At 43.1% G+C, this 144,179-nt stretch overlaps 2 protein-coding genes and 1 pseudogene across 2 annotated transcripts; all 3 read left to right on the top strand.

Annotated features, from left to right (window-relative positions):
* Positions 1-43,792: 43,792 nt before the first annotated feature.
* On the top strand, positions 43,793-54,586 carry LOC141107817 (3-galactosyl-N-acetylglucosaminide 4-alpha-L-fucosyltransferase FUT3-like). The gene is made up of 2 exons (XM_073598816.1): positions 43,793-43,925; positions 53,412-54,586. The coding sequence occupies exon 2, from the start codon at positions 53,431-53,433 to the stop codon at positions 54,478-54,480; it is 1,050 nt and encodes a 349-aa protein (XP_073454917.1). The 5' UTR covers positions 43,793-43,925; positions 53,412-53,430; the 3' UTR covers positions 54,481-54,586.
* On the top strand, positions 43,798-126,733 carry LOC141107816 (4-galactosyl-N-acetylglucosaminide 3-alpha-L-fucosyltransferase FUT5-like). Its single transcript, XM_073598815.1, has 2 exons — positions 43,798-43,925; positions 123,888-126,733. Exon 2 carries the CDS (start codon positions 123,892-123,894, stop codon positions 124,951-124,953), a length of 1,062 nt encoding a protein of 353 aa, XP_073454916.1. The 5' UTR covers positions 43,798-43,925; positions 123,888-123,891; the 3' UTR covers positions 124,954-126,733.
* On the top strand, positions 56,151-57,405 carry LOC141108921 (4-galactosyl-N-acetylglucosaminide 3-alpha-L-fucosyltransferase FUT5-like; annotated as a pseudogene).
* Positions 126,734-144,179: the final 17,446 nt, after the last annotated feature.

The raw sequence follows: 144,179 nt of genomic DNA, 5'->3' as shown, positions 1-144,179 counted from the left end.
CAGCCTGAACTGTCTGCCTATAAAGGTTGCCTATTATGGGGCATCAGAGTGGTAATTCCAAAGGCAGGACAAGCTCACGTACTGCATGCTATCCATGAAGGACATCCTGGAATAGTCCGTATGAAAGCATTAGCCAAAAGTTATGTTTGGTGGCCCAAAATAGATGAAGTTATTGAGAAGGTACAGAACTGTGTACCATGTCAATCCACCCGTCATGCTCCACCTAAAGCCTCAGTACATCCTTGGGAAGTGACTAGATCACCTTGGTCATATAGATTTTGTGGGGCCTTTTCAAGGACAGATTTCTTTTTAGTTGTCGATTCCTTCTCAAAATGGCTGAAAGTTGTATCAGTTACACCCTCCACCTCAGCCACTGTCATAAGTGTTTTAAGGAGGCTGTTTGCTACACATGGGTTGCCAGATACAATCGTGTCAGATAATGGAATGCAATTTACCTCCTCAGAATTCAAAACCTTTATGGCAAGCAATCTTTTTCAACATGTTACGATTGCACCATTCCACCCATCATCAAATGGTCAAGCTGAACATATGGTTCAGACCACCAAAGACTCATTGAAGAGAATTGTTCAAGGAGATTGGAATCAGAGACTTGCAAATTTCCTTCTGCGACAACATGTGACACCATGCTCAAGCACTGGTTGTAGCCCAGCAGAGCTCCCAATGACCCACCTTCTAAAAACATGTTTGAATCATTTACACCCTGATCTGACATCGGAGTTACAAGAAAAGCAAGAACTGCATTTTAAAAAGGATGCTAATGTTTCTGTGAGAGGGTTTGAGCCTGACAGTGCTGTCTATGTCAGAAACTATGCTGCTGGGCCTCTTTGGACACCGGCAAAGGTGCTTGTGGCTACTGGACCTTTGTCATACAAATTACTGATGGCAGAATATTACAAAGGCACTTTGATCAGATCTGAGAAAGAAGTGGTGAAATTGTACCTGCTCCTGGTTCTAGTAGTACTGGGATTCCAGTGATGCCAGATCATGGTGAACGATTGGTTGATACAGGTGCTATTCCTCTACAAAATGTTGTTGCAGAGCCAGTTTCTCTCAGTTCCTCTGACACAGCACAAGAAGAAGAATTGCACCCAACTGAGGGTCCCAGGAAACTGTTTCAAACAGTGCTCCTTAGGAGTTCAAGGAGAAATATTCACCCTCCCAGTTATCTCAAGGACTTTGAGGTCTAGGGGGAAGGAGTGTTATGTATTAGTGTGTTATACTGTTCTCCATCCAGTAGGGGGGAAGCATTGTAAATATGTTCACTTGTGTATATTTTTGGTAGGGCTATGTATTTCTTTAGAATCTATGGTTCCTGTATTCCTGTGTGTGATTAAGTAAAGAAATCCTGTGAATGCCTGTCCATGTCTATGCTTCAAATTAATTTTAAATACACAAAATTTGTGAAATGAGACTTTGAGTTGTAATGTTTATTAGCGTGAGCTTGTAATAGCTGAGCTAAATATGCTGTTGGATACATTTAAAGATCAGTACAACATTTTATGCTGTTAATAAAATTTTAATACCTATAATAAAGGGCCGCGGCCAATTGAATCCACAATAAAAAAACAGTCCAGTGTTATATCTTTCATATAAGTTAAAATGATATATATGTTCTGCCTACTGCCCCATTTTCCAGTTAAAGCCAGTCTGGGAGCCATTCACGATTTAGATTAAGGAGGAGTATACACCATAGGCAGCTGCACTTATCACTATAAGTGAAGGTTCTTTAGGATCCTTATGCAGCTCCTGAGAGTTGGGAGCTGATTGAGCTGTATGCTATACAACAACAGCTAGGAGGTTTTTCCTTCCCTTCCTCTCTCTATCTTTTTGTTTTTTCCTTCTCTGCCCAGACTATTTACACTAATCACTGCCAGTACTACCAGCCAACCAATAAAAAAAACCCTAATACCGCGAACACACGGGCGGACTTTTCGACCCGACTGGTCCGACGGACTTTCCAACGGACTTTCTAACGAACAGACTTTTCCACACACAATCACACCAAAGTCCAACAGATTCGTACGTGATGACGTACGACCGGACTAAAATAAGGAAGTTGATAGCCAGTAACCAATAGCTGCCCTAGCGTGGGTTTTAGTCCGTCGGACTAGCATACAGACGAGCGGATTTTTCAACCGGACTCGAGTCCGTCGGAAAGATTTGAAACATGTTTTATCCCTAGGTCCTGGAGCCCACACACGATTGAATTGTCTGACGGCGTCCGGTCCACCGGAAAGTCCGCTCGTGTGTACATGGCATTAGTTCTTATATATATATATATCTATATATATATAGATATATATATAGATATATCTCTATATATATATATCTATATATATATAGATATATATATATATAGAGATATATCTATATATATATATCTATATATAGAGAGAGAGAGAGAGAGAGAGAGAGAACTATCCCCGAAGGAGCTGCTGATAAATGTTCAATTCCACACCCTGCCTCTCACCCCCAAGAACAGTCTTGACCCCTTTGGCACACCTGCATGGTAATATGAGTGTGGGACCCAGCAGTAAAGAGAAACACAGTAACGATACACTATATAGTATATTTATCGTAACCTTGGAACCCATCACTTCACCATCTGTGATAGTAGATAGAGACTCACACAGGATATCAATTAACCATTTAGAAAGTTTACTGAAATGAAAATTAAACACAAGGAACGCTGTGATAACTTGAATGTAATAAATGACAACAGATGCCAGTCAATGTATATGTGAAAACATAGATTCAATGATCACCATAGAGAGTATATGCAGACAGGTGCACAGTGAGACAAGTGCTCAATATCCTCCAAAACTTATATTAAACATATGTAAAAAAACCCAAAAAGGGTTAACGCTGCGCTAGAAGCCCAATAATTGATTGGTAACTATAAGGGATTAACCTTTACCAACTAAAAACACATTTAATAAAAAACAAGGTTTTACCCAAATTACCAAAGCAGCCAGCATAAAAAAGTCAGATACATACTCCAGATATTAGTAATATTATTATGCAGCGCTAAGGGCAGCCAATAAATGAACATAACAAAATTATTAAAAATTATTAAACCATAATATCATAGTCAATAACATAAAAGAATACCATAATAATTCAAAACCACTGTAGAATATGTGTATATTGAAATATTAAAAATTAATGGTGTCAAATAAATTAAAGAAAGCACATAAAAAGTCCCATCACAAAGAGTGCGATTGAAGCATTCATATATAAAGTTCATAAATATAAAAAGAAGAAGAAAAAATCCGAAATCCGTGATAAAAAATCCAATCTCCCAAAGAGTGAATACACCCAAGTGGATATGAGGCTCCTTACCGACTCAAAAGACCAACAGAGGTCTATCCAAGCATATGGGAGATTACAGGTTTCCCAATAACCTATACCAGCATCTGGATCTGTGGCTGAGGCTGTATTGGGGCCTGTTGAAGAACGATAGGGTACTTGGCCCTAGTTTACCGGACCATCCAGTAGTTATTTTTAGAGGAGCACCTACTTTACGGCATATGATTGCTCCCAATATTGTAGATCCTCCTAAGCCTATCTCTTTTTTTCCATCTCTTAATGGTTTTCATCCCTGCAGAAAATGTGAAATTTGCCAGCTTAATGCTTTCAGAGGCCGCAGATGTGAGAGTTTCCAATCAACTCAAACTAATCAAATATATAGGATCGAGTCATTCATTACATGCACTACTGAATATGTAGTGTACATGATACAGTGCCCCTGTTCAAAGCAATATATTGGGCGCACAAAGCGGGCTCTTCACGTGAGGTTATCTGAACATGTGGGCAACATTAGGCGTGGATTTACTAAACATAACCTGTCTAGGCATTATGCCAAATACCACGATAAGAAAATTAAGGGGACCCTCTTTGTGGCAATAGCTAAACTTCAATGTCACTGGAGGGGTAGTAATAAAATTAGAGCCATTTCCAGGCTAGAAACGAGATGGATATTTGACATGATGAGTTATGTGCCCTTTGGGCTTAATGTGGATTGGGACATTAATTCTTTTATTAATAATTCCTAATCAGTTCAGAGATTTTTTCTATATATGTCTGTATTTTTATTTTATTTTTTATTTTTATTTTTATCAATCTAATTTTTCATTTTATTTATCAATTATGGATTTCTTATGTGGGGTTAACTACTCAGATGCACACATTTTTTTGTTTATTCTGTAGAGGTTTTTAAATAATTTATTTAATTATGATGTGGCGTCCTTTCTGAAATTCCTGGCTGTTGCATTCACTTTTCATCACGTTGGTATGTTTTTTGGCCACTAGGTGGTGGTAATTGCATAATATTATACTCTATGGCTTCTTTTTCTTAAATGTATCTCCTTTTTTTGGATGGTGTGTCGTTAGTTCGGCACCATTTTTACATTTCCCATCTTATCCCTATAGCGGCCAGTACTTAAGATGGCGCCGCGGGTTTATTCCTATAGCGGCCAGCACTTAAGATGGCGCCGCAGGTCTATTTATACCCATAGTGTAGTGACGGGCGGTACTTGGCCCAACCCCCAGACGACGTCCTATCGTGACGAAACGCGTAGGGTGTGGCCTATGACGCTGACGTCACTACGCTGTTCCTCTTTGCTGAACTGGATGGGAAGTGTATGCACAGCGGGAAGCCTGCGGAGATGCTGTATCATTAAGATTTATCTGACACTCGTTTATTGGAACTATTTGTAAGTGCATCTTTTTACTTATTAAACATTACTGATTGGAACGATTACACTATGGGAGCCTTTCTTGCTTTTATCTCCGGAGCCATACAGCCTCAGCCACAGATCCAGATGCTGGTATAGGTTATTGGGAAACCTGTAATCTCCCATATGCTTGGATAGACCTCTGTTGGTCTTTTGAGTCGGTAAGGAGCCTCATATCCACTTGGGTGTATTCACTCTTTGGGAGATTGGATTTTTTATCACGGATTTCGGATTTTTTCTTCTTCTTTTTATATTTATGAACTTTATATATGAATGCTTCAATCGCACTCTTTGTGATGGGACTTTTTATGTGCTTTCTTTAATTTATTTGACACCATTAATTTTTAATATTTCAATATACACATATTCTACAGTGGTTTTGAATTATTATGGTATTCTTTTATGTTATTGACTATGATATTATGGTTTAATAATTTTTAATAATTTTGTTATATTAAACACCTTCCCACTGAAACCTCAAAGCACACACACCAGATCTGCAGTATAATGTCATGAACGTGCAACAGAACAATGCAATGCATATATCCTGTACTCAAGAGCTCCCCCTAGGTTGTAATGCAATATTCCAAATGCAAAGTAAACTGCGATGCTTTGTAGAAGATTAATAAAGTTCCTTGTCTTCAGAATATTCAGCTAGCTTATGTATTAGACTGCAGTATTTGTAAATGCAAACAGGGAAACAAGTAGAAAGCAAACTGTAGGATAAGTGATGCGCTGGTAACTGTGTACTTGCAAATATAAGGCACTTATAATACTTCCTCCTTAGCAGTGGGTATAGTTCAGTAATGACTTTATAGCGCAGAGAAACAAGTCCTAAAGTTCCACTAAGACTATGGGAGGAACAGGGGTCAAGTAACGGTCAGTCAGGTCAGTGGTGGGGGCACAAAGTCATCTCTTACCTGATTGGAGGTAGAAATCAGATGGGGCAGGGTCCAGAGGCTTGGGGTCCGGTGTAGGGGGTGGATTCTTCATCACTCAGAGAAGTTGGAGAGGAGACATCTTCTAGGGACATCCTTGCGTATCACCTGCAGGTAGAGAATTAGGGAGATGAGTGATCTTGAAGCCTTGCTGGCTCAGGTCAGGGCTGCAGCGGTCGAGCGGGGCCCTCAGTGGATAAAACAACAGCTATCTGATGTGCTTGGGGGGTCGGGAGCTTCCCCCTCACCTGCCCCTTCTCCCCCAGGGCGAAAAACGAGCCAGGAAAGTGCGCTCTCCGGAGCGCCTGAGCCCCTCTCCTGTCCCACGGGCTCAACAGGCCAGAAGGAGCCCCTGTCCCAGGGACCCTCCAGGGCTTGCTGCCGGGCTGCACACTATCAGTTCTGGTGGGGGCCCTGGGAGGAATGCTACCCCCGGCACTCTCCTGTAGCTCGCAACACAAAGTCTTGGTAGACGAAACGCGTCGGGAGGACTCCACTGCCGCCTTCTTTTTTTACACAAGCACTTTTTATAAAACTTCTTAAATGTAAGTGCATTTCCTTTAATAAATTTACTTGTTGTTTATGGAATTACACTATGTGGCCCCTTTTTTATTCTATATGGGCCGTATTCTGGGATATGTGACCAACCATATGGAGAGGATACTTCTATGAAAACAGTTGGGACTCCCATCTCCCCAGGTTGCCAAGATCCCTCCTATTGCCGGTGGGCAATACAAGCCGGTTTGACCCTTACAGTATACGCTGTCTTGGGTTCAAACCCTCCGGTAAGCCTCCTAAACTATTGGTTATGGGAACTTCACACGTTTTCATAGAGGACACTGAGGTGGATTCTGCTTATTACCGATAGGAACCCCAAGGACTTCTGTCCCCAATAGATTGATGAACAATCACCACCATACCACTTTCATTTGTGTTATTTTGGAACACAGGACAATTCACAATCTTTTCACTTATTATAGTGACGGCACTTTTCACCTCATGGTTTAAGACCATTATGGTCTTATTCATTTAGAGACTATAACTAAGGACTTTTTTTTGTTAACATAGACACGTTAAGATTAATGTTTTTTAACTCATCTAATTCATTTCATATTCTTCAGTACTCACTTCACAGCGCTACACTTTGTTTCACTGGTTTACTTAACAAACATTCTTTTTGTTGTGTTAGCTGCTCACTCAGAGTAAGCGCAAAATATTTTATTGCTTTTTCCCAGGAACAGTGTAAGGCTTCAGGCTGGGGGACACGCCCCCTTAAAGAGACAACGCGTCCCTGCTGCAGCTGGGGGTACTACAGTGCCCAGCAGCTCTTCGGCGATGAGAAATGTGCCTGGGGCAGAAGAGGAGGCTACCGGGAGCCCAGGTGAAGAGTCGTCGGTGCGAAGGAGGCAGGGGACGTCGCCGCGGCAAGATTCTTCGGCTGAGTCCGGCGAGATTACCAGCGCAGATGATGAGGATGATCGGTCGGTCGGGAGGCGTCCTGCCTTACGGAGTCAGCTGGGATCCGGACAGACGGCTAGTCGTGTGGCGGTGCGGCTGCAGCCTGGTAAGTCGCCAATTTTACCTATACTTAGTAGTCAGGTGGGGGGGTGAAGTGGGGGTTTCTGCGGGGGCTAGTACAGCTGGATCAGGAGTTGTGGGGGGAGATGCGGGTGCCACGCCGGTTTTGTCCGCATTTTTTGCAGGTTTTCGGGATTTGTTGGCCCGTTTTGACCCGGCGGGAACTCCTAACACATCGCAAGGGCCTGTTGGGGCTTGGGCTCCAGCAGCATTGGGCGGGATATCGAGTTTTCCGACCACGGTCCCCTCAACGGGGCCGGTGGTGGTCTCGGGGGCGGGGGCGTCCTCCGGTGATAGCGTGACGGCAGCGTCGCAGACAAAAGTGACTGGGGCGGACGCGAGTAAGGGGAAGGAGTCTGCGGAGGATAAGGTGCGGTTGGCGGATGCGGCGAAGTGCAAAATTTACGTGTGCTTCGAGGGCCCACTGGGGGTTCATTTGAAGCAAGACGTACGGGAAAAAATTTGGAAAGGGGAATATGTTGAAATATTCTCTCTTTTGCCACTGGAAAAATTTAATATTGACAAAGGGAAAGCAGACGAAAGCAAGAAGGAGGAGGAAGAGAAGCGTCGCTGGAGGCTTATTCCTCGCACTTTTGTGAATTGGCTCCAGGCGTTTGCCATCTTGGCTAGCGTGATTGGCGAAAAAGCACCGGAGAATTGTTCTCCACTTTTTTGTTATCTGGATGCCATTGGGGAGGCTTATCGGGTTTATGGGGGTATTGCTTGGTTGCGTTATGACGAGCAATTCCGACAGCGCAAGGCTTTGCGTCCGGGCCTGCATTGGGATCACAAGGACATTGGGCTTTGGATGAAGCTTATGTCCCAGGCACGGGTTTCGGGACAGCCCTTTCTTGGGGGGGCCGGCAGTTCAGGTACCGCTGGACAGTCGGCCTCACACGAAAAGGAATTTGTTGGCAGTATAACGAGGGGTCGTGCCGTTTTGGCACGAACTGTCGTTTCCGGCACGAGTGCTCTGGTTGCGGGGGCTCCCACAGTTATGCCAAGTGTTTTAAGAAAGGAAAGTCCCAACCCGCCGAGTCGACTTCAAAAAGGGAAGACGCCGGTAAACCTCCCCGCGATGGTGCCGTATCTAGATAGGTATCCGCGGAGGGAGGCGGCACGTTTTTTAGCTGACGGTTTTGCCCATGGTTTTCGGATCCCGTGTTCGGGGCCAGTGACCCCGTCGCCTCGGCACCAAAACTTAAAATCAACCCACCAATTTCCCCAGGTTGTTTCTGACAAGTTGGCGAAGGAGGTGGAACTCGGGAGAATGGCTGGACCATTTGATCACCCCCCTGTGTCGCCTTTACACGTGTCCCCCTTGGGGGTTGTCCCCAAAAAGGAACCCAACAAATTCCGGTTAATTCATCATTTGTCGTATCCAAAAGGGACGTCGGTGAATGATGCGATTTCTCCGGATTTGGCTGCAGTGTCGTACACCTCTTTTGATGCCGCAATTCGTTGCGTTCAGAAGTTGGGCCAGGGTTCATTGATGGCAAAGACGGATATTGAATCCGCTTTTCGCTTGCTACCAGTGCACCCGGACAGTCAGCATTTGCTGGGTTGTCGTTGGGAGGGGCAGTTTTATCTTGACCGGTGTCTTCCGATGGGCTGTTCCATTTCTTGCGCATATTTTGAGGTCTTCAGCACCTTCGTGGAATGGGTGGTTCGAGAAGAGACTCGGTTGAGGTCGGTGCTGCATCTCGATGATTTCCTCTGCATTGGTCCCCCGGATTCTTCAGTCTGCTCAGTGATGTTGCACACTTTGGAATCTATTGCTACCCGTTTTGGGATTCCCTTGGCGCTGGGTAAAACGGAAGGTCCTTCCACGGTCATACAATTTTTGGGCATTATCATTGACACGCGTCTAATGAAATGTCGGCTCCCGAGCGACAAACTGGAAGACTTGCGTCGGGGGGTGGCGGAGACTCTGGCGGCAAAGAAGGTGAGGCTTAGGCAGTTGCAGTCGTTATTGGGTAAGCTTAATTTCGCTTGCCGCATCATGCCTATGGGATGCATCTTTAGTCATCGTCTCTGTGCGGCTACCGCGGGGGTTCTGATGCCGCATCACTTCATCAGGCTTTCGAGGGAGCTGAAGGCCGACCTGCATGTTTGGGGTGAGTTTTTGGTCACATATAATGGCAGGTCATTATGGATGGCCCCTGTTGTGGCAGCCTCCGACATTGACATGTTCACGGATGCGGCGGGTAGTTCGGGCTTTGGAGCTTTTTGCCAAGGGGCTTGGTGCACGGCGGCGTGGCCTGAGGAGTGGAGTGTGGCGTTTTGGTGTTGCTGGAACTATTTCCGATTGTGGTGGCGGTTGAGATTTGGGGCTACAAATTTTGGGACCGGCGGGTTTGTTTTCACTGCGACAACTTGGGGGTGGTGGAGGTAATATCGAGCTTGTCAGCTTCTTCGCCACCAGTTGTGCGATTGCTGCGTCACTTGGTTTTACGATGTTTAAGTTTGAATTGTCTTGTACAAGCTGTTCATGTCCCGGGTGTTTTGAATTCCATTGCCGATTCTTTGTCTCGTTTTCAGTGGACAAGGTTTCAAAGATTGGCGCCGGAGTCGGAGCAACTGGGGGTGCCTTGTCCAGACAGGCTGTGGAGACTGGCATTAGAGTAACGGAGGAGCTGTTACGTCGATCGGTGACCGGGGGTATATGGGCAGTGCAAATGTCTGGGGAGTGTGTTCAGATTTATATTCGTAAGTCTAAAACGGATCAGTTGGGAAAAGGAGTTTCTGTGTCATTGTTTAGGGTGCTGCCGGCGTCTGTTTGTCCGGTTTCTTCGGTGCAACGGTATCTTGAAGTGAGGGGGTTGGGGTCGGGGACCTTTTTATTGCACGAAGATGGTTCGTCCCTGTCGCGTTTTCAATTTTTGTCCGTTTTTCGCCGTTGTTTAAAGCAGGCGGGTAGGGAGGTTTCACAGTTTAATACTCACTCCTTTCGCATGGGGGCAGCCACAGAAGCGGCCAGGTGGGGTTTGGATTCCCAGGTAGTGAGACGGATAGGGAGGTGGGAGTCAGATCGTTTTAAGATTTATGTCCGCCCTCACCTGCTTTGAAGTGTCATTGAGTATTGTGCATGGTTCTATGTTCCTTTTTGTTTCCTTTCAGGTCTTCCTCCTGGTCTGGTGTGGATCCTGGGGGATTCATATGTTTTCTGGGGGGCTGTTTGGGCTGATGTCCGACCGGATGGGAGACAACTGGACATTTCACGGAGTGAGGCTGTCCTAAAATGGTTAGGGATTCGTGGAATGATGTGGGGCCAGGTTCTCCCGGAATTTCATTATTTTTCAAGAGTTGACAGGCCACCAAATGTGGTAGTTCTCCAGGCAGGGGGCAATGATTTAGGGGTACGTGCAGCCAGGGATTTGGCGAGGGATATAAAGTTTGATGTTTTGCGCCTGTTGCGTGATTTCCCTGGCTGCATCATAGTATGGTCGGATATTGTGGCGAGAAAGAGGTGGCGTTTCGCCCGCTCCGTAGCCCGTGTGAACAAAGCTAGAACCAAGTTGAACAGGGAGATTGGGAGGTTTGTGGCCAGGCTGGGAGGGATAGTGATCCGACACGGAGTTGGAGGATCAGTCTGTTCGATATTGGAGAGATGACGGTGTTCATTTGAATGCTGTGGCTATAGACATCTCGTCCCTTGGCCTTCAGGAAGGGGTGGTTTGGGCTTTGCAGGTGTGGAGGGATTCGCTTGAATGAGGTTTTTCAATCAAGCTCATGTGGCGGTTCAAGGGGTCTTTGGGGGGTCAGTGAAAATTTTGCATGGTCACAGGATTAGTGGGGCCCATCTAAGGATGGCGCTTTCCTTTGGTTAGCGGTGGTTCTCCCAGGAGATAAGTCCCCTGGGGGAAGGGAATATGGAAGTTGGTGTGATGTCCGAGCGTCCTCGAGCCAGTTGGGGTTCAGCTGAGGATATAGACCATTAAGGTCATAAAGTGTGTCTTTTTTAATACACCCAAAGACCTCTTGCTGTTGGATATTATTTTTGTTCTTACGGGTATGTGTTACGTGTTTTTCACGTTATGTTATTTATTATTTGGTTAATAAATGGGGCTGCTGTGGCCTTTTAAAACCCATGTCACGCGGTCTGTGTCTTTAATTTAATGGTAAGGACCCAAGGTTGACGAATCCTTTAGTCATGTACTCTACTGAAATAGGCATGTGCCCTTCTCACCAAGTAGACCCAGAGTCTGTGAGGCTCTGTCCAGACTCTTCTGGTGTCTCAGTCTGATGAAAGATGGCTCCGCCATGCTGTATCGCTCCTCCGGATAGCTGAGGTGCAGATGGCTTCAATTGCTCTGAAGCGCAGACCGATCCTGCTGCTCAATCAGCAGGGCTGTTCACAAGGATCCCTCTGGGGCGGGCGATCCGCTCTCCACTGTAGGCCACAGGCTCTTCCAGCCCTAGGCACACACACACAGACCTCCTGCTGTGTGTTGAATGGCGTCCGGAGAGGCCGAAAGCATGCCACGTCTGTCCTTTTATCTGCTTACCCAGCAGGGTGTTCTGTGACTTGGCATTCTGGGTAGGTGAACTGGGCATTGTGGGTCAGTAGTTCCCAGATTGATTTTAGCACAAAAGTCACTTCTTCATTAAACTACATCTCCCACAATGCTTTGTAATGCTGCTTCGCAGAAACTGTTCACAGAAACTAAATAAAAGTCTTAATAGCATTAAAAGGACACTAGAGGGAGCCAAACTCTTACTTAAAGAACATCACATTATTCAGCATGATAACTTGGTCACAACCCTGGCGCTATCTATCTATCTATATATATATCTATATATATATGTATATATATATATAGATATATATATATATAGATATATATATATATATAGATATATATATATATATATATATCTATATATATATATATATATCTATATATATATATACATATATTTATATTTATATACATACATACATATTCCAGAGATGTTTAATATAATTATAAATTATATTTGATTGACCGCTCCATGTTTTTGATCATGTTTTGATCACTTGCCTTTGGTGCGCAGGGTTACGCACCCTTCATTTAGTGAGCAATTGGCTGCTATAGCTGCCAGCAGTGATCACTATTCTGATGGCTGGGAAACTTCCCATTGGAAGAATATAATAGCGCTGTGGGAGGGATTCCCCATCAACACTTAAGCCTAGTACACAGGCCAAATGTTGGGCATCATCGGCCAGTTCAATAAAAACGTCCGACGTGTGGCCCGTGTGTAAGGCAGCCGGTCTGACAGAAGTTGGCTGTTTGGGAAACCAGCAGCTGACCATCTCACGATCAGCACTCTCAGCACTCTCAGCCAGATCACTGACCGAAGTGTCCTGGTGGGGGGGGGCAGTCCCCCTGTCAGAACACAAAAGAACAGCAGGGGAGATCGCTGTACTAACATTGGATCATTAGTACAGCGGCTCCCACCGGAGGTGAAAGGTTTTTTCGTTCAACTCGCTGGGTTGAATGAAAAAAAAAAAACTAGTGGCGTGTACCAGGCTTTACTAGGTTGATGCAGGAATAGAGCAATTTTCTTGAGGAGTGGTCTCTCTGTGTGGACAATTTGGAGCGGTCTCTCCCTGCGGGCAATGTGGAGCGGTCTCTCTGCAGGCAATGTGGAGCAGTCTCTCTCTGTGTGGACAATGTGGAGCGGTCGCTTTCTCTCTGTGCTGGCAATTTTGAGCGGTCTCTCTCTGCAGGCAATGTGGATCAGTCTCTCCCACCAGGCAATGTGGAGCGGTCTCTACCTGCAGGCAATGTGGAGCGGTCTCTCTCTGCGGACAATGTGGAGTGGTCTCTCTGTATGGGCAAAGTGGAGCAGTCTCTCTTTGTTTCTCTGTGTGGGCAATGCGGAGCGGTCTCTCTCTCTTTCTCTGTGCGGGAAATGTGAAGCGGTCTCTCGCTTTCTTTGAGCAGACGATGTGGAGCATTCTCTGTATGAGCAATGTGGAGTGATCTCTCTCTCTCTGTGCGGGCAATGTGGAGCGGTCTCTCTGTCTCTGTGCAACAATCTGGAGCAGTCTCTCTCACTCTCTAAGTAATGTGGAATGGTCTCTCTCTGTGTGGGCAATGTGGAGCAGTCTCTCTCTGTCTCTGTGGCAATGTAGAGTGGTCTCTCTCTCTGTGCAGGCATTGTGGAGTGGTCTCTCTCTCTCTGTGCAGGCAATGTTGAGCGGTCTGTCTCTCTCTGTGCAGGCAATAAGGAACGGTCTCTCTCTTTGCAGGCAACGTGGAGCGGTGCCTCTCTTTGAGTAGGCAATATGGAGCAGTGCCTCTCTCTGTGCAGGCAATGTGGAGCAGCTTCTCTCTGTCTCTGTGGGCAATGTAGAGTGATCTCTCTCTCTCTATGTGCAGGCATTGTGGAGTGGTCTCTCTCTGTGTGCAGGCATTGTGGAGTGGTCTCTCTCTCTGTGCAGGTAATGTGGAGTGGTCTATCTCTCTCTCTCTCTCTGTGTGCAGGCAATGTGGAGTGCTGTGTCTCTCTCTCTCTCTCTCTCTCTCTCTCTCTCTGTGTAGGCAATGTGGAGTGGTCTCTCTCTCTGTGTAGGCAATGTGGAGTGGTCTCTCTCTCTGTGCAGGCAATGTGGAGTGGTCTCTCTCTCTGTGCAGGCAATGTGGAGTGGTCTCTCTCTCTCTTTGTGCAGGGAATGTGGAGTGGTGCCCCTTCTTTGAGCAGGCAATGTGGAGCAGTCTCTCTCTCTCTCTCTGTGCAGGCAATGTGGAGTGGTCTCTCTCTCTCTCTGTGCAGGCAATGTGGAGCGGTCTCTCTCTCTCTGTGCAGGCAATGTGGAGCGGTCTCTCTCTCTCTGTGCAGGCAATGTGGAGTGGTCTCTCTCTCTGTGTAGGCAATGTGGAGTGGTCTCTCTCTTTGTGCAGGGAATGTGGAGCGGTGCCCTTTCTTTGAGCAGGCAATGTGGAGCAGTCTCTCTCTCTCTCTCTCTCTCTCTCTCTCTCTGCATAAAATGTGGAGTGGTCTCTCTCTCTGTGCAGGCAATGTGGAGTGGTCTCTCTCTTTGTGCAGGGAATGTGGAGCGGTGCCCTTTCTTTGAGCAGGCAATGTGGAGCAGTCTCTCTCTCTCTCTCTGCATGAAATGTGGAGTGGTCTCTCTCTGTGTGCAGGCATTGTGGAGTGGTCTCTCTCTCTGTGCAGGCAATGTGGAGTGGTCTCTCTCTCTCTGTGTAGGCAATGTGGAGTGGTCTCTCTCTTTGTGCAGGGAATGTGGAGCGGTGCCCTTTCTTTGAGCAGGCAATGTGGAGCAGTCTCTCTCTCTCTCTCTCTCTCTCTCTCTGCATGAAATGTGGAGTGGTCTCTCTCTGTGTGCAGGCATTGTGGAGCGGTCTCTCTCTCTGTGCAGGCAATGTGGCGTGGTCTCTCTCTCTCTCTGTACAGGCAATGTGGAGTGGTGTCTCTCTCTCTCTCTCTCTCTGTGTAGGCAATGTGGAGTGGTCTCTCTCTCTGTGTAGGTAATGTGGAGTGGTCTTTCTCTCTGTGCAGGCAATGTGGAGTGGTCTCTCTCTCTGTGCAGGCAATGTGGAGTGGTCTCTCTCTCTGTGTAGGCAATGTGGAGTGGTCTCTCTCTCTGTGTAGGCAATGTGGAGTGGTCTCTCTCTCTGTGCAGGCAATGTGGAGTCGTCTCTCTCTCTCTTTGTGCAGGGAATGTGGAGCAGTGCCCCTTCTTTGAGCAGGCAATGTGGAGCAGTCTCTCTCTCTCTCTCTGTGCAGGCAATGTGCAGTGGTCTCTCTCTCTCTCTGTGCAGGCAATGTGGAGCGGTCTCTCTCTCTCTGTGCAGGCAATGTGGAGCGGTGCCCTTTCTTTGAGCAGGCAATGTGGAGCAGTCTCTCTCTCTGCATGAAATGTGGAGTGGTCTCTCTCTCTGTGCAGGCAATGTGGAGCGCTCTCTCTCTCTCTCTCTCTCTCTCTCTCTCTCTCTGTGAAGGCACTGTGGAGCATTCTCTCTCTTTGCAGGCAATGTGGAGCAGCCTCTCTCTGTCTCTGTGGGCAATCTAGAGCGATCTCTCTCTCTCTGTGCAGGCAATGTGGAGCGGTCTCTCTCTCTCTCTCTGTGAAGGCACTGTGGAGAGTTCTCTCTCTTTGCAGGCAATGTGGAGCAGCCTCTCTCTGTCTCTGTGGGCAATCTAGAGCGATCTCTCTCTCTCTTTGCAGGCATTGTGGAGTGGTCTCTCTCAGTCTCTCTCTGTGCAGGCAATGTGGAGTGGTCTCTCTCTCTCTCCCCCTGTACAGGCAATGTGGAGTGGTCTCTCTCTCTCTGTGCAGGCAATGTGGAGCGGTGCCTCTCTCTGAGCATGCAATGTGCACAGCTTAGACTATAGATACCCTGTGCTGTTATCTTCAATCAGTCCCAGTGCTGTCTGACCAGGAACTATGATATTGTGTATTAGGACCTGGATGTAACAAATACCAATAGGCTTGCTTGCCCTTAACACTTTTACCACCTCTACCGGGGGATTTACACACACTTCCAGCGACTGCAGTTACCATGTGTAAATCCTAAAAGTCAACTGTCAGCTATCAGATGGAAGTGATCCGGTGGCTGTGCAGCCACCCATTGACTTCCACACAGTGGCGTATCTAGGGTATGGCAGATATGGCAAGTGCCATGGGCGCCACCTTAAGGGGGCGCTGGTGAGTGGCTGGGCAGCAAGGCACTTTCCAGGGCATGCCTGCCAACAGTCAAGAATTTGCTAGGACATTCCTGGGCTGTGGCCGTCCCGGGTAGTTTACCTAAAAATAGTTTTTTTTCCCAGGCAAGGATGGACTGGGCCGAGTTGTCTGATTCCTCCCCCCCTAAAAAAGATGAACCGCTCCGGCTCGTCATCACCCGGCGCCGCCCACACAGTATGCTAACAGCCAGCTACTAGCTAAAAAGATAGCAGGGGCTGCACAGTGTCCTATACAATCAGTGCCCCGTATACAGAAGACTCCGCCCTCACGGGTGTCAGCTGACTGTCATCACATGACAGGAAAGATGGCCGCCACCTGCTGCATGCTGCTGGTTCCCTCAGCCCTGATGTGTCTATCATCCAGGAATACGCTCTCCAGGAGCCTCAGCACCGTGCCCGGGGGGAGGGGGGATGCTGTAGCCTGGGCTGCACTGAAGGACACCATCATGCAGAAGAAAGGTTGAGCAATACAGGCTGACTGGAGGAGGGAGGAAGATCATAGAGGTGAGGACAGGGATGGAGCTCTGCTAGATAACGTATTAGCAGAAAGTGGGAGCTCATTATAGAGCTGATACCAGGAGGGGCTCCCATTGTTTATGTGACACCTGTCATATACACATAATGCCAGCTGCAGATGTCTAAGCAGTAGCTCGCCTGTCCTATATGCAGATCAGCCAGTGCTCACACTGGTTAGGAAATGATTCCCCTTGCTCTTCTCTTTATTTACACTGCACACAGGACGGGTGAGCACGCTGATAATGATTAGACTTCTGGAAGACCCAAGAGTGTGACAGTGTTTATCATGATTTGCAGCTGTTTTTAAAGAGCTCTTGGTGCCAAAGTCCAGTGTGCTCTGCATGATTTGTTTGTTTTTATATGGCCTTTCAGAATTTAGGCTGGTCAGGCTTGGATCTTCACAGACTTATTAACCATTTATGGTCTTACTAACTGTGCTTGGCAAATGGACTGTTAGTAAGACAGAAACTGCAGTCTCTGATCTCTTGTATCGTGTCTGCAGTCTCTGACTGTCTCCTGCACCATGTCTGCACATTCTCTAACCATCTCTTGTATCTGTTTGATGGGATCCGCCTAGGGGGATGGTGTTTGGAGTATCTTTATCTGCTGATTATTAAACTTTCTGGAATAAAACATACTGTGTTGCTATTGTGGTCTAGGATCTAGGCCTGCTGTCCTTCCATCCTTCTTTCTTTCACTTTTCCTTCTTTCATCTCAGACTCTAACGACACCCCCTTTAAGTAATCTGAAAGATGGGTTTCAAATATTTTGACAGGGGCGCAGTTTCAGTGCTTGCCATAGGTGCCATTTTCACTAGATACGCCTCTGCTTCCACACACCCCTGTAACTAGCAGTCCCCTCACGTGCATGCCCCTGCTTTGTTTTCCAGGCTCCCCGCACTCATCAGAGGACCTTTGACCAGCATGGCACATGCCACCAGGTAGAGGAGAGGGAGATCAGCATACATCCATATGCTGATCTCACCCTCCAACTAAGGACCCTGAAGCAGCTTGTAATCTGGAATTTCCGAGTCCTGTTGTCACTTTCCCCAGCCAGTATGGAAGACACTAGCAATGTGCAATTTGTTTTGTCTCAAATTCATTTTTCGTCAAAATTCGGCATATTCGTTAATTCTGAAAAACCCAAATTAACAAAAGACAAATTTTTTCAAAAACGAAAATTAGAAAGAGCGAAAATCCGATAATAAGAAAGAAAATCCGAAAATTCAAAAGAACGAAAATCTGAAAGAACAAAAAATTTTTGGATAATTTCTATAATAATTAAAACATTAAGTTTATTAACCATTATAGTTTATTATTATTATTTATTAATAATAAATAATAATAAAAACTATAATTGGAATTTACTTTCAAATTTGGCTGTTAGTGAACCTAACGAATATGAATTTATCCATAGTTACGAATTATCCGGCATTCATTATTTTGGATAATTTGTAACTTCAGATTAATTCATATTTGTTATGTTCTCTAAGAGCCAAATTTGAAAGGAAATTCAATACCTATAATTTAATAGTTTATACCTTTATTATAGTTTTTATTATTATTAATACTATTATTAATAAATAATAATAATAATAATAATAAAAAGCTATAATAATGGTTAATAATTTAAATATAATAGAAAATATCCAAATGTTTTTGTTATTTCTGATTTTTGAATTTTTGGATTTCCGTTCTTATTTTTGGATTTTCGTTCTTTCCGATTTTCGGATTTTCTCATTTTTAGATTTTCGTTCTTTACGATTTTCGAATTTTGGATTTTCATTCTTTCGAATTATTATGAATTATTATGAATTACCGAAATAACGAATACCGCATCTAAACAAACGGAATGTAATGAATTCAAATTTATCTGAAGTTAGGAATTTATTCAAAATAACGAATGTCAATCATAACGAAAATGAAAAAAAAAAAATTTCAACAGTGCACATGTCTAGAAGACACTAACGGAGTGCAATCTATTTCATTTTTTAGGGTGTCTGCTTTCAGAAAATATATGTTTGGGGGTTTTAACTAATCTTTAGGCCTAAAATAATTTTTAAATGTGTGTGTAAAAATAGCTCTGGCAGCAAAAGGGTTATGAGAAAAAGGGCTGCTAAAGACAAAAGAAATACTCTCCAGCTATAGTTCCTGACCTAGGCATCAGACTGAATGTCACAAATTACACTTTAGGCTGGGTTCACACTATCTTCCCATGCGGCTCACAGCAGGGGTCCGATGTGGCTGAATTCAGACTAAATTTGGACCAATAATTTGCACCAGAGCCACAACGAAGATATGTGAACCGGCTCCATAGAGAGCCGATCAAAATCTCCTGCTATTACTAATTGGATGTGGGAAAACCCACATCCAAGTCACAATAGTGCGAACCCAGCCTTAAAGTGTATGTAAAGGGAAGTGTTAGACCCCTTATCAAGTTTTTAATGCTTTCCCTGTCCTTGACAAAAAGATTCAATTGTCCTGTTAGGCTGGGTTCACACTGGAACGACAAACGCTCCGACATTGGGAGCACATGTAGCACGACATGTATAAATCAATGGTTGCCATTCTTAACTGGTCCGACACAAGTTGGTCCGACTTTGAAAAATGTTCCTGCACTACTTTGGTCAGACTTTGATCCGACTTCAGCCCATTGAATATTATTGAAGTCGGATCAAAGTCGGATCATCGTCTTAACTGATCCAACTTTGGCATGCAACTTGTGCTCTAAGGATCTTGAAGGGGAACCCCACGCCAAATTTAACAAAGAAAAACACATAGGGTTCCCCCTCCAAGACCATACCAGACCGAAGTACCAGAACCTTTGGTCTGGTATGGATTTTAAGGGGAACCCCCACGACAAGTCACCTAATGTTCTCTCAACGCTCTCTCCTGCTGTAATGCTGGGTGGGCTGTGTGTCATTACTTATTTAGGCGTGGAGTGTGACCACCCAGTGAAACCATCCGGAGGCCCCTCACCCTCATGATGTCACCGCCCCATCACGCCCGGGGTGGGGACATCACAAGGGGCGGGGCCTCTGGATTACATCACTGGGTGGCCACGCCCCATGCCTATATAAGTAATGGCACACGGTGGGCCCAGCATTACAGCGGGAGAGAGCATCGAGAGAACATCCGAGGAAGAACAGAGGGAGAAGACAGCAGAGAGAGGAGACCCGACAGAGAGAAAAGACAGCAGAGAGAGGAGAACCGGCAGAGGGAGAAGACAGAAGAGAGAGGAGAACAGGCAGCAGAAGAAAACATCAGCAGAGGGAGAAGAACCGGAGGAAGATGTCATCAGCGGAGGGAGAAGAACCGGAGGATGAAGACATTGCTGAAGGGAGAAGAAATCAGAAGAAGAGGAGACACTGGAGCTGTTTTAATAAATTACTTTGTCAAAAACCTGTGTGCTGTTTTTATTTTTGACACTTTTTTTAAGTGAATGGGTACCCGTTCACATAGGTTGGGGGGGCCGGGATCTGGGGGCACCCTTGTTATAGGGGGCTTCCAGATTCTGATCAGACCTCCCGACAACCACCGAACAGGATTGTCAGGAAGAGGCCCTTGTCTCCTTCAACATGGGGACAAGGTGCTTTGGAGTGGGGGGGTGCAGGGTCCCCCCTACCCCAAAGCACCCTCCACCCATGTTGAGGGCATGTGGCTTGGTATGCTTCGGGGGGGCATTTTTTTGGTGTGGGGGTTCCCCTTAAAACCATATCAGATCGAAGGGTCTGGTATGGTCTTGAAGGGGGGACTGCTGTTTTTTCTTTAATTTCAGTGTGGAGTTTCCCCTCAAGATGTATACCAGACTCAAAGTGCCTGGTATTGTTGGGATTAAAGTCAGATCCCGTTCATTGAAGTCGGATGGAAGTTGGACTTCAAGTCGCAGGTCAAAGTCGGATCCACAGTCGTATGACTATCGTGTCATACCAGTCATTATCCCTGAGTCAGATGGTGAGGGGAAAACCAAACATTTTGAGTTATCTCCAAAACAAGAAGTGAGAAACATAAAAACTCCAAAGGGGACATCTGTTCCTATAACAGCTCTAATAATAGGAGTTCCATGCACTTTGGAGAGATTTTCTTTTAGTTCTTCAGGACAGGCAGTAAAGGAAAATCTCCCAATTGGGAAACACATGTAGCAAAAAATAACCTGATAGTGATTTTAACCCTTCTATACCCTATCCAAAGTTAAAAAACAAAGTGTAACTTTATTTACAATTTAAGAAAGGGACACTACTACTTTAAGAGGTGGAGGTAGGGGCAATGGCACACATAAAAATGAATTTAAGATGGCATTATAACCTTCTTGTTAACTTTAGACGATAAATACACAGGATGGTACTGTGGGTGTATACTAAAGGTAATTTTAGTGCCACGTCCTAATTTATGGAACAATATATATAGAGAAAGGAAACATGGACTTTGTAGGCACCATTGATAAAAAAATTATTTTATTGTAACATTTTCACATAAGGATTATAAAAAAGATCATATAAAAAAAAATTGTATCTTGAATGCTGAATTCTTTTTAAATATACTTCTCATTTTTTGTTTATACCATCCATAGATGTTCAGCTATACCTATGGTCCCAACGATTGCTCATACACAGGCCTGTTCCCTTTTCAATCACATCCAGTCTACTAGATTGCTATTTTTATATTCATTCACTGTATTTGCCAGAGGTAGGTATGCTTTTTGGTAGCCACGTGGTAAATATAGTGGTGGTGTTACTTCCCCCTGATTTCTCTCTGCAGTTTTGGCGACCCAACACATTCACTGAGTTGAATTTATGGCTTTTTTAAATGTTTTCTGTTACTCGGTATGTCCTCACATGTATTGCAGATATAGCTTTGTTATCTTGTTCTTAATATATTGCTGATATATCATAACTAATATATATTGTATATTTACTTGGTGTCTCTTTATTCTACCTAGAAAAATGTACTTTAAGCTCCTGAAGACGCGATCCCGCAAAACATGTATAGCTTTCTGTGATATATATTAATATTCATTTGCTGCATTGAGTGTTATCACAGTTCTATGGCCCTGTACCTTCAACACAAGCGGCTTTCATTGGAGATGTGAAGTGTGCAACTGTAGGCTACTACCGTGATGTTTTTATATGATCTTTTTTATAATCTTAATGTGAAAATGTTACAATAAAATTTGTTTTTTTATCAGTGGTGCCTACAAAGTCCATGTTTCCTTTCTCTATATATATTCTTATTGTTAACTTGATGGATGAAACGGATAAAAACCAAAAACAGTACAGTAAAAGTAAATCATTTACAGGGAACCGTTTTATTTTGGCATTTTATTGAGCTCTTAGACCAAGCTTGTTCTTCCAGGTTTTTTACTAATAACCTTGGTTAGACATCTAACACTGCGTGACAATCTTGAAGGGAGGAGACTGGAACAGGTTATGCATCATGTGAGACATAAAGCATACCAACTCCATCATTTGGTCTGATGGCTCACATTACAGTGTTGATTCTTTACACAGCTAAGAAAAATAAAGCGGGCAATGAACGACTTCTCCTTCTCGGGTAAGTAACCACTGACCGTGTCTGGGGTTTTTTTTCTTGCCTATTGTCATAATTATTAATTTATTCTCATTATTATTACTGAAAATCATTTCTTCATATAAAGCAGCCCTGAGTGTCATAAACACAAATAATTATTATTTCATTTATTCCTATGTCTAGAACTTACTGTTCACACTAATATACCATGAAATGTAGACATTATATTTATTAACAGGGGTCCCCTGAGACCTTAAAGTTATTTTAATGGTTCCCTCTTCATGAAAAACATTGAGACTGCTCTGGAAGGTGGAAATAGGGCAATTAATATCACCTAATGGTATCCAAAATGCCCATTACATGTGGTGCAAAACTAGTCACTTGTGAAGCCAAATAAAAGCATAGTTTTATACTATACAGAAAATGAATGTTTCTCAAAAGGCAAAACTATCACTTTTCAGAAATGTCCCTGTATGTGCTGAATTTTCTGGTTCCTGAAATGCTCCAACAGCCGGAGAACTTTTGGCAACTGTAAACTAATAAACAATGAATATATATATATATATATATATATAACAAATGTTGAGGGTGAAGTGTACTCGATCCGACATTGCAGTGTTAAGCAAACCCACAGGCCATATATAGACAAACGAACAAGTGAGATTGCTGAACTTAAAAGATTTATTGTAGATAAAGCATCAATTCATCAATTCATGTTCTATTCAATGTCAAATACATGACAGTTTTGAGCTACATAGATAACACCCTTCTTCGGAGCAAGACATAGGTAACACTTTACCGGTATATATATATATATATATATATATATATATATACACATACACACTGTTCTTAAACATATGGGATCAATTAATTAATCATTCAATACCAATGAGGCCAATTAGCAGATAAGTAAATGCATGTAGACATATGTAAAATCATGGCTCATCAGGTGTTATACAGGTGTTTTACAAGCCTAAACAGAAAAAAAAGGAAGAAAAAAGGAGAAAAAAAATTCAAAGAAATAATTATAAATCAAAATCTGAGTTCAATGCATTGGGCAATAATGTATTCAAATGATGAATCCACGGAACCTCCCGTTTTTTAAGGGTTAATTCCAGTGGCGGCCCGGGTGCCCCCCCCAGGCAGTCACAAAAAAAAGAAAAATAAAGTCCTTAAGTGCACTGTGCTCGGGCACCGGACACAGTGCACTATGGGAAGCGCCACGTCAATGCAATCACGAGATTGCAGACGCGACGCTTCATTGGCTTGGTTTGGAGCTGCATTGCGGCGCAATCCATTGCGCAGAGCAGCATCCGCCCAGCGCCCGGACGGGTTCTTTCTTCTCAGTGTGAGAACAAAGTCACTTCCGGGCGCCGGGCGGATGCTGCTCGGCGCAATGGATTGCGCCGCAAAGCAGCTCCAAACCATGCCAATGAAGCGCCCCTCTCCACTGAACACATGGAGAAAGCCAGGAACTAGCTGGGTAGAGTCACAGACGTGGCTTGAAGGAGGGCTGTGCTGCCGGGGACACAGATGTGAAGAGGACCGTGCTGCTCTGCTGGGGACACAGATGTAAGGAGGGGCTCCGCTGGGGACACAGATGTGAGGAGGACCCTGCTGCTCTGCTGGGTACACAGATGTAAGGAGGGGCTCAGCTGGGGACACAGATGTAAGGAGGGGCTCTGCTGGGGACACAAATGTAAGGAGGGGCTCCGCTGGGGACACAGATGTAAGGAGGGGCTCCGCTGGGGACACAGATGTAAGGAGGGGCTCCGCTGGGGACACAGATGTAAGGAGGGGCTCCACTGGGGACAAAGACATGAGGAGGACCCTGCTGCTCTGCTGGGGACACAGATGTAAGGAGGGGCTCCGCTGGGCACACAGATGTAAGGAGGGGCTCTGCTGGGGACACAGATGTATGGAGGGGCTCCGCTGGGGACACAGATGTAAGGAGGAACTCCGCTGGGGACACAGATCTAAGGAGGGGCTCCACTGGGGACACAGATGTAAAGAGGGACTCCACTGACGGGGACACAGATGTAAGGAGGGACTCGGCTGATGGCACCCGATGTAACAAATGACTCTGCTGGTTGCACCTGACATAAGGAGGGACTATGCTGGGGGCACCTGATGTAAGGAGGGACTCCGCTGGGGGCACCTGATGTGAGGAGGACCCTGCTGCTCTGCTGGGTACACAGATGTAAGGAGGGGCTCAGCTGGGGACACAGATGTAAGGAGGGGCTCCGCTGGGGACACAAATGTAAGGAGGGGCTCCGCTGGGGACACAGATGTAAGAAGGGGCTCCGCTGGGGACACAGATGTAAGGAGGGGCTCTGCTGGGGACACAAATGTAAGGAGGGGCTCCGCTGGGGACACAGATGTAAGGAGGGGCTCCACTGGGGACAAAGACATGAGGAGGACCCTGCTGCTCTGCTGGGGACACAGATGTAAGGAGGGACTCCGCTGACGGCACCCGATGTAACAAAGGACTCTGCTAGTTGCACCTGACATAAGGAGGGACTACGCTGGGGGCACCTGATGTAAGGAGGGACTCCGCTGGGGGCACCTGATGTAAGGAGGGACTCCGCTGGGGGCACCTGATGTTAGGAGGGACTCTGCTAGGGGCACCTGATGTAAGGAGGGACTCTGCTGGGGGCACCTGATGTAAGGAGGGACTCCGCTGGGGGCTCCTGATGCAAGGAGCGACTCTGCTGGGGGCACCTGGTGTAAGGAGGGACTCTGCTGGGGCACCTGATGTAAGGAGAGTCTCTGCTGGGGGCACCTGATGTAAGGACGGACTCCGCTGGGGGCATCTGATGTAAGGACAGACTCCGCTGGGGACACATAATGGCATCTGGTGGCAGGCGACATGGCAAGTGACACGCTCAGGGCTTCCACTGATTCTGCATTATGGTGAGTTGAATGATTTCATTTTATGTTACAATGTAATAATAGAAATATTGCACTTCAATCATCCTGACAGCATAACAACCATTGTGCCGGGATGATCAGGTGTTTGGAGTATCTTTATCTGCTGATTGTTAAACTTTCTAGAATACACATATTTCTAATGTTGTGTAGGCCTGCTGTCCCTCACTCCCTCTCTCCCTCCATTCCTCGTTCATCTCAGACGCTAACCACACCACCTTAGAGCCACGACCAATATTTTGCTGAAACCACACCCATTTTCACCAAGTGGGAGGGGTCAAAAAGGAAGGGCGGGTTCCGGCACCCCCCATCCTAAAACTTCACCAGCCTCCACTGGTTGATTCTCTATTCTCTAGTACTTCAGTATCTCACAAAAGTGAGTACACCCCTCACATTTTTGTAAATATTTTATTATATCTTTTCATGTGACAACATTGAACAAATGACACTTTGCTACAATGTAAAGTAGTGAGTGTGCAGCTAACAGTATAACAGTGTAACTTTGCTGTCCCCTCAAAATAACTCAACACACAGCCATTAATGTCTAAACCGCTGGCAACAAAAGTGAGTACACCCCTAAGTGAAAATATCCAAATTGGGCCCAAAGTGTCAATATTTTGTGTGGCCACCATTATTTTCCAGCACTGCCTTAACTTTCTTGGGCATGGAGTACACCAGAGCTTCACAGGTTGCCACTGGAGTCCTCTTCCACTCCTCCATGATGATATCACAGAGCTGGTGGATGTTAGAGACCTTGCGCTCTTCCACTTTCCATTTGAGGATGCCTCACAGATGCTTCATTAGGTTTAGGTCTGGAGACATGCTTGGCCAGTCCATCACCTTTGATAAAAAGGTCATTGATAAGTGTACTTATCAATTTTTTACTATGTTTACTCTGTTTGGTTTTTAAGTGTTACGAGTTCTCATTATACATTTTTTGATCTTTACTTAGTAAGTCTTTCTGATGCTCCTGAGGAAGCGCTAACAAGTGCAACATGTAGGTCCCAAGACGGTGCCATTATCTTGACTATATACATAGCCACTATCCGGAACTCAACAAACTTATTATGGAACAAGTGGTATTCCTTTCTCAAACCATACTTGTGATTTCCTAGGCTATGTACTGGATAAACGATTAAGATACTGACTTACTTGTTTGATGAGATAACTGTTTTTTATGTATTTTATATATGTAATAAATTTATAACTTTTTAATGTACACCTTGTGTAGTCGTGCCTATAAAGTCCAAGCCCTCCAATACATTCTTTCAGTCCATCACCTTTACCCTCAGCTTCTTTAGCAAGGCAGTGGTTGTCTTGGAGGTGTGTTTGGGGTCGTTATTACGTTGCAATACTGCCCTGTGGCCCAGTCTCCAAAGGGATGTTTGTTTCAGTCTGTCACAGTACATGTTGGCATTCATGGTTCCCTCAATGAACTGTAACTCCCCAGTGCCGGCAGCACTCATGCAGCCCCAGACCATGACACTCCCACCACCATGCTTGACTGTAGGCAAGACACACTTGTCTTTGTACTCCACACCTGGTTGCTGCCACACACGTATGACACCATCTGAACCAAATAAGTTTATATTGGCCTCATCAGACCACAGTACATGATTCCAGTAAACCATGTCTTTAGTCTGCTTGTCTTCAGCAAACTGTTTTCGGGCTTTCTTGTGCATAATCTTTAGAAGAGGCTACCTTCCGGGACGACAGCCATACAGACCAATTTGATGCAGTGTGCGGTGTATGGTCCAAGCACTGACAGGCTGAGCCCCCACCCCTTCAACCTCTGCAGCAATGCTACCAGCATCATTCCTCTATTTTTCAAAGACAAACTCTGGATATGATGCTGAGCACGTGCACTCAACTTCTTTGGTCAACCATGGTGAGGCCTGTTCTGAGCTGAACCTGTCTGGGTAAACCGCTGTATGGTCTTGGCCACCATGCTGCAGCTCAGTTTCAGGGTCCTGGCAATCTTCTTATAGCCTAGGCCATCTTTATGTAGAGCAACAATATTTTTTTTCAGATCCTCAGAGAGTTCTTTGCCACGAGGTACCATGTTGAACTTCCAGTGACCAGTATGAGAGAGTGAGAGCGATAACACCAAATTTAACACACCTGCCCCCCATTAACACCTGAGACCTTGTAACACTAACGAGTCACATGACACTGGGGAGGGAAAATTACTACTTGTGCCCAATTTGGACATTTTCACTTAGGGGTGTACTCACTTTTGTTGCCAGTGGTTTAGACATTAATGGCTGTGTGTTGAGTTATATTGAGGGGGCAGCAAATTTACACTGTTATACAAGCTGTACACTCACTACTTTACATTGTAGCAAAGTGTCATTTCTTCAGTGTTGTCACATGAAAAGATATAATAAAATATTTTCAAAAAATGTGAGGAGGGGTACTCACTTTTGTGAGATACTGTATGCCTGGCAATCCTATCTTTACATTTTTGAATGGTTTCTCCCACATATAATAACCTTCAAGGGCATTTTATTAAGTATGTTACATAAGAGGATTGGCAGGGGTAATTATTTTTAATATCAATGTTGTAACCTTTATGTGGATGGGAAAAAAGTTTCCCTTTTATCATACTGTTACACTGATTACAACAGACAGGGAAAAGAGCCAAAATTGTGTGGTCCCAGAAAGGTGGTGGAAGGTAAAGGGGGACGATATTGATCAGATTTGACCAATCTGTCATATATGGTCCAACCAACCCCGGCGATAAAAAAGCAAAGGGGGAGACTAGAATTCCTGTACCAACGGATAACGGCCATACAAGATAGACCAGTGCTTTTTGATAATATTATAGACCCTAGTGGAGTAAGGATGAAATTTCAAGATGGATGGGAGACGTCGGGTATTGGCATGTTTTAATCTATGACAGAACAAATCATATAGTTCTTTCTTAACGATTTTCCTTGGATAACCCCGTTGTAGCAGTCTCCCCCCCATCTCGTTCAATCTAACATCCAATACATTAGGGTCATTTTTTTTCTGCTCCTAGAAGCTAAATAGTGTTATCCTATGTGTCAATGCACACTACATTAGGCTATTAACATTTTGTGAGCTTCAGCATCTAGGAGCAGAAAAAAAAGAGTTTTTTGGAAAGTTTTTCCAGCAGAAAAAAATGTTCCTAACAGCTTTTTATTACCTTTTTTTTTCTCATATACTGTAAAAACGTTAATAAAATGCTAATGCTTCTAAATACTCCAAAAATTATAATAAATACTTCTAAAAGCTACTAAAATACTACTACAAGCTGGCACAAAAATGCTATTATCAGCATTTTTCATCCAGCGTTTTATTTCTAGCAATTTTTTGCTCATAAAAATGCTAGTAGGCTTGGAGCCTGAAACTGTTTTTAGTCTGGGTTCACACTTAATTTCAGATTCAGCTCAAAGCAGCGGTCCGGTGTGTTCCTGTTCTCCATTTCAGGGACAAATTAGGCCCCAATTTTTGCCTGAATTTGCACCTCAAACTGAGTCAAAGACACAATTGTGAAACCAGCCTTACATTTGTTACTTTAGATAGTTCTTAGTAGGAGGTGTCATAGCTGACTGCAAGTTTTTTTTTTTTTTTAAGAATGTTAGAGTGAGCCCCCCACCCCCCCACACACACACACGTATGGCCTCATACAATGCTAAAGGCCCAGCCACAGACAGTGTTCAAATCTAATTACAATTGATAATGAAGATCTGCTTGCACATTACAGACAGGGTTAATTGTGGCAAGCACAACTGCCCAGCCCCCTCATAAACAAAAAGAACTACCTAGGAATTTTCCTTGCACAAGGGTCCAGAATAGAGCATCCAAGAAAGGAAAGTTGCAATTTTTATATCTTTTTTTTAAAGTATGCTATGTGAATGGGGACACGTAATATAAAGCAGATGTTCTCCCAATTTGGCTGCAAAAGTAGAAATAATATTTAAGTTAAAATTGCTATTTGTGTCCCTGCTGGGGGACACAGACAGCAAAAACAACCGACAGGAGTTTTAGGACTTCCCTACTCTATCTAAAAAATAAAAATAAAATTTGGTTATACATAATGCGCAACATGTGCTTCTTTGAGGAACGTCAAAGGCTTTACTGAGATTTTTGCAGTGGAATACTGTTGGTTAAAAAGCTCCATGGTTCTCAAAGTGCAGTTATGATGCGGGGGTACAACTGTTTATAAGATACCTATAACTGGGCTGTATGCAAAGCTCACAAACTTTTTTTGGGGAGTGCAATACCAAACACACTTTAGAATCAAATATTTAAGGAGAACTAAAGGTCCAGAAAGAGGATCAGTCAATTATAAACAGCTTTATTAAAGTATATTTAATAAAAATAGAACAAGAAAAATTGCAAAAACCTCTGACATAACAAAAAGTTAAAATGACAATGTTATCAATACCAGACAAGAAAGAAGCTGCAAACACCCACACAAATCACACATCCACCACACACTCATCTAATCCGATGGTTGAATCAAAGAGGCACTAGTGCAAGTGACTGCAGATAGAGTTTTATGTGGTTTTCCCACAGTTAGCCAGTCTATGACTTCAATGGTAGTACGGGGCCCAGACGTGATATGGAGTATATGAGTGATGGATGGCTGAGCCTGCTGAAACAGAGTCAATCAGCGGTGCATTTGCATAGTGCAGCCATAGGTACAGGTGAAGGCTGAATGGTAGCCAAACAGCTAACCTGGCTGGGTAAAGCTGGACTGTAAGCGGGTGGACAGGTGCAGATAGGAGTGGTGCGTGTGCGCTCTCATCACTCCCCAGCCATGCTGAAGGCACCTAATGCCTCATGGACAGAGTCCACATGGAGGTAGTCCACCAGAGCACTCTTCATTTGTGCCGCTCTGTATTTGCAGTGTCGGTCCAAAGGTAGATTACGTGGGTGTGGGAGTCTGCAGGGTCTATTCTAGGAATGGACGTCACAGGAGTAAGGACGCCGTGCTGACACGTTACACTCGTGAACACGAGCTTCTTCTAGGATCAAAACATGTTCTCATCTAGCAACATGGGTAGGAATATTAAAGTGTATGTAATGCCAAAAAAAAATTTTTTTGGATAGAGTAGAAAAAGGGCTAAAAGCATAGTTGGCTTATTTTTTGCTTTGGACCCCACTGGAGAAATTTCCTTCACTTTCTGTCTTAAAGACACAGCAGGAAGTGTGAGGAAATCTGTTCTGTCCCTATAGGTATTTTTTCTGTTTTGTATTAAACTGCATCAAGTTACTTTTCTTTTGATGTATGCTGACATCTAGTAATGGTATTTGGTGATTGGGTAATTTTTACAACCTGTTTGCGTTATGATTTGGATTATTCCTCTGTCCCTCCTCCTGTCTTGTGTTAGTTCAGTCCTAGCTAGATCCTCTGTGTTTCCTCCATGTTCCATCAGTTAGCATTAGTTTTTTGCAGAGACAGGGCAAGTCTTGAGGTTGCTTTACTAAAGGCAAATATACAATGCACTACAAGTGCACTTGAAAGCTGCTTCTGAAATGAGGGGAAGCTCTTCTGATTTCTATCATCCAATCATGTGCAAGCAAAAATGCGTTTTTTTTTTTAATTTTCCTTGCATGTTCCCCTCAGATCTAGAGCAACTGCACATGTGTTGCTGCAACTGCACATGCCTTAGGCGTTTGGAAAAAGGAAATTCTCCTTCCTGAAGTCTTCTGGGACACCAGAAGACTTTGGGACCAGTCACAGAGCGCAGAACCACGTGCGCATGCACAGTGGGTACCCGGCTGTGAAGCCGCAAGCTGTTAAAGTCAGGTGCCCATAGTGAAGATGCCAGCACCACCGAGGGAGGAAACAGGGTGAAAACGGCTGGGGTGAGTGCACCGCTGGATCGTGGGACAGGTGAGTGACTGCAGGTCCTAAACTAGGGGGGGTGGAGGGGGAAGCTACCCCGGGTGCCACATTGAGAGCGGCGCCACTGCCAACAGGAAAAGTGACAATGATATCGCCACTCCTGTCAGCCCAGCGATGGGAGCAAGCAGGAGAGAGTCAGGAGGCAATGCGGCTGTGTTCTCTCTCCCTCTTCTCCTTCCTGCTAGTGCAGCACTACTGCTGCCTGTACTGTTTTGATTGTCATTGATTGTCAGTCCAGAATTTCATCTCCCAGGCACCCCTGGGATCCACACTTCTTGCAGCTGTGAGGGAGCTGCTGAAAGGGTATAGTGTGAGTGGCAAGGGATGCTACCTTGGTGTGCCCTGTGCAGCCCTCCTGCAAAAGTTTGTGCAAGTATGAGGTAGGAGTGAGCTAGGTAAGCCCTTCCCCGGGCAGACACAGCTCGTTTTCTTCTAGGACCAGCAGGAATAGAGCGGAGCCTGACTGATTCTTCTTCCTCCACATCAACCAACTTGTCACTGATTGTAGGGCACTGTGTGTGTGTGGGCTGAATGTAGGACAGTCCCAGCAATCACTGAGCTCTCACTACACTGCACTGCCTAAGAGAGAGCTCTATAACTCTGCACATCTCCCCAAACTCTCCACACCTCCCCAAACATCACTTGCTTGCTCCAGCTCCCGGAGGACAGAACTTCCCCAGCTAAATCTATCAGAGAAATATGAAAAAACCTATTGTTTAAAAAAAAGAAATGCCAAAGAAACAACATCTTGCAGGATTATTTCAAAATACTGAGTACATAGTTACATCAGGTTGCAAAAAAAGACACACATCCATTAAGTTCAACCAAAAATCAAATAAAAAAACATACAATCCCATATACACAATCCTTCACCCACAGTTAATCCAGAGGAAGGTGAAAAACCCCAGCAAAGCATGCTCCAAGTTGCTACAGCAGGGGAAAAAATTCCTTCCTGATCCCCGAGAGGTAAACGGATTTTCCCTGGATCAACTTTACCTAAAAATGTTAGTATCCAGTTATATTATGTACATTTAGGAAAGAATCTAGGCCTTTTTTAAAGCAATCTACTGAGCTGGCCAGAATCACCTCTGGAGGGAGTCTATTCCACATTTTCAAAGCTCTTACTATGAAGAAAGCTTTTCGTATTTGGAGATGAAATATCTTTTCCTCTAGACGTGAAGAGTGCCCCCTTGTCCTCTGTGATGACCTTAAAGTGAATAACTCAACAACAAGTTCACGATATGGACCACTTATGTATTTGTACATGTTGATCATATCCCCCCTTAATCTCCTCTTCTCAAGAGGGAATAAATTCAGTACCTCTAATCTTTCCTCATAGCTGAGCTCCTCCATGCCTCTTATCAGTTTGGTTGCCCTTCTCTGCACTTTGTCCAGTTCCCTGATATCCTTTTTCAGAACTGGTGCCCAAAACTGAACTGCATATTCCAGATGAGGTCTTACTAATGATTTGTACAGGGGAATAATGATATCTCTCTCTCTGGAGTCCATACCTCTCTTAATACAAGAAAGGACTTTGCTCGCTTTGGAAACCGCAGCTTGACATTGCATGCTAATATTGAGCTTATGATCTACCAAAACCCCCAGATCCTTCTCCACTATGGATTCCCCCAGTTGTACTCCCCCTAGTATGTATGATGCATGCATATTCTTAGCCCCCAAGTGCATAACTTTACATTTATCACCATTAAACCACATTTGCTACTTAGTTGCCCAATTAGACAGTGCATTGAGGTCAGCTTGTAAATTGGAGACACCCTGTAAGGACGTTAATCCACTGCATAGCTTGGTGTCATCTGCAAAAACAGAAATTGTACTTTTAATCCCAGACCCTATATCATTTATACATAGTTACGTAGTTTCATAGTTACATAGTAGGTGAGATTGAAAAAAGACACAAGTCTAGACACCCATTCTAAGGCTTCAAAGAGAACTAAAAAGAATAAACTGCCGAGCGGGACAACCTTGTGGACCATACCTCTGCCTTTCTACCCTTTTTCTTCTTTCTCTTTCCTTTTCTCCACCTTACGATTAAAGCTCATTATCAGAATTTATTTGACCTATATACACTCTACCTGTAAACAATATATATAGTAGGTATAAATCATTTAAATACCCACAAAAGTAACTAAGGAAATGATATATATCTTTAATTTAGGTTTACGTGAACCCAATGTTTAATATTTGAAATTTCATGATATTTACCTATATAATCCCTACTGTAAAACAATGAGCTTACTTATAGATCCTTGTAAACTTACTTTATGTATCTTTATAATATTGTATAATCAATAAACTTCTTTTGACAAGGAAAAAAGACACAAGTCCATCAAATCCAACCTATGTGTGTGATTATATGTCAGTATTACATTGTCTATCCCTGTATGTTGCGGTCATTCAGGTGCTTTCTAATAGTTTCTTGAAACTATCGATGTCCCCCGCTGAGACCACCGCCTGTGGAAGGGAATCCACATCCTTGCTGCTCTTACATTAAAGAACCCTCTAAGTAGTAGTAGTAGTTTAAGGTTAAACCTTTTCTTCTAATTTTAATGAATGGCCACGAGTCTTGTTAAACTCCCTTCCTCGAAAAAGTTTTATCCCTATTGTGGGGTCACCAGTATTGTATTTGTATATTGTGTAAAAAAACAGCAAGTGAAATGTACATCAGCACACAAAAAATAAATAACCTGTGCTAATTATTGAGCAAAAATGAAACAGGAAAAAACGTCCATAAAATATTAAATATTGAATGTTAAATGGATTCCATTAGAAGTAAGTCCTGTAATGGGAAGACCAAGGATTTCTTCTCACAGCATAGTCCCACAAGACAGCAGGGAATAATAAAATGCCAGTTGGCCGCTTACCAGAACTGTAGGACCTCTATTACGGAGATCTAATGGGCACAGACTCAGGCAAGGGCGGTAATTTCAAACATACATCTGGATCCTCTCCTCCGCTGGTACGTCCAATGCTGCAATGTGCTCTGTGAGACCCGTATTGACATGGATACTTTCAACAGGTATATCATGTAAGTAAGAAAGAGGGCAGTGGGTTTAAAACTCAAGGTTCCTTTATTCCATATAGTAAACCACTGACATCTATAGCAAGCAAACAAAAGCAGGCACTTCAAGCGAAAGACACAGCTGCGGCTCGAGCCAGCTAGCTGGTGCGCGGTGACGTCAGGTCCTCTAGCTCCACCCGACTCTGCGTTTCTCCATACTAGGCATTAACAGGGAAAGGAGGCTAAGAGTGGTGCAGTGCAAAGGTGCCCCCTGTGCGCCTTCATCCAGAGCAGAGGCACTTTAATACAGGAGGTGTGTTTCTGGCCAGATCACCAGGTGAAAACAGAGAGGAAAAAGCCTAAAAAATAAGAAAAATAATGCAGCTACCACATCCAATGATTAGTAATCTGCAATATATTACATTTTTGGTTTTGGTTTTAATACCATTTTAAAACAATCACAAGTCCTGCTTCTCTGTCTTAATTTGGATGGATTTTTTTGTTGCCTGATGATGTGCTAGAATTGAAAGGGAACTTATAAGTGACTTGATGAGAAGTCCAATTACTGTTATGTCTGTTGCTATTTTATTCATCATATTTCCTGTTCAGTATATCTGTTTTCTTATGTCTATCAGTCTGTCAAGCCATACCTGTTTTATATCTCGATGATGATGATACAGTATGAACTCAGTTAAAGACGTACTGGACATTTAGACTTAAGCCCTTAAACCACAGTGACTCTCTTTCTAACTAATTAAATATAATACAAGTATGCAATCTAGCTGACATTATGTGATTTACAACAAGGGAGGACTAATAATTAAAGGCACTTGTTAAATATAATTTGCCCTTTAATCCACATCCAAACCATTTGGTACTTGTACAGTTTAGAGCAGAAGTTTGTTTTATCTCTCATGCTCCACCCTTGTCTTTATTCTTCCAGTTAAAAAGTGAGGATTATTGTTCACCTGTCAGTTAAGTCTGGATATTACTTTAAATACAAATATGAAAAAAAAAATGTATTAGACCCCTTTCACGCTGAGCCGCAACGGGCTTCATCGGTAAAGTGGCGCCGCTTTACCGTCATTTTAGCGGCGCTATTCGGCCGATAGCGGGGCGGTTTTAACCCCCCGCTAGCAGTCGGAAAGGGGTTAAATCTGCCCGCAAACACCGCTGCAGAGGTGCTTTGCCGGCAATATAGCAGCACTGCCCTATTGTTTTCAATGGACAGGGGCGCTTTAGGAGCAGTGGGTTCACCGCTCCTAATGCGCTCCAAAGAAGCTGCTGGCAGAACTTTTTCTGACGCCCTGCTAGCACACCGCTCCAGTGTGAAAGCCCTCGGGTTTCAGGGTGCTTTGCAGGCACTATTTATAACGCTATAGTGCCTGCAAAGCGCCTCAGTGTGAAAGGGGTCTTACTGTTTAAAAAAAGAATGCCAAATAGCCAAAATCTTGCAGGATGATTCTACGGCACTGACTAGTAGCATCTTCTCATGAGATTTGAGCTGCTTAGCATTTCTTGGGATCTCAACAGAAAGATGCTGATGTCACCATCATCTTGGTGCCACTAAAGCTGGGGGAGAGGTAATTATACTATCTAACCTTTATTCCTCCACAGGTTTTGTTTTACATTTCTGTACAGTGAATAAAGGTGGGCGTGGGGCCCTCATTGATCTAGCAGACCTTGCCTTTTGTCACAAGATCTGCTTTAAAAGTCAGAAAGGATGGTCCACTAATCAGTGTCGTCTTCCCGCATCCCCGCCCCCTCCCTGGAGAATACAATATCTTCGTGGGAGGTATTTCCCCATCAACACTGACTGTGTGGATCATCTATGGCCTGCCATAGTCTTTTTTGAGGATTTTTTTTAAATACCATAGTTAAAATATGACTTCTTGATTTAACTAATCAATGTATGTCATTCTTTTGTTAAAAATCTTTCATGTATAATTTGGAATTTTTTTTAATGTACATAGGGGCAGGTATATTTGCTTGTTGTATATACAGCCTCCTCCTGCATTGTACAAATAGTTGTGCTTTACTGCTTTTTTTAATACAATGTATTCAGGTAACCATTGCTATTAGTAATCAGTGGCAGCACAGCAGGTGCCTAGGGGTTCCAAACTATGTATACTGCTAGGTTTTTTTAATTTTTTTATTTTATTTTATCACAAACAAGGGGAATCGCTAAAAGGGAGGGTGGGACTTTAAATGAAGCATGTGACCGCAAGAGGGTACTGTAATAGGATAAACATAGAAGAATTTATTAACATAATACTAAAGCATACACATTGCAACCGTAAAATGCATACAGTAAAACAATTCATGCATAGTTACATAAATAAAAGGATATAATTGAATGAAATATAACATACATTGTAATGTTCATACAATCAATGGATAGGTAACAAGGGTAAAAAATTAAAAAATTGAATAATGATGACTCAGGATACCACTTGTAACAAATTCCCTAGTGCACCACAAACAAGGTTGGGTAAAATTACTATTAAAAACAGTAATGCCTGCTGGACCTAAGGCCTCGCTGAACCTGTAGGGGGGGTTAAGATATGGTATAGTTGATGGGGACTGATTGGACAGTTGAACACGGCAGTTGATGGCTCAACGCGTTTCGTGGCTTCCATGCCACTCGTCAGAAGCGAGCACGTGTAAATCTGAAATTATATAGGGATGAATAAGCGAGAGGAAAACAAAAAACAATAGTCATGGGGGAGCGTGGTGTATGAGCCCCCCGCGGCTGGTATGTAAATATACTCACTAGGAGACTGGGCACTAATGGTATGGCGGAGGGACCCCGCAAGCCATCCAGGTTACCCCCAACCGGGAGCCAAGGCAGGGAGCCCCGCGGGGACGAAAGCTGGCGCCAACCAGGGTAGGCATGGGGACCGAGGGTTATCTATGGAAGTGAAAGATAGTGTAGGTGGGAAAAAAAGGACGTCAATTTTGTTTGGGTGCAACGTCGCACGACCGCAAAATTGTCAGTTAAATCGACCCAGTGCCAAATCACAAAAAGTGCTTTGGTCAGGAAGGAGGTAAATTCTTCCGGGGCTGAAGTGGTTAAACAAAAAAGACATTTTTGAAAAAAAATCTAATATTTTTTACTTACTGCTATAAAACACATCCAATTAAAAAAATGTAAAAAATCTAAATTTCTTCATCAATTTAGGCCAATATGTATTCTGCTACATGTTTTTGTAAAAAAAATACCAATAAGTGTATATTGATTGGTTTGCACAAAAGCTATAGAGTCTACAAACTATGAGATTTATGGCCTTTTTATTTATGCATTGTTTTTACTAGTAATGGCAGCGATCAGTGATTAGCTATATCTGACACTAAGTGACACTTTTTGGGGACCAGTGACACCAATACAGTGATCAGCGCTAAAAGAAATGCATTGTCACTGTATAAATGACACTGGCAGGGAAGGGCTTAATATCAGAAGTGATCAAAGGGTTAAGTGTGCTCCTAGGGAGTGATTTCTAACTGTGGGGGGAATGCTGTGACTGGAGGAAAACAGAGATCCGTGTTTCTGCTTAGAAGAAACACAAGATCTCCCTTTACCTCCCTTACAGAGCGGTGCTCTGCCTTGTTTACATAAACAGCCTGCCATTCTGCCTCTCCTGTGAATGACTGCGGGTGGCCGGCAGCAATATATATATATTATATTTTGGTCTGTTAAGCATACCATTGAAAGCAACTTGTTCTAGCTGTTCGGTAAGTGTAAAAAAATATTTGTTGATTCTGTCAAAAATCCAGTTCTATGCTGAGCACTCTACAGTGTTATCTCAGCCCATTTTATCAATCCTGCAAAGATTACCTCTGTGAATCACAGAATACCCCCCACAATGTTTTGGAGAGGGGGGGGGGATGTTCTGTAGTCCTAACAAATTTCCTGTCCTATAATGTTTCTTTACATATACAGTACAATTACTAAGCATTGTCAGCCTAGGACAATAAGTATGTTACTGACAGGATCAATACATTTAACAGCTTAAGGACCGCCCCATGTACATATACTGCGGCAGGGCGGCCCTTAAGCGCAAAATCACGTACCTGTACGTGATTCCTGTGATCGGCCCTGGGGCGCTCGCGTGCGTCGCCAGAGCCCCGCTCCCGCTGTGATTGAACACAGAGGGAGCCAATCAGTGAGTCTGGCGGTGCGTGTGCGTGCCCCAGAGCCGATCACAGCAATCAAGTACAGGTACATGATTTGCGCTTAAAGCGGAGTTTCACCCAAAAGTGGAACTTCCGCTTATTTGTCTCCTCCCCCTCCAGTGCCACATTTGGCACTTTCTGGGGGGGGGGCGGATACCTGTACCCACTTCTGGGAGACCGGGCCACGTTGCATTATGCCAGCGGCTCGGCTTCCTCCTAATCCTTCCTTCTCCCTCCCACTGCCAGGCCAGTAGGAGAGCACAGCAGTGGGGACCGAAATGCTTCACCACCGGTTTCCCTTACCAACAATGGCCGCGGCAGCACCCGACAAGTAATGGAAACATCAGCTGCAGTGCCGACATCGCTGGACTCCAGGACAGGTAAATGTCCTATTATTAAAAGTCAGCAGCTGCAGTATGTGTAGCTGCTGGCTTTAACCACTTGCCGACCGCCTAACGACGATATACGTCGGCAGAATGGCACGGGCAGGCAGAATCACGTACCCATACGTGATCTGCCTCCCGCGGGCGGGGGGTCCGATCGGACCCCCCCCCCGGTGCCAGCGGCGGTCGGCTTGTGACTGGGAGCGTTGAGAGGTAAGGGGGACACCATCCGATCGTGGCCCCCCCCCTCGCGATCGCTCCCAGCCAATGGGAATCCTCCCCTGCCTGTGTGTAGTACACACAGGCAGAGGATGTGATGTCATCTCTCCTCGGCTCGGCAGTTTCCGTTCCGGCGCCGAGGAGAGAAGACATGTAAGTGCACAAAACACACACACACACAGTAGAACATGCCAGGCACACAAAACACCCCCAATCCCCCCCCCGATCACCCCCCAATCACCCCTCCCCCCCCTGTCACAAACTGACACCAAGCAGTTTTTTTATTTATTTATTTTTTTTGTGATTACTGCATGGTGTCAGTTTGTGACAGTTAGAAGTGGTGGGGCAGTGAGTATTAGCCCCCTGTAGGTCTAGGATACCCCCCTAATAAAGTTTTAACCCCTTGATCACCCCCTGTCGCCAGTGTCGCTAAGCGATCATTTTTCTGATCGCTGTATTAGTGTCGCTGGTGACGCTAGTTAGGGAGGTAAATATTTAGGTTCGCCGTCAGCGTTTTATAGCGACAGGGACCCCCATATACTACCTAATAAATGTTTTAACCCCTTGATTGCCCCCTAGTTAACCCTTTCACCACTGATCACCGTATAACTGTTACAGGTGACGCTGGTTAGTTTGTTTATTTTTTTAATAGTGTCAGGGCACCCGCCGCTTATTACCGAATAAAGGTTTAGCCCCCTGATCGCCCGGCGGTGATATGCGTCGCCCCAGGCAGCGTCAGATTAGCGCCAGTACCGCTAACACCCACGCACGCACCGTACACCTCCCTTAGTGGTATAGTATCTGAACGGATCAATATCTGATCCGATCAGATCTATACTGGCGTCCCCAGCAGTTTAGGGTTCCCAAAAACGCAGTGTTAGCGGGATCAGCCCAGATACCTGCTAGCACCTGCGTTTTGCCCCTCCGCCCTGCCCAGCCCAGCCCACCCAAGTGCAGTATCGATCAATCACTGTCACTTACAAAACACTAAACATATAACTGCAGCGTTCGTAGAGTCAGGCCTGATCCCTGCGATCGCTAACAGTTTTTTTGGTAGCGTTTTGGTGAACGGCCTAGTACACCCCGGTCGTAGTCAAAGCTGATGAGGTGGCAAGCACAAGTAGTGTCCCGCTGCCACCAAGAAGAAGACAAACACAGGCCCGTCGTGCCCATAATGCCCTTCCTGCTGCATTCGCCAATCCTAATTGGGAACCCACTGCTTCTGCAGCGCCCGTAATTCCCCCATTCACATCCCCAACCAAATGCAGTCGGCTGCATGAGAGGCATTTTCTTTATGTCCTCCTGAGTACCCCTACCCAACGAACTCCCCCAAAAAAGATGTCGTGTCTGCAGCAAGCGCGGATATAGGTGTGACGCCCGATATTATTGTCCCTCCTGTCCTGACAATCCTGGTCTTTGCATTGGTGAATGTTTTGAACGCTACCATTCACTAGTTGAGTATTAGCGTAGGGTACAGCATTGCACAGACTAGGCACACTTTCACAGGGTCTCCCAAGATGCCATCGCATTTTGAGAGACCCGAACCTGGAACCGGTTACAGTTATAAAATTTAGTTACAAAAAAAGTGTAAAAAAAAAAAAAAAAAAAAAAAAAAAAAACACAAACAAAAATATAAAATAAAAAAAAATTGTTGTCGTTTTATTGTCCTCTCTCTCTCTATTCTCTCTCCTATTGTTCTGCTCTTTTTTACTGTATTCTATTCTGCAATGTTTTATTGTTATTATGTTTTATCATGTTTGCTTTTCAGGTATGCAATTTTTTATACTTTACCGTTTACTGTGCTTTATTGTTAACCATTTTTTTGTCTTCAGGTACGCCATTCACGAATTTGAGTGGTTATACCAGAATGATGCCTGCAGGTTTAGGTATCATCTTGGTATCATTCTTTTCAGCCAGCAGTCAGCTTTCATGTAAAAGCAATCCTAGCAGCTAATTAGCCTCTAGACTGCTTTTACAAGCAGTGGAAGGGAATGCCCCCCCACCGTCTTCCGTGTTTTTCTCTGGCTCTCCTGTCTCAACAGGGAACCTGAGAATGCAGCCGGTGATTCAGCCAGCTGACCATAGAGCTGATCAGAGACCAGAGTGGCTCCAAACATCTCTATGGCCTAAGAAACCGGAAGCTACGAGCATTTTATGACTTAGATTTCGCCGGATGTAAACAGCGCCATTGGGAAATTGGGAAAGCATTTTATCACACCGATCTTGGTGTGGTCAGATGCTTTGAGGGCAGAGGAGAAATCTAGGGTCTAAAAGACCACAATTTTTTCAAAAAAGAGTACCTGTCACTACCTATTGCTATGATAGGGGATATTTACATTCCCTGAGATAACAATAAAAATTATTTAAAAAAAAAAAAAAATGAAAGAAACAGTTTAAAAATAAGATAGAAAATCAAAAAAATAATAAAGGAAAAAAAAAAAAAAAAAAGCACCCCTGTCCCCCCTGCTCTCGCGCTAAGGCGAACGCAAGCGTCGGTCTGGCGTCAAATGTAAACAGCAATTGCACCATGCATGTGAGGTATCACCACGAAGGTCAGATCGAGGGCAGTAATTTTAGCAGTAGACCTCCTCTGTAAATCTAAAGTGGTAACCTGTAAAGGCTTTTAAAGGCTTTTAAAAATGTATTTAGTTTGTCGCCACTGCACGTTTGTGCGCAATTTTAAAGCATGTCATGTTTGGTATCCATGTACTCGGCCTAAGATCATCTTTTTTATTTCATCAAACATTTGGGCAATATAGTGTGTTTTAGTGCATTAAAATTTAAAAAAGTGTGTCTTTTCCCCAAAAAATGCGTTTGAAAAATCGCTGCGCAAATACTGTGTGAAAAAAAAATAATGAAACACCCACCATTTTAATCGGTAGGGCCTTTGCTTTAAAAAAATATATAATGTGTGGGGGTTCAAAGTAATTTTCTTGCAAAAAAAAAAATAATTTTTTTATGTAATCAAAAAGTGTCAGAAAGGGCTTTGTCTTCAAGTGGTTAGAAGAGTTGGTGATGTGTGACATAAGCTTCTAAATGTTGTGCATAAAATGCCAGGACAGTTCAAACCCCCCCCAAATGACCCCATTTTGGAAAGTAGACACCCCAAGCTATTTGCTGAGAGGCATGTCGAGTCCATGGAATATTTTATATTGTAACACAAGTTGCGGGAAAGAGACAATTTTTTTTTTTTTTTTGCACAAAGTTGTCACTAAATGATATATTGCTCAAACATGCCATGGGAATATGTGAAATTACACCCCAAAATACATTCTGTTGCTTCTCCTGAGTACGGGGATACCACATGTGTGGGACTTTTTGGGAGCCTATCCGCGCACGGGACCCCGAAACCAAGCAACGCCTTCAGGATTTCTAAGGGCGTGAATTTTTGATTTTACTCTTCACTGCCTATCACAGTTTCGGAGGCCATGGAATGCCCAGGTGGCAAAACCCCCCAAATGACCCCATTTTGGAAAGTAGACACACCAAGCTATTTGCTGAGAGGTATAGTGAGTATTTTGCAGACCTCACTTTTTGTCACAAAGTTTTGAAAATTGAAAAAAAAATTTTTTTTTTCTTGTCTTTCTTTACTTTCAAAAACAAATGAGAGCTGCAAAATACTAACCATTTGGGGGGGGGTTTGTGCCACCTGGGCATTCCATGGCCTCGGAAACTGTGATAGGCAGTGAAGAGTGAAATCAAAAATTTACACCCTTAGAAATCCTGAAGGCGGTGATTGGTTTTCGGGGCCCCGTACGCGGCTAGGCTCCTAAAAAGTCCCACACATGTGGTATCCCCATACTCAGGAGAAGCAGCAGAATGTATTTTGGGGTGCAATTCCACATATGCCCATGGCCTGTGTGAGCAATATATCATTTAGTGACAACTTTTTGTAAATTTTTTTTTTTGTCATTATTCAATCACTTGGGACAAAAAAAATGAATATTCAATGGGCTCAACATGCCTCTCAGCAATTTCCTTGGGGTGTCTACTTTCCAAAATGGGGTCATTTGTGGGGGTTTTGTACTGCCCTGCCATTTTAGCACCTCAAGAAACGACATAGGCAGTCATAAATTAAAGGCTGTGTAAATTCCAGAAAATGTACCCTAGTTTGTAGGCGCTATAACTTTTGCGCAAACCAATAAATATACACTTATTGACATTTTTTTTACCAAAGACATGTGGCCGAATACATTTTGGCCTAAATGTATGACTAAAATTGAGTTTATTGGCATTTTTTTAGAACAAAAAGTAGAAAATATCATTTTTTTTCTAAATTTTTTCCGTGTATAGCGCAAAAAATAAAAACGGCAGAGGTGATCAAATACCATCAAAAGAAAGCTCTATTTGTGGGAAGAAAAGGACGCAAATTTCGTTTGGGTACAGCATTGCATGACCGCGCAATTAGCAGTTAAAGCGACGCAGTGCCAAATTGGAAAAAGTGCTCTGGTCAGGAAGGGGGTAAATCCTTCCGGGGCTGAAGTGGTTAAGGAATACGTGGTACATGACAGGTATGTGATTTTGTGCTTAAGGACCGCCCTGCTGCAGTATTTGTATGTGGGGTGGTCCTTAAGCAGTTAACTGTATTGATCCTGTCAGTAGCATACCTATTGTTCTAGGTTGACACTGCTTAGTAATTGTACTGTATATGTAGAGAAGCACTATAGGACAGGAAATTTGTTGGGACTACAGAACATCCCCCCTCTCCAAAACATTGGTGGGGGGGTATTCTGTGGTTCACAGAGATAATCTTTTCAGGATTGATCAAATGGGCTGAGATAACACTGTAGCACTGTAACACCGTAGAGTGCTCAGAAAAGAATTGGATTTTTGACGGAATCAACAAATATTTTTCGCACTTACCGAACAGCTAAAACAAGTTGCTCTCAATGGTATACAGACCAACAGATACCAAAAGATAATATATATATATTGCTGCCGGCCACCCGCAATCGTTCACAGGAGAGGCAGAATGGCGGTCTGTTTATGTAAACAAGGCATATATATACAAGGTATATATATATTATTACTAAATTACTTGTTATTATGATACAGGATTTATATAGTAAATATGTACATATTGAAATATATATATATATATATTTTAGGGTTAACATACACTTTATTACACTAAACCATCTATTGTCCCTATTATACTTCTCTGTGTCTTATAGTGATATAGCTATCAGCAGGAGGAACCAGTGAACAGGAGATTGTCCTTCCTAGAATTGTAAGTTTCAGAAGAAAAACTTCAGCTGAGGATTTCTCTGCATCAGAGTGGTATTTGGCAGTGTGGGCAGCAGAAGAGGTAAGCATTCTCTTTCTTCTGTACCGGCACAGTATTTCATGGCAGATTTAGTTATACGAGAGCCACTTTAACAGTGGAACTAAAGTCAAATCATTTAACTTTAATATTAAAAGCATTGTACGCTTTCAATTGTTTGTTTCATTTTAACTAGGTATTAGTGTAGGTATATTCCTTGTGCTGTCTATTTGCCTTACCCTGTAATGATAGTCTCACATGTTGTGGCTGCAGTTTGTAGTGTCTTGGCTGATTGAATCCCCTATGTCAATTCAATACGGTATATTTCTTCAGCTAGCTTGTCCCTATTTGCCAAAGGAAAAAGACAACCTCCTGTTCAGTTTTATATAGCGTCCAATGCATGCCTTGCCATCCATTCTATGTTGCATAACAAATGTGGGTGTGCTGATGCAACGCTAAAAAAATCTTTCAGCTGTATGGTATCTCTCTGTGTGCCTGTTAGGGATGAGCTTCGTGTTCGAATCGAACGCATGTTCGACTCGAACATCGCCTGTTCGGTCGTTCGCCGAATTACGAATGATATGGCCCGTTCGCGCCAAATTCGAGTGCTGTGTCACGGCCCATAATTCACTGCGGCATCGCAGTGCATTGCTGGCTGATGATTGGCCAAGCATGCACTATGACCCGCATGCTTGGCCAATCACAGCGCCCTCTGTACAGAGAGCCGTAATTGGCCAAAGCCACGGTGGCCAATTATGGCTTAGGGGGTTTAGTACACGCCCCACACTATATAAGGCCGCCTGCACGGCGGCCCTGTGTAGTGTGTTCCGGCATTGAGAGAGAGATAGATAGACAGAGAGACAGTGTCATTTGATTTAAGTTAGATAGAGTAGGCAGGCGAGTCAGTTAGCTGCACTTACAGTGTATTGTGTATATATATTTTTTTTTTTTTATACACTGTATTCAGTTTAGCTAGATCCATTCCTGTTATTCTCTTCCTACTACTGACAGGCAGGCAGGTATTTTTACAGTATTTACGGCTACCTGAAGAAAACCATTAGTCCTATTAGCTACAGTATTTACAGTTAGTGTAGTGCGTCCTCTGCACAGTGTGCACCTAAAGCTACCTGAAGAAAATTAGTGGTGTTCTTCTGATCCTATTAATACCACAGGCAGGCAGCTACAGCATTTACAATTAGTGTAGTACGTCTTCTGCACAGTGTGCACCTAAAGCTACCTGGAGACAATTGCTGTTGTTCTGCTCTTAATAATACCACAGGCAGGCAGCTACTGTAATTACAGTTAGTGCACTGTGTCCTCTGCACAGTGTAGAAATTGTGAATGATTCCGCTCAAAGGAGGTGAATATTAACAAAAAAAGAACTGCTGCCTCTACTAATTACTACCACCAGGTGGAGTATATGATTGAGAAGAAAATAAAGTAGATATGGCGCCGTTCAATATCCGTGTTGAAAAACTCCCAGTGAATATGTAAGTGTTGGTGCAATTAACTTTACAGTGTCCTATTAACCAAAGGAAATACACATATGATATGTTATCAAACTATTATAAGCAAAGTGAATGTCTCTGTGCTGATATACTAAAATCAATGAATTCCCACAAAAAATTTCTATAAAACATTACATGATTCCATTTGTGATTTAAAGTGCTTTAGTGCAAAACCTTGTGGATTAAAGTTGAAAATCTAAATTTAGAAGTAAAATTACAAATAAGGAATATAATATTGCAGATATATGTGCAGTCCCAAAATTTTAGGTATCTAGAAATAAGGTGCTTCTGTGCTGGTGAAAAACAATATAGTTCACTTTATAAAGGTGATCACAGCATGCATGCTCTTTTCGTGATCTTTTTGTGGCCGCACTCACCGGAACCCCCCCCCCCCTTGGGGTATGGAGCATTCACAGTATCTGCCACTGTGCAGCAATCTGAGGGCTGGATATTTCCTGGTGTATTAATAGTTGCCAATCATTAATTTAAAGTAGTGGATTCATTCGTTTTCTTTTTTAGGCTTCTCCACTTTACTTTCATCTGATAATCCTTTTCATGAAGTTTTCTGTAATCCAGGCCTGGTGGTGTGCACGTCGATACGTTGGTGGTTAGCGGTGATCCTCTCTAAAGTCCAGCAATCCTAGCTGCGTTCCAGCTCGCTGTTTCAGGAAGTCACCGGGACCGGTCTGCGCATCTGCAAGCCGCGAACGAAGATTCTGTGCTTGGTTCCACGGAATCTTCGTTCGCGGCTTGCAGATACGCAGACCGGTCCCGGTGACTTCCTGAAACAGCGAGCTGGAACACAGCTAGGATTGCTGGACTTTAGAGAGGATCACCGCTAACCACCAACGTATCGACGTGCACACCACCAGGCCTGGATTACAGAAAACTTCATGAAAAGGATTATCAGATGAAAGTAAAGTGGAGAAGCCTAAAAAAAGAAAACAAATGCATCCACTACTTTAAATTAATGATTGGCAACTATTATTACACCAGGAAATATCCAGCCCTCAGATTGCTACACAGTGGCAGATACTGTGAATGCTCCATACCCCAAGAGGGGGGGGGGAGTTCCGGTGAGTGCGGCCACAATAAGAGCATGGAAAGAGCATGCATGCTGTGATCACCTTTATAAAGTGAACTACTGTATTTATTGGCATATAACACTCACTTTTTCACCATGAAAATCGGGTGCAAATAGCGTGTGCGTGTTATAAGCCAATACTTCAATTTTAGCTGCCTCGGAGGGGACAGGGAGGGGGGCAGGACGAGCATCATGAGATTATATACAGTGAGAATCTCCTCTGTAATAGGAAGTCCCGTCTCCTGGGCCGCCATTGGACCACTGTTCTGTCTATCATAGGAGATTCTCACTGTATGTAATCTGTCGGTGCTCGTCCCACCCCCCTCCCTGTCCCCTCTAGGCTGTAGATGGGCATCGATCAGACAGCACTGATGGCAATGGTGAGGCTGCTGCATTGAAGGCATTGGTAAGGCTGCTGCATTGATGGCAATGGTGAGGCTACTGCACTGAAGGCATTGGTGAAGATGCTGCATTGATGGCAATGGTGAGGCTGCTACATTGATGGCAATGGTGAGGCTGCTGCATTGATGGCAATGGTGAGGCTGCAGATGGGCATTGATCAGGCTGCATTGATGGCACTGGTGAGGCTGCAGATGGGCACTGACCCTTATTTTGCTTCAAAGTTCCTTATTTAAAATGTAAGATTTTTTCCTGAAACTTCCCTCTTAAAATAAATGTGCGTGTTATACCCCTGTGCGTGTTATACGCCGTTAAATACGGTATATTGTTTTTCACCAGCACAGAAGCACCTTATTTCTGGATACCTAAAATTGTGGGACTGCACATATATCTGCAATATTATATTCCTTATTTGTAATTTTACTTCTAAATTTAGATTTTCAACTTTAATCCACAAGGTTTTGCACTAAAGCACTTTAAATCACAAATGGAATCATGTAATGTTTTATTGAAATTTTTTGTTGGAATTCATTGATTTTAGTATATCAGCACAGAGACATTTACTTTGCTTATAATTGTTTGATAACATATCATATGTGTATTTCCTTTGGTTAATAGGACACTGTAAAGTTAATTGCACCATCACTTCCATATTCACTATTTATTTATTTAGTTGGGAGTTTTTCAACACGGATATTGAACGGCGCCATATCTACTTTATTTTCTTCTCTGCACAGTGTGCACCTAAAGCTACCTGAAGAAAATTGGTGGTGTTCTTTTATTCCTATATTAATACCACAGGCAGGCAGCTACAGTATTTACAGTTAGTGTACTGCGTCCTCTGCACAGTGTGCACCTAAAGCTACCTGAATAAAATTGGTGGTGTTCTTCTGACCCTATTAATACCAAAGGCAGGCAGCCACAGTATTTACAGTTAGTGTACTGCGTCCTCTGCACAGTGTTTAACCACTTGCTTACTGGGTACTTAAACCCCCCTCCTATCCAGACCAATTTTCAGCTTTCAGCACTGACGCACTTTGAATGACAATTGTGCGGTCATACAACACTGTACCTAAATGAAATTTTTATCATTTTTCCCCCACAAATAGAGCTTTCTTTGGGTGGTATTTGATCACCTCCACGATTTTTATTTTTTGTTAAAAAAAAAAAAAAATGTTATATTTTGTTATAAAAAAATTAAAACAGGTAATTTTTCTCCTTCATTGATGTACGCTGATGAGGCAGTAATGGGCACTGATGGGTGGCAATAACGGGCACTGATCAGTTACACTGCTAGGTGACACTGATTGGCACTACTTGTGGGCACTGTTAGGTGGCACTTGTGGGCACTGTTAGGTGGCACAGATGAGGCAGATGTGACTCTTCCACTTCGGAACCGATGTCTCTCGCATCTGAGCCGGTGATCCGCTTTTTTTTCTACTCACGCCATCAGCGAGAGTAGAAGAAATAAAAAGAAAAAAAAACGGTTACCGATCTTTTGTTTATATCATGTGATCAGCTGTCATTGGCTGACAGCTGATCACATGGTAAGGGGCCAGGACCGGCCCATTACTCGGATCGGTGATCACCCGAGTCTCAGTGACTCGGTGATCACAGCGCGCTCGGCGCACGTCCGGCGGGGCGCGTGCACAGGGGGGCCGTCATATGACGGCCTCCCGGGAATTCAGGTCTGCGCTGTGGCCGTCATTCGGCCATAGCGCGGATGTCAAGTGGTTAATAAAAGCTACCTGAAGACAATTGCTGTTGTTCTGCTCCTATTAATACCACAGGCAGGCAGTTACAGTATTTACAGTTAGTGTACTGCGTCCTCTGCACGTCCTAAAGCTACCTGAAGACAATTGCTGGTATTCTCATACTAATAATACTACAGGCGGGCAGTTGATTCTGCTAGCTGCAGTATCAGTATATATATACATCCCATCTTTGTACAGCTACATCTCACTGCAGGCCATTAGTATGTCTGGAAGGCCAACAAGGAGAGACAGACAGTCACAAGCCAATAAAAGAGGGCAAGCAGGCTCTGTGTCTAGAGGCAACAGTGCTGGTCGTGGAGACGGTGCATCTTCATCAGCATGTGGCCGTGGGACACGCTTGTCCTTTTTTTCGGCAGCTGGCCGTGTTGAGTCGCAACATGCGGAAGACTTGGTAGAGTGGATGACCAAGCCATCCTCATCCCCCTCATCCTCTCTCACCCAGTTTCAGGGTACTTTGCCTGGCAAAGCAGCTGCCAATGTGGCCTCATCCCTCGCTTAATGGCATCAGTCACCCCTTCCCTAGCCCCACCATGTCCTCCTGAGGAGTCCCCTGAACTGTTTAACCACATTGTTGGGTACATGCTCCAGAAGGATGCCTAGCGTTTTGAAGGCTCCGATGATGGTACCCAGCTAGAGGAAGGCTGGAACGTGAGCCCAGAGAGAGGGGGTGCCCAAGAAGGACAGCAATCTGGCAGTCATGTTCCCCCAGCTGCAGCATACTGCCAGCTTTGCTCCAGTGATGAGGAGGGTGTGGATGATGAGGTCACTGACTCCATATGGGTGCCTGATAGGAGAGAAGAGGAGGAGGAGGCACATCACCAACGAGGCAGGATGCCCTCCAGGGGCCAGCTTAAGGGCAGCACACCGAATGCATGATTTGACTTCGGAACCAGCGGTGCTCCATAGGCGTTCAAGGGGCTACGCAAGCACGCAGGCCAAAAGATGCTATGCGGTGCTTGAGCTGGTGTGCTTGGGGGACAGGAGCCACACTGGGGCAGAGATGTGTCAGCTCTGCAGGGGCAGGTTCAGAGGTGGTTGATGCCATGCCAGCTTAAGGCAGGTATGGTGCTTTGCGACAATGGCACCAACCTCCTCTCTGCCCTCCGACAGGGACAACTGACTCATGTGCCCTGTTTGGCTCACGTCCTTAACTTGGTGGTGCAGTGGTTCTTGGGCAGGTACCCAGGCTTACAGGATGTCCTGAGGCAGGCCAGGAAAGTCTGTGTGCATTTCCGCAGGTTATATAATGCCAGTGCTCGGCTGGCTGACCTCCAAAAGGAATTTAACCTGCCCAAGAACCGCCTAATCTGTGACATTCCCACCAGGTGGAACTCAACGTTGGCCATGCTGCAGCGGCTGCACATGCAGCAGAGGGCCATCAATGAGTACCTGTGCGACTATGGCACCAGGACAGGGTCAGGGGAGCTTGTTTTTTTTTTCCCCACGCCAGTGGGCCATGATAAGGGATGCATGCACTGTCCTGTCACCATTTGAGGAGGCCACGAGGATGGTGAGCAGTGACAGTGCATGCATCAGTGACACTGTCCCCCTTGTCCACCTGTTGGAGCACACGCTACGTCGAATAATGGACAGGGCACTTGAGGCAGAACAGAGGCAGGAAGAGGAGGACATCCTTAGCTCTCAAGGCCCCCTTTATCCAGACAGTGTTCCTACGTGCCCACTGATCACACAGGAGGTGGACGAGGAGGAGGAGGAAGAGGAGGATTGTGTCAGCATGCAGGTGGAGCCTGGCACTCAGCATCAGCAGCAGTCTTTAAGGGATCATTTACAGTCCCAAGAAACCCATGGACTTGTACGTGGCTGGGAGGAGGTGGCTGCGGATCATGTCGTCCTTAGTGACCCAGAGGACTCCGTCTGAATGCCTCAGCAAACCTACCCTGCATGGCCTCCCTGATCCTGCAAAGCCTACGGAAGGATCCTCATATTTGTAGTATCAAGGAGAGGGATCAATACTGGCTGGCAACCCTCCTTGATCCACGTTACAAGGGTAAGGTTGCGGACCTTATCTTGCCGTCGCAGAGGGAGCAGAGGATGAAACATCTTCGGGAGGCCTTGCAGAAAGATCTGTGCAACATGTTCCAGAGACTGGGAGGTTACAAACTCCTGTTCCTGGACAACGTGTTGCTGAGGCTTCGGTCAGTCAAAGAAGGAGCGGTGGAGAAGGTGGCCATCTGACCGATGCGTTCAGACAATTTTTTAGTCCGCAGCCCCAAGGTATGATTGATTCCAGCAACCATCGCCAGTGTCTGTTTTACATGGTGCAGGAATACCTAGGGGCAAGATCTGACTTGGACACCTTTCCCACCGAAAATCCTCTGGGTTACTGGGTCTTGAGGATGGATCACTGGCCAGAGCTTGCACAGTATGCAATTGAGCTACTGGCCTGTCCTGCATCCAGTGTTCTTTCGGAACGCACATTCAGTGCTGCTGGAGGTTTTGTAACCGATCAGAGGGTGTGCCTGTCCACTAACTCGGCTGATCGACTAACCTTCATAAAAATGAATCAGTCTTGGATCACCACCAGCTACCAAGCACCTGATGCAGATGTAACCGAATAATTTTTTTTGAAATGTCAGATCCCTTCAAGACTGCCTATGCTGATGCTGAGTGACTATCCTCTTCCTCCTCAATGATCATGCTGATAGCTACCAGTGGCTAAGGCCCAATTTTTCAGCCCCTGTTTAACAGGGGCGTGTAATTACAATTTTTGATGCAATATTTTGCAAGGAGGGTTCGTTGCTGCACTCAACTAGAGTATTTGTGAGAGGTTGCAGTGTTGTGGCACCAGCACCAGTGCCAAAGGCCCAGTTTTTCAGCCCCTGTTTAACAGGAGTGTGTAATTACAATTTTTGATGCAATGTTTTGAAGGAGGGCTCATTCCTGCGCTCCAACTAGAGTATCTGTGAGGGGTTGCAGTGTTGTGGCACCAGTGCCTAAGGCCCAATTTTTCTGCCCCTGTTCAACAGGGACATGTAATTACAATTCTTGATCTAATATTTCACAGCAGGGCCCGTTCCAGCTCCCACCAAGAGTAACTGTGAGGACTTACAGTGTTGTGGCAACACCAACACCACCACCACCAAAGGCCCAATTTTTCTGCCCCTGTTCAACAGGTGCATGTAATTACAATTCTTGATCTAATATTTCACAGCAGGGCCCGTTCCAGCTCCCACCAAGAGTAACTGTGAGGACTTACAGTGTTGTGGCAACACGACCACCACCAAAGGCCCAATTTTTCTGCCCGTTCAACAGGTGCATGTAATTACAATTCTTGATCTAATATTTCACAGCAGGGCCCGTTTCTGCGCCCACCAAGAGTAACTGTGAGGACTTACAGTGTTGTGGCACCAGCACCACCACCACCAAAGGCCCAATTTTTCTGACCCTGTTCAACAGGGGCATGTAATTACAATACTTGATCTAATATTTCACAGCAGAGCCTGTTCCTGCGCCCACCAAGAGTAACTGTGAGGGCTTACAGTGTTGTGGCAACACCAACACCTAAGGCCCCAATTTCTGCAGAGTATATAGGGCAGGCCCCTACTTTCAAACATCCAACTTACAAACGACTCCTACTTGCAAACGGAAGGAGACAACAGAAAGTGAGATGAAATCTACCCCTAGGAAGGGAAATTCTCAACTGTAAGAGTTAATATGGGAAAAAACTCCTCTCCACTGATGCTTTATCACCAATCCTTGTTTCACTAAAAACCCCAAATTGTCAAAAAACATTTGTCATTGGGACAGAAAGTGAGGTGAAATCTTCTGAAGAGGAACACAGACAGCAAAACAAATGTTACAGGAGTGATAACCCTTCCCTATGTTTTCCAAAAAGCTTAAAAATAGATTTTTTGGCTGGAGCTACACTTTAAAAATGTACCAGTTCAAAATTAAAAACAGATTCTACTTAACAACAAACCTACAGTCCCTGTCTTGTTTGCACCGCCTGTATACTGCTGCTCAGAGGGCCTGGGGCCCCACGCCTTTCCTTTTTTTAATTTGGGTACAGGGTTCCCCTTAATATCTATACAAGACCCAAAGGGCCTGGTAATGGACTGGGGGGGTACCCATGCCGTTTGTCTCACTGATTTTCATCCATATTACGGGGACCGGACATTACATTAAAGCCATAAGCAGTTTTAAATGACTTTTATTACTTTAAAAATGTCATTTTGTGCAGGGACTGTTCTAAGCACGGGAAACATTTCACTTTTTTTTTTCACTTTAAGCATCATTCAGAATCACTGCTCCCGAAAAAATGTCCGTTTTTAAAACTTTTTTTTGCATTGATACATGTCCCCTGGGGCAGGACCGGGTCCCCTATACTATAGGTTTTGTGCAGTGCAACAAATGACACCATGAAACTTCATGATAAATGTACATCTTATGCAGGTGAAAAACAGGTGGAAAACAGGTGAAAAACACAAGGTGCAAGTAGAAATGCTTACAATGCATTTAGGCAAACTAAGGAAGGATTACAACCTCTGTCAGCTTTACCAATGGCCAGAAGAACAGCAGGTAAAGAAAAATCCCAAATTTTACAGTTGTTATCTGAACATGAGGGGCACCCATTCTGATGACAACTGTCTAAGCGGGAATGTACCCTAACAAAAGCAAAAGGTTATGCCTATGAATACACTTCTGACTAAACAGGCCAAAAATAGGTCAGGACACCTAAAACCGATATTTCAGCTGTAAGTTTGGGGGTAAACTGGCTTCTTACATATTTCTTTGTCTCATGCAGGGAGGTCACTGTATTAATTATGAAGTTCTTACTCAATCCAAGACTGGCCCTAATTCTGCTACTCTTTGCTTTGGTCGTATTTTCTTACTTCTGGAATAAATCAGATTTTTCTCTACTGAAAACTCAACAAACATATATTCCCCTTCCAAAAAGACAAAACGAGATTCTTGTTCTGGTTTGGGTCTGGCCTTTTGGAGACCACTTCCCTTTGGACAGATGCCAGACTGATTTTGGTATCTCAGACTGCAAACTAACAGCAAACCGAAATCTCTACAGTATTGCTGATGCCGTGGTCATGCATCATGTAGATATCATGTACGATAAAAGATCACTGCCCCAGGAGCCAAGACCTAATTTCCAGCATTGGGTTTGGTTTAACATGGAGCCACCACTAATCATTAAAAACCTACATTTGCTGGATGGCCTTTTTAACATGACATTGACATTTCGTAAGGATGCAGATATCTTCAGGCCCTATGGTCAGATAATAGCCTTTAAAGAGCCACGAAATATCACCATCCCAAACAAATCCAAACTGGTGGCTTGGGTAGTTAGTAAGTTCTACCCTGGTGTCTGGAGGACAGCATATTATGAAGAACTGAAAAAATATATTCCAATTGATGTTTATGGTAAAGGACACATTGCACTGACGTGGAATGACTTCCATAAGACCATTTCTCAGTATAAATTCTACTTGGCTTTTGAGAATTCGAACTTTCAAGATTATATCACTGAAAAACTCTGGTCAAATGCATTTGGCACATGGACCTTGCCAGTTGTGCTAGGAACCTCCCGTGAGAACTACGAACGTTTTGTCCCTGGTGAAGCTTTTATTCATGTCAATGATTTTTCAAGCCCAAAGGACCTGGCAATGTACCTTCTTGAGCTGGACAGAGATGATGAGAAATATAAAAAGTATTTCAACTGGAGATCTCGATATTATGTTAAGACCGGGGGTGGATGGCAATTGAGTTACTGTCAGGTTTGCACGGCCTTAAAAAATGGTCCTCATTACCAAGTCATTCCTAGCATAGCAAAATGGTTTCTGGAAAATGGCACCTCTTTGTAAAGATCTACCAGCAAATTATCAAAAACTTCAAACTTGCTATTTTTTTTTTTACTTGTCCCCTTATTTATTTACTTATATAAGTAAAAAAAATATTGTTGTACTTACAGTTTTTAGTAATGGTGTTTTTATTTGTTGCTCATTTTCTCATTTCACAAGATGGTTTTGTTTAAGCTAAATGTAAATGCACTATGTAAAACTGACAACTGAATCCTCCTCTGATGGGGTGCACATTATTCGTGCAAATAGATATGCCGTAGAATAAAGATAAAGAAATTGATCAGCCAATAAAGCATATACATAGGACTGAACTCCAGATGTAGCGTTCTCCCCATCTTCCAAGGGCCTGATGGTGACCCCCAGAGCCAGGGAGAGCTGACATTCCTCCTCAGGGTGCAGGTTACTAGGCATGGTGGGTGTAGTGCAAGGTGGAAAGATGGGCTCCAGTCAATTTTGAAAATGAACAGGACACTCCTAGGCAAATACAATAGCAACTGGGCAGACTCCACAGGCAAAAATAGAACTAAGCAGACAGCAACACATAAAAAGGGCCTTTAAGCTGAATGCAGCGATCTGTATCTTGTAGCAACTGCTGTCACCTATGGCAATAACTTCACTCACAGTATCCCACTGTAGATCTTCAAGCTCAACTCACAGTATCCCACTGTAGATCCTCAAGGTTAGCTCCAAGCTACCTGATAGATTTCTCAAGCTTCACCCACACTACCTGCTGGGTTCCTTGGATTCACAGCTACCCGCTGGATCCCTCAGGCTTGACTCACAGCTACCCACTGTACTTATCTTCAAGCTCTACTTACAGCTATCTGCTGTACTCCTTCAAGCTTTACTCACAGCTACCTGCTATATTACTGGATGAGTTTCTACTGAAGCTTTCCCACTTACTTCACCATCCCCGGCTATTGAAGCGTCTGCTCTGGTACTCCTTCAGAACTCCATCCCTTTGACACCTGCCTCCTGGCAATGATCAGGCTCCCCTCCGGCTAAGCCTCTACACTTGTGGTTAGACCCCAGGCTTCAGGCCTACACCTCTTCTGCTGCTCCTCACATGCCCACCTAGGCTGCAGCCCAGGTGGAAAGAACCCCGATCACCTGACTTCTTCCAAATAAATAGCTTATCCCAGCATGCAAAGCGGCCAAAGGAAACTCCTGCTAATTGGCTGAGACAAAATATTTACTTATTTACTTACATATTTACTAATGCCAAGGCAACAGTGCCACCTATTAACAGAAGAGAGAGACTACAAATTAAACTCAAGTTAAGGACAGAATCCAGTGAATCAAAGACTACAAATTAGCCAGGCTAGTTACCACCTAGCACAACCAAATTTACTAGCAGCCCTGTTTAGGACAAGGGTTCTACACAGATATAAAAGACAAAATGAGATTCTTGTGCTGGTTTGAGTCAGGCCTTTTGGAGACCACTTCCCATTGGAGAGATGCCAGACTGAGTTTGGTATCTCAGACTGCAAACTAACAGCAAACCGAAATCTCTACAATATTGCTGATGTCGTGGTCATGCATCATGTAGATATCATGTACGATAAAAGATAACTGCCCCGGGGCCAAGACCTCATTTTCAGAATTGGGTTTGGTTTAACTTGGAGCTGCTACTAATCATTAAGAACCTACATTTGCTGGATGGCCTTTTTAACATGAGATTGACATTTCATAAGGATGCCAATATCTTCAGACCCTATGGTCAGCTAATAGCCTTTAAAAGAGAAGTAAAGGATTTTTTTTTTCTTTTTGTCGGTGGATCCAGCCAGAGGCCTCTGCACTGAGAACCGAGTGATCAAACACCGCCGATCACTCGGTTTTCAAAACTCCCTAAGCAGAAAGCTGTAGACAGTCAGTCACAGCTCTCTGCTCTTTCCCCTCCTTGCTCATTGGAGCGCTGGGCTGTTGAGGGGGGTGGGGGCAGCCAGCTCAGGCTCTCAGCAGCTCACTGCAAGGCTGAGCCAGGTGTCAGTCCAGCCACCAGTTAGATCCAGACTTTATTGTCACAATGTCTTGGTGCCTGGACTGACATCCACGATGTCAACAGAGAGCGGACTTCAGCCCGCTCTCTGCTGAAAACGGGTCACAGAAGTACAAAATGAATTGCACTCATGTGATCCATAGGAGAAGTACAGCCAAATGAGCTTTGGTTGGACTTCTCCTTTAAAGAGCCACAAAACATAACCATCCCAACCAAATCCAAGCTGTTGGCTTGGGTAGTTAGTAAGTTCTACCCAGGTGTCTGGAGGACAGCATATTATGAAGAACTGAAAAAATATATTACAATTGATGTTTGTGGTAAAGGACACGTTGCACTGATGTGGGATGACTTTCACTTCTCAGCATAAATTCTACCTGGCTTTTAAGAATTTGAATTTCAAAGATTACATCACAGAAAAACTGCCAGTTGTGCTAGGGACCTAGCACAACTGTGCTAGAGAGCTACAAATGTTTTGTCCCTGGTGATGCTTTTATTCATGTCAATGATTATTCAAGCCCAAAGGACCTGGCAATACACCTTCTGGAGATCTCAATCTTGGATCAACTGGAGATCTTGTGTTAAGACCGGGGGTGGATGGCAAATTAGTTACTCTCAGGTTTGCATGGCCTTAAAAATATGGTCCTCATTACCAAGTAATTCAAAGCATAGCAAAATGGTTTCTGGAAAATGGCACCTCTTTGTAACGATCTACCAGAAAATTATCAAAAACTTCAAACTTGCTATTTTTTTTACTTGTACCCTTATCTATAAAGTAAATAATGAATGTTGTACTTACAGTTTTTAGAATCCTCCTTTGATGGAGTGCACATTATTCCTGAAAATAAAAGAAATTGATCAGCCAATAAAGCATACACTGTACATAAGACTGAATGAACTCCAGACAGATATAAAAGACACATAAACTGAAAGCTTACGTTTCTTTCTTTCTTTTTTTTTTTTAATAGCAAAGAGGTAATACTTACCTTGTTTATGCAACGATATTGAATAGAAAGGTTTCTTACCTCCTTTTCTGGCAGTGCCCTGCCAGCAGTTTCAGCTTCCCAATCCTCTCAGTGCCTCCTGCAGTGAGCCAGTTATGCCTGAGCCAAGTTGTGTGCATCCATAGACACACACAGCACCAGTAAGCCACACCCCCGATTCCTCCACACTGGAGTTTGACCAACAGCATCAAAAGCCTATGGCTCCTCTGCCCTCAGTTTCTCCTGTGAAAGGAAGTGAAGCAGAGCTGAAGCAGTGACAGGAGCCAGGTAAGTGTTTAGGGGCAGAGAGAGGTAGGACAGGTACTGGGGCATTTTTTACCCTAATGCAGAAAACGCAAATAGTAAAAAAAAAAAAAAAACTTAAGAAGGACTAATGCAGTTCTGTGATTACTTAGATTATTAGATTATTAAATATACTTTTAAATGCAACCAGTATAAGTACCCGAATCTGACCTAGTATCAGCATCTTGCAGAAATAGTGCATGGGAGGAAAATGCAGTAATAAATTTCTCCAATATTAATTTTCCCCTCACCTTCTGTTTCAATAAAAACTGTAAAACTATGGCAAAAGAAAGAGGGTGAATATGACCAGCAAAGACATAAAACGCAATAACAATTTGACAGGGGTTCTGCTCTCTAATCCTTTCCTACTCTATTCAAATCTAAAATACAAAAAAAAAAAGTTTAGGCTATTCGTGTACTTTAAGGCTCTGTTTCCACTACTGTGAGTTGTTGTGCGACTTGACACATGTGAAGCCACATGACAAGTCAAAACCCATGTACTTCAATGATCCTTGTTCTAATTGGTGCAACTCAAGTCACAGTGACTCCAAAAAAGGTTTTTGCACTACTTTGTTCCGACTTCGGTGCGACTTGTTCTCACATGGTTTTCACCAGTCGCATGACATCAAATCATAAACTGTAAATCACGTGACTTTGGGGTTGCAATAGTGGAAACAGAGCCTTAAGTTGCTTGGCATCTCATTTTAATATTGGTTTTAAACTTATAAAATGTGTGAGATATATGTTTATCCAGAATATTGCTTTATGTGACCAAAGCAAGTATCATATTATATACTATATGTACAGTATAATCCATAAATAAATGCATTCTACAGGACTTGGGAACACAGAAAATATTCAAAAGTGTTTTTTATACAGGTTGACATGTCAGTGGGACATAGCTTAAAACCCCACAAACCCCTCTTACCACCAGCCACCAGTGATGACGATAAGAAGTATGAGTAAATACATACCACAAGTAAACACTATGGCCCTATTCACATATTGTGTAGTGGGAACAAACATTCCCGCACACGATTTTAGTTGCATTATTTTCACGCAATTCCGCATGTCGAGCATAGAGCAGCCCACTCACTTCAATAGGCTGCCCTATGCACGTTTGTTGCCCAAAAAAAGATCTTGCTCCTTTTTGGGCACCAAGCTTAGCAGATTTTTAAATGCACATTTTGCCACATTTGCCGCCCAGTTCTGTCACAGCAGAATTGAACTGTATTTGGGGTGCTATTAAGAATAATGGCACCCCAGACATGCATTGCAGAATTGCGGGCAGAATTGCAGTGATTCTGCCCACAATTCCAAGTTGTGAATATGGCCAAAATCAGAGGGGACACACAAACTATTAACAAATCATATAAAGGGTAATGATGAAAAACCAAAATGGAGGCAGCTCTCAGCACAAATGGTATGGCTGAGACACAAACATGAGCTCCAAGAGAAAAGGGCAATTGTGAAAGGTCAACCCGAGATACAGCAAACTTACAGAAATTAAAAATAGCGCATTTGAATACTATGACTTAAATCCCTTACTCCTAGGGACATTAAAGAGGTAGTAAGCCACAGTTACAGAAAAAAACGGGGGGCCCATGAGTTGTCAGTCCGCCCCTGAGTACATACCTCATCGGCCAACCCTGAACCACCCTGGTGTTTCAGTTTTTTTGGATTTAGCCACTTTAGTGTATGGGATTAGACCAAATGTCCAGTTTGTAACAGCTTGAATCCTAGGACCCATATCATGTGTAAGCTCCCTTAAGTCCCAGGCTTTTTTTCAGGTTTTGGACATGTGATAGATTTGGGTTGATTTACTAAACCTGGAACATGCAAAATCTGGTGCAGTTCTGCATAAAAACCAATCAGCTTCCAGGTTTTAGCCCTCATGCACACAGGCTGTTAAAAAAACGTTATGAAAACGCCAGTATCTTTGCAGTGATTTTTTTAAACTTTTTTCAGCGTTTTTCGGCGTTTTTGCAATAGCGTTTTTTAGCGTTTTTGAGCGTTTTTCCGCGTTAGCGTTTTTGAGCGGTTTTTTTTTTCAAATTTTTTTTTTTTTTTTTTTCAATGGATCAAAAACGCTAAAACACGTTGGTGAATGACGTTTTGAGCGTTTTTGAGCGTTTTTTCAGCGTTAGAGCGTTTTTACAGCTGAAAAACGTCTCTCAGAACCCACTGGTCCTGGGTTTTTTTTACAGCTTAAAAACGCCTATGCCACTTGCAGCTCAAAAACGCCTAGGTGGGCATGAAGCCATAGACTAACATAGACAGGCCTTTTTAAGCTGCAAAAAAAGCTCAAAGAAGCAGCTGTAAAAACGTCCGTGTGCATGAGGACTTATTGTCAAAGCTTAATTGAACAAGCTAAAATTAGAAGCTGATTGGCTACCATGCACAGCTGCACCAGATTGTGCACTCTCCAGTTTTAGTAAATCAACCCCAATGTCTTACAGTCCATTACATTTTGTAGTCAACCTAGCCAATCTTGATTTTTTTAACAGATAATAATTATTTTTTATTCTATACTTTAATTGATTTTTAATTTTATTTAATTGTATTTTTTCTAGAAATGGGAGTAAAAATTGTGAAAATTATGAAATAAAACAAATCTGCTTATTTTGAGCACATAAAAATGTAAACAATGAGGAACGATTTTTCTTTTTTTTTCTGAAATAATTTCTGAAATGTCTAGAATCAAATGCTACCAAAATTGCGTGTTTTTTCCAGGGTATGTGGTAATTTTATCATGTAGAAACAGTGAAGTATACAGTATATTAGATTTTATTTACAAAAAAGTATTTTTTTTTTTGACAACAAAGAATGGAAAACAGTATGAAATGTTTTCAAAATTTGCAATCACTGGTTTTAGTCTAAGATTACTAATAAAAGTCCTAAAATATATAATTTTTTTAAGGGGATAGTATATTTTCATTTTTTTAATTTTTTAATCACTTTTCTTAATGGGGGTCTGGATCTGATCAGGGGAAACCTTTGTAGATTTCCCCCATGCAGCTTTGCAACAGCAGATCAACAATTCTAATGGTAAGCTATTGCTGGCTGAAATCAGCATCACTGTAATAGTAATAGTCTTCTGCTGCATGGAGAGACTGGGCATAGCTAGTACAGCACTTCCTGACCATCCACAGTGATCAAAAACGCTGTGTTTACTATAGCGATCGCTGCATGCTCCTATGGAGTGGTCTGTGAAAGCATCAGAAGCCCAGGAGATTAACAGTAATGTATATGAGTGAGTAATATATAATTATTTAATGGTGATGAACATTCAAGCATATTGAACAGAATATCCCTGCTTAAAAAAGCTGTTTCTGCAATGTATATATTTATTAATTGCAATACCGCCCAAACTATTTTTATACTTCATTTTTATTTATTTTTTTATTGAGAGAAACAAGTTTGCAGTACAAAATGTCAAGAGAAACAAAACTACATATCCAAAAATCAGTCGGGTTACTTAGGTAGACAATGATCATCCAAATAGATAAGTATTCGTGGTTATACAAGAAAATCATAATGCTTTATGATCTTATCTACGATATGGAATGTCAAACAAGACTGCAGTCAAAAAGTCTAACACAACAAAAAGAAAACACTAAAACAATAACTCATTCATTCACTCAAGGTCATTCTTGAATACGGAAAGTGAACCAAGGGTTCCATTTAGCGTCATAGATAGGAATGAACATCCTCTGAAAAAAGATGAGGAAGTCTGGGGGTAGATCCTTCCCAATTGTAGAGAAGTATAATACCAGCGAGTATATAATTGAATCGCCGTTTCCTTAATAGTAAGAGATTTGATGCATTTACGCAAATTCTGCCAGTTAGTTTCCCAGTCTTTGGGATAGTATTCCAGATTTAATTTGCATTCCCAATGAGTCATATGTTTCAATTTGGGGCAATCTTTTACCATCTCCATAGATTTATACAGCCCAGATATTAAACATTTCTGTCTAGGGGCATTCTGGCATAGGGACTCAAAAGAGGAGTGCGAATCAGAGTAGACTGTTGCGTAGTGTGTCTGAAAAAAGTGACGGATTTGAATTCTCCTGCTGGAATATTTTTTTGGGCCTACATCTGGGGGAAAGAGACGAACTTTCCATCCTGCACAAAATCCTCCAGTGTTGTCAACCCCATGAGCTACCACTAGATTCCAGGAGTACTACTCCGAGGCATGGGATTTAGATGACCACAGTATTCCTGGAAGGTAAAATGGGGCTATCGAATCTTGTTAAAATCTGACCCAGGGGACTCTTGAATTTTTAATATTCCATTGTGCCTGTTGCAAGAATCTACTTGCTAAATAATACTGCCATACCTGTGGAACTCCCAGGCCCCCTAATCTGGAAGGGCGATACAGTACTTCCCTAGAGAATCTCAGAGGCTTGTCCTTCCAAATGAATCTGTTAAAGTGTGCTTGAAGTTTGAGAAGATAGGACTTAGAAATCTTAATGGGCAAGGCGCGGAACAAGTGTAACAATTTAGGGAGGATCGTCATCTTAATTGCTGTTATTTTCCCTAGGAATGAAATTCTATAGGGGGACCAAGTTTTAAGTAACTGTTTTAGTTTAGAGATCATGGGAGAAAAGTTATGGTCAAATAAACAATTATAATCCAGGAAGCTTTACACCCAAATAGGAGAGGGAAGATCTAGCCCATATAAATGAAAAGGATTTTTTGAGAGTCTCCAGCTCGGTAGGAGAGAACCCCACTGGGAGAGCCACTGATTTGGACACATTCACTGAAAGGCCAGAAATATTGGCAAATACTGAGAGGGTTTGAAGAAGATTCGGCAGGGTGACCCAGGGGTTGGTGAGAAATAAAAGCACGTCATCTGCGTACATGCAGAATTTATAAGTAGAGGAAGCTTTGTGGTAACCCAAAATATCCGGGTGTAGTAGAATAGCAATGGCTAGGGGCTCAATAGCTAGAGTGAAAATGAGTGGAGACAGTGGGCACCCTTGTCTAGTACCCCTATCGAGCTGGAAAAACTCTGAGCTACAACCAGGGATTTTGACACGCATTCTGGGGTTTTGATATAGAGCTTGGAAGGCCTATAAGAAATCACCCCGAAAGCCATAGTGCTGTAACAGGAGGGACACATAGCTCCAAGACAAATTGTCAAAAGCTTTATGAATGTTTAAGCTTAACAGTTTCTTTGAGAAAAGGTTTGCATCCTGAACAATATCGGTGGCTAGGTGGATATTGTCTGTTATCAGGCGGTGGGGCATAAACCCTGACTGGTAAGGGGAAATCAATGAGGACATCACTCCTGCGAGTTTATCTGCTAAGATCCTACTGAAAATCTTCAGGTCATTGTTGATAACCGAAATGGGCCTAAAAATCTGGGGGTGAGTGTGGTCCTTATTCGGCTTAGGGATGGGCGACATGTTTGCCAACAGCATTTCCTCCGGAAAGCTGTTGCCTTGTAGAACAAAGTTAAAAAGCCGAACCAGTCTAGGGGAAAGTTGGGAGGCAAATTTTTTATAATATATGGTGGATAAACCGTCAGGTTCGGGGGATAAACCAGCCTTTAGTGCCTTGATGACATTCAGCACCTCTGACTGAAAAATAAGTGAATTAATTTTGTCCAATTGTGCGGTGGTGAGAGTGGGGATTGGGATAAAATGAAACCAAGCCAAGGCCTCGTCTGGTGGCCCAGACCGAGGAGGCCAAAGTAATGAGTAAAAAAATATAAAAAATGTTTAAAACTCCCTGTAGGTGAGATGTAATCAAGCCTGAAGGGGTGGTCAGTTTATAGACGTGTGGTGGGCGGAAAGACTGGTTCAGTTTACTAGCGAACATGGTTGAGGCAGTGTTACTGTGCAATAGAAATCTTGCCTCGGACCATCGTAGGGCCTTCTCTACTTTAGCTGACAGCAGCGAGTCCAATTAGAGGCATTTTTGCTCAATGGACAGTCTAGTAGACTTTAAAGTCAGGGCTGTGAAATTTTTGTATAATCTGTCCAGCTCCGCAGAGAGCTGTATTATTTTTTGCTTATTAGTTTTGTTGCAGGCAGTTGCTAAACTGATACGTTTTCCCCTCAATACTGCCTTATGGGCAACCCATACTGTAGGAATGGGGGTTTCAGGGAGGGCATTTAGAGCAAAGTAGTTATAGTTTTAGAGACTTCCGACTCAACCGCCAAGTCCGAAAAAAGTGCCTCATTTAGTCTCCACGTAAATGGTGAAGGGGCTTGCCTAATGAATTCTGTGGTGAAGGAGGTTATGTGGTGGTCTGACCATGCACAGTTATGTATGTAAGCTGTCTGAGAGTTCCAAATTATTTTTATATAGAGAGGCTCTACAAAGATAAAATCAAGCTCAGAGGGACAAATATAGATTGAAATCTACTCACAAACAGAGGTGATAAATGCACTCATCAAGCCACAACATGTGGCTGAACACTCCGAGACCGCCTGGAACTACCAGTGTGGGGGAGGGGGGACCTAGCCTTGGTTCCTGCTGGCTGACATGTTTCGAAGGAAAGTCCTTCTTCAGAGGTGGTCTGGGAGTGTTAGGCCACATGTTGTGGCTTGATGAGGACATTTATCACCTTGTGAGTAGATTTTAATCTTTTACCATTTTTAATAAATATTTGTTGGATAATGCACTAGGCCAGTGTGCCCTCTTTATTTTCTTCATTTCTGCAGTGCTGTAAGGACAACCCCATTCTTAGACCAACAAGGCATCCAGGAATGCTGTATCCTTTCGGCTACATGTCCAATCACTGTCCAAATCTTGCCACCTTAACATCCTAGTTCACTCCCTGGTTATCTATGGATATCTCTCGCCTTGACTACTGCAACTCCCTCCTCACGGGATTACCTTTACATAGGCTACCCCCCTTCAGTCCATCATGAATGCTGCTGCCAGGCTCATCCACCTAACCAACCATTCAGTGTCTGCTACTCCTCTCTGTCAATCCCTTCACTGGCTTCTGATCACCCAACAAATTAAATTCAAAATACTAACAACTTACAAAGCTCGGCCACCAGCTACCCTCAGCGGGAAATTCTCTTCTACATGCCAGCTCATAAGTCCCATGTGGGCCTCTGCCACTACTTTGACGATATCAAGATGCATTTTTATGCTCTCGAACATGTCCCCCCCAATGAGAGAGGGGGAGACTATGATAAAATTTTATTGCAACGCGAGGCCAGATGGATCTCTGACTTATGTGCTCTTAAACATCCTGAGCTAAATTACGCCTTAAGTTTTAAGCCATTCCTCTAAATCAACTATGATTTTTTAAATTTTTTTTTTTATTTCAGAATTACTTATTTACATCTCTTGTCTATTGCATTGAAATTGCTATTGAGTGCTCGAGAATGAACTACATATAAGTATATATATTTTTTTTCATTCATGGCTATGGACTACTCAATGAACCTCTTTCCAGCAATGCTACTTTATTAATTCAATCAATTAATTCATTATATTTAATAAGTTAGTAATTATTTTAATTATAATTATTTTTATATTTGCAGTTTGATCTGCTCTATTGTCGAGACCATTTGTGCATTCTGGGTCCTGCCCTTCTGCTTGATGTCTTCTTTATTCTGGTTGCACGGACACCCAGGGCTCTTATGAATTGGTTTTTAATCAATATCCCTATTCATCTGTGCCCTATTGAGTTAGCCTTTTCCCATTGCACCATGACCTATTTTTACCAGTCACTTTTCTTTTCCCTCTAGCTCCGACTGATATGGGCCGGTTTGCCTGCTCATTCATCGGTCCTACTGTGGTTTTAATCTTACACTACACTTTATTGTGGGCACAGGATTTTCTAAGATGACCGCAATTGTTAGTGACTAACAAGCGTCATCCATCGCGCTGCCATCCCTGCTCTGGTGCATGCGCAAGCGGCACTTTTCTCTATGTCCACGACGCAGCGATGACGTCAGACATTGCCATGCCAGCAAAGCTGAGGGTCAGGGAGAGAGGTATATCTCTCCCAATATAACTCCAAACCTCTTGTCTTGTCCGCCACTAGTAAGCTCCTTTTAGATTACTACTTATTACTCAGCAATGCCACCGCTTTGGGTTGGACATCTGTTTCAACTTTCACTTTATTCATTAGCTTTAATACCCTGTTGCCCTTTATTTATTATTTTTTAGATCCTTTTATCTGGAGAGTATCGCGCCTGCTCACTTTTGAATCCATTTTGTGGCATGGGGTGTCTTTGTGACCATACGTCGGATCTGTTCCTCTCCCAATCTTGCTACATCCCTATAAGCAAGATGAACATTTTAATCATCACCGTGGATGTGATTTAAACACACTATTGATTCAACTATACTGGCATATTGAAGGTATTTGTACTTCCTCTCTTATTATTGTCAATTAAGGCGTTTTGCCTTTATACTTGCTGATTTAGGTATAAATATATATATTTTTTTTTATTTCACTATGCTGTGTTGTTTTTCCTAACAGAAAAACTTCACAGTCTAAAAATCTTTTGTCCTTTGCTGCAAACCTTGATGGGACTCAATGTGAAAAGGCGATCTATATTTGAACAATAGAAGCCTGAAATTTCTTATCTTCATTTACAAGTTATATATAGATTTGAAGCTGCGTTGGTAAGGTTCATTGATTTTTCTTCTTTTTTCTTTTTGTTTGCTTTTTTTCTATTAGCCATTTTTGATATCCATGCTGTCGGTATGCCCTAAAAGTGCCATATATATTTTCAATATATTTGGATACCACTTGCATAATTCATTTTGTATGCCAACTGTTATGGATGCACATTATATTTTCAACATGGGCATTTATCAATTTTTTTTGTTATCCCTAGTTAAATAGATGCCACACCTAAAGTCTCCTGAGGAAGCTCTGCCGAGCGAAACATGAGAAAGTGGTATCATTTCTGCATCATATCGTAGTGGAATAGCTATATTTGTAATATGTATTTGTCTCATGTTTTTTAAGGATTTGTTAAATAAAATTTATATTTTATTATATGTTTTTGATGAAAATTCATTACTTTATGCTATTAATATACACAACACCTTTAAAGTCCCGAGGCTTGTGACCTCCTGTGCCGTATTTCTTCTATTTTCAAAAATTTGGGATGTGGTGTTTTGTTTAATTCCCCTCTATGTTTTTGTATACTGAATTGAAAGGTTTAGTGCATAAATTAACATGACAATATCTGCACGTTTTAAAGTTGCATGGGTAGCAACCTGGATATGAGAGCCAGGTGGGTTGGAATTTTGTGGATGAAAATAAGCTAGGTGAATAGCAAGGAGTCCAAGCTCGTTTGCTAGAAAAACGACAGTCTGATTTTAAAACTTTGTAGAGACTTTTGTCTGAGTAGAGGATGGGAAGATTTTTCTTTATTATTGACACGTACCTTACAGGTGAGCCTGACATGCAGTGGGAGACCTCTCGTACAGCCCTGGTTCCGAGATCACAGGAGTGGGGACAGTGACTGTCAGAGCACAGTGAGGTATGAGGGCCTGCAGGGTTCACTTGGCTGAAGATGATGTCTGCTGGCAGAGATAGGAACAGGATTGATTGCTGTGGATGCAGGTAAGCAGATGTAGGTGCCCTGAGGAGCAGCAGATGCAGATGCTCACAGATGCAGGATAGCTGGCAGGAGCAGGGTCAGACTAGCCAGGTCACAACAGCCAATCAATCAGACAGAAGCGGCAGGCAGAGAGTGGTCAAAGTTCAGGCAGGATCGATAACAGGAGGTCAGGCAAACGGACAGACAGAGCAAGGTCAAGGCAAGCCAAAGGTCAGGACTGGAGACAGCAGTGAGGTCAGGAAGTCGGGTAAGTACTGGATCAGATGCGGGTTCAGGATCAGGTCACAGGATAAGCTGCAGATCAAACAGCAAGGATCCATTCACGAGAAGCCCCTTTAAAGGTCACAGGGCGCCAAAGCAGCGTCACCGTGCGCGCGTGCACGATCTCTGTGATCTGAGCACTCGCATGTGCATTGGCGCAAGTCTGTTCACCGCTGGATGCCTGTGAGCTGGAACATGTCTCAATGAGCCTGTGATCAGTTGCAGCACTATGTGTATCACATCCATGACATTGCCCCCTCCTTAAGGGCAACCTCCAGGTGCCTAACAGGACCTTCTTGTGAGGATGGCTGCGAAAAAAGGCCCGGATCAGTTGTGGGCATGGACATTCTGCTGGGGTCCCCATGAGTTTTCTTCCGAACCATACCCCTTTAACTTAATTAGATACTGTAGTTGATTACCCCTTCTTCTGCAATCAACGACAGCCTCCACCTCATATTCCTTGTCCCTGTTGACTATTATAGGTTCCGGTGGGCCAGATCCCCTGTCCTGGAAGGGATCTGGTATTGTGGGTTTCAGCAGGGACACATTAAATACTGGATGGACCTTGAGTGAATCCGGTAAAGCAAGTTTGTAGGAAACTTGGTTTAGTTTTCTTTTAACCGGGAAGAGAGACTATGGAATAACGTCAGATAGGAAGACTGCATGAAACCCGTAGTTTGCAAGAAACGGGGACTGGCCTGTAACAGAATGGCTGGCATTATTAAAAGTGAACTCCACCAAGGGTAATGCCGCGTACGCACGATCGGACTTTCTGGCATACTTGGTCCGGCACACTTTCCGACGGACTTTGTCCGCCAGGTGCGCCGGACTTTAAAATGGACGGACTTGCCCACACACGACTGGACTTTCCGGCGGGCTAAATCCACCCGTCTTTCCGACGGACTTTCGCCAGAGTTACGGCGGACTTTCAGAATGAACGGACTTGCCCACACATGGACAAGTCCGTTCATTTTGAACGTGACTCAGGTACAACGGGACTAGAAAAGGAAGTCAATGTTGGACCAGCATACAGACGAGCGGGCTTTCCGTCGGACCAGCACACAGACGAGCGGACTTTCTGCCAGAAACTGAGTCCGACGGAAAGATTTAAAAATCTAGGTCCAGCGGGCTTTTGGGAAAAAGTCCGCCGGAAAAGTCCGCCGGAGCCTACACACGGTCGGATTGTCCGGCGTACTCTGGTCCGCCGGACCAAGTATGCCGGAAAGTCCGCTCGTGTGTACGCGGCATAAGAGTCCTACCCAATCATCCTGGACAAATGTAATAAAGCACCGGATATATTGTTTGAGGGTCTGGTTTGTCCTCTCGGTCTGGCCGTTAGTCTGTGAATGGTAAGCAGAAAACAAGGATAAATCAATTTTCAGGACCTTACATAGTGCTCTCCAGAAACGAGAGGTGAACTGGACCCCCCTGTTAGATATGATGTTTGTTGGAATTCTGTGCAATCTGACAATTTCCCTGATGAAAACCTGGGCAGTCTCCATGGCAGAAGGTGTGTTCTTTAGTGGTATAAAGTGGGCCATCTTCGTCAAGCGATCAACGACTATGAAGATTGCCGTGCACCCTTCAGACAAGGGTAGTTCTACTATGAAATCCATAGCAATCATGTTCCATGGCCAGTCAGAGATTGGTAGCGGTCTGAGTAGTCCCCAAGACTTGGTTCTAGTAGTCTTGTTCTGAATGCCGACAATACATGACTTGACATACTCTTTGCAGTGTTTCTCAAGGTTCGGCCACCAGAACATGTGCTGAATCAGCTCAAGAGTTTTGTTGACCACAAAATGGCCAGCCCAGAGGGTTATCGAGACAAAGGCTTAGTATTTTGGCCTGGAAAGTTTCTGGTACAAAGATTTTGTTGTCTTTCCAGAGTAACCCATCCTTTGACAACAGGGTGACTCCTGGTGGGCTGGATACTCCCGCTGAAGCTTGTCTTAGGCTGGGCATCAGATCAGACTGAAGGAGTAGGAAGTTGCTGTGGGATTGGATGGTGTCAGGAACTGAGATCTCCTTGGGATCATCGAACATACGGAAGAGGGTGTCTGGCTTGATGTTCTTTGACCCCGGCCGGTAGGTAATGTGGAATGAGAATCTGGAGAAAAATAGCGGTTCTCAGGTACTACAGATTCTTGTGGTCGGTGTAAATAAGTATAGCTCCTTCCAGCACGTACTTCCACTCCTCAAGCGCAGCCTTAATGGCCAGGAGTTCCCGATCACCCACATCTTAATTCTTCTCAGCTGGAGAAAGTTTATGGGAGAAGAAAGCTATGGGGTGCATCAAATCCTTAAGACCCTGGCACTGGGAAATTACTGCTCCTACCACTGTTTCTGAGGCGTCCATCTCGAATAGATAAGGTAAGGAGGGATCCGGATGACTCAAGATGGGGGCAAGGTAAAAAGTCCTTTTAAGGTAGTAAAGGCCGTCTGAGCCTTGGAATTCCAATGGAATCGAACATTCTGCTTTGTCAGCTGGGTGATTGGAGAAATGATGGTGGAGAACCCCTTAAAGAACCCACGGTAAAAGTTTGCAAAACCGACAAAACGCTGTACCCCTTTTTGTGTGATGGCCAGTCCAGAACAGCTGTAACCTTCTGCGGATATATCTTGAATCTCTCAGTTGAGATTACCAGACCCAGGAACTGAATACTCTGCCGCTCTAATTCACATTTTTCTGGTTTGGCGTACAGCCCATGTTGACGGAGTCGGCAGAGTACAGTCTTAACATGCTTCCGGTGTTGATCCAGTGATGTGCAGAAAATTAAGATGTCGTCCAGATAGACGATTGCAAAGATATCTAAGCAGTCCCTAAAAATATAATTCACAAAGTGCTGGAAGGTTGCAGGGGCGTTACACAAACCGAAGGGCATGATCAAGTACTCATAGTGGACGAATCTAGTACGGAAAGCTGTCTTCCACTCATCCCCTGCACAAATTCACACCAAGTTGTAGGTCCCTCGCAGATCCAGCTTAGTGAATACAGCTGTAGTATGTAGACTTTGAAAGAGCTCAGGTACCAGAGGCAAAGGGTACCGGTTTTTAATTTTATTTAACTCCCGGTAGTCCACACAGGGCCTCAAAGTGTGATACTTTTTTCTACAAATTCCTGCCCATGCCGGAGAAGTAGATGGTTGGATGAACCCCCTCTTAATGTTCTCATCCACATATTCCTTCAGTACCTCCAACTCCCGCTCAGACAAAGGGAAGATTTGTCCGAAAGGAATCTCTGCCCCTGGAAGTAACTCAATTGGGCAGTCGTATGAGCAGTAGGGAGGAAGAGTCTCGGCCCCCCGTTTACTAAAAACGTCCAGAAACGTATGGTATTGTCAGGGGCATGTCAGTAGCCGTCGAGCGAATCTGCGTGCGTGGTCTTTCTAGGACATTTCAGCTCAATTCCCCACCAGGGGCGCCGGAGCGCTCCCGCGTGTGCCCGTTCGCACGTTCGCGCTAGCGCTGTTTTGGCGCCAAGGTCCCTTTAAAAGAGTGACAGGTGCTCATGTCAGGTGCTGTTCGTCTGCAGCTCTGCACCTGAAGTTCCTGTATCTGCCTATCTGTTATTTTGCTAGTGACCCGGCTACGTCTGACCATTCTCCAGTCTCCTATCCGACCCGGCTTGCCTGACCTTGATTATTCTGTTACCTGTTGCCGAACTCCTGCCTGCCTGACTATCCTTGGATCATCCCTCCTGTCTATACCTGCCTGATCTCCTGCCAAAACGGACTGTCTGACCTTGTTTGCCTGTGTCCTGTGACGCTGTTCCCAGCCTGCTTGTTTTGCATCCAGCTGCTGTCTGCGCATCTGTCTGCCTGCCTCCCGGCCTGCACCAGCTTACCTGCATCCGCAGCTCAGCCATCCCTGAGGGACATCCTTCCAGTTCCGGTATCTGCTTCTGCTGGACCCTGCATCAGGCCCTCCTACCCACTGCGCTCAGGAGACCACTGTTCCCACTTCCAGCGGCTCCTGAACCAGCGTTTAAGAGAGGTCTCCTTCTACCAGTCAGGCTCAACTACCAGGTACCTAACAGTATGAACAGCCATGACTGAGCCTGCAGGAGAGACCTCTCCCATTAAGGAGATCTGCACGCACTTAGCAGCCCTCCCCCAAGCAGTAAAGACCTTACAGGACAGTTACAACAGACTGGAGGGTCAAGTGTTAAACCTCAGTGGTCCCGGTGGTGTGGCTCCTGCTACCGCAGCCGCTCCAGTACAGGCTGCTGCACCACTCTCTGTGGTCATGCTTCCACCGGAGCCAAGAGTCCCTGTTCCTGAAAAGTTTTCTGGTGACCGTACCAAGTTTTTGGCTTTCCGCAGCGCTTGTCAACTTTACTTCGGCTTACAGCCACGGACTTTCTCCTTGGAAGCTACCAAAGTGGGATTTGTCATATCCCTCCTCCAGGGGGAACCCAGACCTGGGCCCACCGCCTGCTTGAAACCAACGCTATACAGATTCAGTCTTTACCCGCCTTTTTTGAAGCCATGGCCCAGCAATATGAGGACCCCCAGTGAGCTGCCACTGCTGAGGCAGCTTTGTTCGCGCTCCAGCAAGGCCGTAGGCCGGCCGAGGACTATGTTATGGACTTTCGACGCTGGAGCGCGGACACTCAATGGAACAACGCAGCCCTGCGCCACCAGTTCCGCATGGGGCTATCTGAGGGTCTTAAGGATGAACTTGCCCGGGTAGGAATGCCTGACACCTTGGAGGAGCTCATTGCTATTACCATCCAAATTGATCATTGCTATTACCAGTCAGGCTCAACTACCAGGTACCTAACAGGTATGGCTCGGGTACTAATGAGCGTATCTCCGAATCGGATACCATACATAGTAGGGGGCCAGAAGCTTTAGGCAGAGTGGGCAGGCAATGTTCCCGGCAATAGGAGGATTGGAACTTGATACTTCCGGAGCTCCAGTCAATTTGCGGGTTATGGGCCTGAAGCCATGGCGGGCCTAGGATGACTGGGAATAGCAGGGGTGTCATTGCATCTAGACTTAACAGATCTTTGTGGTCTGTGGCAGTGATCATAGGTAGTGGAGGGGGTCTCCTGAGTCACCAGACCCGACTTGTTGCGTGACCCGTCTGCCAGAAAAATGGAAAGTCCTTGTGCCCTGGGTTGGAGTGGGATGAGTTGTTGGTGTGCAAAGTTCAGGTCAATAAAACAACTGCATGCCCCAGAATCAATTATTACCATAACCGGAACAGTTCTTCCTGGAAGTTGAAATTAAATGGAGCCAGGTGCGTAGTTTTGGCAGCAGGTGCTGAGTAACTGGACAGAGAGCTGGATAGACATCTACGAGATTTCGCTGGACAGGAGTGTACATAGTGGCCGGCTCCTCCACAGTACAGGCAAAGGTTATTCTGCTGCTGGCGCAATTGTTCCTCAGCGGATAGATAGGGTCTTATTAATCCAAGCTGCTTAGATCCGGGGAAGTCTGAAGTCCGTTCGATTGGTACAGGACTGACTGAAGCAGGGCGAGAAAAAGCGAGGTGAGTGGAAGCAGGTACTCTGGGTAACATCCAGGTTGGAGGGATCTGCAGAACAGTTTTCTCTGCCTTGCTCTCACAAAGGCATCAGTCCATCTGAATGGTCAGGGAGATTAAAGCCTCCAGGGACCTTGGTATACCGACTCGAGCCAGTTCATCCTTTAATTCCTCAGACAAGCCAAGACGAAACTGATGCCACAGAGCTGCACTATTCCACTGGGTATCTGCGCTCCAGCTCTGGAAGTCCGTAATATAGTTCTCGACTGTTCGGTAGCCTTTCTGGAGCGCATGCAAGGCAGCCTCTGCTGTGGAAGTCCGTTGTGGATCATCATAAAGTAATGACATGGCATTGAAGAAGGTTTGTAAAGAGTCCAATATAATATGGTGATCCTCTAGCAGGTGATGGGCCCAGGACTGAGGTTCTCCCCGCAGCAGTGAAATAACAAACCCCACCTTGGTGGCCTCTAGGGTACACGTCAGGGGTAGTAGTGAGAAATATAGCTCACAGGCATTGCGGAATGTCCGAGAATTATTTCGATCCCCAGAAAACTTCTCTGGGATGGAGACTCTTGGCTCTGGAGAACACATCGTTGCCGCAGGCATGGTGATGGTCTCTGAGGATATCCAGCCAGTAGAAGGGTTTACAGGGGTGACCAGGAGTTGTACTTGCTCTTCCAGATGCACATAACTATCCTGGAGAGATTTTACCACCTTAGCAAGGGCAGAGAGATGTTGGCAAACTTCATCTGTGGGAGAGGTCCCTCTTGCAGGCTCAGGCATGGCTGTTTGATACTGACACGTACCTTGGAGGTGAGCCTGACTTGCAGAGGGAGACCTCTCGTACAGCCCTGGTTCCGGGGTCACTGGAGTGGGGACAGTGACTGTCGGAGCACAGTGAGGTATGAAGGCCTGCAGGGTTCACTTGGCTAAAGATGATGTCTGCTGGCAGAGACAGGAACAGCCTTGATTGCTGTGGATGCAGGTAAGTGGATGCAGGTGCGCTGAGGATCAGCAGATGCGCACAGATGCAGGATAGCAGGCAGGGTCAGACTAGCCAGGTCACAACAGCGGATCAATCAAACAGGAGCGGCAGGCAGAGAGTGGTCAAAGTTCAGGCAGGATCGATAACAGGAGGTTAGGCAAACAGACAGATAGAGCAAGGTCAAGGCAAGCCAAAGGTCAGGACTGGAGACAGCAGCGAGGTCAGGAAGCCGGGTAAGTACTGGATCAGATGTGGATTCAGGATCAGGTCACAGGATAAACTGCAGATCAAACAGCAAGTATCCATTCAAGAGCAGCCTATTTTAAAAGGTCACAGGGCACCAAGGCAGCATCACTGTGCGCACGTGCACGATCTCCGTGATCTGCGCATGTGCATTGGTGCAAGTCTGTTCACCGCTGGATGCCTGTGAGCTGGAACACGTCTCAATGAGCCTGTGCACCTGTGATTAGTTGCAGCGCAATGCGTAGCACGTCCATGACAATTATATTATCAACTTTGTGATATTCTTGTGAGAAGGTGGTTACAAATGTTGCCAAACAATTGTTCTTTCTATTTGTCCCTATACACAAATGCTTTTTTCTATTTTTATGTTTTTTTAATGTATTAGCTGAAACATTAGAATGAAGATCCTCTCTACTCTTGACCCTAGCATTATCTAATCCTCTCTGTACAGCTGATTTGGGGTAGCCTCTTTGGTCTAGTTGTGTAGTTATAGTCTGACATTCCGCATTGAAAGTGGCATCAGAGCAGCAATTCCTTCGAGCCTGAGTGAATTCTCCAATGGGGATCGCACGGATAATTTGGGATGGGTGAAAGCTGGATATAGAAGCAAGCATAAAAAAGAAAATAGTTACATGATAACAAAAATTTCACACTCATGAAAATGAACTATTGCAGCTCCCTTGAATAGGAGCTATATCTGCTCAGATGGTGTTGAACCGCTCTTAAGTCAGTGCTGTGGGGAATTGAGGAGTATAAAGCCTTAACGTCCAAGGTAGCCAATATATAATTACATGACGATGACACAGATTGAATATGTGCTAAAACTATCTCTAGTGTGCTTCTAAATCCGGAGGGCAAGACCTGCTATACAGGTCCTAGAATACTTTCTGCTACAGAAACATACCCCAAGTCTAGAAGATGCTAAGTTAGACAAGGCTGAAACATGAAGTTCTGCCCCTGGGCTAGAATCCTTTCTAACTCTCTTGTCACAGCAAGACTTCTGGTTCCCTCCTGATGGTTGATGTATTCCACTGCTGTAGCACTGTCAGACTGAATCCTGATTGAATGACCCTCCAATCAGGATGTTCAGTATTGCAGGCACAATCAAAGAGCTCAAAGCTCCTAACTGTTGATTGGGAGAGGAGATTGTCCCCTGCACCAACAAGGTATCTAGTATCCCCCCGGTCCTTCAGATTGGTATCCATTGCTAGAATTTTCCCATACAGTGGATATAAGGTTTTCTCCAACCCAACTCCAGAGCTGGATGGCCAAAGATAACCTGGCTTTTGGTGTCAGTCAGTTTGTCTAGAGACTGAATTTATTTTTCCTGCAATGACAGAATGCTATGTTGTAGGGATCTTGAGTGGAACTAAGCAAATGGATCTAAAAGGAGGCTACCATGAGGCCTAGGACTGTCATACAGAATCACAGAGTTGCACAGCTCCTAGACTGCAGAGTTCAAATTTAGAGCAGTTTTTTAGATAAAGCCCATATACAGTACTCCAAGTGATGTGTCCGTTTCAGCACTGTTGTCTGAAGGTTCTGGTTCTAACTAAAGGATCTAACTGTTCATATAATATCGTCAATCAGAGATTCAGCAAACTGTTCCCTCAATAGGATGTCATCCGGGTATTCCCTGATGGGAATGTCTGAGAGCATATGGGTGCCGATACCTGAATGAACACTTGGGGTGCGGACCACAAAATGGTAGGGCCACCAGCTAACAATGTTGTGTGCCCACAGAAAAACAGGGGACAGTAGTGTTGACGTGCTGTTAACACAAAAAAATCAGTGCAAAAGGCTTAATAATGTAGTAATTTGCATAGTTACATTAGTCCAGCTTGAACCAGTATGCATGTGTCATACCTGGCTGATCCCTGTGGAAACTGGAAATCACTGTAGCAGGCACCATTAATTCAGGGATTGTCACTGGATTCTGGGTCCCATGCTGAGTAGCTGCCCTTCTGTTTAGTGAATACAGGAGGTTGCTTACTTGACATGGGCACTATTCAGAGAATACTTTGTATCTTCTCACTGAATGCAAAGCATTCTCTGATTGGGCGAAGTGGAGATCACAACATCACTGCGTCTCCAGTGCCAATAAGCAGTGCCTGAAGGTCACATTCCAGAATATCTCCACCCTGTCTATGGGCAAACTCACAGAGTGAGTCTTCAGAGACTTGATTACACCAGACACTGTGCCATGGCTCTGGACATGGGGAGCACGCTGCAGCTAAATACACAGTACACAGAGGTCTGGAAAATTTTACAAGCAGAGCTCAGTACCCAAAGGTCACATTCTAGTCAGGCCCCACAATCTCAGGTCCAGCAGAGTATGGGTATGGCCTCCTAAGCTATTTCTGAGGATATACAGAACAAGACAGCTGCTTAAAGTGCCAAGCTCAGATTATAGATAAAGTCTTGATTGAAGCAAAAACAATCTTGAAAAATAAAATGTCTAGTAAAAATATTTAACTGTCCTCTATGCAGAAAAGATGTCTATCCTTCAAGGACTGTAGCAAAAATCTGAAACATGCTGAAAGTGGGAGTGGTTATACCTGGCTGCATTTTTGTTTGCCAGTGTCCAAATCCTCCTGTAGGTCACCCTTTAGGGTCTCCTATAAGGCATAACTTTGGGTTACGGTTGGGAAAGAAAAGGTCAGCACTAGGAACTGATCAGGGTCTGTTACATGCACATGTGGTGACAGTGACCATGATGACAGTAAGAAAAGGAAAAGAGATTATCTCATTAGTTTATTGCTCCTTCATTGTCCAATCATAGTCTTGGTGAAGAGCTATCACAAAGCTGTATTGCCCAGAGGGGCTTTGTAAGGAAAATGGTATTGAGGCTGCCATTGCTGACCTCTCCTTTGAGAATGTTCATTCACTGGCTGTCAAGCTGGTGCTTTGGCATCAATGCTTTCTGAGTCTGTTACCTGGAAGTATCGACATAAGGATTTTGGATACTAGTCTACAGCATGCTTGTTCTGGGTCTGTGACTTAAAAGTACTGAAACCAGACAAAGCTAGGACAGTTAACCACTTGTCGCCCTGCTCCTACAGATATACCGTGGCTGGGTAGCAAGTGCAGGCTCAGTCATGTATATATACATGATTGAGCCTGATGCAGTTTAGGAGGGCACCCCTCCTCTGTGTCCACCCGACACAATGGATCACTGTTACCGTTAACCGGGTATTATGTAATCACTATGACTGGTCATAGTGATCACATAATCACAATGTAAATAACCTGTCATGAATGGCTTTCAATTCATGAACAGCCTGCTTACTATTGTGATCTGTGGTTAGCTCAAAGGAACCATGTGATAAGCTTAGCCAATCACAGATCACAGATCACAATCAGAAGCAAGCTGTAAATGAATGGGTTAAAGCTATTGCTTATACAGTGATCATCAATTTAATTAAAGTATCAAAAGGTTTAAAACATTGAATCTTTTTTTTTTTTTTTTTTTTTTTTTACATAATGTCATATATGATGCTGTACTGCACTTTTGACAGTATGATAAAAAATAAATAGTAAAAAAAAATGTATTTAATTTCTTAATTTTCCAAAAATTGTGACAGAAAAATACAACTTTAAAAAACTTGCCATGCCTCTAACTAAATGCCTCTACTTTTCAAAAAGGGGTCATTTGAGTGGTAATTGTACTGTCCTGGCATTTTAGGGCCTCAATAAATGAGTACATCAGGATTGATGAATTTTCAAATATACTATATATACACTATAGTTTCTAGACGCTATAACTTTCACATAAACCAATTAATATACACTTACTGTGATTTTTTTTAACCAAAGACATGTAGCAGAATATATTTATGCCAAAATGTATGGCAAAACTTGATTTTATTGGATAAACACTATATAGTCAGGATGACAATAATTTTAATGACATCCCAGTCTTAGTCCGTAAGGTTCAATAATGAGTTGGCCCACCCTTCACAGGTATAACAGCTTCAACTATTCTGGGAAGGCTGTCCACAAGGTTTAGGAGTATGTCTATGGGAATGTTTGACCATTCTTCCAGAAGCACATTTGTGAGGTTAGGCACTGATTTGGACAAGAAAGCCCAGCTCGCAGTCTCCTCTCGAATTCATCCCAAAGGTGTTCTATTGGATTGAGGTCAGAACACTGTGAAGGCCAGTCAAGTTCCTCCACCCCAAACTCACAAATCCATGTCTTTATGGACCTTGCTTTGTGCATTGGTCCAAATCATTTGGTGGAGGGGGATTATGGTGTGGGGTTGTTTTGCAGGGGTTGAGCTTAGCCCCTTACTTCCAGTTAAGGGAGCTCTTAAGGAGTCAGCATACCAAGACATTTTGGACAATTTCATGCTCCCAACTTTGTGGGAACAGTTTGAGGATGGCCCCTTCCTGTTCCCACATCCATAAAGATATGGATTTACATTTTACATGGCCATATATTTATTCAGCACAAGGTCATTGATGCAAAAAATAAATGCGAATATTACGATATTTTGCAAAAAAATAATAAATTACATATTTTTTTCCCACAAATGAAGGAGGTGTTCCAAAGAATTCTGTGTGGGATTGACCTGTTCTGTCATACGAAAACAAATGGTTACTCTCTCTACTTGGTTTCTTGTTTGCACAGCAGTTTTCTGTTGATTTATAGCATGGTGCACTCAAAAGTGATTTCAGAGGACCTCAGGAAATTTTTTTGATGCTAATCAAGTGTTAAAAAAAGGATTTTAAAAGATTTAGTGGCCTGTAATCGAGTCAGACATGATTGTTTAACTAATTTAACTAAGTTATGTGTATTTAAAAGGTGTGAATGTATGTATTTGTTAAAAAGGACTGCACCTTTTATTATTATTACTTACTGTAAATGTAGGCAGGTCCTGAACCTGCCTGTCCAGCATGAGACATTTGAAGAAAAACTGCTTGGTACCAGGACTGATCTCAGAATGTGACTATGGAATTAGGGAGCAACAGCATTGATGAGACTACTGTGTAGACCTTTTAAGCATATTGCAACATAAGCAACAGAGCCCTTGGTTTAGAATTTTGAATCTCCCTTTTTAAAAAAACTATGTAAGATAATGGTAACTCTCCATCATCAACACTGACAGAAATAAAAATATTTTATAAGTTATAAATTACTTAATAATAATTTATTTTGTAGAGCAAAAGGATATTCCTGAAAACAGGACAAATAAAATGTATTTTTAGTTGTACGGTATATGGACAATAAAAATGAACGTTTGCCACACTTTATACAGAGGAAATTAAAAGAAATTGTCTATTAGTATTCCATTAAATAATACAGTTTGCTCTGTTCACAAAGGTGTCAAATAGCCACACTCACAAAGTAATTAAGGTTTATTAGGCCATTTTTGGAAAGTTAATGGTGACATTCTGACATACTAATGCAAAAGGGAGGAGATCGGAGAGATGTGCTTTTTGTGACACATAAAGCAAGCACACTCTATCAGACAGAATTACTTTAAATACATCTCAAGTTTTATCTCACAGGTAAGACATACATCTGTGCTTGGTTTTGGATTTGTTTTGCCCTTTTTTTTATTTCAGGGAAATAATCTATCCTATCTCTATAGGATGAAAAAGGACATTTAATTCATATCACTTATGTATCTCTTGTAAAGCAAATTGAACATTTGTGTATTTCATAGAAACATTTGTTTTTTTCAAATGATAAAGGCATAACTTTTTATAAATATCATCATGTATCAGTAACTCTCAGCATTCACTGATGAATATACTGGGGAGGTAAGTCAACATTAGTGCATCCTATGTGCCCTTACTTCAACCTGATTTCATTTGTCCTCCATCTTGATCTCAAACTGACTTCATCCTGATCCCAAACTAACCTCATCCTGCTCCCAATGTAACCTCATCCTGATCCCAAACTGACCTCAACCTGATCTCAAAATGACCTTAACCTGATCTTGAACAATGTAAATGCTTCATCAATTACATTGCCCAGTGCTGTAGATTTTCATCAATTGTGATGAACAACACCCGCCTAAAAAAAAACCTGAGAGCCCTAACCCGACGACATCCCTGAGCTGTCATTGGCAATATAAAGGAGAGAGCAGGCATAGAAAAGGGCAGAGCTGAAATATTTGCACAAATGTTGCTATATCATTTAGCCAACGATGCCAGCCTCCCCCTCAAGCCCTGCTGCTTTGCTTACAAGGCCAGGGATTCCTGGCCATGTAAGCAAATGGTATCTTTGGTTGTTGAGAACCTGCTGCATCCTTAGCAACCACTGACACATCACCCAGCATGATCATTTAGCAATGGCCGTGTGATGTCCATGCAGGCTCCGGCTGCTTCCTTAGAAACCACTGATATGTAGGAACATTCAGAGCATAGACAAATGTCTGAATGCAAATGTTCAGTCCAAACAGCTCATACCTACTAATAACTTGAGTTTGACTGCAGCATGGCGTAGCACTCATTTCCATAGTCAAATACAGCTCTGACTGTTCGGTAATGTGTTGTCTGGTATGTTCACAGCTAGACTGGAAGTTTGTGAGGATTCTATAGTGGTATTTATACCATTTCTGTCCTTCTGTACAAATGTCCATCTGCTTCCACCATGTATGAGCTTGGACAAACCATCTCTACATGTGCTTTTTTTATCTCAGTCAATGTACTGATGAAGGCAAGGGTTGTATGTGCACTGTTTGATCTTGATCAGCTCAGGGACCTCGTTGGCTCTTTCACTATAGTGTGCTTTTGTTTTTTGACATCTCTTTTTGAGCTAATGTACTATTAGGTTTGGAAGCAAAAGCTTTTGAGCTGTGGAATGGAAAGCTAAGTCCTTGTACTGGATGACATTGAGTACCTTCTGTTTGTGTATTTCTCCAATCCAGTATGGCTTTCCAGACATCTTTGCCATCTAGTAACTTCAGCCTTGGCATTGGACTGACTATGATAACAAGATGACATAACATATTCTAATTTCCACTCACTGGAAAATGGTTCAAATTCTGAGCTGACAAATTATAGCCCGTTATCTGTAATGACATATTTGGGCATTGCATTGTGATTAAAATTTACCTTGAAGCATCTATTTATTGTTTTTGAAGTCGTGCAGAAGCCTGCAATAAACATTTTTCAAATTATTTTTTTCTGTATGCCTGATTTTAGTTGTATTTGTAATTATAGAATCATACACTACGAACATTTGGGGGGTCCAAAAAAATTGTTTGTGATCATACTCAGTGTTGATAAGCTTTTTTTAACCGGTTCCCGACCGGCGCACACCAATGTACGTCGGCAGAATGGCACGGCTGGGCAAATGGACTTACAGGTACATCCATTTGAATTCCCCGCCGTGCTATTGCGTGCGCACCGTCGACCGGGAGCTCCGTGAGTTGGGTCGCGGGTCCCGCGAACTTGATCGCCGCGGGGATACCCGCGATCGCCTCATGGAGAGGACGAACGGGGAGATGCTGATGTAAACAGCATCTCCCTGTTCTGCCTAGTGACAGTGTCACTGGATCTCTGCTCCCTGTCATCGGAGCAGAGATCAGTGACATCACACACACAGCCCATCCCCCCTACAGTTAGAATCACTCCCCTAGGACATACTTAACCCCTCCCTGCCCCCTAGTGGTTAACCCCTTCACTGCCAGTGTCATTTACACAGTAATCAGTGCATTTTTAATCGCACTGATCGCTGTATAAATGACAATGGTCCCAAAAATGTGTCAAAAATGTCCGCCATGTCCGCCATAACGTCGCAGTCACAATAAAAATCGCTGATCGCCGCCATTACTAGTAAAAAAAATTAATAAAAATGCCATAAAACTATCCCCTATTTAGTAAACGATATAACTTTTGCGCAAACCAATCAATAAACGCTTATTGCGATTTTTTTTTTACCAAAAATATGTAGAAGAATACGATCGGCCTAAACTGAGGAAAAAAAAGTTTTTTTTATATATTTTTGGGGGATATTTCTTATAGCAAAATGTAAAAAATAATGCGTTTTTTTCAAAATTGTTGCTCTTATTTTGTTTATAGCGCAAAAAATAAAAATCGCAGAAGCGATCAAATACTGTCAAAAGAAAGCTCTATTTGTGGGAAAAAAAGGACGTCAATTTTGTTTGGGAGCCACGTCGCACGACTGCGCAATTGTCAGTTAAAGCAACGCAGTGCTGAATCGCAAAAAACGCTCTGGTCAGGAAGGGGGTAAAATCTTCCGGGGCTGAAGTGGTTAATGGACATACTGGTCAAATTTCTGAAAGTCATAAACAATGAGCAGAAGAACCCTTTCAATCTGTGTGTATCTCTGCTCTGTTGGTGACAGCATGTTTGATGAAAAAGCAACTAGTTGACCATTTTGCAATAAAGTTATTTAGAGTATTTTCTTACTGGCAGCATCAGTTTTCCTATTTGTTCAATGTATTCTTCTTGGCTGGTTTTCCAGACCCATTTACTGTCTTTGTCTGTCAGCCTCCTTAAGGAATCACATACATCCCATAGGTGTGGTGCACATTTTGGTAGATAGCTGAGTCTCTAGACTGCTTGTACATTGTCTGGCTTTAAAATCTTTATAACAGTTTTTACTTTTCCTGGATCTCTGCACAGGCCTTCAGCTCTCAGAAGATGCCCCATATAGGTCATTGATGATCGTCTCAATCTCAGCTTTTGTTTATTTAATTTTAGGTTTAGCTTTTTTGCTCTTTCTTAGAGCTCATTCAGGTTATTTCCACGTTCTGTTAGAAACATAGAAAAGAGTGATGCCAGGAAAAAGGACCAAGTGGTCCATCGGTCCCGCATATGTAAACTACCAATATAAACCTTTTTGGATGATCTGTATACCACGGTTACATCATAAACTGCACAGTTTCTCTAGTGCTGAGAGTTCAGGAAGGTGGAGTTTTTGTCACTGCAGCCTGTATACATGCCCACATGTGTGATGTCAATATCATGTGACCTGGCTATCTCTGAAAACAAGAAGCTGTTCTCTCCAGCATAAAAGACACAACTGAGTATGTGCAGGTTTGCTATTGCCTGTGTGTTAGCTGGCTTTCCCCAGGTAGACATTGCAAGGAGGGGAGGATCGATGCATACAGGATCCCAGATAGCAAGAATAACTTGCCACACATTTGTGGCAGTATTGAATTGTAAGTCTTGTGAACTTGCTGCGCATCTTCCCTGGCAAGTTGCACATTTGCAGAGCACTTGCAGCACAAGTTCTAGTTGACACTTTTACAATTTGTAACAAATTTGCATGGCAAGTCTCTATAGCAAAGACCAAAGTTGCAGTGGTGAGTCTACAGCAAGATCCCCGCAAGTCTCTAGCAAGAGCTATGCCTCCAGTAAGCAGGTTGCTAGGTCTGTGGCAGAGATCTACCCAGCCATACAAGATTTACAGAGAGAAAACTGTGTCCTTTATTCTGAAGAGTCTGTAAGTGATCTGCTACAAAAAGGTATCTGCAACTCCCCTTCAACCTCTTTACTGCTACTTCTTTCAAGTTGTTTTTCATTAAAGCAATTCATTTCATTCATTGAAGAAAAAGAACGAAGTGACTGGTGCACACATTGGTGGGCGAAAGGCCCAATATAGACTATAAGTTCCTGATGTGGTGAAACTACAGGTAAGGGGTGACGGCAACAACCCAATTTAAATAAGCAGCTCCTTCGGGGGTTAGTGCTACACTACCTTAGGTATAAATTGTTCCGTGGGTCTGAGGATGACTCGGAGTGCTCGAACCTAGTCCTTTCTCCAGGCCTAGTTGCAGGAACTCTAGAACTTGAGAGACTGAAGGGGAGAGTGGGTCCCAGGACTGTTGCTGTGCAAATGCGGTGTATCCCTCCCAGATTCTGTTATACGTGCTGTTCGTTGTCCTTTTCCTGGCTTGTTGCAATGTGGTCACTACCCTGAGTAAACACCCTTGATCTAGTAACCTTTCCCTCTCAACTTCCAGGCCGTTAGGTACAATCTTTCTGTTGCTGGGTGTAAGAATCGTCCTTGCAAGAGCAAATCCGGGGTCACTGGGAGCGGTAATGGGTCCTTTGTGTTCAGCTGTAAGACGGTGATAAACCATGGCCTCCTGGGCCAGAATGGCAGCACCGTTATGACTGTGGATGTCGAGTTCCTCAGCCTGGCCAGAAATCTGGCTATTAGGGGAATCGGAGGAAATATGCGGGTGAAAGATCCACGGCTGGTGAAGACAGTCGATCCCTGCCGCCGTTGGATAGGCGGCTCTTGCTATTAATAGGGGACACTTGTTCTCTGGAGTTGCCGCCAGGTCTATATCGGGAGTACCCCAGCGAGTGAGGAGAGCAAAGGCTTGAGGACTGAGGGACCATTCGTTGTTCGATATGAATATTCTGCTCAAGTTGGTTCTGTACTGCTGGAACATATATTGCTGTCAAGTCCGCCAGGTGAACTTGAGCCCATTCGAGTATAGGGTGAATTTCTTCCATGAGAGTGTTGCTCCTGGTGCCTCCTTGTCTGTGAACGTAGTTCACATCCACGGTATTGTTCATGCATAAGAGAACACTCTTCCCTGTGAGTGATGGTCCGATTGTTAAGAGAGCCTGCCAGGCGGCCCTGAGCTCTAATATGTTTGAGACTATGCCCTGTGAGCGAAAGGACCAATGTCCCTGTGCCCCTTGCTCTCGATAATAGGCTCCCCACCCCTGAAGGCTGGCATCTGTTGTGATTATTTCTAGTTGTGGGGGGACTATGGGATGACAGCATCTTAGGTTGCTGACTCATGTCCACCAACACATGGATTGTTTCACCGCCTGGTTGATAACTATCCGTTGACTCATTGATGACCCGTTCCACTGTCTTAGGAATGAATTCTGGAAGGTCTTTAAATGCCACTGGGACCACTGGTCCATCAGGAAGGTGGAAGACATCGAGCCCAAGATGCTTAGACACGTTCTGGCAGGTAGGTACTCTGCCGCCAACAGTTTCTTTATTTTGTGTACCAACGGACCTATCTTCTCTTGGGGAAGTCCAACCGTGTTGGAGCTGGTGTCCAGTTCGGCACCCAAGAAAACCATTTTTTGTGCTAGGATCAGGCTGCTGGTCTGTAAGACTTTGCTTCTCGGTATCTTTCAGGCAGATGACGTCTAAAAGGTGGGTTCTTTTGTTGATTGCGGAATCTAGCTTAGGACCGAACAGGTTAGTTCCGTCGTAGGGGATTCTACACCAACTGGTTTTGGAGGTCGCATCTGCGACCCAGGGCTTTAACCATAGCGCTCTCCTGAACATTACCGAGGCCAACGTCGCTCTTGCTGAAGATCTTATTATATCAACTGACGCTTCTACCACAAAATCTCCTGCTAGGCTGAGTTCCTGCTGGGCAGATAAGATTTTTTCTTGGTCCACTGCTTCCAGCAACAATTTTTCAATGCTGGATGTCCAGCTAGTGATAGCTCTGCCAACTGCTGCCAGAGTGACTGCTGGCCTGCAAGCACCTCCTGCTGCTGAGTAGGCTTTTTTAATGTCAAGGTCTATTTTTCGATCCATTACATCTCTGAAGGTCATGGCACCCTCAATCAGCAGAGTTACATGTCGCGCCAGGCGCATTAATGAGGAGTCCACCACTGGAGCCAAGATGAGAGGGTTTACAGTTGGTTCTCTTAGTGGATAAAGCTTGGCTAGCCTATTGTTCAGACCAAATTTTTTATCCGGCTTTTGCCATTCATCCTTTATTAACTCCTGGAGTTCTTCAATAAATGGGAAAGTTTCTTGACCCCTTTTTAGGTTAGGAAAGTATTTCTTTAGTTTGCGTGGGGCTTCATTCTCTTCTTCCCAACCGATCGCCTCTTTCACCAATTTTGCGAAATGATCTATTAATGCGAAATCAAATGAGGTGGGCATTGGAGTTTCATCCTCCTCTGATGAGTCCACTGGATCTTGAGGAACATAAGAAGTCATAGCGGATGTGGTTTGTCTAATCCGTTCGGATGTTGCCACCTGCAGAATAGATTCCTTTACTGACTCTCCATTATGTTGGATGCTTCCCTTGCATCCGTCGCTTTATCACAAATTGCCTAGTCGAAGCAGGTTTGGCATACTATTTTACTAGGCAAAGCTTGTGCCCTGCAGACCCAGCAGGCATTAGCCACAGGACGGGTATGGTGGCCATCTCGTGGTCGGTGGGATGATGTTGAATCTCTGTGGTGATGGGAGGAGGTTCTTGACTGGCTTTTCCAGGAATGAGAGTGTCTTGAAGGTGAATACTCTTTGCGTTTAGAGTGCGATGACCTTGACGACCTGCCAGAACTATCAGGATAAGATGATATTAGTGGCATGGCTCTCTTTTCTCCTCTTCACTACATACCCAACATACGCTACCTTACCTTATAGTCCATGGTTGGTCTGCTGGAGCAGCGTCCTTCATGGGCAAAACATAGCGTGCACCTGTTAAGGAGATTAGTTTAAACAGAGATGCAGAGGATAGGTAGCCAGGAGCTAGAAGGGGGAGAGAGGATCAAGCCTTACCTGGTGTCAGAAGTCAGTACTAGTGGCAGCAAGGCATCAATGGTGGGAGCAAAACCGGTGTGGTGGGTATGTTATTACCCTCAGAGAGGCTGCCTGGGGAGTAGAATGCCATTTAAAATAAACTGCCATCGCAGCGGAACTGATGGCAAAGCTGTGCATACACCATAGCGATTTACGGCACCAGGCGCCATCTTGGAGACTGGCGAGAGAGGAAACCGCCTATGTCACTTCCGGTTGCGCCGTGAAGCCGATCTGGCCACTGGGAAGGGCAAAGGAAGCCGAGGAACTACAGCAATCAGCGTGCCAAGGGGCGGAAAAAAATAAAAAACAAAAGGCAGAAAGAAAACAGAAAGCGGACAGAGAATGTAAATAGGGAAGCAGAAATCACAATAAGGTAAGAGGTGGAGACCGCTGCAATTAGTTTAAGCCTGTTTAAGGCTTGTAAAAGTACAAAAGATAGTAACATACCCCTGAGACCATCAGAGTGGGGATCCCTGCATAAAGCTCATTTAGAGACTGTACAGTCAGGGCTTCCAACTAGGACAGGCTGAACCTAGATGGGGCGAAGCGGTAAGGGGTTCCAGGCTTTAACCAGTCGGTCCAAACAGGTGAGGAAAAAAAGGAGAATACAGCTGTGGACTCCTCTTCAGAACTTATAGCTAACCAGTCCTATCAGGTTGTGAAGGCGGAGTCACAACCCAATGTGTGTGCTGCCATGATGCATCAGGAAATGCAAGTTCACCCAGTGTAGAGACAGAAGTTCAAAGTGGGTACATCTGCTAAGGATGTCCTTAAATTACTAACCCAAAAAACACACTCTCTGAGCATGCCCAAAAATATCCAACTGCTGTTCACACACAAAAAGCACAAAAAAACAAAGTTCCTGAGCATGCCCAGACCAACCCAAATGCATTTCACACACCAAAAGACACAGCAAAAAAACAAAGTTCCTGAGCATGCCCAGACCAACCCAAATGCATTTCACACACCAAAAGACACAGCAAAAAAACAAAGTCCCTGAGCATGCCCAGACCAACCCAAATGCAGCTAGCACAAAATAAGCCACCCCCCTGTCCAAAATTAAGCACATCATCCAGCATGCTACAAAATTACAGATGGGACAAACACCCCCCGGTCCAGGGAGCAAACAAAGAGCCTAACATGGGCAAAAGTTATACAACAAATACCATTGCCATCTATGGGAACTGATGTGTTAATTTTGCTAGTCCCCACTTGGCTGGCTTATATTCTATTTATTGGCCTTAAAATGGGTATGGGGGCCCAGGTCCCACCACCCTGAGGGACATATATCAATGTCACCAAATGAGTCAAACCCCAAAAACGAAACAAGGAGAAGTGCCTTTAAAAATGCAAAATTGCTTAAGTAACTTGGGGGGGAGGCTTACTCTGCCTGTAAAGCGGTTCATCTGTAGCATGTATCCAAAATGCTTTCAAAGATGTATGGCTTTAGAGAAAACATACAAATCTACATTGCAGCTGCAAGATTTTAAACCCCCCCAAAAAAATAGCCTGCCCCTCCCCCCCAATACATACAAGGCCATTTGGGTCTGTTAAAGCTTAAAAAGAGAACCCCCACATGAAAAATACCACCCCAAACAAAAAAATATTGTGCCCCTCCCACACACTACCAAACCCCTAGCCAAACACACAGCAAGCCAGCCCATGAAAGGGGGTGGCTACTTGGGGGCAGGAGGGGCTCTGGCACCCCGAAAGTCAACCACCTTGTTCCCATATTCAAGGGGACAAGGGCCTCTTCCACACAACTCTAGGCTGGGGTTGTGGGGGGCTGCAGACAGGGGGCTTTACGGAATGTGGAAAGCCCCTTTAAACTAGTGGATACAAGGTGCTTTGTGGTTGGTATTGGGCTGAACCCAACATGCCCCAAAGGCAGCCAGCTATGTTGAGTGTATGTGGCCTTGTATGGTTCAGGAGAGGGTTGGGCGATCGCTCTTCTCACCCCTTTCCTAGCTGGCCCTGTTGTATGTTCTGAAAAAGGATGTGGTTTGGATTGGTGAAGGCAGCTCACAGCCTTTTGAGAATGGAGTGAAGTGTGGTGTTCCCCTTTAAAAGTAAAAGTTAGCCCATGGAAATCCAAGGGATTAGAGGGTGGAGACAAGAACATTGGAGAATGGAGTGTGGAGATCCCCTTTAAAAGCAAAAGCTAACCCATGGAAATCAAAGGGGTCAGAGGGGAGAGACAAGAGCATTGGAGAATGGAGTGTGGAGTTCCCCTTTAAAAGCAAAAGCTAGCCCATGGAAATCAAAGGGGTTAAAGGGGGGAGACAAGAGCATTGAAGAATTGAGTGTGGAGTTCCCCTTTAAAAGCAAAAGCTAGCCCAAGGAAATCATATGCATTAGAGGAGGAAGGTTAAATGCCCTTTTAGGAGGAGCTAGTGGAGCGAGAGTCATTTTACATAATTTTAACAAGGTGCATGTCACGTGTTGGCAACATAGCATGCTAACATGACCTGTGTGCAAATCTTCCTAAAAAAGAAAATACATAAAAGGTGAACCAGCGTAAAAAAAAAAAAAAAAAAAAACTTCAAAATGAAAGGTGCACCAGTTCAACCCATGCAATTGTATGTACATTGCTTTACTAAGATTTTGTCCGCGCAGTGAACAAACTTGCTCTGAAAAAGTTGCTCTCTCATTCTATTTTGGGCATATTTGTTAATTGGGCAGTTGTAACTAAACTTCCTCACATCACCCCACATCACCCCATAATATTGGCACCTCCATCTTCTGTCAATATTGAATTGGAGATGCCGTGTGCCATGTCTATAGTGGCGCACAGATTGCATTCTCCTGTGCACCGAGATCGCTATAGTAAATGGGGGATTCGAACTCTGTTACCGGCGCACCTCTACTGATGGCGCGCAGCTTTCGTAAATCACCCCCTTTGTGAAACAGTGATAAAGTGCACTAATTCAAGAAGCTAAACAGCAAAAATACAAATATGTATAAATGATTATCCCTAATAAAAAATTTTTTTAAAAAATACAATAATATGCGATAATATGTGAAACAGTGATAAAAGTGCTTGAATCAAAAGCAGGTATTCATCTGATATTACATAAAAAACAATAAAATAAGTCCCAATTAATAAAGTGCATCAAAAAGTGATGAGATGTGAAGTTCATGTGCTCAAAAAACAGTTCTTGAAAGTTGTGAACACAATCTTTCCCACCATCCAGGCATCCACCAGGAGTGTGCCCTAGAAGCTCACCTTAAACAAAGACCACAACAGGTCTAGTGGCATTTTGGTATACAAATCCTTAATGGCAATTCACGTTCCACTCTCCTTTCCTTACCTGCATCGCAATCCACAGCTGGTCTGACAAGGCTTTAATATATGGATCCTTTATGGAAAATCACATTCCACTCCACTCCACTCCTAAAAGCGCCACTAGACCTGTTGTGATCTTTGTTAAAGGTGAGCTGCGCAGCCTATAAACAAGGAAAAATAAAACATTCCAAATTGTGCTCCACCAATGGGATATTAGGGTTAGTCACTCCTTGATTTCTACCTCTCTGAACTCCATATCAGATCTCATGGATACCACTCACCTCTCTGCACACCACGCCCCAGCACCAATTAAAGAAAAACGATACACACAGCAGGGAGCAATGATGAATGATGAAAATTAAGCCACAGTGGCCCCTGTGGTGGGATAACTATTATGCCCTGTACACAAGTTCGGATTTTCCGACTGAAAATGTGTGATAGGACCTTGTTGTCGGAAATTCCGACCGTGTGTGGGCTCCATCACACATTTTCCATCGGAATTTCCGACACACAAAGTTTGAAAGCTTACTATAAAATTTTCCAAAAAAAAATCCGTTGTCGGAAATTCTGATCATGTGTACACAAATCCGACGCACAAAGTGCCACGCATGCTCAGAATAAATTAAGAGATGAAAGCTATTGGCTACTGCCCCGTTTATAGTCCCGACGTACGTGTTTTACGTCACCACGTTTAGAACGATCGGATTTTCCAACAACTTTGTGTGACCGTGTGTATGCAAGACAAGTTTGAGTCAACATCCATCGGAAAAAATCCATGGATTTTGTAGTCGGAATGTCCGATCAATGTCCGACCGTGTGTACTGGGCATTACACAACATAACTGAACTAGAACTTGCAGCAGACTTGCAGAATGTTTGCAAAGAAAGTTGATCTGGAGTCATGCAATGCGGACTTGCTGCAATTGTGCAACAAATTTGTGAAGCCTGGCATGTCTAGCAATAGCTTAGCAAGTCATTTTCAAACTTGCAGCACAATTACTTGCTATCTGGGATAAAACAGCCTTTTTACACAATGAAGAACCCCTTAAGTTCCACAGTGAGTATAACAAGCATGCTATACTGCATATACAGACTGATTTTACTGTTATGGGTTTAGTAACACTTTAAGAGAAGCTGGCATTTTATGTGGGTGATGCTGCACTCATGTCACAATTGTATCCACCTCCAAATGAAATTCACCTGTTAGACACCCTAGGCAATAAAACAAATCTTTATAGTCATTTGTAATCTGCTCATATGATATGGGTGACATTCAGTAAGAGTAGTCTCATTATCCTTTGGCCACTTGAAATAAAAGTGCAATATGTGCAATACACATGACACTGTCATATACAGTAAGTGTTATATAGGTGTCATTGTACCATTGACCTTCAGTAATTTTTTCAACTTTCCATCTATTAAATCTTCAGCCCTTGTTTTAACTTTGGATAATAAAACATCTTTTTTCTGCCAAATACCGTATACAGTCCATATCCTGTTTCTTGTCTGGTGAAAAGCCTAGGCTTATGACTAGGGATGAGCTTTGAGTTCGAGTCGAACTCATGTTCGACTCGAACATCGGCTGTTCGCAAGTTCGCCGAACAGCGAACAATTTGGGGTGTTTACGGCAAATTCGAATGCCGCGGAACACCCTTTAAAAGTCTATGGGAGAAATCAAAAGTGCTAATTTTAAAGGCTTATATTCATGGTATTGTTATAAAAAGTGTTTGGGGACCTGGGTCCTGCCCCAGGGGACATGGATCAATGCAAAAAAAAAAAAAAGGTTTAAAAACGGTCGTATTTTCGGGAGCAGTGATTTTAATAATGCTTAAAGTGAAACAATAAAAGTGTCTGACAGCAAAATGACATTTCAAAGGAAAAAAAAGTCATTTAAAACTACTCGCGGCTATTAATGAATTGCCGGTCCGACAATACACATAAAAGTTCATTGATAAAAACAGCATGGGAATTCCTCACAGGGCAACCCCGAACCAAAATTTAAAAAAAAAAATGACGTGGGGGGTCCCCTTAAATTCCATACCAGGCCCTTCAGGTCTGGTATGGATTTTAAGGGGAACCCAGAGCCAAAATTAAAAAAAAAAAAAAAAAGGCGTGGGGTCCCCCCAAAAATCCATACCAGACCCTTATCCGGCAGGCCGCAGGAAAAGAGGGGGTGACGAGAGAGCTCCCCCCCCCCCCTGAACCGTACCAGGCCGCATGCCCTGGCTGGTGGTTGTGGGGGTCTGCGGGCGGGGGGCTTATCGGAATTTTACAAAAAAAAATTAAAAATCAACATTTCTTTATTGTACATCATAGGACACAGTATTTACTTAGTGGGTTATAGCTACCTTCAGGTGTTGACACTGGCACACCCAATACAGGAAGTTGACTCCCCTATATAACCCCCCCTCCTTCCAGGAGTACCTCAGTTTTTTCGCCAGTGTCTAAAGGTGTAGGCATGAGTGAAGATGTGCTCTGCGGAGTTCCAGGAGGGATATATGCTGGATTTAAAAAGCCTCCACAACTGTATTCATCCCACCACTGCGGCTCCAGGGTGGTACCCGGGCCTCGCATAGAAGAACAAGGTTTTTCCTGTAATGCTCCTCTTTGAGGGCTGGACCCTAGGAACCAGGACTCTTTTTGGTCTTGCTACATTACCTAAAGTTGTCCTGAGGGATGCTATACAAGGTCCAAAGGAGTGGAAACCCTATTAAAGGGCCCCAGTCTTTGAAGGTTTAACCACGCTGCCCGACGTGATGGGTGAAATTTGGATCTGTCTGTTTACAGCAGTATCCTGCGGCGAGGAAAGCATAGGAAATGCAAAGTCCACCTATGACTTTTTTCAGTTATATTGTAATGCTTTTTAAAAAACTCCTCTAGAGGGAGTAAGAGTATATATACCCTGTTTAAATCTGTGCTAAACAACAGCGTGTGTCTCAGCAGCTGGAGGGGGTTCTCCTCTCCCCCCAATTGGGGAAACTGAGTGGCTGGAGGTTACATGTTATGTTAACAAGCTGATAAATCTGCTGTATAACCCCCCCCCGCCCGCCCGCCTCAAGAGGTGTGGGGTGGCTTCTTGCTAAACAGCACAAAAAGGCATTTACTTGCCATATGCTGTAAAGTGAAGGAGACACGCTGCTGGCAAGCCAGGGTGAGTCATTGGAACCGGCTGGTGGTGCAACCGCTTTTCACACTTCAGCTGTATACGTGACTGAATACGTGTTTGAAAATGTATACGTGACTGAAAATGTATTTTCCTCTGCCCTGCAAAGCTTAGAAGGAAGATTAGCAGCTTTAATCACATTCTCCATTGAGGGGGTTAGGAAGCATGCTAGATCCCCTTCTCCCACTCCAAAACCCTTTACCAGGGGAACAGTGGGGACAGGATGAGGTATTACCCTCAAACGATCGGGAAAAAGAAAGCGATCATTCCTCGGTGGAGGAAATAACAGTTGATGTGTCAGCTTCACAATCTGACGTACAAATCCTTACGGAAATGGTTCGCTCCACTTTCATGCTACCCCTAACAGAGTCAGCTGAAAGTCTGGTTTCTTCTTTAGGTTCTTTGAAACCTTCACAACCAGTGCATGCGTTTCCTGTCTACGCATTACTAGAGAAACTTATTTATACCGAATGGAATCATCCGGATAAGCATTTTCTCCCTCCAAAGAGATTTTCATTTCTCTATCCCATGGAGGAAAAATTCACCAAAAAATGGAAAGTTCCAGCAGTAGATTTCCAGTGTGAATAAAAATTTGACACGTCCAGTGGACAATGCGCAAATGCTAAAGGATCCAACAGATAAAAAGTTGGAATTCCTGTTAAAATTCTCTTTTTTCCTTAGCAGGTACTGTTGCTCAGCCTGCAATTGCAGCTATAGGCATCTGTCAGTCCTTAACCGCTTCCCTACCCGGCCATAGACAAATGACGTCCACAGATTGGATCTCCCATCCTGGGTGGATGTCATATGACGGCCTCGGGTTGCCTGCCGAATAGGGGCGCGCGCCCGCCACGTTGCTCGGGACCCGGTGCGTGTGCCCGGCGCCCGCGATTGCCCGTTATCCGGGCCGGACCGTGGATCTGTGTGTGTAAACACACAGATCCACGTATTGTCAGTTCAGAGGAGAGCGATCTGTGTTCCCAGAACAAAGGAACACTGATCGGTCTCCTCCCCTTGTGCGTCCCCTCCCCCTACAGTTAGAAGCATTCCCTAGGAAACACATTTAACCCCTCCCCGCCCCCTAGTGGTTAACCCCTTCACTGCCTGTCACATTTACACAGTAATGAATGCAATTTTATAGCATTGATCGCTGTATAAATGTGAATGGTCCCAAAAAATGTGTCAAAAGTGTCCGATGTGTCCGCCATAATGTCACAGTCATGAAAAAAAAATCTCTGATCGCCGCTATTACTAGTACAAAACTAAATAAATAATTTCTTTTTAAAAATGCCATAAATCTATCCCGTATTTTATAGACGCTATAACTTTTGCGCAAACCAATCAATATACGCTTATTGCGATTTTTTTTACCAAAAATATGTAGAAGAATACGTATCGGCCGAAACTGAGGAAAAAAATGTGTTTTTTAAAAAAAAAAAAATTGGGATATTTATAATAGCAAAAAATTAAAAAATATTGTGTTTTTTTCAAAATTGTCGCACTACTTTTGTTTATAGCGCAAAAAATAAAAACCGCAGAGGTGATCAAATACCACCAAAAGAAAGCTCTATTTGTGGGGAAAAAAGGACGTCAATTGTGTTTGGGTACAACGTCGCACGACCGCGCAATTGTCGTTTAAAATGCGACAGCGCTGAAAACGAAAAATTGGTCTGGGAAGGAAGGGGGTGAAAATTCCCCATATTGAACCGGTTAAAGGACCAGTTCACAGAGGCCCTTAACGAGCTCCCTGCACAACAGGCCTGTGAGTTGGCTGACTTACCAAAAGCATTATGTTTTGCCATAGATGCTATGAAGGATTCTATTCACCAGGCGTCTCGCCTTGCGCTTGTGCTAGTACACATGCATAGGACCCTTTGGCTAAAGGATTGGTCTGCCAAAGCACCCTGCAAACAGCTTCTGTCTAATTTCCCATTTCATGGGGAGCGACTATTTGGCGATGATTTGGATAAATACATCCAGACAATTTCCAGTGGAAAAAGTACTCTTTTGCTAGTCAAAAGAAAGTATAAACATCCTTCATTTAAACAGACTTTCTCTCCTGCGCCAAGCGCATCTGCCTCTAGGCAGTGGCGACCGCTTCCACCGTCAGATTCCAGAGGAAAATCGCAGGGTCAGGCCCAGGCTCAAAGGAAGACCTGGAGCCACAAAACCGCAAGGCAGAATGCTAAGGCCTCTTCATGAAGAGGAGTCTCCCCTCAACAAGGTGAGGGGAAGACTTCTGCATTTTGCAGAAGTCTGGCAAAGGGAAACTGAGGACAGACTCTCCACACTGACCTGTTTTGAGCATTAGACCGATTATTGACTCAAGGGGAAATCATACAGATCCCCACCGAAGAACGTTTGGGATTCTATTCAAACCTGTTTACGATACCAAAACCGAATGGCGATGTCAGACCCATTCTGGATCTAAAAGATCTAAATCGGTTCCTGAAGATCCGCTCATTTCGCATGGAGTCGATCAGGTCAGTGGTCTCCATCCTACATGGGAGAGAACTTCTGGCGTCCATCGACATCAGGGATGCACGTCCCGCTCACCAAAGGTTTCTGCGATTCGAAGTAGAACAGCACTTTCAGTTTGCGACCTTACCCTTCGGGCTAGCCACAGCACCACGTGAATTCACAAAAATATTGGCCCCACCTCTAGCCAGGTTAAGGGCACAGGGCATAACAGTGTTGGCGTACCTAGATGATCTATTGTTAATAGACCAGTCAGTGACTCGCTTAAAGCAAAGCGTAGACATTACAACCAGTTACCTGGAAAGTCTTGGTTGGATCCTCAACCTAGAGAAGTCTTACCTTAAAACTAGTAAGAAGGCTGAATTATTTAGGCCTGATCATAGATACAGCCCAGAAAAGGGTGTCCTTGCCTTCAGCAAAGATCAGCTCCATACGAGAGCTGGTACGGATGGTCAGGTCAAAAGAAAATCCTTCAATTCGCCTTTGCATGAGGTTGTTAGGAAAGATGGTAGCTTCATTCAAAGCAGTTCCCTATGCCCAGTTCCATTCAAGACTGTTTCAAAACAGTATCCTCTCTGCTTGGAACAAGACGATCCATGCTTTGGACTTACCAATGTCCCCAAGTGTGTCCCAAAGCCTCAGTTGGTGGTTACGAAGCCAGGATCTGCTGAAAAGGAAATCCCTCAGACCAATTATCTGGAAAGTAGTAACGACAGATGCCAGCCTCTCAAGCTGGGGAGCGGTACTAGAAAAGAAGACTGTCCAGGGACAGTGGTCAAAACTCAAAAGAGCCCTGCTCATCAACATCCTAGAGATTCGGGCAGTGTGTCTGGCTCTGAAAACTTGGACCTCCAGGTTAAAGAATTGTCCTGTCAGGATCCAATCTGACAACGCCACGGCTGTGGCATATATCAGTCACCAAGGAGGCACCAAGAGTCTATCAGCTCAGAGAGAGGTGAACCATATTCTAACTTGAGCAGAAAGGAATGTCCCATGCCTATCGGCAGTTTTCATTCCGGGAGTAGAAAATTGGCAGGCGGACTATCTAAGTTATTCCCGGGGGAATGGTCTCTTCAACCCGATGTTTTTCGGGCAGTTTGCCAAAGATGGGAGACTCCGAACATAGATCTTCTAGCGTCCAAATTCAACATGAAGTTAATCAACTTTGTGTCCAGAACAAGGGATCCACTCGCATATGGAAGAAGATGCGCTGGTAACCCCGTTGGATCAGTTTTCACTGATCTATGCTTATCCCCCTGCTTCAGTTGCTACCTCAACTTCTTTGCAGGATCAAGCTGGAAAGAAAGCCGGTAATTCTAGTAGCACCACCATGGCCCAGAAGGTCATGCTACGCAGAGATCGTAAAGATGGCAATGGAGGGACCTTGGCCTCTCCCACTAAGGCCAGACCTGCTATCGCAGGGGTCGATATTCCGTCCTACTTTACAAACGCTAAATTTAATGGCTTGGCTATTGAAAACCACATTCTGAAGAAACATGGGCTTTCCAGGTCAGTTATCTCAACTTTAATCAATGCAAGGAAACCAGTTTCCAGAGCTATATATTATAGAGTTTGGAAAACTTATGTTTCCTGGTGTGAATCCAAGGGTTGGCACCCTCTGAGATATATTATAGGCAGAATCCTTGACTTTCTACAATTGGGCGTAGAGATGAAGTTGGCCCTAAGTACTATTAAGGGCCAAGTCTCAGCCTTATCGGTTTTATTTCAAAGACTGCTTGCTACGCATTCTTTAGTCCAGGGTTTTATGCAAGGGGTGATGTGGATTAATCCGCCACTTAAATCACCTTTAACCCCTTGGGACTTGAATTTAGTTTTGTCAGTGTTACAAAAACAGCCATTTGAACTATTACAGCATATTCCCTTAGTCCAGGGATCCTCAAACTACGGCCCTCCAGCTGTTGCGGAACTACACATCCCATGAGGCATTGTAAAACTCTGACATTCACAGATATGGCTAGGCATGATGGGAATTGTAGTTCTTGAACAACTGGAGGGCCGTAGTTTGAAGACCCTTGCCTTAGTCCTTCTGACTAGGAAGCTGATATTTTTGGTTGCTATATCCTCAGCAAGGAGGGTTTCAGAATTGGCTGCTCTTTCTTGTAAAGAACCATATTTGATTATTCATGAGGACAGAGTGGTGTTACGCCCTTGTCTAGGCTTTTTGCAAAAGTGGTTTCAGGCTTTCATCTGAATGAAAGTATTGTCCTGCCATCGTTTTTCCCAAAACCATGTTCCAGGGAAGAAAAGTAATTACATTGTCTTGATGTAGTGAGAGCAGTGAAAATCTATTTAAAGAAAACTGCTCAGATTCATAAGACTGATGTCTTATTTATTCTGCCAGAGGGTTCTAAGAAAGGGCAGGCAGCGTTGAAATCCACTGTTGATAAGTGGATTCAGCAAGTTATAATTTAAACTTACGATTTAAGGGGTAAGATTCCCCCTTTTCAAGTTAAGGCCCACTCTACCAGAGCAGTTAGTGCTTCTTGGGCAGGGTGTCACCAGGCCTCCTTTGCTCAGATCTGCAAGGCCGCAACTTGGTCTTCGGTCCATACATTCACAAAATTTTATCAAGTGGATGTAAGAAGGAATGAGGATATCGCCTTCGGGTGGAGTGTGCTGCAGGCAGCAGTATAAGTCCTCAAGGTCTGGGGGTGCCCTACAGGTTGTGTCTCCCTCCCCTCAAGTAGCATTGATATGGGACATCTCACTAAGTAAAATACTTGAGGCTCTGTGTCCTATGATGTACGGTAAAGAAAATAGGATTTTTATAACAGCTTACCTGTAAAATCCTTTTCTTGGAGTACATCATGGGACACAGAGCTCCCGCCCCTCTGTTTTATGGGGGTAAGTATATTGCTTGGCTACAAAAACTGAGGTACTCCTGGAAGGAGGAGGGGTTATATAGGGGAGTCAACTTCCTGTATTGAGTGTGCCAGTGTCAACACCTGAAGGTAGCTATAACCCACTAAGTAAATACTTGAGGCTCTGTATCCTATGATGTACTCCAAGAAAAGGATTTTACAGGTAAGCTGTTATAAAAATCCTATTTTTATGTGAGTTTACGATTTTGTGTTGGGCTACATTCATAGCCATCTTGGGACACAGGTTGGACAGGTTGATTTGTAGCCATTTATTCCAAACTTGTTGGTGTCGTCAGTGTAGTGTCTGGAAAACAAGGCTTCCATGGAGCAGGGCTTGGGGAGCAAAAAAGTCAATCTAACCAGAAAGGTTACTGTGCTTTTAATGAAAAGCACAGTAAAGCTTTCTTAAAACAGAAGATATCTACACTCAATCACAAATCCCTAAAACAAAGAGTTTATTCCTTATTTTAGGATAGTAGGGCAGCCCTGCTAATTGCTCATTTCTGCCCATTGGCCAAGGCACGAAGAGAACATGTTTGATGTGGCAATAAATTAACACTGTGTACAATAAATAAAAATTCATGAAAAAATAATCTCAGTACAGATAAAGCTGTATTAACCACTTCAGCCCCGGAGGATTTGGCTGCTCAATGACCAGAGCACTTTTTACAATTTGGCACTGCGCTGCTTTAACTAGTAATTGCGCGGTCATGCAATGCTGTACCCAAATGAAATTTGCACCTTTTTTCCCAACAAATAGAGCTTTCTTTTGATGGTATAAAATGATATTTTCTACTTTTTGTTATAAAAAAAAATTCAATAAACCAAATTTTAGTCATACATTTAGGCCAAAATGTATTCAGCCACATGTCTGGTAAAAAAAATGTCAATAAGCATATATTGATTTAATAGGTTTCATAGGATCCTTTTCTGAGACTTCTAGTCCAACTACCAGGAGCCCAGTTAAACAGAAGCAGATGTTTTCCTCGCCAGACAGACCACTGCGGGACCCTGACATGGAGATAAACAGGCCTCATAATGCTGAGGAGACAGCGGTGGTAAACTCACAGGACCCCATAGCAACGTTCCCCACTTCTGACAAGCCGGTGTCAGACACCGTTCTCAAGGACATGTTACTATCCCTGCGAGCCTCACTACATGCTGACATGACCGCAGGGATACACCACTGTCAGAGAGAAGTGCAGGCCTTAGGCAGCAGGGTTGATCACATTGAACAACGCATGGGTGACTTTACCTTGTCCTTCAACACCATGGTGGATGCCCATAGCAACCACACCGAGGAAATTGCATGGTTAAAAAACAAAGTAGCAGATTTGGAAGACCGTTCCAGAAGGAACAACATAAAGATTAGTGGGATCCCTGAATCAGTACCTGATATGCAGCTACTGTCATATAACCAGGCATTATTTTCAACCTTACTGTCCTCCCTGTCACCACAGGACCTCCTTGTGGATCACATCCACCGTATTCCCAAACCCTCCTTCCTTCCAGAACACACTCCCAGAGATGTTTTGCTTAGGGTACATTACTACCATGTCAAGGAACAAATCCTAATGACCTCACGCAGAACCGACGCCAGGCACCCGCAGTATGCTGAATTACAACTGCTCCCAGACCTGTCTAGACATACACTTCAACAACGCCGCAACCTGGCGACAATAACCAAGGCTCTGAGGAACCATAACATCATTCATAAATGGAAGTATCCTGCTAAGTTTTCTATTACCCACAATGGAATATCGGTGCCGATCTCCACGCTGGATAAAAGCATAGCTGCATTGCGCCAGTGGGGCATACTGCCTGACCACACTCCGCCAGCTGTTCCTGCTCCTACACCTACCTCTTTACAAGAGGACTGGCATGTGGTTTCACGCAAACGTTCCTCCAAGAAAAATACCGGTGGAAACATATGAGTTAGCACAACCTATGTCACTAAGTTCTCTCCGGACACAGGGGTTCCAGGTTAAAATCCCTGTTTTCTCCCCTCTAGATCCTTACTAGCAGTTACGTCTGCACATGGATCAGTTTATGGATCCTTTTCTTACTATGTTCACCGAACTTACACCGTTAACTCTGTTTTTTTTCTGTTATCATTATTTTTCCCGTTCTCGATTTGAAGCACACCAACCAGCAAGAGACTCTCATCATGTCCTGGAATTAACCAGAAATAACCCTACCTCTTTGGGCTCAAACCTTGGGCACAGTGAGTATATACACCACATAGCACTACAGAATTTCCGATACCGTTACCATGCCAATTAACTGCCTATCCATCAATGCCAGAGGTGTGAACCACCCAGCAAAAAGGTTTTCCATGTGGGCGGAGGCCAAGAAACACAGGGCAGACATCCTGTGTGTCCAAGAAACTCACTTTCAGGAATCCAAGGCTCCCAAATGCTCACATAAAGAATACCCTCACGTGTTTATGGCATGCACGCCGGGTCACAAAAAAGGAGGGGTTTTACTTGCACTGAGGAATACCTTATCCTTCCAACACAAGGAAACCATCCTTGATACCAATGGTAGATACATCATCGTTATGGGAGACATTAACTCACTACCATATACGCTGGTATCTTTATACACCCCAAACTCACATCAGATCCGCTTCCTCAGCAGGCTATTAAGGAAAATTAAAACTCAACCATACGGTAATCTCATTTTGTGTGGTGACTTCAATCTCATCGTAGATCCAAGACTTGATACATCCACTCAAAAGAAGAACGGCTCCTCACATCTGAGTAAAACAATCCACATTGCGGAACTATTTGATGTTTGGAGATGTTTAAATGCAAATGCAAGGGACTACACCTTCTTTTCCCATAGACATTGCTCCTACTCACGCATTGACTTATTTTTAACAGATAAATGGTTGCTGCAAAAAGTTTCTTCTGCACAGATACATGATATTACATGGTCTGACCATGCAGCTATTACTATTACCGTTAATGACCAGGTTGTCTCCTCTTCCTCTTCCCTCTTAGATTATTGCAAGAACCCCGAACATCAGCAGCGGTCTCCCAACACCTTAGAGACTTCTTTCTCAACAATGTGAACTCTGTGGAGAACCCTTTCACCCTCTGGAATGCCCATAAGGCGTACATGAGGTGCATATTAATGCAGCTAGGTGCTAGAGAAAAAAAGTGGCACCAGGCTCATATTAACTCTATTCTCAATTGTAACATCGGGGGTTGGTTTAGCTTAAAGGTAGAGCTTACCAGTGAGCTGAGTCCACGCCAGATATGCAGTTTTAAGGGCTTGTAGGCCCACTTTTATTAAAGAAAGAAAATGTCCGATAACAGAAGAGTTGCCCACACAGGGGTTTCAGCTTTCCACAGCAACAATGTAAGTTCAATCAAAAATACCAAGCCACCTGGCTCTCTTTAGCAGCACTGCTGCTCAGACTTATGCTTCAGCCCTCTCGGCTCTATAACAGAGTTCCCGTACACCCAGTACCTCAGCACTCTTTTTCAGCTTCCTTTTCCAGCCCACAGGCTTGGACCCTCTGTCTACTCTGACAGACCTGTGCAGACATGCACACTTCTCCCTTGCTTGCCTGGACTCCTCGGGAGGGTGGAGCCCAGAACTATGGTCAGGTGTCTACAAATAGCCCAACACACACCTGACCAGTCAATATGCTGGTGGATCTCAAAATCTGGAGAAAGCTGCGAAAGCAGTTTTCTCCAGTCCACATTTATGCTCTGCAGCCTTGCACCAAGCAAATGTGCATATTCTGTGTCCACTTTAACCCCATTTTCATAGTGACAGGGACTCTCACCATTACATATCTGATATTCATTCCGCAGAAACACAAAACAAACAAGCACATAACCCTATCCTCACCCACAAAATATCTCAACTAAGAGAGAAACTAAGAGAACTACTCTCCCAACAATATGATTATCACCTTTGACGCCTAAAACTGACCTCATATGCCAATGCCAACAGGGCCGGCAAATACTTAGCCAATAGAATAAAAGCTGCACATACTAAGACGAGAATTGCCCATTTGATACATCCCACTCTCAAACATAAAATCACTAATCCACAAGATATTGCTAACCAATTCGCTACTTATTACAGCAACCTATACTACATCAAAGACGATTCCTCCACATACCAACCTACTCAAGAAAGCATTCAAACTTCCTCCAACACCTACATTTGCCCTCTCTATTGAAACCCCAACTTCTCTCATTGAACTTCTCGTTCACCATACCCGAAATAGAGGCAGCAATAGCTACACTACCCAATGGTAAATCACCAGGGCCTGATGGGTTCTCAAATGAATATTTCAAAATATTCAGTTCTTACCTTGCACCACACATGCAATCTGTCTTTACAAGAGCTGCGGACACTGCGTCATTTCCACCAGAAATGCTCAAAGCATAAGTAGTCACCCTGCCCAAACCAGGCAAGGACCCTACCACACCACCTAACTTTCGCCTCATCTCTCTGCTAAATACTGACGTCAAAGTTTACGCTAAACTCATAGCCAAATAACTAGCAGACTTTATCCCATCCCTTATTAAACATGATCAGATGGGCTGCGTGAAGGGGAGACAAACCTCAGATGCTACAAGAAGAATCATTAATATAATCCACCATGTTGAACAAACCAAAACACCTTCTCTGCTGCTTTCCATAGACGCAGAGAAGGCATTTGATAGAGTGCACTGGAATTACATGTCAATGACTTTGTCCAAGTTTGGTTTATGTGGTCATATACTAAATGCAGTACTAGCCTTATACTCCTGCCCTTCAGCACAGGTGTACACATCTAGCATGCTGTCCATTCCCTTTCGGATAACTAATGGAACCCGCCAGGGTTGCCCTTCATTGATACGATTTTCAATTTCATGATTGAACGCCTGGCGGAGGCCATTAGAACACATGTCGATGTTACTGGCTTTCGATTTAGATCCACTCACAATGTTATAAATTTATTCTCCTATGATGTGATATTGATGCTAACGAAACCACTTACCTCACTTCCTAAAGCACATGACATACTGAAATCCTTTGGTGACGTTTCATATTATAAGGTGAACTTCTCCAAGTCCCTCATCCTAAATCTAGGTGTACCAACCAATGATTGTCTCCAGTTACAACAATCCCTTCCGTATTCATGGAGCGATAAAGGTATACCATACCTGGGCATCACCCTGACTGACAATACTAATTTACTAGCAGACACTAACCTAAAACCCCTTATAACTAAAATAGAAACCCAATCCAGCAATATAGCCGAACAAGAACTATCTTGGTTGGGCAGGCTAGCAGCATTTAAAATGCTAATACTCCCACAAATCCCACAAATCCTATATATTTTCAGAGTGCTCCCAATAACCATTCCTGCTCTATATGTCAAGTCCCGTTCTCGTATTCAATGGAATCTCCTGTGGGGAACAAAGAAAGCGAGATGCTCACAAACTAATCTAATACCTAATAAAACAGCAGGAGGAGCAGGCCTAATCGATATACAATATTCCGCACCATATGCTTTTTACTTGTATACGAGTAGAACACTTTATGAAAGGTAACCCATTAGGTGTCACCCACCTCCCAACCCCTGTGTGGCAACACCTCACACGGGGCCCAATACACAACAAAGGCATTTTACTTTACTACAATTTACCACAGAATAAAAAAGTATTTAAAAAATCAGCAGCACACATGAAGTGGGACAAAGATATGAGAACAACGACCACAGACGATCAATGGAAGTTCGCGTTTCAAACTATACTCAGCACATCACACTGTATTAGCCACTGGGAAACATCAATCAAGATTATTAACCGTTGGCAATATACCCCATGTAGACTTGCCAAAATGTTCCCCAACACCTCTCTGTTGGAGAGCTTAAGGTCATAAAGGTCATCTTCTACACATGTTCTGGGAATGCCCGTGCATAACTAGCTTCTGGAACCAAACATTTAAACTCATCTCATCCGTTACTGGAATAATCACACCCCCAGATCCAACACTGGCTATACTACTAATTGGGCTAGAGAACTTCCCATACAACATGAGACATGTGGTATCTCATATACTATTAGTTGCTAGGTCCTAGATACTGCGCAACTGGAAAAACGCCACAACAGTTAATATTTCTGATGTTACTAGGAAAGTCCACCAAAACTACACATTTGAATGACTTTTAGCAATTCACTTAAATGCGATAAATTTGACAAATTGTGGACAATATGGACCAACCAATACCATACTGCATAATTACCTGTATGTATAACCTGAGTTTCTCATAATTCTGGATATACACACATGATTGCTCTGGTTACGTGCTTCTTCTTGTTCTTTCTCTGTTTTTATTTTTCCCTCATATTTTTGTTTATGTCTTATGTTTTCTTCCTTTTTCTGTAATTTACTGAAAAATCAATAAACATCTTTTCAATTAAAAAAAAAAAGAAAGAAAATTGAAAAAAAAAAAATATATATATACATTTTTCTTTTCTTTCTTCATTTTCAAAAATAAATGAGGTCTGCAAAATACTCATCATGCTGCTCAGCAAATACCTTGAGGTATCTACTTTCCAAAATGGGGTCATTTGGGGGGGTTTGTGCTATCTGGACATTTCAGGGCCTCTGTAACTGTGATAGGTAGTGAGGAGTAAAATCACAATTTTACGCCTTTAGAAAGCCTGAAGGCGGTAATTGGTTTCGGGGTCCTGTACACGGCTAGGCTCCCAAAAAGTCTCACACATGAGGTATCCCCGTACTCAGGAGAAGCAGCAGAATGTATTTTGGGGTAAATTAAAAAAAAAATTTAATTTTCCCAAAACTTGTGGCAAAATATCAAATATTTCATGGACACAACATGCCTCTCTGCAAAAAGCTTGAAGTGTCTTCTTTCCAAAATGTGGTCATTTGTGGGGTTTTGTGCTATCTTGACATTTTAGGGCCTCTGAAACTGTGATAGGTAGTGAGGAAGTGAAATCACCATTTTGCGCCCTTAGAAAGCCTGAAGGCGGTGATTGGTTTTAAGGTCCTGTACACGGCTAGGCTCCCAAAAAGTTTCACACATGAGGTATCTCCGTATTCAGGTGAAGCAGCAGAATGTATTTTGGGATGTAATTTCACATATAACCATGCCATGTTTGAACAATATATCATTTAGTGACAACTCTGTGCAAAAGAAAATAAAAAAAAGTGTCATTTTCCTGAAGCTTGTGGCAAAATTTAAAATATTCCATGGACTCAACATGACTATCAGCAAATAGCTTGGGGTGTCTACTTTCCAAAAAAGGGTTCATTGGGGGGGGGGGGTGGGGTTGAACTGTCCTGGCATTTTATGCACAACATTTAGAAGCTTATGTCACACATCACCCATTCTGCTAACCACTTGAAAACAAAGCCCTTTCTGACACTTTTTGTTTACATTAAATTTCTTTTTTTTTTTTTTTTTTGCAAGACCTCAATTACTTTGAACCCACAAACATTATATATTTTTTTTAAAGCAAATGCCCTACAGATTATTTTAGTGGGTGTTGCATTTTTTTTTCACACAGTATTTGAGCAGCAATTTTTCAAACGCAATTTTTTTTTGGAAAAAACACACTTTTTTTATTTTAATGCACTAAAACACACTATATTGCCCAAATGTTTGATGAGATAAAAAGATGATCTTATGCCGAGTACATGGTTACAAACACGACATGCTTTAAAATTGCACACAAATGTGCATCGGCGACAAACTACATACATATTTAAAAGCCTTTACAGGTTACCACTTTAGATTTACAGAGGAGGTCTATTGCTAAAATTACTTCCCTCGATCTGACCTTCATGGTGCATGGTGCAATTGCTGTTTACATATGACACCAGATCGACACTTGCGTTCACTTTTGCGCGCGAGCACGGGGGGACAGGGGTGCTTTTTTTTTTTAACCTGGTACTTTCATTTTTTTTTTTTTTTATTGTTTATCTCAGGGAATGTAAACATCCCCTATGATAGCAATAGGTAGTGACAGGTACTCTGTTTTGAAAAAAATTGGGGTCTATTAGACCCTAGATCTCTCCTCTGCCCTCAAAGCATCTGACCACACCAAGACTGCTGTGATAAAATGCTTTCCCAATTTCCCAATGGCGCTGTTTATATCCGGCGAAACCTTGAAATGAAATGAAGTCCTAAAATGTTCGTAGCTTCCAGTTTCTTGGGTCATAGAGATGATTGGAACCATTCTGGATTCTGATCAGCTCTATGGTCAACTAGCAGAACCTCCGGCTGCATTCTCGAGTTCCCTGTTGGGACAGGAGAGCCCGAGAAAACCATGGAAGACGGTGGGTGGGGTCATTCCCTCCCACTGCTTGTAAAAGGAGTCTAGAGGCTAATTAGCCCCTAGGATTAATTTTACATGAAAGCCGACCGCTGACTGAAAAGAATGATACCAAGATAATACCTAAACCTGCAGGCATCTTTCTGGTATAATCACTCAAAGTCCAGCAACATACCAGTACATTGCTGGTCCTTACAGTGGATTGGTCTGGTTGGTGATGCAGCACCCCTAGTTTAGGCACCTCATCCCAATATATAAGAAAAAGAGTGGTAGGAGTTTAGGGGGATTTTAACGATGCCAAATACACAAAAACAAAATTTATTTAGTTAAAATAGAAAAAGGTTTTATTGATTAACATGTTTAAAAGAGAATCAAACATATAAAAAGACAGGTGTTTGGTGGTCATATTTAGGCAGTTAATTCACAGTTGACAAAGGAGACATTGCACACTTAGCCCGACATGTTTCGCCTTTGGCTTCCTCAGGGAATGTGCAAGGCTTAATCGATAACACCACACAAATACTAGCACCTGTGAACCACCAGGCCGGACCCCAATAATCACCCCAAATTCCCTGAACCGAGAGGACCAGTCAAAGTGTGGACATAGAGGGCAGAAGGGCAACATAAAGTATGTGTTTATTAATGCATGGGGTAGACACTCTTGTAAAAAATGTATTTAAAATTGGACTGTAGAAATTTCGCTGCAGGAAGCAGGCGATCTACCAAGCGCCACTGAGTGAGAGCGTCTCCCTCCGGCTCTGGGAGCCCTTCTGCCCTCTATGGCCACACTTTGACTGATCCCCTCGGTTCAGGGAATTTGGGGTGATTATTGGGGCCCAGCCTGGTGGTTCACAGGTGCTAGTATTTGTTTGGTGTTATCGATTAAGCCTTGCACATCCCCTGAGGAAGCCAAAGGCGAAACATGTCGGGCTAAGTGTGCAATGTCTCCTTTGTCAACTGTGAATTAACTGCCTAAATATGACCACCAAACACCTGTCTTTTTATATGTTTGATTTTCTTTTAAACATATTAATCAATAAAACCTTTTTCTATTTTAACCACTTGAGCCCCGGACCATTATGCTGCCTAAGGACCAGAGGTCTTTTTCCAATTTGGCACTGCGTCGCTTTAACTTTTAATTGCGCGATCATGCAATGCTGTACCCAAACGAAATTTGCGTCCTTTTCTTCCCACAAATAGAGCTTTCTTTTGATGGTATTTGATCACCTCTGCAGTTTTTATTTTTTGCGCTACAAACGGAAAAAGACCGAAAATTTTGAAAAAAAATGATATTTTCTACTTTTTGTTATAAAAAAAATCCAATAAACTCAATTTTAGTCATACATTTAGGCCAAAATGTATTCGGCCACATGTCTTTGGTAAAAAAAATGTCAATAAGCGTATATTTATTGGTTTGCGCAAAAGTTATAGCGTCTACAAACTAGGGTACATTTTCTGGAATTTACACAGCTTTTAGTTTATGACTGCCTATGTCATTTCTTGAGGTGCTAAAATGGCAGGGCAGTACAAAACCCCCACAAATGACCCCATTTTGGAAAGTAGTCACCCCAAGGAAATTGCTGATAGGCATGTTGAACCCATTGAATATTTATTTTTTTTGTCCCAAGTGATTGAATAATGACAAAAAAAAAAAAAAAAAAAAAAATATTTACAAAAAGTTGTCACTAAATGATATATTGCTCACACAGGCCATGGGCCTATGTGGAATTGCGCCCCAAAATACATTCAGCTGCTTCTCCTGAGTACGGGGATACCACATGTGTGGGACTTTTTGGGAGCCTAGGTGCGTACGGGACCCCGAAAACCAATCACCGCCTTCAGGATTTCTAAGGGTGTAAATTTTTGATTTCACTCTTCACTGCCTATCACAGTTTCGGAGGCCATAAAATGCCCAGGTGGCACAAACCCCCCCCCCAAATGACCCCATTTTGGAAAGTAGACACCCCAAGCTATTTGCTGAGAGGCATGGTGAGTATTTTGCAGCTCTCATTTGTTTTTGAAAATGAAGAAAGACAAGAAAAAACATTTTTTTTTTTCTTTTTTCAAATTTCAAAACTTTGTGACAAAAAGTGAGGTCTGCAAAATACTCACTATACCTCTCAGCAAATAGCTTTGGGTGTCTACTTTCCAAAATGGGGTCATTTGGGGGGGGTTTTGTGCCACCTGGGCTTTCCATGGCCTCCGAAACTGTGATAGGCAGTGAAGAGTGAAATCAAAAATTCACGCCCTTAGAAAGCCTGAAGGCGGTGCTTGGTTTTCGGGGTCCCGTACGCGGCTAGGCTCCCAAAAAGTCTCACACATGTGGTATCCCCGTACTCAGGAGAAGCAGCAGAATGTATTTTGGGGTGTAATTTCACATATTCCCATGGCATGTTTGAGCAATATATCATTTAGTGACAACTTTGTGCAAAAAAAAAAAAAAAAATTTGTCTCTTTCCCGCAACTTGTGTCGCAATATAAAATATTCCATGGACTCGACATGCCTCTCAGCAAATAGCTTGGGGTGTCTACTTTCCAAAATGGGGTCATTTGGGGGGGTTTTGAACTGTCCTGGCATTTTATGCACAACATTTAGAAGCGTATGTCACACATCACCCACTCTTCTAACCACTTGAAGACAAAGCCCTTTCTGACACTTATTGTTTACATGAAAAAGTTATTTTTTTTTGCAAGAAAATAACTTTGAACCCCCAAACATTATATATTTTTTTAAAGCAAATGCCCTACAGATTAAAATGGTGGGTGTTTCATTTTTTTTTTTCGCACAGTATTTGCGCAGCGATTTTTCAAACGCATTTTTTGGGGAAAAAACACACTTTTTTAAATTTTAATGCACTAAAACACACTATATTGCCCAAATGTTTCATGAAATAAAAAAGATGATCTTAGGCCGAGTACATGGATACCAAACATGACATGCTTTACAATTGCGCACAAACGTGCAGTGGCAACAAAATAAATACATTTTTAAAAGCCTTTAAAAGCCTTTACAGGTTACCACTTTAGATTTACAGAGGAGGTCTACTGCTAAAATTACTGCCCTCGATCTGACCTTCGCGGTGATACCTCACATGCATGGTGCAATTGCTGTTTACGTTTGACGACAGACCGCCGCTTGCGTTCGCCTTAGCGCAAGAGCAGGGGGCGACAGGGGTGCTTTTTTTTTTTTTTTTTTTTTTCTTTATTATTTTTTTGCTTTTTTATCTTATTTTTAAACTGTTCCTTTCATTTTTTTTTTTTATCATTTTTATTGTTATCTCGGGGAATGTAAATATCCCCTATGATAGCAATAGGTAGTGACAGGTACTCTTTTTTGAAAAAATTGGGGTCTATTAGACCCTAGATCTCTCCTCTGCCCTCAAAGCATCTGACCACACCAAGATCGGTGTGATAAAATGCTTCCCCAATTTCCCAATGGCGCTATTTACATCCGGCGAAATCTAAGTCATAAAATGCTCGTAGCTTCCGGTTTCTTAGGCCATAGAGATGTTTGGAGCCACTCTGGTCTCTGATCAGCTCTATGGTCAGCTGGCTGAATCACCGGCTGCATTCTCAGGTTCCCTGTTGAGACAGGAGAGCCAGAGAAAAACACGGAAGACGGTGGGGGGGGGCATTCCCTCCCACAGCTTGTAAAGGCAGTCTAGAGGCTAATTAGCCGCTAGGATTGCTTTTACATGAAAGCCGACCGCTGGCTGAAAAGAATGATACCAAGATGATACCTAAACCTGCAGGCATCATTCTGGTATAACCACTCAAAGTCGTGAATGGCGTACCTGAAGACAAAAAAATGGTTAATAATAAAGCACAGTAAACGGTAAAGTATAAATAATTACATACCTGAAAAACAAACATGATAAAACATAATAACAATAAAACATTGCAGAATAGAATACAGTAAAAAAGAGCAGAACAATAGAGAGAGAGAATAGAGAGAGAGGACAATAAAACGACAACAATTTTTTTTTTATTTTATATATATTTTTTTTTTTTACACTTTTTTTGTAACTAACTTTTATAACGGTAACCGGTTCCAGGTTCGGGTCTCTCAAAATGCGATGGCATCTTGGGAGACCCTGTGAAAGTGTGCCTAGTTTGTGGAATGCTGTACCCTACGCTAATACTCAACTAGTGAATGGTAGCGTTCAAAACATTCACCAATGCAAAGACCAGGATTGTCAGGACAGGAGGGACAATGATAGCGGGTGTCACGCCTATATCCGCGCTTGCTGCAGACACGACATCTTTTTTGGGGGGGTTCGTTGGGTAGGGGTACTCGGGAGGACATAAAGAAAATGCCTCTCATGCAGCCGACTGCATTTGGTTGGGGATGTGAATGGGGGAAGTACGGGCGCTGCAGAAGCGGTGGGTTCCCAATTAGGATTGGCGAATGCAGCAGGAAGGGCACTATGGGCACGACGGGCCTGTGTTTGTCTTCTTGGTGGCAGCGGGACACTACTTGTGCTTGCCACCTCACCAGCTTGAACTGCACTTATGGGACTCGCCACGTCACCAAGTGTTACTGCAGTGCTGGTTTGACTACGACCGGGGTGTACTAGGCCGCTGGTGCTTGCCAGTTCACCAAAACGCTACAAAAAAAACTGTTAGCGATCGCAGGGATCAGGCCTGACTCTGCGAACGCTGCAGTTATGCGTTTAGTGTTTTGTAAGTGACAGTGATCGATACTGCACTTGGGTGGGCTGGGCTGGGCTGGGCGGAGGGGCAAAACGCAGGTGCTAGCAGGTATCTGGGCTGATCCCGCTAACACTGCGTTTTTGGGAACCCTAAACTGCTGGAGATGCTAGTATAGATCTGATCGGATCAGATATTGATCCGATCAGATACTATACCACTAAGGGAGGTGTATGGTGTGTGCGTGGGGGTTAGCGGTACTGGCGCTAACCTGACGCTGCCTGGGGCTGGTGCTTGCTAGTTCACCAAAACGCTACCAAAAAAACTGTTAGCGATCGCAGGGATCAGGCCTGACTGTGCGAACGCTGCAGTTATGTATTTAGTGTTTTGTAAGTGACAGTGATCGATCGATACTGCACTTGGGTGGGCTGGGCTGGGCCGGGCGGAGGGGCAAAACGCAGGTGCTAGCAGGTATCTGGGCTGATCCCGCTAACACTGCGTTTTTGGGAACCCTAAACTGCTGGGGACGCTAGTATAGATCTGATCGGATCAGATATTGATCCGATCAGATACTATACCACTAAGGGAGGTGTACGGTGCGTGCGTGGGTGTTAGCGGTACTGGCGCTAACCTTACGCTGCCTGGGGCTGGTGCTTGCCAGTTCACCAAAATGCTACCAAAAAAACTGTTAGCGATCGCAGGGATCAGGCCTGACTCTGCGAACGCTGCAGTTATGCGTTTAGTGCCTTGTAAGTGACAGTGATCGATCGATACTGCACTTGGGTGGGCTGGGCGGAGGGGCAAAACGCAGGTGCTAGCAGGTATCTGGGCTGATCCCGCTAACACTGCGTTTTTGGGAACCCTAAACTGCTGGGGACGCTAGTATAGATCTGATCGGATCAGATATTGATCTGTACAGATACTATACCACTAGGGGAGGCGCATGCTGCGTGCATGGGTGTTAGCGGTACTGGCGCTAATCTGACGCTGCCTGGGGCGACGCATATCACCGCCGGGCGATCAGGGGGCTAAACCTTTATTCGGTAATAAACGGCGGGTTCCCTGACACTATAAAAAATAAACGAACTAACCAGCGTCACCCGTAACGGTTATACGGTGATCAGTGGTGAAAGGGTTAACTAGGGGGCAATCAAGGGGTTAAAACATTTATTAGATAGTATATGGGGGTCCCTGTCGCTATAAAACGCTGACGGCGAACCTAAATATTTACCTCACTAACTAGCGTCACCAGCGACACTAATACAGCGATCAGAAAAATGATCGCTTAGCAACACTGGTGACAGGGGGTGATCAAGGGGTTAAAACTTTATTAGGGGGGGTTAGGGGGGTATCCTAGACCTAAAGGGGGGTAATACTCACTGTTCCAACACTGTAACTGTCACAAACTGACACCAATGCAGTAATCAGAAAAAAAAAACAAAAAAAACAAAAAACTGCTGGTGTCAGTTTGTGACAGGGAGGGGGGGGTGATTGGGGGGGGATCGGGGGGCGATCGGGGGGGGGATCGGGGTGTTTTGTATGCCTGGCATGTTCTACTGTGTTGTGTAGTGTTGGTGCACTCACATTGATGTCTTCTCTCCTCGGCGCTGCAACGGAATACCGAGCCGAGGAGAGATGACATCATTTCCTTTGCTGCTGTTTAGCATACAGCAGCAAAGGAAGTGATCTGATTGGCCGGCGGCGATCGCGAGGGGGGGGCCACGAACGGATGGCCTCCCCCTCATCTCCGATCGCCGGGGGACCAAACGGGACCGCCTCGGGGGGCGGGGGGGGTCCGATCGGACCCCCCACCCGCGGGAGGCAAATCACGTACATGTACGTGATTTTGCCTGCCCGTGCCGCCTTGCCGACGTACATCGGCGTGAGGCGGTCCTTAAGTGGTTAACTAAATAAATTTTGTTTTTGTGTATTTGGCACTGTTAAAATCCCCCTAACCTCCTACTGCCCTTTTTCTTATTGCTGGTCCTTGTTGGGCATACATTGTAATGTTCTTTTTTTCATGCAGCCTGTGGGCTGAACAAAACAAAGATTGATCAGTGGGTATGCCCACCATTAGAATACCGCCCTTCATCCACCCACTTCTAATGATGGGCATACATGCACCATTTTTTATTTGTTTTCAACTGTGGTGGTGATATCACCTCCTACAGCACTGGAGTCACTGATTTACGTATCGTGGGAGCAAACTCTGTTGCTAGCCATGGAGGCAGAGAACACAGGCATATGGTGAATTGGGTCAGTGGACGAACATAACTGCAACTCACTCTTTTTAGTTATGCCCATGAGGGATAGGCCCAGAAATGTCTTAAATTCGGAAACCGTAATAGGTTTCCATTCTCTGGCAAAGGTCAAATGGGGATTAGCAGTGATGAATTGACCAGCATACAAATTATTTTGGTCCACAACAGATCTATAGAGATCTTCCCTGAAAAACAGCGAATAAAAAGTGATGTAAAATCAACTGTTTCCACCTGAATTCCGGGTTGGCCAGTAACTGGGGGACGTACGCGTGCTGCAGAAGTGGTGGGTTCCCAATTAGTAATGGCAAATGCAGCAGGAAGGGCACTATGGGCTCAACAGGTCTGTCTTTGTCTTCTTGGTGGCTGCGGGACACTAGTTGTCCTAGCCACCTCACCAGCTTGAACTGCACTTATGGGACTCGCCACGTCACCATGTGATACTACAGTGCTGGTTTGACTACGACCACGGTGTACTAGGCCACTGGTGCTTGCCAGTTCACCAGAAGGATAAGCGGCACTAGTACTGGCTCTCTGCTCCATACGAGAGCCCTGCGGTTCTTGCACCTCAACAACAGCAGAAGAACGGTGTCGGGTACTCCTGACCTTGGCAGGGACCACAACTCCGTCGTCAGAGCTATCTGTCAGGGTGCTTCTGCTGTCTACAGGATCGTATTCCGAGTATAAATCTGACAGATGGGTGACTTCCTCTTCACTATCTGTCATGCTCAGAAACATGTAGGCCTCTTCACTACTGTACCTTCGATTTGACATTTTGGTCTCTAAATTTACTGGTACACTAGTGAGACTCACAGGAAAGAGAGCTCATGACTGGCAGCAACTGATTCAAACGCTACCAAAAAAACTGTTAGCGTTCGCAGTGATCAGGCCTGACTCTGCAAATGCTGCAGTTATGTGTGTTGTGTTTTTGTAAGTGACAGTGATTGATTGATACTGCACTTGGGTGGGCTGGGCTGGGCGGAGGGGCTAAACGCAGCTGCTAGCAGGTATCTGGGATGATTCCGCTAACACTGCATTTTTGGGAACCCTAAACTATTGGGGATGCTAATATAGTTCTGATCAGATCAAAGATATCGATCCATTCAGACACTATATTACTAAGGGAGGTGTATGGTGCGTGCATGGGTGTTAGCTCTACTGGCACTAATCTGATGCTGCCTGGGGTGATGCAGACCCTGACTGATGCTAAAACCTAACTGATGTCACCCGCCAGGTAATCAGGGGGTTAAACCATTATTGGGTAATGTACGGCTGGTGCCCTGACGCCATAAAAAACAAACTAACTAACCAGCATCACCCATAACACTAATACTGTTATCGCTGGTGACAGGGGGTGAAAGCGTTAACTAGGGCAATCAGGGGGTTAAAACCTTTCTTAGGTAATATAGGGGGGTACCTGACGCTATAAAAACCTGATGGTGAAACTAATCAACTAACTGGCTAACTAGTGTCACCAGTGACACAAATACGGCGATCAGAAAAAAGATCTATTAGCGACGTATATCGGCGTGCTGCATTCGGCGGTCGGCAAGTGGTTAAAGTAAAAAATATAAAAAACCAATGACAGGCACGGTTTTTATAGCAGAAGAGACCCTGTTGCTTTCTTCTGTCATAAACACCCCTACTAGCCTGTCAGTAATGTAATCTAAGCTGCTCGTGCACAACTCATGCCGTGTACACACGACCGGACTTTCCGGCAGAAAAGGTTCGGCGGAATCATTCCGTCGGACATTCCAATCGTGTGTGGGATTCATCTGACTTTTTCTTTCTAAAATTCTGACGGACCTAGAAATAGAACATGTTTCAAATCTTTCCGACGGAATCAGTTCCTATCGGGAAAACTGCTCGTCTGTATGCTATTCCGACGGACCAAAAACGACGCAAGGGCAGCTATTGGCTACTGGCTATTGAACTTCCTTTTTCTAGTCCCGTCATACGTCATTGCCTTCTAAACGATCGGACTTTGGTGTGATCATGTGTAGGCAAGTCCGTTTCAGCGGAACTCCGTCAGAAAGACCGTCGAGCCCCATCTTGACTCAGAAATTTTGCATGAGAGTCTCAGCTGTCCGAGACTCTCCCTCCTCATTGGCTGAGACTGCAGCGGGTGCCATTGGCTCCCACTGCTGTCAATCAAAGTCAGTGAGCCAATCAGCAGAGAGAGGAAGCATTCATGAATTAAACAAATTTAGGCCAGTATGTATTCTAAAACATTTCTTTGGCAAAGTAACCCAAATCTGTGTATATTATTTAGTCTGCGTTGTAAAATGATCAGTACTGATATACTGACTGCCTATCTCATTTCTTGAGGACCTAAAATGACAGGACAGTAAAAATACCCCCAAACGAACCCTTTTTAGACAAAAGACATTTTAACCACTTCAGCCCTGGAAGATTTTACCCCCTTGCTGACCAGAGAACTTTTTGTTATTCGGCCCTGCGTCGCTGTAACTGACAATTGCGCGGTCATGCGACATTGCACCCAAACAAAATTGACCTCCTCCCCCCCCCCCCCCCAAATAGAGCTTTCTTTTGGTGGTATTTGATAACCTCTGAGGTTTTTACTTTTTGCGCTATAGACAAAAAAATAGCGACAATTTTGAAAAAAAACACAATCATTTTTACTTTTTGCTATAATAAATATCCACCCAAAATATATGAAAAAACAATTTTTTTCCTCAGTTTAGGCCAATATGAATTCTTCTACATATTTTTGTTAAAAAAATTGCAATAAGCGTATATTGATTGGTTTGCGCAAAAGTTATAGAGTCTACAAAATAGGGGATAGTTTTATGGCATTTTTATTATTAATTTTTTTTTTTATTAGTAATGGCGGCGATCTGCGATTTTTATCAGGACTGCGACATTATGGCGGACACATTGGACACTTTTGACACTATTTTGGGACCATTGTCATTCATACAGCGATCAATGCTATGAAAATGCACTGATTACTGTGTAAATGACACTGACAGGGAAGGGGTTAACCACTAGGGGCGATGAAGGGGTTAAGTGTGTCCTAGGGAGTGATTCTAACTGTGGGGGGATGGGCTTCAACGCACATGACAGCGATCACTGCTCTCGATGACACAAGCCAGAACGGGGAAATGCCTTGTTTACATCTGCAGCTCCGTGACACGATCGCCGGGAGACCGACGGACAATGAATCCGCCGGTCACGCTGTACGTGGCGTGCACGCGCCTGCTATACCCGCTTCTTAAAGGGGACATACAGGTACACCCATTTGCCCACCACTGCCATTGTGCCACTGTATATCGGGATGCAGCTTTCAGCAAGTGGTTAATGTATTTATTAGGAGGCATTGTGAGGTTTTTGAAATTGCTACTTCTTGTCATACTTTTCTGGAAAATAAAGAAATGAAATAATGTGTTTTTTTTTTGTTTTTTTGTTTTTTCAAAAAAGTAGTAATTTTAACAATATATTTCTCATGCTTAGCATAGGCATACTTACAATTACACCCCAAAGCACATTCTGCTATGCCTCCTGAATATGGGGATACCACACGTGTGAGACTTTATCACAGACTAAATACATAGATGGCCCCAAAATCCATGGAGAACATTTAGGCTTTAACCACTTCAATACCAGGCACTTAGACACCTTCCCGCCCAGACCAATTTTCACCTTTCAGCGCTGTCGCAATTTGAATGACAATTGCGCGGTCATGCTACACTGTACCCAAACAAATTTTTTATCATTTTGTTCCCACAAATAGAGCTTTCTTTTGGTGGTATTTGATCACCTCTGCGGTTTTTATTTTTTGCTAAACAAATAAAAAAAGACCGAAAATTTTGAAAAAAAACACGTTTTTCTTTGTTTCTGTTAAAACTTTTTGTAAATAAATACGTTTTCTTCTTCAATGACGGGCACTGATATGGCTGCACTGACGGGCACTGATACGGCGGCACTGATGGGCACAGATGAGGTGGCACCGATGAGGTGGCACTGATGAGGTGGCACTGACGGGCACTGATGATGGGCACTGATAGGTGGCACTGATGGGCACTGATAGGTGGCACTGATGGGCACTGATAGGTGGCACTGGTATGTGGCACTGATGGGCACTCATAGGTGGCACGGATGGGCACTTATAGGCGGCACTGATGGGCACTCATAGGCGGCACTGATGGGCACTCGTAGGTGGCATTGATGGTTACTTATGGGTGGCACTGATAGTTGGCACAGATGGGCACGGATGGGCACTGATAGATGGGCACTGATGGGCATGGATGGGCACTGACAGGTAGCATGAATGGACACTGATGGGTGGCACTGATGGCATTGCTTATTTGCAGTGGTGCCCCTAAGGGTGGCATTGCTGGGCATCACTGCAACATAATTGTGCCAATCAGTGCCCATTTGTGGGCACTGATTGGCACAGATTTGGCACACTGGGCACATGTGGATGGCCATGGGGTACATACCTGGCCATCCACATGTTGCCCCTTCCCTGGTGGTCCTGGTGGCGATCCCTGGTGGTCCAGTGTGGTGATCTGCGGGGGGGCTGCGCTGATAAACAATCAGCACAGCCCCCCCTGCCAGGAGAGCCGCCGATCGGCTTTCCTCTACTTGCGTCTGTCAGACACGAGTGAGGAAGAGCCGATCAACGGCTCTTCCTATTGACAGCGTGATCAGCCGTGATTGGACGCGGCTGATCACGTGGTAAAGAGCCTCCGCCGGAGGCTTTTTACCAAGATCAGTGTAGCGGTGTGTCAGACTGACACACCGCTCCACCGATCGCCGCGATGCGCGCCCCCGGGGGTGCGCTGCGGCATGTTATCCTGCTGGACGTCATATGACGTCCAGTCAGGATAACAGAACCACTTCCCGGACGTCAATCCGCTATAGGGCGGGAAGTGGTTAACCACTTCAATACCAGGCACTTAGACACCTTCCCGCCCAGGCCAATTTTCAGCTTTCAGCGCTGTCGCAATTTGAATGACAATTGCGCGGTCATGCTACACTGTACCCAAACAAATTTTTTATCATTTTGTTCCCACAAATAGAGCTTTCTTTTGGTGGTATTTGATCACCTCTGCGGTTTTTATTTTTTGCGCAACAAATAAAAAAAGACCGAAAATTTTGAAAAAAAACAAGTTTTTCTTTGTTTCTGTTAAAACTTTTTGTAAATAAGTACGTTTTCTTCTTCAATGACGGGCACTGATATGGCTGCACTGACGGGCACTGATACGGCGGCAATGATGGGCACCGATGAGGTGGCACCAATGAGGTGGCACTGACGGGCACTGATGATGGGCACTGATAGGCGGCACTGATGGGCACTGATAGGTGGCACTGGTATGCGGCACTGATGGGCACTCATAGGTGGCACGGATGGGCACTTATAGGCGGCACTGATGGGCACTCATATGTGGCATTGATGGGCACTCGTAGGTGGCATTGATGGTTACTTATGGGTGGCACTGATAGTTGGCACAGATGGGCACGGATGGGCACTGATAGATGGACACTGATGGGCACGGATGGGCACTGACAGGTGGCATGAATGGACACTGATGGGTGGCACTGATGGCACTGCTTGTTTGCAGTGATGCCTCTAAGGGTGGCATTGCTGGGCATCACTGCAACATAATGGTGCCAATCAGTGCCCATTTGTGGGCACTGATTGGCACAGATTTAGCACACTGGGCACATGTGGATGGCCATGGGGTACATACCTGGCCATCCACATGTTGCCCCTTCCCTGGTGGTCCTGGTGGCGATCCCTGGTGGTCCAGTGTGGTGATATGCGGGGGGGCTGCGCTGATAAACAATCAGCACAGACCCCCCCTGCCAGGAGAGCCGCCGATCGGCTCTCCTCTACTCGCATCTGTCAGACGCGAGTGAGGAAGAGCCGATCAACGGCTCTTCCTGTTGACATCGTGATCAGCCGTGATTGGACACGGCTGATCACGTGGTAAAGAGCCTCCGCCGGAGGCTCTTTACCAAGATCGGTGGAGCGGTGTGTCAGACTGACACACCGCTCCACCGATCGCCGTGATGCGCGCCCCCGGGGGTGCGCTGCGGCATGTTATCGTGCTGGACATCATATGACGTCCAGTCAGGATAACAGAACCACTTCCCGGACGTCAATCCGCTATAGGGCGGGCGGGAAGTGGTTAAAGAAGAAAAATGTACACATAACTTATGCATCTAATTTCATGATTACCTATCATATGTATAGGACAGAAGAAACACCCACAAAAAAATGCCCCATTTTTGGAAAGCAAACACTCCAAGGTATTTTCTGAAAGGCATAGTGAGTCTTTTGAAAATGTATTTTTTTGGAAAATGTGGAAAGTAAATTAAAATATGTATATATTTTTTTTACGTAAAGTTGTCAACTAATAAAATATTTCTAAAACATATCATAGGCATGCTTAGAATTACACCCCAAAACACATTCTGCTACTCCTCCCAAGTATGACAATACCACATGCATAAGACTTTTTCACACCCTAGCCAAATAGAGGGATCCAAAATTCAAGAAGCACCTTTAAGAGTTTTAGGGGCATAAATACACATCTAATTTGACAACCTATCACATTTTTGGAGGCCCTGGAAACATCCACAAAAATACCACATTAACTGATTAAGCCCCAAAAAGGGCAAAACGCATATGAGGAGTTCTCATCTTTTACTTACTTTATTCACATTTATGCAACAGGGAGTCGGTGTCTGTGTGCAGATGGCTGACATTTTGTTGAAGTCTGCTAGAGCCTAACAAGTCAATCCTGTGTGTCTTGTACCAGTCTATTCACATGCTGATTCGACTGACGCAGGTTTGGGGGGCATTTGAGCAGTACTATTTTCATTGTTTTAAACAATGAAAGAGTTGCAGCAAACTGGAAAGACCAACTCTGTGCTCTATCCCTCTGTCACCATATTTCTTGTCAACACATGCAGCAAGGCCAGGTTGGATCAGGCCTCTTTCAGACTGATTGCTGCTCTGCAAGAAGCTAATATAATGACAGAATAATTTGCATCCATGTTAAAAAAAATGTAAATATTTTTAACAAATTTGTAACTACATTAAGTAGTGTTTATATCTGCTTTAAATTTAGCTTTAACAACTACTAAGATGAGCTCAGTTAGTCTTATATCACTGAAGACGTTAGTGTGGCGAAACATGTTGGGCGGGGCATGCTGGTGGCAGTTCCACTTACCTACTTCCGGTAAATGGAATGCAAATTAATGTATTTTGTCGGAAACACCATTGCATGTGTTTGTAGCTTGTGTAATGCGAGCACCAGCATTGTGTGAGTAGTATTTTAAATGTTTTTATTAATTTAAATAAAACCGTATCACAGTGTGGAGAGTTGCCTGGTTTTTATCTCCCCTTACAAAGATGCACGCATGACGGAATATCACAAAGGAGTATCTACCTACTTCAAACAAGAGCAGTGGGGATAGCAAAAGAAAGGTTGTTTTTCATACAAAACGCTTTTGTCATCATGGTTTGATGAGTGTGGGAAAAATGGAGGGGAGCACAGAGTGTTTTCACACAGATCACTGGATGTCATGAAATCTGATGCCCTGAGCAGCTTAAAGCACAATGGACTTTTTATGTTTATGGACCTTATTATATTACACTTATGAGATATTAGTGCTAAAATTGATTTGTTTATAGGCATGGATCACTTTGTATATATGAACTTTTATATATGATTTTTTACATATGTATTGATTCACAGACACAGAGCACTTTTATATCATGAAGTTATTAGTTTGCTTATAAGTATTAGCACTGGTTAGGCAACAAAAAGTATTGAGTTACAGTAAGCACTATTTATTGGTTTATATGCACATATTGGTATACACACTCAAGTAGTAGCGCCATATTTATTTGAACTTGATTGAGATTATCCCCATTCAGGGGTAATCATTGTGCAGACAGCTACACCGCAGATAGTAAGGATAACTTGCCACACATTTTTGGCAGTGTTGAAATGTAAGTCTGTTAGTTATACACTTGCAGAGCACTTGAAGCACAAGACCTAGTTGACACTTTTCCAATTTGTAGCAAATTTGCGTGGCAAGTCTCTGGCAAGAGCAAAGTTGCAGTGGTGAGTCTACAGCAAGAGCACTGCAAGTCTACAGCATGAAAATTCATCCACAGTGACCCCTGTGGTGGGATGACTATTGCACAACATAACTGAACTAGAACTTGCAGCAAACTTGCAGAATGTTTGCAAAGAAAGTTGATCTGCAGTCATGCAATTCAGACTTTCTGCAATTGTGCAACAAACTTGTGAAGCCTGGCAAGTCTAGAAATAGCTTAGAAAGTCATTTTCAAACTTGCAGCACAATTGCTTGCTATCTGGGACCTTTTATCTGGGCATTTTAACCCATAGAACAGAGAATTAATTTCAAATGTAATGTTTAATTTTTGGCAGATGCAAACAAGTCTAACCACCCTTCAATTTTTGATACCTTGGGAACTTTTTACTAGTTATTTCCCAGCTCCACACCCATATTATATGAATACAAATCTCACTTTCTAGTGTTACATTTTTTTCTTTACAGAAAATATTGGTGAAAAATATCCTCTTACAAGAGACACAGATTTGTAAAAAACTGGAAGTTGATTTGCCCCACAGCAACAAAACATAATATTTGGGTGGTCTGAACCATTAATATTGTATTTGGCTTTAAACTGTATAAAGCATGTCATCAGTATATTTCTTATCTAAATATTCTTCACTATGGATATTTGACAAATGTAAAACCTAAAGCCTGAATTAGCAAATGTTTTCCATGCATTATTAACTAACCTCAACTAAAAACTTTTTTTTTTTTTTTTTTTGATTGGGTGGAAAAGACAAAGCTATTACCGCAAGAAACTTTTCTTTGAATCCATTGGTGAGGTTGCTTTCTCACTTCCTGTCAGTGGCAGCCTGTGCTAACACCACCGCCGCCCTCCCTATCCATGCTCCTGACACCGGGCACATGATTTCCTATAGCGGGGGTGTGTTTTTTGAAGCACCTGATTAGAGCCAGAGGCTCTAATCAGCTTCAAAATAGTGTGGACTTGGGGTGCAGAGCATTGCGTCCAGAGCCCACCCAGTTGTGTTGCAACAGCGAATTAATATTCGCTGTTGCAACACTGATCCTCCTCCCGGCCAATCGGGAAGCGGGTCTGATACCCATCACCCGACCAACTGAAAGGGCAGGCAATCCTATTGGACACCTAGGAGGAGGGGAGGAGACACACGACGGAAGCCGTCGTGATATCAGAAGAGAAGAGGACACAGGAGATGCTGCCAGATGCCTGCTGCAGCCTGATCCCCTGCCTGATGTGTCTGCTGATCTCTGCCGCTGCGTGCCCACCAATCCCCGATGTGCCCACTGATCCCCGCCGCCAATGGGGTAAGTGCTGGTGGACCGGCAGACAGCGGGGGGGTTTTAAGGTGCCACAGGGGGTGGTTGTTTGCCACCCCCCCAAACAAAAACACACCAGCTGCCACTGCTTCTTGTATGCAAAATGGGGACTGTCAACAGGACAGAAAGGCACAAACATCAAGAAAAACATTGTCGGATGTTCTAATCCATCCCCACTCCACTTAAAATGCACATTTTGTTTACCCTTTGAAGAGGTCTCCCCGGTAGGGGCAAAGACGGACAATCTCCTGTCCGAACCTCCGAACACTCCTCTGTTAAAGAGTAATTGCCAAGTGAAATTTCTTCTGAAACACTTTTAGGAATGCAATGCTGCTCAGCACTCTATGGTTCCTCCAAACAACCTCCTTGCTGCTTTAAAACATGGTAATGATGTATGGGTCAATGTGAGGAACCACTGGGCACTGTGGGGGCCCAAGAGATTGACACGCCCTGGAGAAACTCCATCTGGCAATTCTTCTTCAACAAAATGGCTTTGGTGGCAGGAAAAGTATTGCAGGTACATATTTTGAAGGAACTTTTAGCTTGGAAAGTCTCTTTAACAATTATTTGAGACTCATATTACATGTAAATTTTATTATTATTAATATTATTAAAATCAACTTTCCTGATATTTATATTGCAGGCTGATGATTATGAAGTCTGTATTCAGTCCAAAACTGGTCATGGCTCTCCTTCTCCTTGTGTCAGTCATCTTCTTTTACCTCATACTGAAGTCAGATGTTTCTGCTTTGCTATGGAAAAGTCAACCAACAAATGACGCCATTCTGAAAAAACAAAACAAGATTCTTGTCCTGGTTTGGGTCTGGCCTTTTAGAGATCACTTTCCATTGGACAGATGCCAGGCAGAATTTGGTATTTCAGACTGTATGCTTACAGCAAACCGGGATCTATACAACATTGCTGATGCTGTGGTCATGCATCATGTAGATATCATGTACGAAAAAGGATTGATGCCCCAGGAGCCAAGACCTCATTTTCAACATTGGGTTTGGTTTAACATGGAGCCACCACTGATCATTAGAAACCTACATTGGCTGGATGGTCTTTTTAACATGACAATGACATTTCGTAAGGATGCTGATATCTTCAGACCTTATGGTCAACTGATAGCTTTTAAAAAGCCCCAAAACATCACCATCCCCACCAAATCCAAGCTGGTAGCTTGGGTAGTTAGTAAGTTTTACCCTGGTGCCTGGAGGACAGCATACTATGAAGAACTGAAAAAATATATTCCAATTGATGTTTATGGAAAAGGACACATTGAGTTGTCCTGGGATGACTTCCATAAGACCATTTCTCAGTATAAATTCTACTTGGCCTTCGAAAATTCCATTGCCAAAGATTATATCACTGAAAAACTCTGGTCAAATGCATTTGGCACATGGACCTTGCCAGTTGTGCTAGGGACCTCCCGTGAGAACTACGAACGTTTTGTCCCTGGTGATGCTTTCATTCATGTCAATGATTTTCCAAGTGCAAAGGATCTTGCCATGTACCTTCTCGACCTGGACAAAGATGATGAGAAATACAAAAAGTATTTCAACTGGAGGTCCCAATATTATGTGAAGACTGGGGGCGGGTGGCAAATTAATTACTGTCAGGTTTGTGAGGCCTTGAAAAATGGTCCTCATTACCAGGTCATGCCTAGCATAGAAAAATGGTTTCTAGAAAATGGTACCTCTTCATAATGAGCTTACTAAAAACTTTGAATTCAATCGAGAAGCTTTATCAAAGGCATGCTGAGGGTTGAAATAATTACATGAATTACATATGATATTTATCAATTATATGTCATGGGTTTTTTTCTGCACATAGCACAACCATATTCTGAGAGTTAAATAAAGATGTACAGCGAACCAAAAATGATAAAAGAAAATGAAAAATGAGAAAACATTTTATAATATTACGCTTAATAAGAAAATTGTTACATAACATTGTGCAAACCTGACAGTAATTAATTGGATTTTAAAGAGAATTTTAAAGAGATTTTGCCTATTCAGGTAAAAAATAACCCACTTCCCCACCACTCGAAGTTGGGTATCCAAACCTTGTGTACACTCCATGTCTAAGGGTGTGAGAGCTTACACATGTCTTCTTCTACTTCCGAAGATGATATGGAAACAGTAGTTATTATATAGTTACAGCTAGCAACAGATCATTATTAGAAGTGGTTTTCTGCTGGTGAGCTGATTTTGACCCCTCTCCCAGTGAAGTATAAAAAAGGTAAAAAGAAGAAGTGCAAACAATTTTTTTGTTTGTGCCAAAATATAGCTTTGAAATTGGAAAACAACTTTTCTAAATTTAAAATATAATTTTTCACTTAAAAGCGTATTTTCCACTTTTGCAGTCAAATTTGAGAAAACCTCACTGTAAGTTTGTTACATGTTCCCATTCACACAGCATACCTATTTTTTTTTTTAAATATTGCTTACATTTTAGAAGTTTCTCAAGAGAAGGTGCCATGGGCACGAGCATTTCTGAGCAAATTCATTGTGAGTCTGTCCCAACAGAACATCTAAGGATGGCTGAGCTTCTGCCCATCAACAGCTTCTAAATGTTTGATTCTTTGTTAGGACAGACAGGTTCAAATGTAGTTTACATCTGGTAATAAGATCTGCAAGCAAAGTACACACAGGGTTAATTATGGGAGTTATATGGGAAACACAACTCCTTAGCCCTGCTCATGAACAAAGAGAACTAGGTCGGATTTTTCAGTGCTGGATTTTCCAGATAAGAGCGCTTAAAATAGGTAACCTGAAATGTTTAAATATTTTTTAAAGTTATAGAATTTGAATAAGAACACGTAACTCATACAAAGCAGGCATTATTCTCAACTTGGCTGCAAAAGTAGAAATACACTTTAAGCTTTACCATTCCAATACATAACACCAAAATCACATTTATATTATATCCTTTTAAGAAGAAAACTTTCTGAGTAAATATTTCGGGTGGGGACATGCAAAATCAAAGCCCTATCTCCCCCCCCAAAAAAAAAATAAATAAAAAGAGATTAGGTCCCAGTCACATGGGTGGAGAACAGCGAGAGTCAATGACAAGGGAAATAAACATCATGAACAAAGCTGTTTGCATGTAACTGCAAATCGGAGTAGTTGCATGCGATTATGGGCTCTGACTGGTCTGGTAAGGGTCCAGAGCCAGCGCTTCTGTCTAACTCCAGAGTTGTCATGGGCCTCTTGGCTGCTTCTCTGATTAATGTTCTCCTTGCCCGTCCTGTCAGTTTAGGTGGACGGAAATGTCTTGGTAGGTTTGCAGTTGTGTCATACTCTTTCCATTTTGGGATGATGGATTGAAAAGTGCTCCGTGAGCTGTTCAAAGCGTGGGATATTTTTTTTTATAACATAACCCTGCTTTAAACTAAACATGTGCAGAGGGAAAAAATTTGTTTCATTTAGTTTTGATTCTTTATTCACATACATTTGTTTAGTTAAATTCGTTTATTTCATTTAATTTGTTTTTGGAATTTGTTTTGTTTATTCGTGTTCAGATCGATTAGAAAAGTTTTCAAATCAAATTCGAATAGTTTTTTAATTCGAAAAGTTTTCGAATTCAAATCATTTTCGAATTCAAAACGTTTTCCAATTTCCAAAGAGAATAAAACAGAGAAGAAAATAAAGGAATAGAATAGAAAAAAAATGACTACCATAGAAAAGAATATAACAGTAAAACAGAACAAAATAGGATAGCAAATAAAAGAACAAAATAGAATGGAATAGAAAGGAATAGAATAAAATAAAAAGATTATAACCATGTTCTGCAATTCGAATAGAAAAGAATAGAATTTAAAAAAAACAATAGAATAGAATATAAATAATATAACCATTTTCCAAAATTTAAATAGAATCAATTTGAATAGAATAGAAAAGCATAGAATAGAAAAATAACACAATAGTATAGAAAAAAAACAACAGAATATAATAGAATAAATATAACCATCTTCCTATTCTAATCTATTCTTTTCTATTGTATTCAAATTGATTCTATTTGAATTTTGGGAAATGGTTTATATTCTTTTTATTCTATTCTATTTTTTTTCTATTCAATTCTTTTCTATTCTATTCTTTTCTTATGTATTCAAATTCAAATGTATTCTATTTGAAATTCAGATTTGAGAAGATGGTTATATTCTTTCTATTCTATTTGTTTTTTTTTTTTTTTTTTTGTTATTTCGGATTTGTTTATTCGGTACTATTGTAATTCGGAAATTCAGGTACATCCAAATTTCCATTTCCAATTTTAATTCAGACTGAAACAAACCGCACATGGCTAACTGAGTTTGATTGACAGTAGTGGGAGTGAGAGAGAGAATGAGAGTCCCGAATTCTGTGTTTACAACCTCTTTAATCATGAGCAATGATCAAAGCAATACAGTTAGAAATCAAAAGAGGCAATGTAACCAAATTAAGAATAGATCTGTGTTAGTCAGCTAAATACAACAGAACAAAACATGATAAATTAAACAGTTAATTTGGCTGGCTCAGCAAGAACTGGGTGAATTTTGATCCATATATGGGCAGGGAGGTTTTACAGAAGTCAATCTACCATTTTACTTCTGTATAACTGCCCTGTCAGATTTTCACTGCTCGATCAGCTGCCAGCTATAGCCAGAAGCACCGATCGGTGTAGTAGGGAAGTCTCCTCCATATTGTCAGAATTAAGGATGAGCTCCGGCGTGGTCGCACAGTCCATGTGCAGAGCCCACCAGGAAGTCGGTACTGCGCCGCGCTAATCACAGGCAGTGAGACATAGCCCCAATGCGCGGCTGCAGAGATCGGGAAATGTCTCACTGCCTGTGATTAGCACAGCGCAGTGCCGACTTCCTGGCAGGCTCTGCACGTGGGCTGTGCGAACACGCCGGAGCTCATCCTTAGTCAGAATACAATAGCTCAGCAGGGAGGATTCCCTCATCCATATCTAGTGTATGGATGAGGAAATTGAGTAAGCTTTTTTCATTCATTCAATCTGCTAATTGATCAAAAAAAAGAGACTCCTCTATGGGCTGCCTTAAATAAGAGGTTGCATATTTTTATTGTGGAAAAGTTAGCTTTTTTCCTTTCTCTTTTGGCTTCCCCCCTGCAGCCTATTTTAGTGGCCCTAAATTACATTTAGTCAGTTTGGGGGGTTCCCCTAAAAAGGAACCTTCTCCACACAGGGCTTCAGATGGGCTCCCTCTTCATACAAAGATCGTGAGGTCCCCTTTGAGCTTTTTGTTCCAATGTGACCCACTGGGTTTGGGGGACCCTCATAAGGGAATGGGAAGAAGAATTCAGGTCCCAATGTGTTATGCTCATCAATATTATGATCTTTAGGGGATTAAAGTCATGTTGTTTAGTAAACAGGAAGTAATATCAGGGATGTATGATGACAGATCTTAATAACTACCAGGGGGTCATCATCTCAAAAATTTACCAAATATACCACAAAAAGAAAGTCAAGGGAGTTCAAGGATGACAAGCATACTGTTTATTCAGAAACATATAGTATAATATAAAACCAATATTTATTGCAAAATAATCCAAATAAAACCATCAAAGACCATAAAAAAGATACCAGATTAGTATGGTCTTTCATAGTTTTATTCAAATTATTTAGTAATAAATATTTGTTTTATTTTATACTATTTTTCTGCATATATGCCTGGAAGTCATCCTTGAACTCACTTGACTTTCTTTTTGTGGTATATATGGATTAAAGTCGTGTGCTTATTAGCAAGCAAATTCCTCCAGAAGTGGCCATTAGGGAGATTTTTAAGAATTAAAGGTATGGCGATGAGCATTGCTCTTCCTTTCAATGTGAGTACCGATCTTAACGTGGGCCTTCCAGTGGTCATCTCACAAAAATCCGCAAACTATGTCCATTTTTAAATTCCCTTTAGATCTTGCACTCCTTCAGCTTATGGATTCCTTTGTTTGTGTTCTGGAATTAGGATCTTCCCTTTGCTTTATCCTTAATCCAATCAGGTGCCTTTACTGTCTTGAAATCTAGGATATCACTTTCTAGTTTCTGTGATTTTTTTTCTGGATGAGATAATCCTCATATTCCTGGAAATGCTTTGTTATTTCTTGCTTCAAATTACCAAAGTTCTTGCAATGCTTGATTTGTTGTAATTCAGAGAGTATGTCATCAACCTCATGCTGGCATTTCCTTGCAAGCGTCACTGTCATTGTTCTTGCTGGTGGAAACTTTCAACCAGTAAGTTTAGGTCATCATCAAGAAAATTACAAGTATTCCTATCCCTAAGTGCCTTTGGGGGTAAGTTAGAGGTTGACATATCATTTAATAAAGTCTATGACCCATCACTGCATACTTTTGTATTTAGGTGTATCCTCTAATCTGAAAAATGATTGATTTGTATTTTGTGTTAAGGTTTGTATTTTCTCCTTGAATCATAGAAGAAGTACTCACTTTACCATCCAGTGCGTTAGGATCTGTTGACCTGATCTCCGCCACCCTACTATGCCTGCCATTTACGGAAACCTCAATGCACAGCAAGAATTCCAAAGGAGAATAAACCAAAACAAAAGCACAATACAACCTGCGCTCCACCCAATTTCTGAGAACTGAAAGGAAAACAATGATAAAAACAATACAGCTCAGAAATCAAAAAAGGCAATGTAATGAAATAAAAAACATATCTGTGCTAAGCAGCTAAAAACAATAGAACATAAAAAGAAGAAAGTAAATGGCACATAGAATATATACATAAAGGTAGTCACATATCCTGAACATACGTAACTAAGACTACACAGCACAAGATGCAGCCGGGTGACAAGGAATGGAGGCTCCCAGAAGAGACAGGCAGATCAGCTAAAATAAAGTGTAAATGAGACAGCGCTGCATAAGTATACAAACACACAAAGTAAAAATAAATACAAATCAGAACTAGTGTGCAATATAAGTGTTCAAACATAAGTCCAATAATATTATATAAATTGATAATTTCCTTGTCAAAAGAAGTTTATTGAGTATACATTGTTATAAAGATACATAAAGTAAGTTTACAAGGATCTATAAAGTAAGCTCATTGTTTTACAGTAGGGTTTATATAGGTAAATATCATGAAATTTCAAATATTAAACATTGGGTTCACGTAAACCTAAATTAAAGATATATATAATTTCCTTAGTTACTTTTGTAGGTATTTAAAGGATTTATACCTACTATACATATTGTTTACAGGTAGAGTGTATATAGGTCAAATAAATTCTGATAATGAGCTTTAATCGTAAGGTGGAGAAAAGGAAAGAGAAAGAAGAAAAAGGGTTGAAAGGTAGAGGTATGGTCCACAAGGTTGTCCCGCTCGTCAGTTTATTATTCTTTTTAGTTCTCTTTGAAGCCTTAGAATGGGTGTCTCTGTAAGTCATTTAATCTGTTACCATGGCAACAGGACAGAGTCATTGAAGTTTGACAGGAACTGTTGTTTTATCCAAGGATGCCAAAGTTTTTCAAATTTTGGAATTTGATTTTGATCGATGGCTACCATCTTAGCATGGGACATTGTATTATTCATTCTGTGAATTGTTTCTGTTAGTACCAATGTAGGAGATTTCCATGCCTTGGCCACTGTTTGTTTTGCAGCCGTTATTAGTTGGATCATAAGTTTGAATTGAGAGAGTGTTAACCATTCCGGTTTTAGATTAAGTAAAGTTAAATATGGATCTGGTTGTATTATTTTTTAAAATATTTTAGATGCAATCACGAAGACTTCCTTCCAGAAGGTTTGAAATACTGGGCACGTCCACCATATGTGTAAATATGTGCCTATTTCTGGGCATCCTCGAAAACAAAGAGCTGAGGTATTAGGTGAATATTTTGCCACTCTAGCGGGTACAAGGTACCAGCGAGTTAGGACTTTATAATTTGTCTCCAGTGCTAAGATGTTGGGTGAAGATGACTTAGATGTGAGCTATATGTTAGACCAGTCCGTGTCTTCTAAAGTTCGTCCCAGGTCCTCCTCCCACCTCTGAACGTAAGAGGGTCTATTAAGGTTTGCTACTCCATATAATTGATTATAAAGTGATGAAATTGTACCTTTAGCAAATGGATCTTTTGTACAGATTGATTCAAAAATGGATAATTGGGAAAATGGTGTATCCCCCTTTAGGAATGGTGTATAGAAATGTTTGATTTGGAGATATCTGAATATCTCAGAGTTTGGTAGATCATATTTTTCTCTAAGCGATGGGAATGAAAGGAATGATTTAGATGCTATGAAGTCATTTAGTGTCTGAATGCCTGATGTTGTCCAAGCTTTAAAAGAATTTGGGTAGATCCATGCCAGATAAAAGGCCGGATTTCTGATAAAAGAAAGGAGAGGATTGTGTGGAGATTGTAACTGATATTTGGTTTTTAGTTTATCCCAGAGAGATAAGAAGTGTTTAGTTATGGGATTCTGAATTTTAAAGCGGTCTTTAGGATCAAGCCATAATAAATTTGATATTAATAGAGGGTCATTTTCTGAAGCCTCTATAAATACCCATAATGGGATTTCCTGTTTTGCATGGTATTTGGACAGACTGGCCAAATGTGCTGCTCTGTAGTAGTTAGTAAAATTAGGGTATCCCAGGCCTCCTTTATTTTTGGGAAGATGTAGTGTGTGTATAGGTATTCGTGGTTTAGAAGAGCCCCATATAAATGAAGTTGCTCTTTTTTGTACTATTCTCAAAAAATAGGAAGGAATTGGAATAGGGAGGACTCTGAATAGATAAAGCAATTTGGGTAGAATATTCATTTTGATTGCATTAATCTTCCCTATCCAGGATAAAGGAAGTTGCGACCATTGTTTTATTAGATTTGTGATCTGTCTTAATACAGGAGGATAATTGGTTGAGAATAAGTCAGAATGAGATGCTGTTAAATGAATTCCAAGATATGGGATTGATTTTTCTGCCCATGTGAATGGGAGTGCAGCCCTAGCCGGGATCAATTCCATGTTTGTGAGTGAAATATTAAGCACTAGGCATTTCTTAGGATTAATCATAAGGCCGGATAGGGCTGCAAATCCATCAAGAGCTGGTATTAAGTTAGGACCAGAGACCTGTGGTGATGATAGAAAAAGTAATATATCGTCTGCAAATATACATAATTTGTGTGTAATACCTCCTACTTCAATGCCAGTTATAGTTTGGTTTGTTCTGATGTATTGGGCCATGGGTTCGAGTATAAGGGCAAATAATAAGGGAGATAATGGGCAACCCTGTCGGGTACCTCTTTCGATATTAAAGGCTTCAGATTTGTATCCAGCATATTTTATATAGGCTTTGGGTTTATTATATAATGCTTTGATCCATGTTAAAAAATGGGGTCCAAAACCCCATTTTTGTAATGAATATTGCATATATTGCCAGGATACTGTGTCAAATGCCCTCTTAATATCGAGAGATAGAAAACATAAAGGGATTTTCCGTTTTTTAGCAATATGTGCCAATAACACTGCCCTGCGTATATTATCGCCTGCCTGTCTATTTGGCATGAAGCCTACTTGATCTCTATGTATTAATTTTCCTATAATGCTATTGAGGCGTTTTGCTATTATTTTTGCTAATAATTTAATATCGAGGTTTAACAGAGAGATAGGCCGATAATTCACACAGGAAGTATCATCAGAAAGGGGTTTTGGGATCATACAAACAATTGCCATTAGTGTTTCTTGCCGAAAAGAATGTCCATCTAGAAGTTTGTTAAAAGTTTCAGTGAGAATGGGAGAGAGTATTTCTGAGAATGTTTTATAGTATAAAGCCGAGTAGCCGTCTGGGCCTGGTCTTTTGTTAAGTTTTAGGTCTTTTATGGCGTTAGCAACTTCATCTATAGTTATAGGCTCATCCAAACTGCTTTTTTGATTCTGAGATAACTCAGGTAAGGTTATTTTTGAGAAGAAGGATTCAGCTTCTGTAGGATTAAATTCATTGTTTGTCTTGTATAAAGTTGCGAGATGTGAGTGAAATTTATGGACTATTTTAACTGGATTACAAGTGTAAACATTTTTTGATAATTTCAAACGTATTGGTTTGAAAGATTTGTTAGTTGAATTTAATGCCCGAGCCAAATATGTACCTGGTTTGTTTGTATTCATGTAGAAATTGTGTTTGGAGCGTTTGAGGGATTTATCAACTGACTCAGTGAGAAATAGATCGTATTCCAATCTAGATTTTTCCAGATGAGATTTTGTACTCTGAGATGGATTATCTTGAAATGATATGTAGGCTGCATTAAAATTGAGTTCTAGTTTTTTTGCTAGATTTTTGCGTTCCCGTTTAAATAGTGCCATTTGTCTTTGTATTGTACCACGCAAGACAGGCTTATGAGCTTCCCACAGTGTTATTGGGGAGATGTCTGTTGTATTATTAATTGATATGTATTCCTTTAAAGCTTGTTCAATGGCCATCTGATGTAGTGGGTGTTTGAGCATTATGTCCGGTAAGTACCACGTTGGGTCATGCGCTTTTGGTATGGCTGAGGCTATAGTAGTGTATACTGCATTATGGTCAGACCACGGAATCGGAATTATATCTGATGCAATAATTTCTGGTATCATTCCTATTGTTAGAAAAATATGATCTATTCTGGTGAAGGTTTGATGAGGGTGCGAGAAATAAGTGAATTTCTTTTTCATTGGGTTACTTTCTCTCCATGAATCTACCAGATTGTATTTGGAAAGAAGTTGAGAAAAAGGTAATCTAGAGGTTATTTTGGATGGTGTAAAAGGTGATTTATCTAGAAATGGGAGGAGGACCTGGTTCGAATCCCCACACATTATCACTGTTCCTATTTTGTGTGTATTAATCACTTGTAATATATGTGAGAGGAATGGTGTAGGTTGTTTGTTAGGAGCGTAGTAGGAAATCACCGTGATTGCTGTATCCATTATATAACCCATGAGTATCAGGTATCTACCGTCTGGGTCTTTAATTTCTGATGATAAGGTGAATGGTGTGGATCGGTGAAATGCAATTACAGTTCCCCTTTGCTTGGTACAGGCAGAAGCCGTGTAAATTTGTTGATAAAAAGGAGAAATATATTTTGGAGTAGAATCTTTGGTGAAGTGTGTTTCTTGGAGGCATACTATGTGAGCCTTCTTGTTATGGAAAGTACGGAAGGCTTTGGTCCTTTTTTGAGGGACATTTATTCCCTGAACATTCAGGGAAAGTATATTCAGTGGTGCCATGGCAATAGATCAAATAGTTTTGACTTACTTTTTGTTATGCAGAGCTGACTGCGCAGATCAACCTGTGTGGACTGAAGAGATGAATAGATAGAAAAGAAACCAGTGAATTCTGGAGTAAAGAGTAAACAAAAAACATATGAGATTAGATGATACATTGTATAAATTATTTTTTGCAAGTAATCACAATTTACCCGTGAAAGAGAATAAATATCTCTCTCAGGGGAATAAGTGCCTTCGTCACACTCCCACATAATATGGTTGGGAGAATGAGGAGGGCTAATGGGGGTACACGGATCTTCCGCTTACAGGAGAGAAGTGCTATGTCAAAAGACATCAAAATGATGTTTCATTAATTGGAGTGCAGAATATAGTTTTTGTTGAAATTATTTATTCCAGGGTGGTTGTATATGGTTAGTCTTACCCTAGGCTAAATAATTCAGTTAGAAAGGTACTGTTAATAACTTTGGTATTGATGAAGATAGTTTGAATTATTTTGGGATTTTAACCCTTTTAGAGTAAACAATTACATATTTTATTCATATGTAACTGTTTAGATATGTTAACTCATAAAATTGAGGTTGTATTGCTTCAGATTAGAATAAACAAAAACATAATTCTAGGAACTAGTTAGGTAATAATATATTTGTTTTAAGAAAAGAAAGAAAAAGCTTCCATTACTTCTGGATTATTGAACATATTTGTCCTAAAAAGTAATAAATCTATTGTTATTACCTGAAAATATATAACTGAACAAGAATTTCCTTATTTCACTTATATATTCTAAGGCTATATGAATCAGAAGTAATAAGAAATATAACTGGAATGTAACATGATCCCACACAGTGTGTGACTATCAGAATGCAGTTACATTCAGTTATAAATATAGGTTTTTTATAGAGAACCATCTCTTAGTATAATAAATGAAGAGATATCAGGAATTAGGATGTCAGTCCATTGAATCTTCTTGGTCCATGGATGATGTGGCATAACGGCCTCTTTTGTGAGAATGATGATTCCCATTTTGTTCTGAAATTTTCTGGGTGCTGCCTGAAGGTGAAGATGACGCCATTCTTCTGTGTGGGGGAGTGTTGCTGCTTGTGGGTTCTGTCAGATTTAATTTTAAAAGGGTTTGTTGTAGTTCATCTGCTGATCTGCTTCTGTAAATTGTACCTTGGTAGTTAAATCTGACTGAAAAGGGGAAGCCCCATTGATACATAATGTTGTGGCGTTGCAGTTCCATTAGTTGGGGTTTCATGGATCGTCTTTTAGTAATAGTAAGTTGGGATAGGTCAGCAAAAATTTGATAATTGTGTCCTTGAAAATTAAGTTCCTTTTTTTCTCTTGCAGCAATTAGTATTTGTTCTTTCGTTCTGTAATAATGAAATTTTGTGATTATATCACGTGGGGGTCCATCTTTCTTTTTGGCTGTGAAGGCTCTGTGTACTCTGTCCAGTTCTAAACGTTCAATAGGGATATCTGGCTTTAGTTCTTGTAATAGAGCAGTAATAGTAGATTGCAGGTCTGTCACAGTTTCAGGTATTCCCCTTATGCGCAAGTTTGAACGTCTGGCTCTATTTTCGTAATCTTCGAGCTTAGTTTGAAGTATTAAATTCTCTTTTTTTAATTGTTCCAATTCTGTTATATTTTCTTGGGTTGTAATTTCAATTTCATCCATTTTTACTTCTAAGGCTGCAGTGCGGTTTCCCAGCTCTCTTATTTCTTTGGTTAGGCTTTTTGTTATTTGGTCTGAGGTTTGTTTTAAAGCCTTATGAAGCATCTTTTCAAATTGTAATAATATTACTGGGGATACTGAGGAGGCTTGTGGAGAAGTTTGTGAGAGGATTTGTTCTGTATCTGACTCAAATGGAGAGTCTTGCTGTGACATTTTCTGTCTGTGAGAGCGCCCTGATGCTGTATCTTGTGAGGTGACTGGAGCTGCTTCAGCTGCAGTGAGTGCCTGTGAGCTCTTTGTGAGGTGATTTTTATTTCTGCCACGGTTTCCTCCCAGTACCATATTTCCTGCCCAAACTTTCACAGTTTGTTCCCTGGGGCAAAAAGGTTCAAATGGATACCTTTTGAGCCTGCAGGCTCCGCTTTGTCCTTCTCTTCTCTCCTCAGCGGTGTGGAGCTCTAACAATGCATGTCTGCTCCGCTAGGCTCCGCCTCCTGCCCTCCCATAAATTGATAATTTCTTCCGCTGACATGCGGGGAGATGTGAAGTGTTTCTTTGCTTCAAACAACCTCCATATGCATAGTGCTCCCGCCACCACATGCAATGCTCACTCACCTCCTTACATGACCTTGCTAGGGGTCAAACACACCTTGCACTCTGTGCAACTCTCCCTTCAGGAAATCCTCACTGGTCCTTGGTAACCTCTGTTAGACTGTCAAGAAACAAGCAATGATCTATATCTGATAAGGGTCCCTTCCACTGTGCTACTTCAGACTTGAATCCAGTGTAATCCACATTAGCTGCCAGTAGTTTCAAAAATACATGGAAAAAACAGAAAGTGCCTCCAATAGGGCAGTATCCGAAGGATTAAAAATGAACCTCTCCACCTCAGCTAATATACAACTCACATTTAATAAAAAGTTTCAAAAGAAAGGTCTCACTCAGTTGCAACAAGATTCCACCGCCAGGCTCCACCTCTACTAGTTTCACCACCTCACACGTGGCTTTATCAGTGGTGGGGGGTGGGGAATGCCCCCTTTTTTGATGGTGGTCAGTAGAAGAAGGAATGCCCTTTCTTCAACTGATATTCAGTGTGGTGGGGAGGTCACTTTTTCCACTGTTGGTCAATGGTAGAGGGGGGGAATGCCACCTCTTTCACTGGTGGTCAGCAGGTGAATGAATGCCCCTTCACTTCTTCCACTGATGGTCAGTGGGAGGAGAGAAATGCCCTTTTCTCCGTAGGTGGTTAGTTGCAGAAACAATGCCCCCTCTTCCACTGGTGGTCAGTGAGAGGAAGAATGCATTTTCTTATACTGTACTCAGTGAGAGGGAAATTCAGAAAAAAATGGTGTCAGATGGTTATTTAAAGGAGTTGTAAAGTCTCAAGGGTTTCACCTTAATGCATTCTATGCATAAGGAGAAAAACCTTTTGTGGTGCAGCTTTTCTTACCTGAACCTGATCGTTCCAGCAATGAGTAGGAGCCCAGCAGCTCCAGCCATTGGCTCCCGCTGCTGTCAATCCAATCCAGTGACACCAGAGTGGGACTGAGTCCTCCTGTCCGTGTCAATAGGCGCAGCAGCAGGACTCGGGAGCACACCCGCATGACTGCCACCATGGAATGGGGCTCTCCGTAAGGGCACATGATGAAGAGAAAAGGCCAGGAGCGCCGCTGGGGGACCCCAGAACAGGAGGATCGGGGCCGTACTGTGCAAAACCCTTGCACAGAGGAGGCAAGTATAACATGTAAGTAAAGGTTCCATATTTTTTTTTAAAAAAACAATCACTTTAACAGAGAGGAGAATAGAGAAAATCTTATTTTTTCTTTTTTGCGCTTCTGGCTTTACCATATGACATCAGCGCCAAAACTATAAGGTTGCCATTCGGCAGAGATCAAAGGAAAGCTATGTATGACTTTGCTGCCCATACCACCTTTACCAATGTGACTCCATAGGGTTTCTGCTCAGGACCTACAGCAGCTGTGGGGTCTGTTATGGTGGTAAAGCCTTATTTAGGCAGTGAGCTCACAAAAGATGATATAATCACCATCTAGTAAAAGCAGGATCTCCTAAAGGCCCTGCTTGCTGGCTGAAGGTCATAAATTAAAGGTGGGGAGCCAGTGGTCTAAAATTGATCAAAAGGTACCCAAATTAACTAGCAACAGATCCCAAAGGACTGATTAACTACAGTAGTTCACTAATATAAAGGAGGATCACCAATATCCTCCCACCAAAGCAGATTCAAGGTGGAATGTATTCTTCATCAATTGTATTCAAAGAGTAACATTTTTAAATTGTTATATCTGTTTGTCAACAGGATTTAAAATACAGAGAGTGTTTCGATTTAATATACAAATGCATGTCATAATTGGATATATAGCGATCTGAGATCATCCAAGACACTATTGTGCATAATAAAACAGCAAGAGAAAACAGCAAAAGCAGGATCTAGTAAAAGCGGGATTTCCTACTGGCCCTGCTTGCTGGTTGAAGGTCAGCCAGTGCTGACCATATTAGGTGCATACTAGCACATTATGATATTGCTTTGCAGGAGGAAACTTTTTTTTTTAATTATTTTAACCACTTGCTTACTGTGCACTTTTACCCCCCTTCCTGCTCAAGCTCATTTTCAGCTTTCAGTGCTGTCACTCTTTAAATGACAATTGCACAGTCATGCAGCACTGTACCCATATGAAGATTTCATCATTTTTTTTCACACAAATAGAGCTTTATTTTGGTAGTATTTAATCACCACTGGGGTTTTTTATTTTTTGCTAAACAAACAAAAAAAGAGATGAAACAAATCCCCCTGCATATGTTGTACATGTTTACCTGCAGTCTTTTCTCCTCTACATCCATTCAAAGTCCAGAATTTATACAGCTTGTCTGTGCTTTCAGAAAGCAGGCTACAGAGAGCTAAAGTTACATTCTGCAGATCTCATCCCCTTTACACAGCACACAGGAACAAAGCTGAAGCTGTAAATCACAGGCTGTGTGCTGGAGCACCCTCCTCTATCACCTTTTTACCTCTTGGTGTCAGGAAAACCTGTCAGAAGTGACTCCTGCAGATAGCAGAGGAACAAAGTAGCAGACAGAAATGACACTTAGTGCTCTGGATTGGGGCAAGCACACATTATAGAGGGTATGCTTTGTTTATAATTCATGCCAGAGGTTCAAGGAGCAGCGACAAACTTAATCTCTCCTTCTGTCAGTATGGCCCTTGTTAGCACATGTGAATGAAGGACACCTGGTTGACCCCAAATTCTGCCACTTCTTTTCCCAGTCTGAGGGCTGTTGCGAAGAAGATTACATTCAGCTCACTGCTGATGCTGGTTTGCATGTGGAATTTGTGAACAAAAGTGGAATTTTGAGTGGAGTGGAGAGTTATTGTGATTTTGGCTGCTTTGGGACTGCTTGTGATTGCAAGTGTCATTTTTAATTTTTTTCCTTATTTGATAAGTTTGCTATCAGTTTTTTCTTCCCATCCTTTTTTCTGACACTTTTCAAACAGCACAGGTTTTTTTTAGTTAAGGGGAATGGTTAATTGTTCACTGGTGTATCAAAATTTCCATACAGCTGACATTTGAGCTGGCTCACTGCTGATGCTGGTTTGCATGTGTAATTTGTGAACAAAAGTGGAGAGTTAATAACCAGGAGTTGAAAACAGGAGTTAAGACAGGAGTCCTCTAACCTGTAAATAATATCTTAAACTTCCTATAAGTAGTTATATTGTAACTGGGAAATGAGTGCTAGCAAGGTTAAAGGTTTTGCTCAGTGCACCATGTGCCACATGTATGCAAAAACTTTCCCTGATTTGGAGGGACTGTCCCTGATTTGGAGCAATGTCCCTCTGTCCCTCATTCCTCCTCATCTGTCCCTCATTTTGGTCTGATCCATATAGTTGTGTATAAAATGCACTTTTTATCTTTTAAAAAGTGTTTCCCAGTGTTAAACCTTTCATCTAAATTATAAATTGCTGCATTTGTACATTTTAAAAGCCAATATAAAGGAATAGTAGTGTTTAAAAAAAAGTCCTTGTGGATTAAATTAACATTTTTTTGGGTTAATTCTCCTTTAAGGGGGCGTGGCAGGGGGCGTGTCCTATGCCTACATACATTTGTTAGTAGGTGTCCCTCATTCCCATCTCAAAATGTTGGGAGGTATGAGGGTGCAACAGCTCCAGGATGGATACCGCTGTGACAGATGTGAGCAGGTTGCCCTTCTGGAAGCTCGCATTAGAGATCTGGAGGAGCAAGTTGCAACACTGAGCAGAAAGGACAACCTTGAAAGGTGTTCTCTGCTCACTGAGCAGGTGGTTAGTAAGGTTGACGTGGAGGGTGGAGGGGCAAGTCAGGATTATCAGGTAGGAAGGTGGGTTAATGTAGTTAGAAGGAGTGGTAGGGGCTCAGAGAAAAGGAAGACCAGTCCTGTGTTTATGCACCAAAACAAATTTGCCAAGTTGAGTGAAGATGTGGAGGTGGGAAACACAGAGGTGGCAGCCCTGGATGTCACTGCTACGCCTAACAGGTGGGAGAGCAGCCCATTTAGTAGGGGTGGTGGGGGTAGTGCAGGTAGGCCTAGACTGTTGATAGTAATAGGGCAGGCATGTCCAAAGTCCGGCCCGCGGACCAATCACAGCCCACGTTTTGGTTTTGAATGGCCCGCCTGGTTATTTGGACATATATATCTTTTGTGGCCCCAAACGGTCTCCCAGCATCGGGGCCACAAAATATATATATGCTGGCTGCCTTGGAGGGGACAGTGAGGGGGTGGAACGAGTGCCGTACACACAGGAGAATTTCCTGTTTACACGGCAGCCTCTGTAATAGGAAGTCCCATCTCCCGCGCTGTCATTGGACGACTGTTCTGTCCATCATAGGAGGCAGGACTTTGTATTAAAGAGACCACCAAGAAAACATGAATTTTTCCTGTATGTAATCTTTTGGCGCTTGTCCCGCCCCCCTCCCTGTCCCCTCCGAGGCTGCAGATGGATGGGCATCAATCAGGCTGCACTGATGGCAATGGTGAGTCTGCATACCTGGAAATGGTGGCTGCTGCATTCCTGGCAATGGTGGGTGCTGCATTCATGGCAATGGTGAGGCTGCATTCATAGCAATGGTGTGTGCTGCATTCCTGGCAATGGTGAGTCTGCATTCCTAGCAATGGTGGCGCTGCATTCCTGGCAATGGTGGGTGCTGCATTCATGGCAATGGTGAGGCTGCATTCATAGCAATGGTGGGTGCTGCATTCATGGCAATGGTGGGTCCTGCATTCCTGGCAATGGTGGGTGCTGCATTCCTGGCAATGGTGGGTGCTGCATTCCTGGCAATAGGGTTGCTACATTCATGGCAATGGGGGTGCTGCACTGATGGCAATGGGGGTGCTGCACTCATGGCAATGGTGGGACTGCATACATGGCACTTGTGAGGCTGCAGATGGGCACTGACATTTATTTTGCTTCATAAAATTCCTTATTTAAAATGTAAGTTTTTCTCCTGAAACTTCCCTCTTAACCACTTCAGACCCGGAAGAATTGGCTGCTTAAAGACCAGGGCATTTTTTGCGATTCAGCACTACGTCGCTTTAACTGACAATTGCGTGGTCGTGCGACGCTGTACCAAAACAAAATTGACGTCCTTTTTTTCCTACAAATAGAGTTTTCTTTTGGTGCTATTTGATCATCTCTACAGTTTTTATTTTTTGCGCTATAAACAAAAAAAGAGCGACAATTTTGAAAAAAACACAATATTTTGTACTTTTTGCTGTAATAAATAACCCCACATTTTTTTAAAAGCAATTTTTTTCCTCAGTTTAGGCCGATATGTATTCTTCTACATATTTTTGGTAATAAAAATCGCAAAAAGCATATATTGATTGGTTTGCGCAAAGGTTATGGCGTCTACAAAATAGGGGATAGATTTATGGCATTTTTATTATTTTTTTTACTAGTAATGGCGGCGATCTGCGATTTTTTATTTATCTGGACTGCGACATTATGGTGGACATATCGGACACTTTTGACACATTTTTGGGACCATTGACAATTATATAGCGATCAGTGCTATAAAAATGTACTGATTACTGTTACACACCACACCACGCCACCATTGCTAGGAATGCAGACTCACCATTGCCAGGAATGCAGCACGTCACTGGCAGGGAAGGGGTTAACACTAGGGGCGATTAAGGGGTTAACTGTGTTCCCTATGTGTGTGTTCTAACTGTGGGGGATGGGAGTGACTATAGGAGATGAGAGATCGTGGTTCCCAGCTCGTAGGAACTCACAATCTCTCTCTCCTCACAGAACAGGGATTGTTCCGCCTCTCGTGCCCATGCTCGCTCGTGGCCGGCAGTCATCGCGACAGCCGGTCACGAGCATTGCAGCGGGCGCATGCTCACGCCTGCTATCCCGCTTAAAGGAGCCAACGTACAGCTACGATGGCTCACAGGATCGTGCCGACCTGCCACAGTATAATGATGGCGGCTGGCCAGCAAGGGGTTAAAGTGAAGGCACGTGTTATATGCCAATAAATACGGTATATCCAAATAACACACCCGAGCTCATCTCTTTACTCACACACAGCCACAAAGGCAAGAGAATTCTTGTTGGGCAGTGTATTAGTGCTTGAACGAACACACTTAGACCGAATTTTAATGGTTCAGTCAAAATGGTCGGCCCTCGCGCATGTTCACTTCATCAAATCTGGCCCTCTTTGAAAAAAGTTTGGACATCCCTGTAATAGGGGATTCTATAATCAGAAGGACCGATAGAATAATTTGTCACCAGGATCGTCTGGTGCTAGGGTTCAGCATGTGGTGGACCGGGTTGATAAATTACAGGGAGGGGCTGAGCATGACCCAGCTGTCTTGGTCCCTGTTGGAACCAATGACAGAATACATGGAAGGTGGAGGTTCCTTAAAAATCTATTTAATGAACTAGGCTGCATGTTGAAGGGAAGGACCTCCAAGGTAATATTCTCTGAAATATTGCCTGTGCCATGCACTCAGGAAAGGCAGGGGGAGATGATGGAGAGTGTGATGAGGCCGAAGCGTTATGGGCGGAACTGCATATAGATGTGTGTAGTCCAAAGTTAATCATTGGAGTTTGTTATAGGCCACCCAGTTGTAATTAGAAGGTGGAGATTCAGCTCCTTGCGCAGATAAAAATCTGTGAGGTGATAATAATGGGGGGTTTTAACTACCCTGATATTGACTGGAGTAATGGCACCGCAGGAACAGTTAAAGGGCAAAAATGTATAAATCTCTTACAATACAATTTTTTGGTACAATTCATAGAAAGCCTTGACTAGGAATGATGCTCTGCTGGACCTGGTAATCGCAAACCATGCAGAGCTTATTACATACAAAAACACATCTGGGTAGCAGTGAAAATACCATGATATCATTTAATGTTAGCTGTAAGCCACAAACATACAGGAAAGATAAAAACACTTTAAGAGAGCAAATTTTCCAAGGATGAGGGCTGCTCTCCAGTACTTAGACTGGGAGGGAAAATTGGCATCAATGAAAACTGAACAGAAATGGGAAAGCGACTGTATGTGAACATACTGCAATGTTAATAAAAGACCACATAGATGAGTTCTTGCTGGAAAAAGATATAAAATATAAAAATATAAGTAACAGACAGCACAGATTCATGAAAGACAGAAGTTGTCAGACAAATCTGATTTATTTTTATGAGGAGGTAAGTAAAACTTTGGATAAAGGAATGGCTGTGGACGTAGTATATTTAGATTTTGCCAAAGCGTTTGACACAGTTCCCCACACATGGCTCATGTGTAAGGTAAAGTCTACAGGTTTGGAAAAATCAGTTTGTAAATGGATAGAAAACTGGCTAAAAGACCAAATTCAGAGTTTAGTGGTTAATTATTCCTACTCTGAATGGTCTAAGGGTATCAGTGGTGTACCCCAAGGTTCAGTGTTGGAACCCTTACTTTTTAATATATTTATAGATGATTTAGGGTCTGGGTTTAAAAGTACCATTTCAATGTTTGCTGATGACACCAAGCTATGCAGTGGAATAACATCCTTAAAGAATGTCT

This window comes from Aquarana catesbeiana, linkage group LG09 (genome assembly GCF_042186555.1).
Source record: "Aquarana catesbeiana isolate 2022-GZ linkage group LG09, ASM4218655v1, whole genome shotgun sequence".
NCBI lineage: Eukaryota > Metazoa > Chordata > Amphibia > Anura > Ranidae > Aquarana > Aquarana catesbeiana.
This window is presented reverse-complemented; position numbering and strand designations above follow the sequence as displayed.

Excerpts from the sequence above, each read along its gene's own strand:
- LOC141107816 (XM_073598815.1), top strand. The coding sequence starts at position 123,892 with ATGATTATGAAGTCTGTATTCAGTCCAAAACTGGTCATGGCTCTCCTT.
- LOC141107817 (XM_073598816.1), top strand. The coding sequence starts at position 53,431 with ATGAAGTTCTTACTCAATCCAAGACTGGCCCTAATTCTGCTACTCTTT.